Here is a 144,179-nt window from a genome sequence, read left to right on the forward strand (position 1 = left end):
TTTGATGTCATCTTTTGAAAGAGGTACTAAGTTAACATATTTCCAAGTCTAGAGCTGCCTGCTTTTCTTGCAAGATCTTAAGAACAGTGAAAAACAGTGGAAAATGCATACATTATTATCTTCCAAGAAACAACGTAAACAACAAAACAATAAAAAGAACTTTTACGGAGCACCGACAAAACAATGCAAAGAAAATAGTGATACAGAAATATTAAACAACAGACACCTTAACAAAGCCCGGTAGAAGAATGAAAAGAAAATACTGAACAATGCAAATAAAACATTCAACAAGAAATAGAAACCTTAATGGTGCCCCGATAGAGAAGTGCAAAAAAAATAAGGAAAACAAACAGAATCTTTTACAGAGCCCCGATAGAAAATGTTAAGAAAAAACTTATCAAGAACCAGACACCTCTACGGAGCCCTAATAGAGACAATTCTGATACAGAAACATTAAACAAGACACCTTTGAGGTAGGCGATACGTAAATATTGCGTCGTAGAATTTTTCTGAAATTTTGCATGCGGCTCGAATGCAATATGACAGAAAAAAAATTATACAGTATCGGAAATCATTTTCTTTCTACATAGATTTGAATTATATAAGTACAATGATGAAAATACATAGGATATGTAGGGAAATTGTTAAAAAAAAACGGCTGGTATTAAATCATTTCTTAGTAATGTGAAATAATGGTGACTAGAATTTTCTTTAAATATATATATATATATATATATATATATATATATATATATATATATATATATATATATATATATATATATATATATATATATATATATATATATATATATATATATATATATATATATATATATTTGCGCCTTTGCCGTTTTGGGAGAAAAATTTTACTCAAAATATATGACTTTAGGCGAAACTTTGATTTAGGCGAAAAAAGTGGTGTCGCCCTTATTTTCAAGTGTGTAATTTAAGTTCTTTTACATGTTTTTATGCCTTTTCCTTTTGCATGTGAGTACCCAGTGTGCCAATTTATAACATATCTTAACCAGAAACTGATTTAGTCACGCGTTTCGATTTAATGCCCTTTCATCTGCATACCTGCCTATATCGTCAATACGTGAATAATCGTCGTTGAGCGAACTTTACAAATTCATTAATTTCTTTCTTATTTTATATATATATATTGTAGAGACAGTTGTTAACCGATGTAAAATACAGAATCACATTTTGGTAATGATTTTTTCCAAATAAACACAAAAACAATAACATTTTATTAAACACATAAAGTTTCAAAATGTAACATATACTTTTTGGTGCGTATATCGAATTACAACACAATTTGATTGGTTGGAAATATCTAACAGACAAATGACGTTTAGTCCTTATTTGGACATAGAAATTAATAACAAAATTTACTATAATGTACTATGTTGACCTAGTTAAACAAAATTTATAAAATATTGACGTGTTTTGTTTACACATAATTTGCTTTTTGTCCTTGTTTTCTGACAACAAGATGTTATGTCATAGATATGTTACACCTTCTAATAGATACAGAAAGAAATGTTGAAATAATCAATAACGAAAGGAATGTCATTAAACAGTTTAATCATCAAACTGCATAGCGTTTTGATATGTGAAGAAGTAATTGAAGAGAAATGTTTGTCAAAATATTAGCTACTTCTGTCATATAAGATAAAGATATCTTAGAAAATTAATATTATTCTCTATCAAGGCTACCGGAGATGACAGGTGTATAAATAAACTGAAATATTCAACCAATTGCTACATTGCGGGCTTTGTAGGAGTCCATTGTTTAGTAGGAAAATTCTCACTTTACTCAATAACCACGGAGAAAAAAAAACTTGAGATCGATGACTCGGTGTCGTTACAAACACATTTATTGAGGTATTTATGAATCACAGGGGCGTCGTTTACTGTCGCATTACCATTACTGGTAACGTATAAGAGATACAACAAACGATTCATAATACTAGGGTTGATACAACCCGGGGATGTATATGCCTCTACTTTAGATAACTACGTATCAGACAACGATCCTTCACAAGTTTGATTGAAAGAATTTCAAATCTTCTGCCGTTCCCAATATAAATGTAAATGGGCATTTGTATTTAATTAAGTTTTTTTTGTTGGAATAAAAATCTTGCACTTATTGCATTCCAAACTTCTTTAATTCTTTTTTTGATTTGATGAATAATAAAATGTGATACTGATCAGATAGGTATAATCAATAAAGCATTCGCTTTCCACAAATATATCAAGTATGATATCAATTTGAACAATGGCAAACACAATTTTATAAGATCGTTTTTTCGATTTATGACTGATAAAATTCTATAACCAAGGCTAAACATACATTAGTCGTTGCAGTATATGTAATAAAACATTTCGTTAAGGGTTAAGTATTATTTTGGTTATTGCATGTCCTTCGTTGTTTGTGTCTGTTACTGATGTCTGCTTTTGTCCCTGGTATACATTCTTTTGTTTTCTGCTGGAATCTTGGTTCTCTTGATCACACTTCCTTTTGAACCAGAAAAATATCAAATTCAAGTCAACGAATTATGATGTTGATTGATAATCGTTAGGAATGTAATGGAGAAATAAGTAGGATAAATTCCCTGATCATGTTTTGTAATGCATTATTATCAATGTATCAGACTTTTCTTGTTTATTATTCCAGTTTTCTTGTAAGGCATACTTAATAAATCATTCGTCTAAGCTATTGGCTTAGTGATGACAACATTAATATGAAAGAATCATTTTTGTTTGTTCTGATTTTTTAAAATATTATTATTTACAATATTTGTATAGCGCCAATCTAAACTGCATTTATTCTAAGCGCTTTACAGCATATAAATGATACACAATACAAAGTATGTAGTAATCAACACCTAAAATTATACAAAAGAAAATGAAAGGAGAAATATTTTTCAGAACAGTAATTATGTATCTTAGATATAGAAATGTGTAAAACCACAAAAGAAAAGACGAACAAAAAAAAAAAAAAAAAATTACAAACTATGTAATTAAAGGATAATTAAGTATTAAAACATTATTTAAATAGTATAAAAATAGAAATTTTTAGACGACATGACATACTTTATCATTGTTACGCTAATGATTCGCAGATATATTTAGTAATTGAACCAATTAACAACTGGTTCGAAATATCTACACGACTTGAAGCTTATGTTGAGGACATCAGCTCATGGATGACTAGCAATCTGTTAAAGCTCAACCAAGATAAGAAAAAAAAATCTAAAAATTATAGCAAAAGTAAAAATATCTAGAAAATAGATATTTTGATCATTTCAATGAAATAAGAAGAATTAAAAACAATAAAAACAAATATTTCCATTTAAATAAAATAAAACTCCGAAACATAAAATTACTGTGTTAAAAATACCAGTGATAAAATAGATCAATAAAATCATATTGTAACAGATACAAACCCCTGCGAAACTATGTTTTGACTAAAGCCCCGTGCAGGTCCGGGTGTTAAAAACATAGGCCTGCAGCAGCGCTAAGCTTGTCGTATAAGGCGACTAAGTAGTGCTCAGAAACCTAGCCGGGGGCTAGGCGCTCTGCCCACAGAGCAACTGGGATGTGTGCCCCAGGTGGTGGAATGGGATACCCCTGGCGTGTTACATGCTGGGGTTGTCAGGCTATAATACGGAAAACCTGACCGCAAACCATAGTGGTGCACCGTGTTGGGAAAGATGCCACGTTCCTCGCACGTTAAAGAACCCTGTTGTGGTATTCGAAAGGAGTAGGAACCTTTGCGCTCCGCCACAGGAGATTAAATTGCCCGACCTTACCCATCCCCTCTTTTTCCAGTGGCAATCAACCCTATTATCCTTGTGACCCATCCTTTTTTTTTCATTTCATGTTCATTTTATCATCCATTTCATGTTCATTGTCTGAATATAGCTGAAATATTGCTGCTCGGACGTTAAACCCCAACAAACAAACATATGTTTTGACTAAAAGAGCACAATGTGAAGATTTATTTCGCCCTAATCCTGAAAAAAAAATGCAGGATGTTTATATCATGCCGTTGTGTTCCAAAATTTACTGATATGTAAAGTATATTAATTCTGATATAAGGTTTAGCATTGCATTAGCAACATGAGTTAATGTTTAATATCTAGCTAAGAATGGCATACAGTAAAAAGGTAACAATTATTAACCCATAATTATTACATGCACAATACGACAAGCTTTAAAGAGTTCAAAATGCTACCACCAGATTGATGTCACGGCGCAGGAAATATGACCATATAGCACTTGGTTTAACTGACCTATACTGGTTATCTGTTGAATTCCAATGAAAATACGAACTTATCTTATGCTTTTATGCTTTATAGCACTGCATGGTATAGCTCCAGCATATCTCCAAAAGCTTCTGACTCTATATTGCCCATCAAGATCACTACGCTCCCAGAACTCTGTGACACGTGAAACGTCAAGAGTGAAAACGAAATCGTACGGTGATCGTAGGTTCGACAAGGCAGCTGCCACTTTATGGAATAATCTTCCCAGTAAACTGCCAGTTTAAAACCGTCAGTATTCTATTATTACACATTAGTTAAACTCAACTGCAATAAATTTAAAGACGATATCTAATGCTTGATTGCACAAAAACATTGCGTTTTCATGAAATTATAAAAAAAAATATATTGTGTCATTTTCATGAGTTAGGAGAATCCTCTCCTCAAAATACGCTCTTTCGGGTGAAACATATTTTTTTACAATATATCTGAACAGCTTTTAAATGTAAGCATAAGTATCATACATATACATAATTCAGCACAGATTAACTGCAATGCACATATTATTTTAGATAACTTAATGCTTTAATGCACAGAAACATTGCGTTCTCATAAAATTTTCAGATGTTTAGAATGGCTGAAACCGTTAACGACAATATGTTTTTGATCAATAAAATGTTGGGTTTGTATCTTAATATTGATGCGTTCGAGGTCATGATTCTTGGAGATGACATACATGTAGTGATAAAAAAATATTTGTTTGATCCGAGTGACTTTCTTAAAAGATCCCATACCTGTGCATTAGATGTTGTGATTTTCATAATAAATCAATAGGCGTAAGCTTTAAAGTATATCTTGTACTAGAAGTTATGCATTGATTTGTTGACGGATGTTGAGAGATATGAGGTCGATGAATACATGATTGCCCGGGCATGTAATGGTGAATGAGAAAGAAATTAAGATCATTCTATTACTAATTTTCTATGTAGGAATAAATTATCATGAGCCGCAGCTATATTTAGTATTTCCTTTTCTTTACATTATCCGACATTTTTATGTGATGAGAAAATCAAACTTTTAAATGTAAGCATAATTATCTTACATTTACACAATTCAGCAGAAATCAACTGTAGTTATAAAAAATCTATACTACGTTTGATCTGAATGAATTCTGTGAAAAGATTTCATATCTGTGCATTAGTTTTTTTTTTTGTGGTTTTCTTCATAAAACAATTGGCGTTAACTTTGACTTATATCTTGCTCTAGAAGTAATGAATTGATATGTTGACGAATATTGACAGAAATGAGGGTAATGAATACATAATTGTCCGGACATGTAATGGTGAATGTGTTAGAAATTAAGATCATTCTATTACTAACTTTCTTTGTAGGAATGAATTATCACGAGCAATAAAGATATTTAGTATTTCCTTTTATTTACATTATCCGAAATTAATGTGTAATGAGAAAGTCAATCTTTCATCTGTTATGATAAAGTAATTATTGATTACTTGCTTCATTTTAAAATGAAAGTACCAAGAACGTAAACACTATGTATAGAAGTTCAATATTGGCGAAGAAAGTATTTTAATTTTATTGATGTACTTTAAATTTTACTTATATCTTAGGGAGAATCATTTTTCTTAACCACATGATAAAATCGAAGAAAAAGTTCATTTAACACCAGCTCTATCAGTGTATTCAATAATTTCTCTCGAAGTAAGTATCGGAAAGCGAAGGCATTATGTGAATATACTGTACTTTTTAGGACTTAGGCGAAATCTGTCCTCAAAATAGACTCTTTTGGGCGAAACAAAGTTGAGGATGAAAATTTCAAAATCGCGTGTATTAAAGCGTAAGTATTCGTCTTTTACACTACAGCAGAAATCAACTGCAAAGCACTTTATTAAGGAATTCGTTATTGAACCGAAACATGGTGTTTTCATGAAAGTTTGAGATGTTCTGAATCGCCAATATATATATAATAATCTTTGCAATGTATGTAAAAGCATCATTATATAATGGTAAGTTTATACGAAAACGAAAAAGCTGTTTTTTACATTGGCAAATATGAGTTTATTTGAAAGTGTTATTGCTAAGAGTTAGGGACAATCTTTGACTATTCATTTTTTTTTCTACTAAAGCCCTGGATTCGTAATGAATACATTATTTCATAAAAGTTATGCGACATTCCCTATTTGTATTTCAAGATAGCATCTGACCGGTATTAAATAAATTATTATTTAGTGCTTTTGAAAACGAAAATGTTGCATTCGCACTATTCCTTTTTGGGACGAACTGATATAAAAACATGTACTTGCTCTAAATGTGCAGAATTAAGATGTCGTTTTCAAAAGAAACGTATTTTGTCACTGCATATTTATCTTAACTTTCAATCATTTTAGGGTTAATCATTGTTTCTTTTTAATGTATGTAATCTTAGCTTGATATTAAACATAAACGTATGTTGTTAATGCAATGCTAAACTTTATATCAGAATTAGTATATTTTTCTTTTCAGTAAATTCTTGAATACAACGGCATTATGAAAATATCCTCTATTTTTTCTCAGGACTTGGGCGAAACAAATACTCAAACTATGCTCTTTTGGGTGAAACATAGTTACGCAATGTATTGTATCGTATCTGTTAGAATATGAAACTGTAAGTATCCTAATATTATATATTCGTTAAACCCAAAAGCAATAAATTTTAAGAAGGTATATAATGCTTAGTTGCACAAACACATTGCGTATTAATGAAATTTTAAAATTATATTGTATCTTCTTCAGGATTCAGGCGAATCCTTTCCTCACAATACGCTCGTTTGGGTGAAACATATTTTTACAATATATCTGAACAGCTTTTAAATGTAAGCATAAGTTTCATACATTTACACATTCAGGACAAATAAACTGCAATGCAATTGTTATTTTAAATGACTTTTAATACTTAAATGCAAAGAAACATGGCGATCTCATGAAATATTGTAATTTTTAGTATAGTCGATATCGTTAGCGACAATATGTTTGATCAATAAATGATCACTAAATTGTTGTTTTTTGTATTTTAATAATGTTACGTTCAAGTTAATAATTCTCAGAGGTGACATTAATAAAAATATGTTTTGTTTGATCAGAATGGATGCTCTTAAATGATCCCATATCTTTGCATCAGTTTTTGTAGTTTTCATAATAAAACAATCGGCGCTAACTTTCTTGTAAATCTTGTACTAGAAGTTATGAATTGATTTGTTGACGGATGTTGACAGATATAAGGTTGATGAATGTGTTAAAATTTAAGATAATTCTATTGCTAATTTTTTTTTGTAGGAATGAATTATCACAAGCCGTAGAGATAATTAGACTTTCTATTTATTTACATTATCCCGTTATGTGTGTTAAATGAGAAATTCAAACTTTCATCTGTTATGAATAAGTAATTATTGTTTTTTGGCTTCGAAAACATTTTGTAAATTTTGAGATGAAAGTAGCAAGAATGTATACACTATGTACAGAATATCAATTTTGCGGAACGAAGTAATTTTATTAAATTGCATACATGTATTTACTTTAAATTTTAATCATAAAAAAACATTTTACAGAGGGCTGCTCTATCAGTGTATACAATAATTTCTCTCAAAACAAGTATCGGAAAGCGAAGGCATAATATGAATATCCTCTATTTTTTAAGGACTTGGGCGAAATCTTTTCTCAAAGTAGACTCTTTAGGCGAAACAAAGATAAGCATGGAAATTTCAACAACCCTTGTATTAAAACGTAAGTATCCGTCTTTTACATTACAACAGAAAACAACTGCAAACCACTTTCTTAAGGAATTTTTATGTGTTCATGACAGTTCGAGATGTTCTGAATCGCCAACATATATGTGTAAAAATTTTTGTGATGTTATGAAATAACATCATTAAGTAATGGTAAGTTTATAAGATAACGACAAAGTTGTTTTTTTTGTTTTTTTTACATTGGCAAATATGAGTTTATTTGATAGAGTAATTGCTAAGAGTTAGGGACAATTCTTCGACTATTTATTCTCTTTTTTTCCCCACTAAAGCCCTAATGAAAACACTTTCTTTATAAAAATTATCTGACATTCCTACTTTTTAGTAGAAGATGGCATTTGACGGGTAGTAAATAAATCAATGCTTATTGCTTTTGAAAATAAAATTTTGTAGTCACACTATACCTTTTTCTTAGAGAAACTGAATTAAAGAATAAAAATAATAATAATAAGTATCCGTCTTTTACACTACAGCAGAAATCAACTGCAAAGCCCTTTATTTAGGAATTCTTATGTATTCATAACAGTTTGAGATGTTTTGAATCGCCAACATATATGTATAATTTTTTTTGCACTGTATGAAATAACATCATTATATAATGGTAAGTATATAGGAAAACGAAAAAGCTGTTTTTTACATTGGCAAATATGAGTTACTTTGATAGAGTAGTTTCTGAGAGTAAGGGACAATGAGAAATAGAAATCAATAACAAAACTTTCTATAATAATGTACTATGTTGACCTAGTTAAACCAAATTTATAAAATATTGACGTGTTTTGTTTACACATAATTTGCTTTTTGTCCTTGTTTTCTGACAACAAGATGTTCTGTCATAGATATGTTACACTTTCAAATAGATACAGAAAGAAATGTTGAAATAATTAATAATGAAAGGAATGTCATTAAGCAATTTAGTCGTCAAACTGCATAGCGTGTACAGTCGATATGTGAAGAAGTAATTAAAGAGAAATGTTTGTCAAAATATTAACAACTACGGTCATATAAGATAAAGATATCTTAGAAAATTAATATTATTCTCTATCAAGGCTACCGGAGATGACAGGTGTATAAATAAACTGCAATATTCAACCAATTGCTACATTGTGGGCTTTGTAGGAGTCCATTGTTTAGTAGGAAAATTCTCACTTTACTCAATAACCACGGAGAAAAAAAACTTGAGATCGTGACTCGGTGTCGTTACAAGCAGATTTACTGAGGCATTTCTGAATCATGTAGGCGTCGTTTACTGTCGCATTATCATTACTTGTAACTTATAAGAAATACAACAAACGATTTATAATACTAGGGTTGATACAACCCGGGGAAGTATATGCTTCTTCTTTAGATAACTACGTATCAGACAACGATCCTTCACAAGTTTGATTGAAAGAATGTCAAATCTTCTGCTGCTCCCTATACACATGTAAATGGGCATTTGTGTTTAATTAAGTTTTTTTTTGTTAGAATAAAAATCTGTCGCGTTATTGCATTCCAAACTTATTATTTCTTTTTAATTTGATGAATAATAAAATGCAATACTGATCAGATAGGTATAATCAATAAAGCATTCGTTTTCCACAAATATATCAAGTATAATATCAATTTGAACAATGGCAAACACAATTTTATCATATTTTTATTTTTTTCGATTTATGATTGATTAAATTCTATAACCTAGGCTACACTTGCATTAGTCGTTGCAGTATTTGTAATAAAAATATATATATATTTATCATTTGAATGAAATAAAAAGAATTAAAAACAATAAAAAATGTTTCCATTAAAAAATAAAAATTCAAAACATAACATTACTGTGTTAAAAATGCCAGTGATAGAATAGATCAATAAACTCATATTCTAACAGATACAAAACCCTGCGAAACTATGTTTCGACTAAAATAGCAGAATTTGAGGATTTATTTCGCCCTTATCCTGAGAAATAAATGCAGGATGTTTATATCATGCCGTTGTATTCCAGAATTTACTGATATGTAAAGTATATTAATTCTGATATAAAGTTTCGCATTGCATTAACAACATGAGTTTATGTTCAATATCTAGCTGAGGATGACGTACAGTAAAAAAGAAACAATGATTAACCCATAATTATTACGTGCACATTACGACGTTACGGCAAATTCTGCTCTTTCATGGTTTCTCTCGTATTTACAAAGAAGGACTCAACAAGTATCCGAGGAAGCCATCCAACCCAATTCGATCAAATTAAACTTTGGCGTTCAGCAGGGACGTGTTTTTGGGTCCAGAGTTCATTGTATGTTTTCTTAGCCTATCGGATACACTTGGGCAAAGATTGACCGAATTCGTTGTTACATTACGGACAGTGCTTGCAAAACTCTAAGATCGAGATTGGAATACGGCAACTCCCTTATATATGGCGTGAAATCTAGTAGCTTGAACAAGCTTCAAAGAGTTCAGAATGCTACCGCCAAATTGATATTACGGCGCAGAAAATATAACCTAATAGCACTTGGTTTAATTGACCTACACTGGTTACCTGTTGAATTCCGATGTCAATACATACTGATCTTATGCTTTTTTATAGCACTGCATCATGTGCATGGTATAGCTCCAGCATATCTTCAAAAGCTTCTGAGTCTATACCGCCCATCAAGATCACTACGCTCCCAGAAATCTGTGACACTTGAAATGCCAAGAGTGAAAACGAAATCGCACGGTGATCGTAGGTTCGACAAGGCAGCTGCTACTTTATGGAACAATCTTCCCAGTAAACTGTGAGTTTTAAACTATAAGTATCATAATATTACACATTCGTCAAACTCAACTGCAATAAATTTAAAGACGGTATCTAATGCTTGAATGCACAAAAACATTGCGTTTTCATGAAATTATAAAAAATATATTGTATCATTTTCATGAGTTAGGAGAATCCTCTCCTTAAAATACGCTCTTTCGGGCGAAACATATTTTTACAATATATCTGAACAGCTTTTAATTGTAAGCATAAATATCATACATATACACAATTCAGCACAGATCAACTGCAATGCATATATTATTTTAGATGACTTCTAATGCTTTAATGCACAAAAACATTGCGTTCTCATAAAATTTTGAGATGTTTAGAATGGCCGAAACCGTTAACAACAATATGTTTGATCAATAAAATGTTGGTTTTGTATCGATTCGTTCGAGCTCATGATTCTTGGAGATGACATACATGTAATGATAAAAAAAAATATTTATTTGATCCGAGTGACTTCTCTTAGAAGATCCCATATCTGTGCATTAGTTTTTGTAGGTTGTTTCATAACAAAACAATAGGCGTTAACTTTCAAGTATATCTTGTACTAGAAGTTATGAATTGATTTGTTGACGGATGCTGAAAGATATTAGGTTGATGAATAAATAATTGTCCGGGCATGTAATGGTGAATGTGTTAGAATTTAAGAAAATTCTATTGCTAAATTTCTTTGTTGGTATGAATTATCACTAGCCGTAGAGATAATTAGATTTTCTTGTTATTTACATTATCCCGATATGTGTGTGTAATGAGGAATTCAAACTTTCATCTGTTATGAGTAAGTAATTATTGATTATTGGCTTCGAAACAATTTGTAAATTTTGAAATGAAAGTAGCAAGAATGCATACACTATGTATAGAATTTCAATATTGCCGATGAAAGTATTTTAACTTGATTGCATACTTTAAATTTTAATAATATCTTAGGGAGAATCATCGTTCGTTACAATATGATAATTTCTACTTGATTAAGATCAAAGAAAAAAATCAATTTACAGCGGGAAGCTCTATCAGTAAATACAATAATTTTTGTCAAAATAAGTATCGGAAATCGAAGGCATGATATAAATATCCTGTATTTTATTAAGGACTTGGGCGAACTCTTTCCTCAAAATAGACTCTTTTGGGCGAAACAAAGATGAGCATGAAACTTTCAACAACCCTTGTATTAAAACGTAAGTATCCATCTTTTACACTACAGCAGAAATTAACTGCAAAACACTTAATTAAGGAATTCTTATGTGTTCATGACAGTTTGAGATGTTCTGAATCGCCAACATATATGTATAAAATTTTTGCACTGTATGTAATAACATCATTATATAATGGTAAGTTTATACGAAAACGAAAAAACTGTTTTTACATTGGCAAATATGAGTTACTTTGATAGAGTAGTTTCTAAGAGTTAGGGACAATTCTTGCACTATTTATTTTCTTTTTATTAAAGCTTTGGATTCGTAATGAAAACGCTTTTTTATAAAAGTTATCCGACATTCCTAATTTGTAGTTCAAGATAGCATCTGACGGGTAGTAAATAAGTCATTGTTTAGTGCTTTTGAAAATAGAATATTATATTCTCACTATACCTTTTCTTTAGAGAAACTGATATAAAGAAAAAACATGGACTTACTCTATATGTGCAGAATCTCGATGTTCTTGTTCACAAAAAGTATTTTGTCAATGCATATTTATCTTACTTTTCAACCATTGAAGGGTTAATCATTGTCTCTTTCTACTAAAGGTTATTCTTAGCTAGATATTAAACGAAAACTCATGTTTTAATGCAATGCTCTGTTTTATATCATAATTAGTGTATTTTTCATTTCAAAAAATTCTACAATACAATAGCATCATGAAATTATCCTGTATTTTTTTCAGGACTTGGGCGAAACAAATACTCAAACTGTGTTCTTTTGGGCGAAACATAGTTTCGTAAGGTTAATTGCATACATGTATTTACTTTAAATTTTAATCATATCGTAGGGAGAATCATCGTTCGTTACCATATTTTTAAGGTAAAAAAAATCATTTTACAGCGGGCAGCTCTATCAGTGTATACAAAATTTCTCTCAAAACAGGTATCGGATAGCGAAGGCATGATATGAATATCCTGTATTTTTTCTCCGGACTTGGGCGAAACAAATACTCAAACTGTGCACTTTTGGGCAAAACATAGTTTCGAAGGTTAATTGCATACATGTATTTACTTTAAATTTTAATCATATCATCTTTCGTTACCGTATTATTAAGGTAACAAAATCATTTTACAACGGGCAGCTCTATCGTTGTAAACGATAATTTCTCTCAAAACAAGTATGGCTTAGGCAAGGCATGATATGAATATCCAGCATTTTTTCCGGACTTGGGCGAAACAAATACTCAAACTGTGCACTTTTGGGCGAAACATAGTTTCGAAGGTTAATTGCATACATGTATTTACTTTAACTTTTAATCTTATCATCGTTCGTTACCGTATTATTAAGGTAACAAAATCATTTTACAACGGGCAGCTCTATCGTTGTAAACGATAATTTCTCTCAAAACAAGTATGGCAAAGCCAAGGCATGATATGAATATCCAGCATTTTTTAAGGACTTGGGCGAAATCGTTCCTCAAAATAGACTCTTTTGGGCGAAACAAAGATGAGCATGAAAACTTCAACAACCCTTGTATTAAAACGTAAGTATCCGTCTTTTACACTACAGCAGAAATTAACTGCAAATCACTTTATTAAGGAATTCTTATGTGTTCATGACAGTTTGAGATGTTCTGAATTGCCAACATATATGCATAAATTTTTTTGCACTGTATGTAATAACATCATTATATAATGGTAAATTTATACGAGAACGAAAAAACTGTTTTTACATTGGCAAATATGAGTTACTTTGATAGAGTAGTTTTTAAGAGTTAGGGACAATTCTTCCACTATTTATTTTCTTTTTGTTTTTTATTAAAGCTTTGGATTCGTAATGAAAACACTTTTTTATAAAAAATATCTGACATTCTCAATTTGTACTTCAAGATAGCATATGACGGGTAGGAACTAAATCACTGTTTAGTGTTTTTTTGTTTTGTTTTTTTTTTGTTTTTTGTTTTTTGTTTTTTTTTGTTTTTCAAATAAAATGTTGTAGTCACACTATACCTTTTTCTTAGAGAAACTGAATTAAAAAAAAAAAACATGGACTTGCTTTATATGTACAGAATCTCGATGTTGTAAACAAAAACTATTTTGTCACAGCATATTTATCTTACTTTTCAACCATTTTAGTGTTAATTATTGACTCTTTCTACTGTATTTCATTCTTAGCTAGATATTAAACACAAACTCATTTTTTAATGCAATGCTCAACTTTATATCAGAATTAGTATATTTTTCATTTGAGTAAATTCTTAAATACAACGGCATTATATAAATATCCTGTATTTTTTCTCAAGACTTGGACGAAACAAATACTCAAAAACTGTGCTCTTTTGTGCGAAACATAGTTTCGTAAGGTTAATTGCATACATGTATTTACTTTAAATTTAAATCATGTCATAGGGAGAATCATCTTTCGTTACCATATTATTAAGGTAAAAAAAATCATTTTACAGCGGGTAGTTCTATCAGTGTATACAATAATTTCTTTCAAAACATAATCGGAAAGCGAAGGCATGATATGAATATCCAGTATCTTTTTAAGGACTTGGGCGAAATCTTTCTTCAAAATAGACTCTTTTGGGCGAAACAAAGATAAGCATTAAAATTTCAACAACCCTTGTGTTAAAACGTAAGTATCCGTCCTTTGCACTACAGCAGAAATCAACTACAAAGCCCTTTATTCTGATGTGTTATTGAACAGTAAATAGGCATATTCATGACAGTTTGAGATGTTCTGAATCGCCAACATATATGTATAAAATGTTTTGCACTGGATGTAATAATATCATTATATAATGGTAAGTTTATAAGAAAACGAAAAAGATGTTTTCTTCATGGGCAAATATGAGTTTATTTGAAAGTGTTATTACTAAGAGTTAGGGACAATTCTTTGACTTTTTATTTTCTTTGTTTTCTACTAAAGCCAACGATTCGTTATGAAAGAGTATACAAGGGAACCAAGGTAATAGCGGTAATCAAAAGAATTTAATCCAGGGACAAAGACCAGACATGGAAAACAGACATACACAACAAAGAACATAAAGAAACTAAAATCATACATACAAAGTTACAAAAGTAAATGAGGAACTCGGACTCCACTAAAAACTGGGAGCATGGACCAGGTGCACCGGTAGAGTAGCTTTTATAGAAACACCCGCCGAGTTGCTCATAAAAAGTCAAGTCCGGGGTAGACGGACGAGGAAAAGAAGCCTATGACCCGTCAAATAAATTAGTTCTCCTGGTGCTGATGGATACACCATAACGATTCACGAGTTCATGATGACGACCATAAAACTTCTGTAGTGATAACTTCAATCTTGTAGCAACATAACCCTGTACCAGAAGCCTATTTGTTAGAGTTCTAGCGCGAAACAAAAAGTCTGCGTAGTTTCGGCAAGCTCTGGCATAACGTATGAATTGAGATTTGAACACTCCATACACAGGAGCCGAAGGGATGTTGCCACAGATGAAAGGAAAGTTGACAATTCTGAACGAAATGTCATCACGTTTGTCGTAAAGTTTGGTCAATAGTTTTCCTTTATCATCGATTTCTATGTGTAGGTCAAGATATGAGGCTGACTTCACAGTGTTTGTAGTATCCTTTATCTCAAGTACTTTTGGGCAGATGCGATGTATCAAATCCCCGAAATTAGGATTGTTTAAAGATAATACGTCATCTATATAGTGGAAACTGAGATTGAAGGATCTAGCCAAACGATATTCTTTCTTTCTGATCAGATCAGCTATACAGACAACCTCATAAGATTGACGGAATAGGTCAGCAAGAAAAGGAGCATAATTTGTTCCCATTGGAATGCCGACTGTTTGTTGAAAAACACGTCCACCACACTGGACAAATATGTTGTCGATTAAAAATTCCAGCATTTTGTAAACATCTTCCTCTGTATACATTATTTTATAAAAGTTATCCGACATTCCTTATTTGTATTTCAAGATAGCATATGACGGGTAGTAAATAAATTATTGTTTAGTGCTTTTGAAAAAAAAATGTTGCATTCACACTATACCTTTTTGGGAGAAACTGATATAAAAACATGTACTTGCTCTAAATGTGCAGAATCAAGGTGTTGTTATCAACAAAAAGTACTTTGTCACTGCATATTTATCTTACCTTTCAGTCATTTCGGGTTAATCATTGTTTCTTTTTACTGTATGTCATTCTTAGCTAGATATTAAACATAAACTCATCTTGTTAACACAGTGCTAAACCTTATACCGGAATGATTATGAATTTCGCTTTCAATAAATTCTGGAATAGAATGGCATTATATAGATATCGAATTTTTTTTCAGGATTTTGACGGAAGAAATCCTCAAATTATACTTTTTTGAGTTGAATTATGGTTTCATAAGGTTGAGTAACTGCTAGTATAAAACATTGTAAGTATCAGATTAATACACATTCAGTGAGCTCTTCTGTAATCAATTGAAATACGGTTTCTACTGTTTAAATGCATAGAAAGAGTAATCAACTGAACCAGGATTCCAGCGGAAATCAAAAGAATGTTATCGATTACAATTAAAACTGTGAACATTGACCAGGTGTACTGGTAGGGTGGGCATCCTCTGCTTTTCTAGAAACACCAACTTGGTTGCTCATAAAAAGTCAAGTCCGAGGTCGACGAAAAAAAAGAAAAAATAGACGTTCAACAAATAGGTTATTATGGTGCAGATAACACAGTAACTATCCACGAGTACCTGATGATGACCATGTACTTTGTTGTGATGATTTCAATCTGGAAGCATCAGTAACCATGTTCCAAAAGTCTAACTGTAAGAATTATAGAGTGATACAAAAAGTCTGTGTAGGAACGGCAAGCTCTGACTTATGATTTGTGATTTGTGAACTTTATACGCAAATACTGAAGAAATGTTGCAAAGAAAGTTTGAAATTGAAAAGAAAGTTGACAATACGGAAAGAAAAGTCATCGCGTTTGTCGTATACTTTGTCAACAGTTTCCTTTACCATCGATTTGTACGTGTAAGTCAAGATATAAGGCCGAATCAACAGTGTCGGTAGTATTCTTTATCTCAGGTTCTTATGGAAAGATGCGATGTATAAACTAGGACTGTTTAATGACAATAAATCACCTTTTTAACGGAAACAAGAGCATCTGATAAAACTATGTTATGTTCTTCGTCGGTCAACTATTATCTTTCCTTTTTGACTAGTTTGAGAAAATCTTTTGTCGTCCCTTTTATGGTCATTGGACTGTTGGAAATATTAGATACTAATAGCACGTCACATGTGACTGTTTGATGCACAGTGTGTAAGTTTGTTTACCATGTATGTTGATGATTAATTGTGTGTGGTTATAGGTGGTCTGATCCCATCAAATATTTAGAGGGAACTTCTGATAAGTTATCAACTGCTAATCTCACTGTTAATCTCGAAGTTTGAAAATCAACAGTTGACTACTTAATGCATACTATAGGTCAAGGATTAATCAAGGGAACCAAGGTTATAGCGGTAATCAAAATAATGTAATGCAGGGACAAAGACCCGACATGGAAAACAGACATACACAACAAAGAACATAAAGTAACTAAAATCATACATACAAAGTAAAGTAACAAAAGCAAATGAGCAACTCGGACTCCACTAAAAACTGGGAGCATGGACCAGGTGCATCGGTAGGGTAAGCGTCCTCTGCTTTTCTAGAAACACCTGCCTACTTGCTCATAAAAAGCCAAGTCCGGGACAAACGAGGGAAGGAAAACTATGACCCGTTGAATAAATAAGTTTTCATGGTGCAGATGTCAAGAACATGTCTAACCCTTATTGCTAAAGTTGAAGCAATTGTTCAGTTCGTTACTCCAACGCAAATAATGAGGTATATGGTCATGTTTGATTTCTATAGAAATTTGTTTTCTAATTTTGCTACTGCCGTTGAACATTTAACACAACTTCTTAGTTTTAGTGAGAATCCCATCTTTCGGTCGAATGGCAAATGCCAGATAACTGTTGAAAATATAAAATCACTGTTGACTAGTTTTCCGGTCTTAATATCTCCAGATTAAGAAAATGTTTTCATACTTTTTGTAGACGCAAGCGACGTTTATGTTGGAGCTGTCCTGTGCAAGGAGAGGCCAGATCTTCTAAACCAACCAATTCCATATTTTAGGTAGAAATTAATATTGAAAAAGAATGTTTTACAATATTATAAGCTTTATAGCATTTTGATTTGTATTTAGGGGGTGTTAGAATGCTATATATGTTTATTACATTCAAGGTGAATATGTTTTAGCTACTATTATACTTGTTTGATTATTATTGCTAAATACAAAAATAGTAATATTGTAAATATATTATTTTAATAAATGATTTTTTCTAGACTTTATAACCAAACAAGTACTGTTTTTCGCGACTCTTTAATGATGCATTACAATGATGTAAATTAGTCCAGAACTTTCGTAGTATTTTTAGAACATTTTTGACTTTGTACTTAAATGCTGGGTTTCTTACACTCAAATTAATTTAATCGACTCATCAGTGTTTTTTTTGGGGGGAGCTATTTTATAAAAGTGCTTTAATTCTTTAAATACTAGCCTTATATACATACATTTGTACCTTGAATTAAGTGTTGAATAGTACATTGGACTCGATGGATATTAACATTTTCAATGAAATTTTTAATCATGGAATTTGTAACGTTTTATTTAAATGATTGAAATCGTAATTTTTCGCTTGTTGACTGAACTTTTTGACATTTACTAAAAAACTAACTATGTGGTATTCCATTGATATAATCAGAAATCAATGGGTTAGAATTTAACATTTAACACCCTGCCTGTAAAAAACATCACATAAAAACAAACTTGCTGAAGTATTTGATGACATTTCACTTGTCATTCTAATCACAACATGTCTACACTATAATTTAAGGAATGAATAACTGGTCTCTGTAAATACAACCTTAATGTAATTACTGATGACAGATGACTGAACGCTCCCCAACAGACCATATTTTGATTAGATACTTGAAATTATTTTTTTGCACATAGCAAAGCTCATCTGCACTATAAGTGTTACAATTTTGAATGAGACCCACCTTTGAAATTTTTAAACATGCATGTGTGCCAGATTTTGTTAAGATAGCTGCTTGCCTTAATGTTGATGTTATTTTTATAAAACAGCAACATTATACTGGCTGTTCTTTATAGCTGGAAGTCGTGAGAATAGAGATTTAATATATGCTATAAAAATATATTATTGGGCCAAGTACCAGTGAATGAAGCTTCCTAAACCTAAAAGACCGTTTGCATTTTTAGGGTGTTTTGTGAGGTTAACTTTCTTTCAAAGTTTAACTCATATCCGTTCCCTATAAAAGACGACCACACTGATAGTATTGGTATTGCACATTTTGTCAGTGCATTCGATCTGCTAAAAAGCTATGTACAAGTGCCATTGACAAAGACAGCTTGTGAGATATCAGACGGCTTGTTTTAGTATAAAATCATGCAATTTAATATAACAAAACGCACCACTAACATTAAGAGAATTATTAATGATGTTTTGAAGGATCTTAATACATGTATCTTTGTATAAGGTAGTACAAGCATACGAACTGTGCTACGATCAATCGAACCATCCGTGTTACTTTTTATTAACCCAACATCAGGGACAAAACAGAGGTGATATTAAGCTTGTTTATATTTACATTTTCAATATATCATATCTGTCAATGATTTTGATTTTACTTTAACTATAAAAATAAATGTTTTGTTTCAATGTGAAAGTGGTTGTTAGACGAAACGGTTCAAATCATTGACATCAAACAATATTGTAAAACTTTTGAACAATATGCGATATTTCGTATACTTCTCACCAGATTACTAAATTACATTTCGCACACGGAAATTATACCATTTTTCATGAATCGTACAGTCAACCTTACATGTTAAGTTGACTCTTAAATGAATAAATTTTTAAATATAGGCAAAAATATATATTAACAATAATCAGTCCTGCCTTTCTTTATTTTATGACTGTTATGACTTTTTATTGTCTGATAATTTCAATCCTGCCTTTTATTTTAAATTTGATCGTAGCAACATCCTGCAATGAATATTAAATTGTAGTTTTCTTGAGTGTACAATACAAAGTTTTGTACAAGACCCTGCGTAACCCGCTTGTTGTTAACACACATAGTATTTGTTTTCACATTTTGAAACACCATTTGCATATACATGTCGTTATGCCTGTTTTGTTTAAATCTTCGGCCGACCAAGATTGCAAGTATACTTGCAAATTATGATGTCCTTGTTGAATTATAAAACTTACACTGCAATCGGCCCTCGTGTGCGTTTCAAGAGTCAATAACAGTTAACCTTTTTACGAAATGATTTTTTCTGTAACTTGTGTACTAGACCAAATATTGAACTGATTTTCATGTCTAAGCAATAGATAAGAAGTTTTGATTAACAGTCTCAAGTAAAGCAAGCAATTGAATGAATGACAAATTTTGAACTCAAATGTATTGGTAGTAACGAGATAGTAAAATTCTACCTACAACTATGAATTACGACACACCAGTCAACTATTATTTAGGGTTGTAGTAAATCAAACACATACGTTCATTGTTGAACTGAAATGCAAAGCTTAAATGTTGATTGACAGCCATTTCCTTCCAAAAATAAAAATAACGAGGCTTGCAACGATATGAAATCACTCATCATTCATATCAAGGTCAAATTGTAAACTAGTAAAACACCTAGTACGTTACAAAAGAGGGTATCTGGTAATAAGCACTATGGGGAGTGAAGTTTATTTTGCCTTGCACTGTGATATTAATGTTACAAGTTTCAATTCAGACCAATATTAGATTAAACTTGTTCAGAATTCAAAAGAATTTCTACAAAAGAGCGTTTCATATAACTGAATAAAATGTATGTTTTAGTCATCATTTTATTGATTTAGTTAATATTTATAATATTTTTATTGACCCCTTATGGGATAAGTAAAGAAACAAATACAATATAAAAAGAAACACTATATCATATTAAGCTATTGAAACATAGAAATGAAATAAAAAATGATTAAATACGTATGCACTTAACCAATGTGGACCTCATTTTCACACTTCTAAAGACTGCTTCATTAAATCTACAACAATGGGTAATTCACCCATATCTTAATTTAGAATAAGAATAGGTTTATCAAAAGAGTCAAGTTGGCGAAAATCTGGGAATTTATCTGACGAAACTTTTTTTTTAATTTGCCCTTAACCCCTCATTTATTTTGCAATTGAAAACTCATTTAAAACTTTGCATATTTGTCAACTTCTCTTTTAACGGTGTATATTTTTATATCTACCATGTTCCAGTTCCAAGTTATGATCACTAACGCGGAACATTGTTAGCATCTTTATACTATTAAATGTTTACTTTTAAATAATCTGACATTGGAGTATTTTGTTAGCAACATACCTTTGTTCAAGAGGCATAATTGTATGAAGTCTAAAGTGGTGCCCGAATGATGGAATGGTGTACCCTAGGCATGCCACATGCTGGAGTCGTCAGGCAATAATACGGAAAACCTGGCCACAAACCATAGTGGTGCAACGTGTTTGAAAAAATGCCTTGTTCCTCGCATGTTAAAGAACCCTTCTATGGTATTCTATCGGAGTAGGAACTATTGCGCTCCGCCACAGGAGGATGAATTGCCCAACCCTACCCTCCTCTCCCTATTTCCAGGGGCTATCAAACTTTGCCGACTCTATCATCCTTGTGTCCCGTCCCATTCTTCATTTCATGTTCATCGCCTGGATATACCTAAAATGTCGCTGCTCAGTAGTTAGACTCCAACATTAAATCTATCAATCAATCAATCAATCTTAAGATAGCTATACTTCATGAAGTACCGTTTACCTATCATACATGCTCTTCACACTCGATTTGTACCGTGCTCTTACCATGAAAGTGCGCTTTTTACCCAAAACATCACAGCTGTTGTAAACCGTACAATTAACATGACCATAATAACGTGCATTCTTATGACATATGTTGAAAACCTTTTTCTTTACAATGAAATACATATACCACATGAAAAAAAAACAACATAATACCACTGAAAACAAACATGCTTTTTTGATCAGAGGCGGTTTGTATCCGCAACATTCAATGCTATCCAAAACATACATTTTCATCATAACTGCTACAGATAGTACTTCTGAAATGTTCATAGTACTTTCCTGCCCAAGTAATATTCGTTCATCGCATCTTATTGGAAACCTACTATAAACATGGCCATTTCGCGTGAAATAGCACTTCCTACCCAAAATTATAAATGGTAATTGATAATGACGGTATATGGCAACATTATGTGCAAATACGTTTTCCTACCAAATAAATGAATGCTCATCACATCTGATTGAATGTACTCTGAATTTGGCCAATCTACTTACGAACGTCGCTTTTCTACCTAAATTATACATGCTCACCATATTTGATACTTTAAATATGACCTTCCTACATCAGATCCGATTCAAACGCTACTCTTAAAATGGTCACTCTATTTGGAAAGCAATTCCATACCCTTAATGTGCATGATTATTGCATATGGTACTGTTAACATGGCCTTACGTTTAAAATAACAGTTTCATACGCATAATTATTCCTGCTCATGAAATTTTATTCGAATATTACTTTAAACATGTTAATTTCACTTAAACAAAAACTATCCGACCCAAAACATATATGCTCATCAAGTTTGATGCAGACTATACTCTTGATGTAGCGACACTAATTGACAAAGCAACTTTCTACCCCCTAATGTACATGCTTATCACATCTGTCGCGTATTGTACTCTTTACACGTCCTTATTATATAGCATGTTTACACAAACAATCACCTGATTTTAACCGTACTTTTAGCATGATCATACTACTTGAAGCAGCACTTTCCTACAAAAAGCATCCTTGCTTATTACATCTGATTCAAAACCTACTCTTAACATGGCCAAACAACTTTAAATAGCACGTTCCTTGGTGAGATAAAGTTTTTGTACACATGATAATTGCATCAGATTAAAACTTTAATCTAAATATTTCAATAGCACTTTTAAACTCAAAACATGCATAATTATTAAATCTGACGTAAAGTGAACTATATTCCTGACATGATAACACTCTTTGAAACAGCGCTTTCTAACTCAGAATCATTCATGTTTATCAAACTGATTTGAACTCTTCTCTTATCATAGCTTTACCGTAAACTAGCACTTTTCAACCCAAAACATAAGGCTCATACCGTATTATTAACATAACAATAGCACGTTCCTACTCAAACATCCATCCTGATTTCATCTTATGTGGGCTGTACTTTAAATATGGCCATACTACTTGACAGAGCTCTTTCTTACCAAAATCATAATATCACATCACATCTGATGATGACCGATCGCTCAACACATCCATACTACTGAAAACTCATTTCTTTCCATATCATCACATCATATTCTAATCGCATTCTTAGCATAGTCATTCTCCTTCAAATATTAATTTAATCCAATTCAACATGTTTATTATATACTCTATACATAGCTATACTACTTGGAGTAGTACTTCCCTACCCAAATTATTCATGCTCGTAAAATCTAATTCGAACATCCACTTAACACGACCTAACAATTCAAAAAAGAAAGTTATAACCCTGTTTAAAGCTGTTTATTCGATCCGATCTGATTCAACATGACCATATCACTTGAAATAAACTCTTATTGATAACATTGTCATACTATGTGAAATAGCACTTTCCCACCGAAAACATCACATCTGATGTGGACAGTACACACCATATGGCCAAATCACTTGAGATAGCACTTAACTACCAAACACATATGTGATTCTCGCATCAGTTGCCGACTTCTCTCTCAATATAGCCAAAGAACTAGGAATGGCACTTTCTTACCCCAAAATATTCATAGCCATTACATTTTCTCCGACTTCTACTGCTGACATGGACATGTAGCTAAAAATAGTACTTTCCTACTAAATTCATACATATTCATACATGTTCTTATATCTGATTTGTATCGTCCTCTTGATATAGCCAACCATACCTAATGTACTCTAAACCTTGAGTGGCAACGTAAGAACGGGTTTTCATACGAAAAGTGTACTTGTTGATTCCATCTTTTTCGTATGTGCTCAAAATATATCGGTACTATTTGAACTAGCGCTTTCCTACCCAAAACATTTACACTCACCACATCAAATTTGTACCGTATTTTTAGCATAGCCATAATACCTATCATAGCATTTTCCTACTTAAAATATACATGTTCATCTTATTTGAGGCGGACTGTACTATAACTATTGCCATACTACTTCAAAGTGCAATTCCTAACCAAAATCATACATATCCATCATATGTTATTCAAACCCTACTATTAATGTAGCCATACCACTTGAAAAAGCACTTTCCTACCAAAATCAAACATGCCCATTACATCTGATTGTACTGTACACTTAACATGACCATACTACTTGAAATGGCAAGTACGAAGTCATCACATATAATACGGAGTGATGGCATAAATTGGCTTACTACTGAGACTAGTAATTTCTACTAAAAAGAAACTATCTGATGTGAATTGAACTCTTCATATGGACATACTACTTGCAGTATCACTTTCCAAATCAAACATATACCCTCTTCACATCTGAAATAGACTGTACTCTGAACATAGCCATACTACTTGAAACAGCATTTTCATCACAAAATTGTACATGCCCATCACAAAAGACGCCAGCAGCACTCCTGATACATAGAGCCAAACTACTTCAAACAGCACTTTCCAACATAAATATATATGCTCATTATATTTGATACATTTGTACCTAAATCATACATGCTCATCATATCTATTTCGAACCCTATTGATAACATTGTCATACTATGTGAAATAGCACTTTCCCACCGAAAACATCACATCTGATGTGGACAGTACACATCATATGGCCAAATCACTTGAGATAGCACTTAACTACCAAACACATATGTGATTCTCGCATCAGTTGCCGACTTCTCTCTCAATATAGCCAACGAACTAGGAATAGCACTTTCCTACCCCGAAATATTCAGTCATTACATTTTCTCCGACTCCTACTGCTGACATGGGCATGTAGCTAAAAATAGTACTTTCCTACTAAATTCATACATATTTATACATGTTCTTATATCTGATTTGTATCGTCCTCTTGATATAGCCAACCATACCTAATGTACTCTAAACCTTGAGTGGCAACGTAAGAACGGGTTTTCATACAAAAAGTGTACTTGTTGATTCCATCTTTTTCGTATGTGCTCAAAATATATCGGTACTATTTGAACTAGCGCTTTCCTGCCCAAAACATTTACACCCACCACATCAAATTTGTACCGTATTTTTAGCATAGCCATAATACCTATCATAGCATTTTCCTACTCAAAATATACATGTTCATCTTATTTGACGCGGACTATACTATAACTATTGCCATACTACTTCAAAGTGCAATTCCTAACCAAAATCATACATATCCATCATATGTTATTCAACCCCTACTATTAATGTAGCCATACCACTTGAAAAAGCACTTTCCTACCAAAATCAAACATGCTCATTACATCTGATTGTACTGTACACTTAACATGACCATACTACTTGAAATGGCAAGTACGAAGTCATCACATATAATACGGAGTGATGGCATAAATTGGCTTACTACTGAGACTAGTAGTTTCTACTAAAAAGAAACTATCTGATGTGAATTGAACTCTTCGTATGGACATACTACTTGCAGTATCACTTTCCAAATCAAACATATACCCTCTTCACATCTGAAATAGACTGTACTCTGAACATAGCCATACTACTTGAAACAGCATTTTCATCACAAAATTGTACATGCCCATCACAAAAGACGCCAGCAGCACTCCTAATATATATAGCCAAACTTCTTCAAACAGCACTTTCCAACATAAATATATATGCTCATTATATTTGATACATTTGTACCTAAATCATACATGCTCATCATATCTATTTCGAACCCTATTGATAACATTGTCATACTATGTGAAATAGCACTTTCCCACCGAAAAAATCACATCTGATGTGGACAGTACACATCATATGGCCAAATCACTTGAGATAGCACTTAACTACCAAACACATATGTGATTCTCGCATCAGTTGCCGACTTCTCTCTCAATATAGCCAAAGAACTTGAAATAGCCCTTTCCTACCCCGAAATATTCATAGTCATTACATTTTCTCTGACTTCTACTGCTGACATGGGCAGGTAGCTAAAATAGTACTTTCCTACTAAATTCATACATATTTATACATGTTCTTATATCTGATTTGTATCGTCCTCTTGATATAGCGAACCATACCTTATGTACTCTAAACCTTGAGTGGCAACGTAAGAACGGGTTTTCATACAAAAAGTGTACTTGTTGATTCCATCTTTTTCGTATGTGCTCAAAATATATCGGTACTATTTGAACTAGCGCTTTCCTACCCAAAACATTTACACCCACCACATCAAATTTGTACCGTATTTTTAGCATAGCCATAATACCTATCATAGCATTTTCCTACTCAAAATATACATGTTCATCTTATTTGACGCGGACTATGCTATAACTATTGCCATACTACTTCAAAGTGCAATTCCTAACCAAAATCATACATATCCATCATATGTTATTCAAACCCTACTATTAATGTAGCCATACCACTTGAAAAAGCACTTTCCTACCAAAATCAAACATGCTCATTACATCTGATTGTACTGTACACTTAACATGACCATACTACTTGAAATGGCAAGTACGAAGTCATCACATATAATACGGAATGTTGGCATAATTTGGCTTACTACTGAGACTAGTAATTTCTTCTGAAAAGAAACCATCTGATGTGAATTGTACTCTTCATATGGCCGTACTATTTGCAGTATCACTTTCCAAATCAAACATATACCCTCTTCACATCTCAAATAGACTGTACTCTGAACATAGCGATACTACTTGAAACAGCCTTTTCATCACAAAATTGTACATGCCCATCACAAAAGACGCCAGCAGCACTCCTATTATATATGGCCAAACTTCTTCAAACAGCACTTTCCAACATAAATATATATGCCCATTATATTTGATACATTTGTACCTAAATCATACATGCTCATCACATCTATTTCGAACACTATTGATAACATTGTCATACTATGTGAAATAGCACTTTCCCACCGAAAACATCACATCTAATGTGTACAGTTTCCTTTACCTAGCTGGGGAGGGGACATTTTGTATACTGGTACATCCATAGATAGTATTCATGACATAATATTTTACAGTGAACAATATTTAATTCTTTTTTTTTTCTCTAGGGCGTTTTGCTCTCTCTGAGGTGTGTTGTCTACTCAAATATTGTTATTGTATTAATTTGAAATGTACATTATGCTTATGTACTTAATCTTTTTCAATGTAGAAAACTGGGATAGGGAATGGTGTGATGTGTAATAAAAATGTTGAGGTATAGAACTTTGCAAGAGATCTTAAATGGATAAAATTGTGGCCTTTCAATCTATCAATTCAAACATTAATTGATACTCATCTCACTTTGTTTTAAACTTATAAAAAGAGATTTGATATAAACATCCATATGTTACGAAAAAGATAAAAATGGACCAACAGTGTTGCTTCTTATTGACTTTAAGATCACATTATGATTTACTTTAATGATAATAGCTGTAAGGCTAATCATATTTGCATAATTAAGAGCGTCCTGATTATATTGCTAGCTGCCTTGAGAACGTCGAACGATTTCTGTTAAAGCGCTTTTAAGTGGCTTTTTGACCAATTAAATTTTATTTGTTAAATCATTTTATACAGTACCTTATGATGGACAATTAATTTTGATTCACCTTTACATAGAATGATAGGAAAGTTTTGATATAATCATAATAAAAGCAAGGAAATATCCGATATTTACGAGTACATTTATGCACTCTTGATTTGTTGATTGTTCACAATAATAATTCTAAATGTTGGAAATAGACTATAAATATGGGCTGGATTATTTTGGTTTTGCACCTGGCACACCTCGTGAGCTGACGAGACTTTATTGATGTTATTTTTATAAACTATAATGTAGAAAATGGATTTAGAATGTTATGAATCTGAATTAGATAACCCTGTATGCACCAACTTTAAATCCTTTGAATTTCAAACGGTTCAGTACAATGTCAACGAAATATCGCATCTGTCGGAAGAAAAGTGTTGACAACTTTGTTTGCCACAGAGGGCAGGTATCGTCCAAAAGAAAACTATTTTCAAATTATTCAAACAGACATTAAACCGTACGTACGTAATTGACAATCGAATGGATGATTGAATTTTGTGAAGAAGAAGAATCAACGGATAATGTAGCACTTCTAGCAGTGAATTATATTGATAGGTACATGTCATTGATAGATATTGATCGGACACAACTGCAACTTTTGGGGGCTGTTGGATTACTTGTTGCATCAAAACTAGGGAAAACAGATCCAATAAAACCACAAAAACTTATTTCATGTGCAGGAAATTATTTCACCCTGAAAGACATGTATGCAATGGAATCATCAGTTTTGAGAACACTGAACTGGGGATTGTTATCCGTTACACCTACTGATTTTCTGATCATTTTTTGAATTTAATGACAATTGCAGTTAATTTGCGAGACAAGACATGCTCAGAAATTCATTTACGTATGCAATTTACTGAAATGGGATTTTTTTATGCACAAACCATCAGTGATAGCCGCAGCAAGTGTTGCAGAAGCAATTAATGGGCTTAAGAAAAAATTCGATTCCGTTGACGAATTGTTGTAGACTTTACGTGACGTAGGGGGTATAGATGGTGATTGCTTGTAATTATGCCAGGAGCAAATTAAACGTATATTATCAATTAATTTACAAGAATAACATTCGACTTGCCATCAAAATTCTATGAAAAGCTCTAATTTCCTGAGCTACACTTCGAAATCGATGGTAAAGGAAAATTATTGACCAAACTTTACCACAAATGTGATTACTTTTCATTCAGAATTGTCAACTTTCCTTTCATCTGTGGCAACATCCCTTCGGCTCCTGTGTATGGAGTGTTCATATCACAACTCATACGCTATGCCAGAGCTTGCCGAAACTACGCAGACTTTTTGTATCGCGCTAAAAGTCTGACAAATAGGCTTCTGGAACAGGGTTATATTGCTACAAGATTGAAGTCATCACTACAGAAGTTTTATGGTCGTCATCATGAACTCGTGGATTGTTATGATGTATCCATCAGCACCATGAAAACTGATTTATTCAAAGGGTCATGGTTTGCCTTTCCTCGTTTGTCTACCCCGGACTTGACTTTTTATGAGCAACTCGGCGGGTGTTTCTAGAAAAGCAGGGGCCGCTTACCCTATCGGTGCACCTGGTCCATGCTCCCATGTCTCCTATTCGTCGGAATATCCCAAAACTTGAGTTTTATCACATTAATTCTCTAAAATCTTCGTTTAGGAGAAAAAAATCTGCACATCCGGTCCTTAGACGTTGCCAATATCGCGTTTACATGGTTGATTGTATGGCAAAAATAATGACCGGTAAAAATATTTAGTTTGTATTTTTTTTCTCCAAAATGCATGTCTCCCTCCTAACAAGTTGGGGAGTAATTGTAGGTATTAGGCATTTCAATAAAAAAAGGAGGCGTCATTAATATATAATTAATGTACAGAAAAGAAGACATTTGAAATATTTAGTGTATCTCAATTTAACCATTTAATTGATGATACAAACTTGAATGAAAATAATGTGCGTCAGTTAAAACAAAATCTCCTATATAATTGAGTTAGTCGAAGTTTGGGTTTGCAAATACTTGATACATAAAGTAGAAAATACATAATTCTAAATATTTGCTTTCAATCGTGTGACTCGAATATCCACGTTAATTGATAAAAACAAATCTATTCATGGATAGGATACACAAGGATGTGGTTCATATTTTGTAAAATGTCCTTAGATTTTTTTTGAACAAGCGTACAAACAAGACGGGGTTTAGATTGTTAAGCGCCTTTTATCTATCTGACCCATGTAAATAAATATGCCATAAAACGACTATGAAGAACAAAACTATTTCAGAGTTGTAGGCGTAACTATTTAATTCTATAATGAAGTGACATGTCACCACATGGATAAAATCTCATAGACATGAAAGATTGCGGTCTGCATTATATCACGCCTTGTGAATAGAGGTAAAATGTTTTTAAACAAATGTTTGTTCACAATTATTAAATGACGTCATCTTGTCATTAATTGCATCGCAAATCCAATGAGATAAAATTTGTTTTTGCTGTCTTACTACATTAGTTATATCGATAAAATGCCCTCTATATCTAGCGAAAAATGCCATATTTCAAAGTGACTTTTTAAGATGAACATTTACGCATTTCAGACTGAAATATGTCATAACTGTATGGTCGTCAAAAATAGATTCACAATAGAAAGAATAAATTGTTTCGTACGAGTATGTAAAATCGAAGGATGTATGAGTTAAAAATCACCTTATTTTCGATCGAAAAAAAAAAAACTGTCAATAAGGGTTGATAATAATTGATTAAAACTTAATATATGAATAATATTTCAGTCAAATTATTATTGCCATTACATGAGTTCGGACATTTAATTAAATGAATTACATATATTTTGCAATTGTAATTAATCGAATTACAATTTAAATTTAACGTCATGAATGCCAAGTATAAGTAAAAAAAAATCTCCTGTACATTGAACCAAACATAAAGACCTTTTAACAATGTACATCGCTCACAAAAAAATGATTGATTACTTCTACAATTAAAGCACTATCTGTGTATTACAATTCTAACATCGTTGCTGAATTAATTAATCAATTCAATCACTATTGAATGTTATCATTTTTCGAAACGGTCACTGAGGTGCTTTATTCAGCCTAAATTTATATTTTGGTCTTATTTTGAAAATCATTTGTAAATAGAAACACTTACTCAGCACGAAAATCACTGTCTGTTTTTTTTTTAAATCAAATTTCATATAAGTAAATTTTTGAAAGAGAATTTAGAAAAACGAAATCAGATCAAAATTTTCAAAAAGTTCATCTTGGGGGCCGATGCCTAAATGACCCATTTTAGGTTAGAATTTGATTTTGAAAAATATAAATTTTTTCAACAAAAATCCCTGTCTTGTGTTGTTGAATACAAATTATGAAATTTATATTATATATTTGTCTTCCATAAACAGAATTATTTTTGTTTGCAGAGTCGAGGAAAATGACACTGTCTATTTGGAACATTTGTTGAAAAAAAAAGAATTGAAAATGAAGAAACTGAAGCAACTGGGATAGCTATCTACTTCATTTTATGCTAAAAAAAACAGGTAAATTGAAGTACAATGTTGAATAGATAGGACAAATGGCTAATAGAAACTTATATTTATATCCTAAAAAAAAAAGAATACTTATTGTTTTATATAAAGGCCTGATTTAAAATATACTGTAAAATTATGTTTCTAGCACATTTCTAGGAAAGGTTTCCCTAAAGTCCTGAGCGAAATCTAGAGAATATTTGCATAATGGCGTTGCTTTCTAATATTCACTAAAACATAAGTTCTTGTATACCCTAATAGGGCTGCTTTTTTCTATATAGCATTTCTTCTTATCAAACAATCAATAATGTACTTTAGCATCGTCAGATCATAATTCGAATTTCACATTACATACAAATGTCAGTTAATGTAAACAGGGATATTATAAATGTCTCTACGAAGCGTGATATCTTTTTCACGACACATTCTACATTACATGTCCTGACAATTATGTATTCACAAAACTCAGATTCGTCAATGTGAATATCAATCCATTTTTTTCTGGTACAATTTAAAACCATTAAAATACATACACGCAATTTTAAATATTCTGATTTTGTCCCCAATGCACAGGTTTGAGAGATATGGATTTCATATATATATATGTGTATATCGTCAAAGATCAATTGTGAATAAGTGTGACACTGTTTGTTTCATATTTTATTTTATGTTAGGATGCACGATGATCATAGGATTTGTATGTGTGCCGTCCTCTCAATGACTGGAAAATGTCCTTCCCGATCTTTAATATAATGGATTAAACGACAAAGATAGTTGTATCGTATAGACAGATAATGATAGAAATTCTCCATTTATATTATTCCACAAGACAGCAGAAAGATGGCATACATTGCACCAGTTGTGAACAACACACGGATTTTGCCTAGGTATAAACGAAAGTTTTCTGTTCAATGATCATATTGATTATTTGAGATATACATTTGGTTTTGTTTGTTACCAATTTAATTCTGATCACAAAGAATACTTCAGTTTTGGAAAAAAACAATAATGAACTCTGCAGATTAAAGTATTCAGAAGACATTTTTTCTAATCAACAAAGTAAAAAGATTTTTTTTTCATAATGTTGTAAAGAAATCATTGAACATTTTGAACATAATGTAAGTTACCTCTTACCTAGATAGCTGGGAAGGGAAATGCTTCGATATGATTATAATATTGACATTGAAATATTCAACATCCTAATCTTAATAGCGGGATGCATTTATTAATTAATACCTAATTGTGGGTTCAAAATAGTTTTTTTATAAGCCATCAAGAAGGCTTTGTTTGTTAACTTACTTCATATTGTTTTATTAGAGACATTACTGTTCAATGATATTGAAGTTTGCTTTAAATAATAAGGGTTAGTTTGTTTATTGAACAAAGGTTAAAGTGTATACCTTTTTTCACTAAACCTACATAGCCATTTTTTAATTAAGGTATGGATTGCTTTTAAGTATAACTTCTTTTCTGACGGTGGAATCATAGCTAAAATATAGTCAAGCACTGACTCTTCCGACATGAAATAGCATGAAATGCCTACTATAGCAAAAAATCGTCTAATTTGCGACACACATTATTCTTAATACAATCGAACATATATTGGAATGAAGGAAGGCTCAAATTATTGGCATATACAATATTTTCCTCCCGTCGAAACAGCATTTTAATAAACTTAGATTTGGACCACAATTCTTCAAATATCTTGCAGGTGGATGATAATTCAATTTAACTGTCTTCAGAGAAATCCTGTACACCTTGTACATGTACAAAATGGCTGAGAGTAAGCTACATACCAGTTCTGAAATCTTGCAGCCCGAATATAAGCGTTTTCAATTTATGATAGCTTTTATCAATTTTTTCAATAATTAAAAATTCTGGAATCTTACATTTAATGTTTAATCGAACTTATTGAACATTTTGGACATATTGTAATTTTATAAGTTATCTCCTACATAGAAAGCTGGGAAGAGAAATAATTCGGTAGAAGCATATTATAGACATTAATATGTCCAAAATCATCGTCATAGCTGCGAGATGCATTTATGTAATTCAACCTCGTTGTGGTATCATAAAATCTATTTTTTTTTTGGTCTTAATTGTACATTCAGCCACATCGATTTGTTATTTCAAATGTTGATAGAGTACAGAAAATTCTTCCCATTTTATTGTATATGAATGAATGGAGAATATGGATGGGGAGTGGATATTGTGCATATTGAACGGAAAAGAAGGAATACTTAAAAAAAATGTATACCTTAATTATAAATGGCTATGTAGATTTAGCGAAAAAAAGTATAAAGAATGTAGAATACCAGCGTTTTTTATTGACAAATTTGATAGAAGCTATTATAATAAGAACATTTTTTTTTTAAATAATAATAATCGAGCTACAGGATTTCACAATAGGTATGTAGCTTACCGTCAGCCATTTTGTAAATGTACAAAGTGTACAGAATTTCAGTAATTGTATGCGTACATTGGAAATCTATCGATTTGTGATTTCAAATATTGAAAGAATACAGAAAATTTCCCATTTAATGGCATATGGATGAATGGAGAATGCGGATTGGGGATGGGTATTTATATAGGGGGGGTGGAGAATTTGAATGGAAAGGAAGAGAAATTGAACGGGAAAGTATTCATTAATATGAAATTACAAATGATAATTTAAATGTTGAAAAATAAAATAACTGATAAGAAATATGCAATTGGGATTTCATGAGGGTGGGGGGTTTCTATGGGGGCGGGGTGGGTTTAAGGACAATTGGGAATGGGAAGATTGTAAATGGTGTAAATGACAAGTTTATACCATTCAAGAGCTGGATGGTCTTTATTTGCTTAATGGCTCTTTTTTAGATTGAGTTAATATATCAATAACTACAAATATATTTCAAAGAGACGGGTAGGAGTATTTTGTTTTATTTTATTGCAAAGTTTGCAATCTGTGTTTTTAATACATTAATCTCAAACTAACATCAACTTTATCAAAGCAAATAAAGAACGATAACTCTTCATGTACCTTATCTCAAAATGGAAATAAAAATCTTAGGTTGGCTGTGTAATCTGTAACTGATTCTTAATAGACCAGTTCCAATTTCAACACAAATCTAGCTGGCTTAGTGAGTGATTTATAGAGCTCTCTTGGTAGAAATCTGTTTTACATTATACCAATTTGTCCTACTTAACTAATAATTGGAGTATCATATACTTTTACTTAAAAAAAACAAAAAGACTTTTAATTTTAAACTTGTTATAAAAACAAAAGTAAAGTGATTGCACTTAAAATTGAAATTGGCTAGGCTAATAAGTCTTGCTATAATAAACTATTAATATGTCTTGCATAGTTTACCAAGGTAACAAATCGAAACAGCACTGAGTAATAACAGCTGGCTGTTTAAATGAAGCCCATCTGCACAAAACTTCTCCTGTTGTGCCTCCTTTGTCTTAAAGCTTGAAAAGTGCCAAAATGCTCCATTTACTTGATAATTTGAAAACTTTTAAAATATAAGTTTATCGCTTGTCTACAACAATTAAATTGCAGAAAGAGTATTTGTACTTCTGAAAAGCTGGATCCTGTTTAATACTTGGAATATTGCCATATGGTAAACCTAATGCGTTAATAAGAAATTACTATCAGTAATCCCTTTTACAAGGTCATGAACCTACAGCTTACATAGAACATTAGAGCTAATCTGAGAAAAAAATCTATTTGTTTTGTTTTCCTTAAGGATATTCACTGCTGTGTTTAAAGATTATAAGGATTTTAGAGGGTTGTAAAATCTGTTAAGATCTTTTTATGCTAGAATGTAGAAAAAAAATGATGGGTCAGTGTGCTTCTTTTTGAAACATAAGCCTTGGAAAATTTCACATGATTTTCCATAGGTTTTGTCTTAAAAGGCTTTATACGCAGAAGAAATAACAAGAATTTCATAAAAAAATGTCGAAATATTATGTTAAGATGTGTTTAATCAAATTATGAAAATAAAAGTGGAGATCACTAAGTAAAAAATATCAATGCAATGAAATGGGTAGAGGAGTACAACAATCTGACATAAAAATGACTGGACATGAGCAGTGAAAATCTTTATAATGCTATGTCATGTCACATGATGTGTTAATTCATAATTTATTATATTGTTTTCTTAGTATTATGATTCAATGTAGGTACTTATCTCCAAGTGCAATTGATTTGCACTTAAGTTTAAGATTAAGATTAAGTTATACAACTTAACTTATAAAGAGTAATCAAGGGAACCAAGGTTATAGCGGTAATCAAAAGAACGTAATCCAGGGACAAAGACCAGACATGGAAAACAGACATACACAACAAAGAATATAAAGTAACTAAAATCATACATACAAAGTAACAAAAGTAAATGAGCATCTCGGAAGAAAATGATTATATTCTGTACCATAAAGACTTATAGTTCATACGTATTTTGTTATGGTCTTCTAACTTGTTATATTTAATATATTCTATTTTGTCAGGTTACTTATGTATGAATATTTTGAGTGATTATCAACATTTGACTCTTGTAGTTCAATCCATCATATTTTTTAAGTTAGTAAGATTTATGTCATTAGATCTGGATGTTGGAAATATTGATAAATGGTATACATATTAGTTTTACTGGCTTTCATATACAACTTGGCACTCCTTACTGTGTTAAAATATCATATTATACCAAAGTGATTGAGATGAACATCATCAAAACATTAAAATCTGTTGATTGTCATAAACACTTGTGATACCTTGAGATCTGTATATTCTTGTTTTTCCTTTTGTATTTAACTGTATGTACATGTACTTAATTTACTCAAAATGAACATGCATTGAAAGCTAAATGAATCTGCTATAATACGACATAAATTTTATTGTTACATTTATTCACTAATATATATTTATATGAAATCAAAATTGTTAACAAAAATTGCTTCCTTCTGTTTATGTTGACTTGCAAACGAAAAACTTGAATATCGTTTGATTTGGATTTCAACTTTTGTAAAGACTGCTGACATAATTGAATTGTACTATGCAGGAGACTTTCAGAAATGTTATTCTATACATGCAATGTCATGTTGACGTGTGCATTGACTATAGGTGTTGTCCCACTTGATATATTCAGCGGCACTACCGCGATCTCACCCGACGATGTATTGCCTGGTCAAAGGCCATGTGAGCTATTGTTATCAATTGGCGTCCGTCGCCGTCGTCCGTCGTCGTGGTCGTTAACATTTTTTTTTAAAAATCTTCTCCTTTCTCAGAAACTACTTAGCGTAATTATATGAAACTGCACAGATGTTCCTTTGGGCATCTTTCACAAAAGTTGTGTTTAGATTGTTGATCCGTCAAACAACATGGCCGCCGGTAATGAAAATAGAACATAGGGGTTAGACTATATATTGCATATATATTTTCATTTTAATCTGTCAAGCCATTTAGGAGTTATTGCACTTTTTTCGACGTTTTTTCTTTCATTTTTTTAATGTTATTTCTTTAAAAAAATTTCTCCTCTTACCCTACTTGATCGATTGGAATCAAACTTAGTATTGATGTTCCTTGGGGTATCTTGCACAAAAGTTCTGTTTAGATTTTTGATCCGTCAAAAAACTTTGTCACCGTTACTAAAAATAGAACAGGGGTCAAGCTGTAGTTTTTCAATATATCTCAAAACCCATTAGCCAAATTATAACCGAGTAAAACTGTTCAGCATGATGAGATCTACCTGTGGTCCTTTCGTTATTTTCATCTGTTAAGCCTTGTATTGATCCTTATGATCAGTTCCATCAAAGTCATCGTAGGCCAAAATTATTAGTAAACCTCGTGATAAATGTATTGCCATTGAAAGACAAAATTTAACCAGGTGAGAGATTCAAGCTCCTGGGAGCCTCTTGTTATGTTTGTCATAGAGCTTGAGGTCGACACATTGACATAAACTTCTTTTCTAGTGTTAGAAACATCAGTAGCTGTGGAATGAACGCCATGTTGATTAGTCTGTGACACAACATTAATGTCCATTGCCTGGTTAGCGTACGATGGCACTGTAGCACCACAATCCGAAAATCCATCTGACTGACTTAATTATAAAATACAAATAGAGGCGAACATGCTTAGGATTCTTTAAGGGGGTTTATCTTAAATCCACTATAAGTAAAACTGCTTGATAGTAAAACTTGATATTGCTTTATCAGATAATATGCTCAATAATTGTAAACTACAATTTCTAATATAATTGAAGATTTATAAATGCACGAAGCCGGACTTGTCGCCAAGTTCTGAGAAAGTTTGTGTTCTGTGATTCAGAATCATCTTTTTTTTCAAACCACAAAAAAGATGAAAGGAACAGTTTTTAATTCAATGCAATTGATGTATGTTCTTTTGTGAATTTTGTATTATTTTTTGTTTCTGTTTATGAATGTGCACAAAGCCAGACTTGTCACCAGGTTCTGAGAGATTTTGTACTTGATTTAGGACCATCTTTCTTCAAACCACAAACAAGATGAAATGAACAGTTAATAATTGAATACAATTGATATATGTCCCTTTATGAAATTTATGTTTGTGAATGTGCATGAAGCCTATCTTGTCTCCAAGTTCTGAGAAAGTTTATATCCAGAATTTTTTTGCCCTGGGTTGCGATTTCTAATAAAAGTATTTAAGAGAAACCAGTGGAGTAATTTACATGTTAGTTGTTTTATATACATGTATTATATTTGATTTATAACAGAAAAAGTTTCTTTGATGGAATATTGGTTGATATGTATTTTCTTTTGAACATTTTGGATTGCTTTACAAAGAAATAAGTGTTGAAAGATGTTTTGAAATAATAAAAAAGGATATTTGGACTAAACAGAAATTTAATCGTTGTAGTCTTTGATTTACTGCTCAAAGTATATGATATTGGAAAAGTCATGAACTTCAAGAACTCTATATGTAATTATTGTAATATTGTTAATAATGATTGTGGATAAATGAATTTAATACGTTATTCAGTTTATGATGCAATAAATTGTATTTGATTTTATATTAGTATTGATAACATTACTAAAAGTATTTTTATATACAAAATATACATTCTGCCTACCTATTCTGATGCCATGATTATTATATGAACAGTTTTTTTTCTTCAGAAATTCTGAAATTAATGCATTTGTATACATTATTTCAATCACAATGTGTAAAAAAATGTAGAATTGTAATGTAAAATTAGCTGTGATGTAACTTTTTAGCCCGTGAACTACCATCACATACATTATAGTAACTGCTGTGCTTTACAGAACTTGCATTTTTCATTTATTTATTTATTTTTGTAATACATGAACTATTATGTGGTGAATATAATGTAAAGAATATTATAGTACTGTTAAAATTGGGATGTTCATTTATGATTGTTATTGTAAGCAGTACAGTTCAAGTGGAACATGTCATCTTAAGTCCATTCAAGTCTTTTGTAACTGTACATTTCTCCAATCATCTAATGAACACTGTGAAACTTGAGACCTGCTTTACATAGACGCCATTGTTTCACCGCAATTAAGTTCTGAAACAGCAAATTTCTCTTATTGTCGAAGAAACTATTATGCAACAAGTAATTAGTCAAACGACGAGTAAATTGTCATGCTTTCAAGATGGAGTAATTCATAATTTAAACTAAAGCAAGTTTTCCGTGAAAAAACTAAGTTCATTTTGGTTGTAGCGCTACTGCAACATTTTTTATGAAGTATTGTTACTGATGAAAATAAGAGTTTCATTACTTCTATCAACTTACTAGATATATGGAATTATACTGGTTTTATATTTGATTTGTTATCATAAACTCAGATGTTTTAATGATTTTGAATATTTACATTTTTTTTTCAAAAAGTTATAAAAAAAAAATCCACAGAGATCATTTAGCTAATGATCCTACTTGCCATCTCCCTTTCATATAGAGAATAATATTCTAGTCTTATCATCTTCATATGTTTTACCAACTTTCCCTTTATTTGACAGTTGACTCTTACAAGAAGAATAAAAATATTCAAATTGTTTTGTCTTTAAATAAATCTGTGATCAGTTTTGTTCTTTCCAACTGATGAATCGCAGCCTCTCTTTTCTTCGTCTTCTGTTTTACAGAAGTGTACATCTGCACAATAAAAAAGACGCGATCCTAATGTATATGTACTATTTTTTTTACAGTAAGACCAAATGACACTTTTATTTTGTGATATGTTATTTTTAGTCAAAGGGCTTTTCAGTAGCATCCAAATTACCATGTATTCTTAAATCTCATTCAGTGTCATAAAATACTGCACTTCATTTTGAAGGACTCAGTGTCAAGCTCCTGAAATTGGAAATAGGAAAATATAAATCGTTGGAAATGTTAACATCTGAAAATATCTTTCTGTATTTGCATTTATAAATAATAATCACTAGAATTATTGACACCCTGTCATTTTTAACAGATCTGTTGTACATGTACGATAACAATTGCAAATGAAGTTATAAGACTCCAGTTACTGTCACTTATACATGTGGCTCCAACCCAGTAATGTTTCATACTGATATTTGTTAAAACTCCACGTGGAACTGGGTAACTGTAGAATAATATTAACTGATAAGGGGTACCAAAGTCTTCCTTTAGTACTGGTAAAGTGTCCATAGTAATAGTTTTTAAAATAACCAAACGATCTGTATCATTCTTAGTTCAAGTATATCAGGATATCTTAAAAGCTAAATATAGACTTTTATATACAAAATAAATGAGTTACACAATTGTTAAATTTAAATTGTAGTATTATAATGATAATGTTTTATGTCTTAAACTCATATATATTTTGCTCCGTACGATTTCTGACGAAGCCTGACTTGTCTCGAAGTTCTAAGGATAGAACGACTATATTGTAAATCTTTTCTGCAGTCATGTTCAATAGCAGGTCTTATTTCCATAAGCAAATGTTAACTAGTCATGAAAGCATGTGAACATTTTCCTTATATTGAGTTTATATGGAAATGTTATTTGAAAACCACTTCGGGAATGTAATAAGAGATTACATGTACATGTATTGAAGTATATGCTACTACATGTAATATGGTTTTTGAATTTGTTAACTGTTCACAATGTACTTTCGCCTTCTTCATAATATTCGCACTTCAGTTGATATGTGTATTTTGTTCTTAGAATAAAAAAAATTGATCACTCTGATTTATTTAAGCTTATCCTGCTTACGTCGCCTTTATATGAAAATCCACTTAAAGCCCATGTTGTGGTAGTTTACGTGTTATGTATCAGAGATATCAATCGATAGGGGACGAAGTCCGTGTACGGTATATACCACAAATCTAAAATATAACATAAGAAGTACTGAAAGCCTGATTTCAGTCTTACAGGGAGTAATATCCGGTGTAACTTTCCACAATTTATGGATTAAATACTGGCCAAATGACCAAATAGTTCTGAAAGAGAAAAACAAACTGAATGTAGAGTAAGGTAGTTTCATATCTTAACTTACGGAAGGACTCGTTTGTTGTCATCCATACCTTAATTAAAACTTCCTCCTTTTACATCTCGGCCAGTCTAATATATTAAGTCATATAAGTTGATATCTAGTACTCAGACGTGTTGAAATCAATACACCAAATGGCATAATATACCTAAACCATATTTAATCAAAAAAATCGAATAGGTCTGCAATAGACATGTTTTCACAAAAAATCCATACATAAAGAAAGACAAAAGATATTTCACTTACAGTTTTGTAGCGTGGGTTTCTGTATTGTTTTCCTATAAATGACTTGCAATGGAAACAACTAGTATTTTCTGATATAAATATTGATACCAAATGTAGAAATGGTGGGAAATCCTTTTACAAGATAGCATCAGGAACACTAAAATTTACAATACACAAACGTAAAGAAATAGAAAGTTACACACAGAAGAAATCACTTAAAAAAATAAAGATCTTTATGAAATTGAAATTGATGTGTTGTTTAATCATTCAGTATGTGTTGGTAGAAACATGTTTTCTGGACGATAAATTTGTTCTACAATGTACAAGTTTAAAACAAAAGGAAAGCTGGGATAAGTTTTGGTTTGGGTTGTTACTTAACTGTAAGGAATAAGGGACCAAAACAAGCATTTTCAAGACATCCAATCAATAATTTTATTAAAAGTGTATATATTTCTTTGACATTGTACCTCAAGGTGCCATTCAAAAACAATCTACTGGAGTTTGCAGATCGAGCGTCAAATTTACATTACCACGGATTTTACCTAATGGTACATACATAATAAAGCCAGGACCCACACACAATTTTCTCACAAAAAAAAAAAACCACAAAAAATCCGCATAAAAGACAAAACAAAATAAAAATAAAAACAAAAAAGAAGAAACAAAAGCCCCCTAAAAATAAAATAAAACAAGTTTTAAGTTGTGCTTGAAAGCAAGTCACATACAAGTTCCCTCATGTTCCACACATGATCACAGAATCAAAAAAATTAAATTCAATGTACAATGTCAAGCCTATATACCACGTTTTATAAAATTTAGATGAAATTTACATTATTTTCCAGTGGGGCATATTAATTTAGATGGCGGCCATTTTAAATGGCAGCCATCTACAATAATCCAAAATATGGAACTCGTTCACACTTAGATGGTTTTATATATCCTTCAAATCTGATGAATATATTACAAGTAATTTTTTCCTACATAAAGGAGAAGCATTTGAAAAATCACAAAAATCAACCAAATTGTATAATGGCTATTTAAAGGAAACAGAACGCATCAATTCTCATGAGCATTAATGATTTTGAGTAGGAAAATGATATTTCAAGTACTTAGGCCATATTAAGAAAACGGTCAGCATCTTAAGTTATGGGCGTGCATGATTTTAGCAGGAATACGTGATTTGAAACAGTTTGGCCATGTTAGGCTAACAATGCTTAGATGATATGATAAGCATCCATTTTTGGGTAGATCTCCGTCATACGTGCATGTCAGAGGTACGGTTTGCGTCAGATATGATGATCATATACGTTATTGGTAGGTAAATGTTATTTCGAGTCGAAAGGTCATATCAAAACTAAAGTACGAATCATACGTGATGAGCATGTATGATTTAGGTAGGAAAGTGCTATTTCAAGTAATATTTTCATACTTACGCTTCATATCAAATCATATGTGATGTGCATATACGATTCCAGTAAGAACGTGATGTTTCAAGTACTATGATCATGTTAAGAGTTCTATTCGCATCATATATGATTGGTATGGAAAATTAAGATACGGAAAGGGTATTTCACACAGTATTATTATTTTTGGAATTGAGGGGTGAACAGTACGCATTGATTGTCATGATCATTAATGACTTTGGGTAGGAAAATGATTTTTCAAGTACTTTGGCCATGTTAAAAAACAGTTGGCATTTTAAGTTATGGGCATGTATAATTTTAGCAAGAATAAGTTATTTAAAACCGCTTGGCCATGTTAGGCGTACATTTCCTATATGAGGTGATGGGCATGCATTTTTGGGTAGTTTTTTCTGTCAAACGCGCATGTCAGGGGTACGGTTTCCCTCCGAAGTGACTATCATCTACGTTATTGGCAGTAAAATTTTATTTCGAGTCGTAAGGTCATATTAAGAATAGAGTACGAATTAGATATGATGAGCATGTATGATTTAGGTAGGAAAGTGCTATTTGAAGTAGTATGGTCCAATTTAGGATACACTTCAAATCAGATTTGATAAGTATGTTTGATTCTGCTAAGAAAGAGCTATTTCAAGTAGTATGATTATGTTAAGAGTTCAGTTCGCATCATATGTGATTGATATGGAGAATTAAGGTACGAAAATTGTATTTCACAGAGTATTGTAATCTTTGGAATTGTATAATGGCTATTTAAAGGAGAACTGCACGTATCAATTGTCATGAGCATTAATGATTTTGGGTAGGAAAATGATATTTCAAGTACTTTGGCTATACTAAGGAAACGTTCGCATGTTAAGTTATGGGCATATATGATTTTAGCAGGAATAAGTTTTTCGAAGCAGTTTGGAGTTGTCAGGCGTACAATGCTTATATGATATGGTAAGCATGCATTCTTGGGTAGTTTGTCTGTTAAACGGGCATGGTAGGGGTACAGTTTCCCTCCAGAGTGACTATCATGTACGTTATTGGCAGTAAAATTCTATTTCGAGTCGTAATGTCATATTAAGAATAGAGTACGAATTAGATATGATGAGCATGTATGATTTAGGTAGGAAAGTGCTATTTGAAGTAGTATGGTCCAATTTAGGATACACATCAAATCAGATTTGATCAGTATGTTTGATTTTGCTAAGAATGAGCTATTTCAAGTAGTATGATTATGTTAAGAGTTCAGTTCGCATCATATGTGATTGATATGGAGAATTAAGGTACGAAAATTGTATTTCACAGAGTATTGTAATCTTTGGAATTGTATAATGGCTATTTAAAGGAGAACTGCACGTATCAATTGTCATGAGCATTAATGATTTTGGGTAGGAAAATAATATTTCAAGTACTTTGGCTATATTAAGGAAACGTTCGCATGTTAAGTTATGGGCATGTATGATTTTAGCAGGAATAAGTTATTTGAAACAGTTTGGAGTTGTCAGGCGTACAATGCTTATATGATGTGATAAGCATGCATTTTTGGATAGTTTGTCTGTTAAACGGGCATGTTAGGGGTACGGTTTCCCTCCGAAGTCACTATCATGTACGTTATTGACAGTAAAATGTTATTTCGAGTCGTAATGTCATATTAAGAATAGAGTACGAATTAGATATGATGAGCATGTATGATTTAGGTAGGAAAGTGCTATTTGAAGTAGTATGGTCCAATTTAGGATACATATCAAATCAGATTTGATAAGTATGTTTGATTCTGCTAAGAATGAGCTATTTCAAGTAGAATGATTATGTTAATAGTTCAGTTCGCATCATATGTGATTGTTATGAAGAATTAAGGTACGAAATTGGTATTTCCCACAGTATTGGTATCTTTGGAATTGTATAATGGCTATTTAAGTGAGAGCAGTATGCATCAATTGTGATGAGCATTATTGATTTTGGGTAGGAAAATGATATTTCAAGCACTTTGGCCGTATTAAGAAAACGTTTGGCATCTTAAGTTATCGGCTTATATGATTTTAGTAGGAATAAGTTATTTGAAACAGTTTGGCCATGTTAGGCATACACTTTTTATATGTGATAAGCATGCATTTGTGGGTAGTTTTTCTGTCATACGTGCATGTCAGGGGTACGGTTTGCGTCAGATGTGATGATCCTGTACGTTATTGGCAGGAAAATGTTATATCAAGTCGTAAAATCTAATTACAGATAAATTACTAATCAGATGTGATGAGTATGTGTGATTGAAGTAGGAAAGTGCTAGTACAGGTAGTATTGTCATATTTAGGTTACATATCAAATCAGATGTGATAAGTATGTTTGATTCTGCTAAGAATGAGCTATTTCAAGTAGTATGATTATGTTAAGAGTTCAGTTCGCATCATATGTGATTTGTATGGAGAATTAAGGTACGAAAATGGTATTTCACAGAGTATTGGTATCTTTGGAATTGTATAATGGCTATTTAAAGGAGAACTACACGTATCAATTGTCCTGAGCATTAATGATTTTAGGTAGGAAAATGATATTTAAAGTACTTTGGCCATATTAAGGAAACGTTCGCATGTTAAGTTATGGGCATATATGATTTTAGTAGGAATAAGTTATTCGAAACAGTTTGGAGATGTCAGGCGTACAATGCTTATATGATGTGATAAGCATGCATTCTTGGGTAGTATGTCTGTTAAACGGGCATGTTAGGGGTACGGTTTCCCTCCGAAGTGACTATCATCTACGTTATTGGCAATAAAATTTTATTTCGAGTCGTAAGGTCATATTAAGAATACAGTACGGATTAGATATGATGAGCATGTATGATTTAGGTAGGAAAGTGCTATTTGAAGTAGTATGGTCCAATTTAGGATACACATCAAATCAGATTTGATAAGTATGTTTGATTCTGCTAAGAAAGAGCTATTTCAAGTAGTATGATTATGTTAAGAGTTCAGTTCGCATCATATGTGATTGATATGGAGAATTAAGGTACGAAAATTGTATTTCACAGAGTATTGTAATCTTTGGAATTGTATAATGGCTATTTAAAGGAGAACTGCACGTATCAATTGTCATGAGCATTAATGATTTTGGGTAGGAAAATGATATTTCAAGTACTTTGGCTATACTAAGGAAACGTTCGCATGTTAAGTTATGGGCATATATGATTTTAGCAGGAATAAGTTATTTGAAACAGTTTGGAGATTTCAGGCGTACAATGCTTATATGATGTGATAAGCATGCATTTTTGGATAGTTTGTCTGTTAAACGGGCATGTTAGGGGTACGGTTTCCCTCCGAAATGGCTATCATGTACGTTATTGGCAGTAAAATTTTATTTCGAGTCGTAAGGTCATATTAAGAATACAGTACGAATTAGATATGATGAGCATGTATGATTTAGGTAGGAAAGTGCTATTTGAAGTAGTATGGTCCAATTTAGGATACACATCAAATCAGATTTGATCAGTATGTTTGATTTTGCTAAGAATGAGCTATTTCAAGTAGTATGATTATGTTAAGAGTTCAGTTCGAATCATATGTGATTGATATGGAGAATTAAGGTACGAAATTGGTGTTTCCCACAGTATTAGTATCTTTGGAATTGTATAATGGCTATTTAAGTGAGAGCAGTATGCATCATTTGTGATGAGCATTATTGATTTTGGGTAGGAAAATGATATTTCAAGCACTTTGGCCGTATTAAAAAAAACGTTTGGCATCTTAAGTTATGGGCTTATATGATTTTAGTAGGAATAAGTTATTTGAAACAGTTTGGCCATGTTAGGCATACACTTTTTATATGTGATAAGCATGCATTTGTGGGTAGTTTTTCTGTCATACGTGCATGTCAGGGGTACGGTTTGCGTCAGATGTGATGATCCTGTACGTTATTGGCAGGAAAATGTTATATCAAGTCATAAAATCTAATTACAGATAAATTACTAATCAGATGTGATGAGTATGTGTGATTGAAGTAGGAAAGTGCTAGTACAAGTAGTATGGTCATATTTAGGTTACATATCAAATCAGATGTGATAAGTATGTTTGATTCTGCTAAGAATGAGCTATTTCAAGTAGTATGATTATGTTAAGAGTTCAGTTCGCATCATATGTGATTGATATGGAGAATTAAGGTACGAAATTAGTATTTCACACAGTATTAGTATCTTTGGAATTGTATAATGGCTATTTAAAGGAGAACTGCACGTATCAATTGTCATGAGCATTAATGATTTTGGGTAGGAAAATGATATTTCAAGTACTTTGGCCATATTAAGGAAACGTTCGCATGTTAAGTTATGGGCATATATGATTTTAGCAGGAATAAGTTATATGAAACAGTTTGGAGATGTCAGGCGTACAATGCTTATATGATATGGTAAGCATGCATTCTTGGGTAGTTTGTCTGTTAAACGGGCATGTTAGGGGTACGATTTCCCTCCGAAGTGACTATCATGTACCTTATTGGCAGTAAAATTTTATTTCGATTAGTAATGTCACATTAAGAATACAGTACGAATTAGATATGATGAGCATGTATGATTTAGGTAGGAAAGTGCTATTTGAAGTAGTATGGTCCAATTTAGGATACACATCAAATCAGATTTGATAAGTATGTTTGATTCTGCTAAGAATGAGCTATTTCACGTAGTATGATTATGTTAAGAGTTCAGTTCGCATCATATGTGATTGATATGGAGAATTAAGATACGAAAATTGTATTTCACAGAATATTGTAATCTGTGGAATTGTATAATGGCTATTTAAAGGAGAACTGCACGTATCAATTGTCATGAGCATTAATGATTTTGGGAAGGAAAATGATATTTCAAGTACTTTGGCTATATTAAGGAAACGTTCGCATGTTAAGTTATGGGCATATATGATTTTAGCAGGAATAAGTTATTTGAAACAGTTTGGAGATGTCAGGCGTACAATGCTTATATGATGTGATAAGCATGCATTTTTGGATAGTTTGTCTGTTAAACGGGCATGTTAGGGGTACGGTTTCCCTCCGAAGTGACTATCATCTACGTTATTGGCAGTAAAATTTTATTTCGAGTCGTAAGGTCATGTTAAGAATACAGTACGAATTAGATATGATGAGCATGTATGATTTAGGTAGGAAAGTGCTATTTGAAGTAGTATGGTCCAATTTAGGATACATATCAAATCAGATTTGATAAGTATGTTTGATTCTGCTAAGAATGAGCTATTTCAAGTAGAATGATTATGTTAATAGTTCAGTTCGCATCATATGTGATTGATATGAAGAATTAAGGTACGAAATTGGTATTTCCCACAGTATTGGTATCTTTGGAATTGTATAATGGCTATTTAAGTGAGAGCAGTATGCATCAATTGTGATGAGCATTATTGATTTTGGGTAGGAAAATGATATTTCAAGCACTTTGGCCGTATTAAGAAAACGTTTGGCATCTTAAGTTATCGGCTTATATGATTTTAGTAGGAATAAGTTATTTGAAACAGTTTGGCCATGTTAGGCATACACTTTTTATATGTGATAAGCATGCATTTGTGGGTAGTTTTTCTGTCATACGTGCATGTCAGGGGTACGGTTTGCGTCAGATGTGATGATCCTGTACGTTATTGGCAGGAAAATGTTATATCAAGTCGTAAAATCTAATTACAGATAAATTACTAATCAGATGTGATGAGTATGTGTGATTGAAGTAGGAAAGTGCTAGTACAAGTAGTATGGTCATATTTAGGTTACATATCAAATCAGATGTGATAAGTATGTTTGATTCTGCTAAGAATGAGCTATTTCAAGTAGTATGATTATGTTAAGAGTTCAGTTCGCATCATATGTGATTTGTATGGAGAATTAAGGTACGAAAATTGTATTTCACAGAGTATTGTAATCTTTGGAATTGTATAATGGCTATTTAAAGGAGAACTGCACGTATCAATTGTCATGAGCATTAATGATTTTGGGTAGGAAAATGATATTTCAAGTACTTTGGCTATACTAAGGAAACGTTCGCATGTTAAGTTATGGGCATATATGATTTTAGTAGGAATAAGTTATTCGAAACAGTTTGGAGATGTCAGGCGTACAATGCTTATATGATGTGATAAGCATGCATTCTTGGGTAGTTTGTCTGTTAAACGGGCATGTTAGGGGTACGGTTTCCCTCCGAAGTGACTATCATCTACGTTATTGGCAGTAAAATTTTATTTCGAGTCGTAAGGTCATATTAAGAATACAGTACGAATTAGATATGATGAGCATGTATGATTTAGGTAGGAAAGTGCTATTTGAAGTAGTATGGTCCAATTTAGGATACACATCAAATCAGATTTGATAAGTATGTTTGATTCTGCTAAGAAAGAGCTATTTCAAGTAGTATGATTATGTTAAGAGTTCAGTTCGCATCATATGTGATTGATATGGAGAATTAAGGTACGAAAATTGTATTTCACAGAATATTGTAATCTGTGGAATTGTATAATGGCTATTTAAAGGAGAACTGCACGTATCAATTGTCATGAGCATTAATGATTTTGGGTAGGAAAATGATATTTCAAGTACTTTGGCTATACTAAGGAAACGTTCGCATGTTAAGTTATGGGCATATATTATTTTAGCAGGAATAAGTTATTTGAAACAGTTTGGAGATTTCAGGCGTACAATGCTTATATGATGTGATAAGCATGCATTTTTGGATAGTTTGTCTGTTAAACGGGCATGTTAGGGGTACGGTTTCCCTCCGAAGTGACTATCATCTACGATATTGGCAGTAAAATTTTATTTCGAGTCGTAAGGTCATATTAAGAATACAGTACGAATTAGATATGATGAGCATGTATGATTTAGGTAGGAAAGTGCTATTTGAAGTAGTATGGTCCAATTTAGGATACACATCAAATCAGATTTGATCAGTATGTTTGATTTTGCTAAGAATGAGCTATTTCAAGTAGTATGATTATGTTAAGAGTTCAGTTCGAATCATATGTGATTGATATGGAGAATAAAGGTACGAAATTGGTGTTTCCCACAGTATTAGTATCTTTGGAATTGTATAATGGCTATTTAAGTGAGAGCAGTATGCATCATTTGTGATGAGCATTATTGATTTTGGGTAGGAAAATGATATTTCAAGCACTTTGGCCGTATTAAGAAAAACGTTTGGCATCTTAAGTTATCGGCTTATATGATTTTAGTAGGAATAAGTTATTTGAAACAGTTTGGCCATGTTAGGCATACACTTTTTATATGTGATAAGCATGCATTTGTGGGTAGTTTTTCTGTCATACGTGCATGTCAGGGGTACGGTTTGCGTCAGATGTGATGATCCTGTACGTTATTGGAAGGAAAATGTTATATCAAGTCATAAAATCTAATTACAGATAAATTACTAATCAGATGTGATGAGTATGTGTGATTGAAGTAGGAAAGTGCTAGTACAAGTAGTATGGTCATATTTAGGTTACATATCAAATCAGATGTGATAAGTATGTTTGATTCTGCTAAGAATGAGCTATTTCAAGTAGTATGATTATGTTAAGAGTTCAGTTCGCATCATATGTGATTGATATGGAGAATTAAGGTACGAAATTAGTATTTCCCACAGTATTAGTATCTTTGGAATTGTATAATGGCTATTTAAAGGAGAACTGCACGTATCAATTGTCATGAGCATTAATGATTTTAGGTAGGAAAATGATATTTCATGTACTTTGGCCATATTAAGGAAACGTTCGCGTGTTAAGTTGTGGGCATATATGATTTTAGCAGGAATAAGTTATTCGAAACAGTTTGGAGATGTAAGGCCTACAATGCTTATATGATGTGATAAGCATGCATTCTTGGGTAGTTTGTCTGTTAAACGGGCATGTTAGGGGTACGATTTCCCTCCGAAGTGACTATCATGTACGTTATTGGCAGTAAAATTTTATTTCGAGTCGTAATGTCATATTAAGAATACAGTACGAATTAGATATGATGAGCATGTATGATTTAGGTAGGAAAGTGCTATTTGAAGTAGTATGGTCCAATTTAGGATACACATCAAATCAGATTTGATAAGTATGTTTGATTCTGCTAAGAATGAGCTATTTCACGTAGTATGATTATGTTAAGAGTTCAGTTCGCATCATATGTGATTGATATGGAGAATTAAGGTACGAAATTGGTATTTCCCACAGTATTGGTATCTTTGGAATTGTATAATGTCTATTAGTGAGAGCAGTATGCATCAATTGTGATGAGCATTATTGATTTTGGGTAGGAAAATGATATTTCAAGCACTTTGGCCGTATTAAGAAAACGTTTGGCATCTTAAGTTATCGGCTTATATGATTTTAGTAGGAATAAGTTATTTGAAACAGTTTGGCCATGTTAGGCATACACTTTTTATATGTAATAAGCATGCATTTGTGGGTAGTTTTTCTGTCATACGTGCATGTCAGGGGTACGGTTTGCGTCAGATGTGATGATCCTGTACGTTATTGGCAGGAAAATGTTATATCAAGTCATAAAATCTAATTACAGATAAATTACTAATCAGATGTGATGAGTATGTGTGATTGAAGTAGGAAAGTGCTAGTACAAGTAGTATGGTCATATTTAGGTTACATATCAAATCAGATGTGATAAGTATGTTTGATTTTGCTAAGAATGAGCTATTTCAAGTAGTATGATTATGTTAAGAGTTCAGTTCGCATCATATGTGATTTGTATGGAGAATTAAGGTACGAAAATTGTATTTCACAGAGTATTGTAATCTTTGGAATTGTATAATGGCTATTTAAAGGAGAACTGCACGTATCAATTGTCATGAGCATTAATGATTTTGGGTAGGAAAATGATATTTCAAGTACTTTGGCTATATTAAGGAAACGTTCGCATGTTAAGTTATGGGCATATATGATTTTAGCAGGAATAAGTTTTTCGAAGCAGTTTGGAGTTGTCAGGCGTACAATGCTTATATGATATGGTAAGCATGCATTCTTGGGTAGTTTGTCTGTTAAAAGGGCATGTCAGGTGTACAGTTTCCCTCCAGAGTGACTATCATGTACGTTATTGGCAGTAAAATTCTATTTCGAGTCGTAATGTCATATTAAGAATACAGTACGAATTAGATATGATGAGCATGTATGATTTAGGTAGGAAAGTGCTATTTGAAGTAGTATGGTCCAATTTAGGATACACATCAAATCAGATTTGATCAGTATGTTTGATTTTGCTAAGAATGAGCTATTTCAAGTAGTATGATTATGTTAAGAGTTCAGTTCGCATCATATGTGATTGATATGGAGAATTAAGGTACGAAAATTGTATTTCACAGAGAATTGTAATCTTTGGAATTGTATAATGGCTATTTAAAGGAGAACTGCACGTATCAATTGTCATGAGCATTAATGATTTTGGGTAGGAAAATGATATTTCAAGTACTTTGGCTATATTAAGGAAACGTTCGCATGTTAAGTTATGGGCATATATGATTTTAGCAGGAATAAGTTATTTGAAACAGTTTGGAGATGTCAGGCGTACAATGCTTATATGATGTGATAAGCATGCATTTTTGGATAGTTTGTCTGTTAAACGGGCATGGTAGGGGTACGGTTTCCCTCCGAAGTGACTATCATGTACGTTACTGACAGTAAAATTTTATTTCGAGTCGTAAGGTCATGTTAAGAATACAGTACGAATTAGATATTATGAGCATGTATGATTTAGGTAGGAAAGTGCTATTTGAAGTAGTATGGTCCAATATAGGATACATATCAAATCAGATTTGATAAGTATGTTTGATTCTGCTAAGAATGAGCTATTTCAAGAAGAATGATTATGTTAAGAGTTAAGTTCGCATCATATGTGATTGATATGGAGAATTAAGGTACGAAATTGGTATTTCCCACAGTATTGGTATCTTTGGAATTGTATAATGTCTATTAGTGAGAGCAGTATGCATCAATTGTGATGAGCATTATTGATTTTGGGTAGGAAAATGATATTTCAAGCACTTTGGCCGTATTAAGAAAACGTTTGGCATCTTAAGTTATCGGCTTATATGATTTTAGTAGGAATAAGTTATTTGAAACAGTTTGGCCATGTTAGGCATACACTTTTTATATGTGATAAGCATGCATTTGTGGGTAGTTTTTCTGTCATACGTGCATGTCAGGGGTACGGTTTGCGTCAGATGTGATGATCCTGTACGTTATTGGCAGGAAAATGTTATATCAAGTCATAAAATCTAATTACAGATAAATTACTAATCAGATGTGATGAGTATGTGTGATTGAAGTAGGAAAGTGCTAGTACAAGTAGTATGGTCATATTTAGGTTACATATCAAATCAGATGTGATAAGTATGTTTGATTCTGCTAAGAATGAGCTATTTCAAGTAGTATGATTATGTTAAGAGTTCAGTTCGCATCATATGTGATTGATATGGAGAATTAAGGTACGAAATTAGTATTTCACACAGAATTAGTATCTTTGGAATTGTATAATGGCTATTTAAAGGAGAACTGCACGTATCAATTGCCATGAGCATTAATGATTTTAGGTAGGAAAATGATATTTCAAGTACTTTGGCCATATTAAGGAAACGTTCGCATGTTAAGTTATGGGCATATATGATTTTAGCAGGAATAAGTTATTCGAAACAGTTTGGAGATGTAAGGCCTACAATGCTTATATGATGTGATAAGCATGCATTCTTGGGTAGTTTGTCTGTTAAACGGGCATGTTAGGAGTACGATTTCCCTCCGAAGTGACTATCATGTATGTTATTGGCAGTAAAATTTTATTTCGAGTCGTAATGTCATATTAAGAATACAGTACGAATTAGATATGATGAGCATGTATGATTTAGGTAGGAAAGTGCTATTTGAAGTAGTATGGTCCAATTTAGGATACACATCAAATCAGATTTGATAAGTATGTTTGATTCTGCTAAGAATGAGCTATTTCACGTAGTATGATTATGTTAAGAGTTCAGTTCCCATCCTATGTGGTTGATATGGAGATTTAAGGTACGAAAATTGCATTTCACAGAATATTGTAATCTTTGGAATTGTAGAATGGCTATTTAAAGGAGAACTGCACGTATCAATTGCCATGAGCATTAATGATTTTGGGTAGGAAAATAATATTTCGAGTACTTTGGCTATACTAAGGAAACGTTCGCATGTTAAGTTATGGGCATATATGATTTTAGCAGGAATAAGTTATATGAAACAGTTTGGAGATGTCAGGAGTACAATGCTTATATGATGTGATAAGCATGCATTTGTGGATAGTTTGTCTGTTAAACGGGCATGGTAGGGGTACGGTTTCCCTCCGAAGTGACTATCATGTACGTTATTGGCAGTAAAATTTTATTTCGAGTCGTAAAGTCATGTTAAGAATACAGTACGAATTAGATATGATGAGCATGTATGATTTAGGTAGGAAAGTGCTATTTGAAGTAGTATGGTCCAATTTAGGATACATATCAAATCAGATTTGATAAGTATGTTTGATTCTGCTAAGAATGAGCTATTTCAAGTAGAATGATTATGTTAAGAGTTCAGTTCGCATCATATGTGATTGATATGAAGAATTAAGGTACGAAATTGGTATTTCCCACAGTATTGGTATCTTTGGAATTGTATAATGGCTATTTAAGTGAGAGCAGTATGCATCAATTGTGATGAGCATTATTGATTTTGTGTAGGAAAATGATATTTCAAGCACTTTGGCCGTATTAAGAAAACGTTTGGCATCTTAAGTTATCGGCTTATATGATTTTAGTAGGAATAAGTTATTCGAAACAGTTTGGCCATGTTAGGCATACACTTTTTATATGTGATAAGCATGCATTTGTGGGTAGTTTTTCTGTCATACGTGCATGTCAGGGGTACGGTTTGCGTCAGATGTGATGATCCTGTACGTTATTGGCAGGAAAATATTATATCAAGTCGTAAAATCTAATTACAGATAAATTACTAATCAGATGTGATGAGTATGTGTGATTGAAGTAGGAAAGTGCTAGTACAAGTAGTATGGTCATATTTAGGTTACATATCAAATCAGATGAGATAAGTATGTCTGATTTTGCTAAGAATGAGCTATTTCAAGTAGTATGATTATGTTAAGAGTTCAGTTCGCATCATATGTGATTTGTATGGAGAATTAAGGTACGAAAATTGTATTTCACAGAGTATTGTAATCTTTGGAATTGTATAATGGCTATTTAAAGGAGAACTGCACGTATCAATTGTCATGAGCATTAATGATTTTGGGTAGGAAAATGATATTTCAAGTACTTTGGCTATATTAAGGAAACGTTCGCATGTTAAGTTATGGGCATGTATGATTTTAGCAGGAATAAGTCATTTGAAACAGTTTGGAGATGTCAGGCGTACAATGCTTATATGATGTGATAAGCATGCATTTTTGGATAGTTTGTCTGTTAAACGGGCATGGTAGGGGTACGGTTTCCCTCCGAAGTGACTATCATGTACGTTATTGACAGTAAAATTTTATTTCGAGTCGTAAGGTCATGTTAAGAATACAGTACGAATTAGATATTATGAGCATGTATGATTTAGGTAGGAAAGTGCTATTTGAAGTAGTATGGTCCAATTTAGGATACACATCAAATCAGATTTGATAAGTATGTTTGATTCTGCTAAGAATGAGCTATTTCACATAGTATGATTATGTTAAGAGTTCAGTACGCATCATATGTGATTGATATGGAGAATTAAGGTACGAAAATTGTATTTCACAGAATATTGTAATCTTTGGAATGGAAATGTAGAATGGCTATTTAAAGGAGAACTGCACGTATCAATTGTCATGAGCATTAATGATTTTGGGTAGGAAAATGATATTTCAAGTACTTTGGCTATACTAAGGAAACGTTCGCATGTTAAGTTATGGGCATATATGATTTTAGCAGGAATAAGTTATATGAAACAGTTTGGAGATGTCAGGAGTACAATGCTTATATGATGTGATAAGCATGCATTTTTGGATAGTTTATCTGTTAAACGGGCATGGTAGGGGTACGGTTTCCCTCCGAAGTGACTATCATGTACGTTATTGACAGTAAAATTTTATTTCGAGTCGTAAGGTCATGTTAAGAATACAGTACGAATTAGATATGATGAGCATGTATGATTTAGGTAGGAAAGTGCTATTTGAAGTAGTATGGTCCAATTTAGGATACATATCAAATCAGATTTGATAAGTATGTTTGATTCTGCTAAGAATGAGCTATTTCAAGTAGAATGATTATGTTAAGAATTCAGTTCGCATCATATGTGATTGATATGAAGAATTAAGGTACGAAATTGGTATTTCCCACAGTATTGGTATCTTTGGAATTGTATAATGGCTATTTAAGTGAGAGCAGTATGCATCAATTGTGATGAGCATTATTGATTTTGGGTAGGAAAATGATATTTCAAGCACTTTGGCCGTATTAAGAAAACGTTTGGCATCTTAAGTTATCGGCTTATATGATTTTAGTAGGAATAAGTTATTTGAAACAGTTTGGCCATGTTAGGCATACACTTTTTATATGTGATAAGCATGTATTTGTGGGTAGTTTTTCTGTCATACGTGCATGTCAGGGGTACGGTTTGCGTCAGATGTGATGATCCTGTACGTTATTGGCAGGAAAATGTTATATCAAGTCGTAAAATCTAATTACAGATAAATTACTAATCAGATGTGATGAGTATGTGTGATTGAAGTAGGAAAGTGCTAGTACAAGTAGTATGGTCATATTTAGGTTACATATCAAATCAGATGTGATAAGTATGTTTGGTTCTGCTAAGAATGAGCTATTTCAAGTAGTATGATTATGTTAAGAGTTCAGTTCGCATCATATGTGATTTGTATGGAGAATTAAGGTACGAAAATTGTATTTCACAGAGTATTGTAATCTTTGGAATTGTATAATGGCTATTTAAAGGAGAACTGCACGTATCAATTGTCATGAGCATTAATGATTTTGGGTAGGAAAATGATATTTCAAGTACTTTGGCTATATTAAGGAAACGTTCGCATGTTAAGTTATGGGCATATATGATTTTAGCAGGAATAAGTTTTTCGAAGCAGTTTGGAGTTGTCAGGCGTACAATGCTTATATGATATGGTAAGCATGCATTCTTGGGTAGTTTGTCTGTTAAACGGGCATGGTAGGGGTACGGTTTCCCTCCGAAGTGACTATCATGTACGTTATTGACAGTAAAATTTTATTTCGAGTCGTAAGGTCATGTTAAGAATACAGTACGAATTAGATATGATGAGCATGTATGATTTAGGTAGGAAAGTGCTATTTGAAGTAGTATGGTCCAATTTAGGATACATATCAAATCAGATTTGATAAGTATGTTTGATTCTGCTAAGAATGAGCTATTATTTCAAGTAGAATGATTATGTTAAGAGTTCAGTTCGCATCATATGTGATTGATATGAAGAATTAAGGTACGAAATTGGTATTTCCCACAGTATTGGTATCTTTGGAATTGTATAATGGCTATTTAAGTGAGAGCAGTATGCATCAATTGTGATGAGCATTATTGATTTTGGGTAGGAAAATGATATTTCAAGCACTTTGGCCGTATTAAGAAAATGTTTGGCATCTTAAGTTATCGGCTTATATGATTTTAGTAGGAATAAGTTATTGAAACAGTTTGGCCATGTTAGGCATACACTTTTTATATGTGATAAGCATGCATTTGTGGGTAGTTTTTCTGTCATACGTGCATGTCAGGGGTACGGTTTGCGTCAGATGTGATGATCCTGTACGTTATTGGCAGGAAAATGTTATATCAAGTCGTAAAATCTAATTACAGATAAATTACTAATCAGATGTGATGAGTATGTGTGATTGAAGTAGGAAAGTGCTAGTACAAGTAGTATGGTCATATTTAGGTTACATATCAAATCAGATGTGATAAGTATGTTTGATTTTGCTAAGAATGAGCTATTTCAAGTAGTATGATTATGTTAAGAGTTCAGTTCGCATCATATGTGATTTGTATGGAGAATTAAGGTACGAAAATTGTATTTCACAGAGTATTGTAATCTTTGGAATTGTATAATGGCTATTTAAAGGAGAACTGCACGTATCAATTGTCATGAGCATTAATGATTTTGGGTAGGAAAATGATATTTCAAGTACTTTGGCTATATTAAGGAAACGTTCGCATGTTAAGTTATGGGCATATATGATTTTAGCAGGAATAAGTTTTTCGAAGCAGTTTGGAGTTGTCAGGCGTACAATGCTTATATGATATGGTAAGCATGCATTCTTGGGTAGTTTGTCTGTTAAAAGGGCATGTCAGGTGTACAGTTTCCCTCCAGAGTGACTATCATGTACGTTATTGGCAGTAAAATTCTATTTCGAGTCGTAATGTCATATTAAGAATACAGTACGAATTAGATATGATGAGCATGTATGATTTAGGTAGGAAAGTGCTATTTGAAGTAGTATGGTCCAATTTAGGATACACATCAAATCAGATTTGATCAGTATGTTTGATTTTGCTAAGAATGAGCTATTTCAAGTAGTATGATTATGTTAAGAGTTCAGTTCGCATCATATGTGATTGATATGGAGAATTAAGGTACGAAAATTGTATTTCACAGAGAATTGTAATCTTTGGAATTGTATAATGGCTATTTAAAGGAGAACTGCACGTATCAATTGTCATGAGCATTAATGATTTTGGGTAGGAAAATGATATTTCAAGTACTTTGGCTATATTAAGGAAACGTTCGCATGTTAAGTTATGGGCATATATGATTTTAGCAGGAATAAGTTATTTGAAACAGTTTGGAGATGTCAGGCGTACAATGCTTATATGATGTGATAAGCATGCATTTTTGGATAGTTTGTCTGTTAAACGGGCATGGTAGGGGTACGGTTTCCCTCCGAAGTGACTATCATGTACGTTACTGACAGTAAAATTTTATTTCGAGTCGTAAGGTCATGTTAAGAATACAGTACGAATTAGATATTATGAGCATGTATGATTTAGGTAGGAAAGTGCTATTTGAAGTAGTATGGTCCAATATAGGATACATATCAAATCAGATTTGATAAGCATGTTTGATTCTGCTAAGAATGAGCTATTTCAAGAAGAATGATTATGTTAAGAGTTAAGTTCGCATCATATGTGATTGATATGGAGAATTAAGGTACGAAATTGGTATTTCCCACAGTATTGGTATCTTTGGAATTGTATAATGTCTATTAGTGAGAGCAGTATGCATCAATTGTGATGAGCATTATTGATTTTGGGTAGGAAAATGATATTTCAAGCACTTTGGCCGTATTAAGAAAACGTTTGGCATCTTAAGTTATCGGCTTATATGATTTTAGTAGGAATAAGTTATTTGAAACAGTTTGGCCATGTTAGGCATACACTTTTTATATGTGATAAGCATGCATTTGTGGGTAGTTTTTCTGTCATACGTGCATGTCAGGGGTACGGTTTGCGTCAGATGTGATGATCCTGTACGTTATTGGCAGGAAAATGTTATATCAAGTCATAAAATCTAATTACAGATAAATTACTAATCAGATGTGATGAGTATGTGTGATTGAAGTAGGAAAGTGCTAGTACAAGTAGTATGGTCATATTTAGGTTACATATCAAATCAGATGTGATAAGTATGTTTGATTCTGCTAAGAATGAGCTATTTCAAGTAGTATGATTATGTTAAGAGTTCAGTTCGCATCATATGTGATTGATATGGAGAATTAAGGTACGAAATTAGTATTTCACACAGAATTAGTATCTTTGGAATTGTATAATGGCTATTTAAAGGAGAACTGCACGTATCAATTGCCATGAGCATTAATGATTTTAGGTAGGAAAATGATATTTCAAGTACTTTGGCCATATTAAGGAAACGTTCGCATGTTAAGTTATGGGCATATATGATTTTAGCAGGAATAAGTTATTCGAAACAGTTTGGAGATGTAAGGCCTACAATGCTTATATGATGTGATAAGCATGCATTCTTGGGTAGTTTGTCTGTTAAACGGGCATGTTAGGAGTACGATTTCCCTCCGAAGTGACTATCATGTATGTTATTGGCAGTAAAATTTTATTTCGAGTCGTAATGTCATATTAAGAATACAGTACGAATTAGATATGATGAGCATGTATGATTTAGGTAGGAAAGTGCTATTTGAAGTAGTATGGTCCAATTTAGGATACACATCAAATCAGATTTGATAAGTATGTTTGATTCTGCTAAGAATGAGCTATTTCACGTAGTATGATTATGTTAAGAGTTCAGTTCCCATCCTATGTGGTTGATATGGAGATTTAAGGTACGAAAATTGCATTTCACAGAATATTGTAATCTTTGGAATTGTAGAATGGCTATTTAAAGGAGAACTGCACGTATCAATTGCCATGAGCATTAATGATTTTGGGTAGGAAAATAATATTTCGAGTACTTTGGCTATACTAAGGAAACGTTCGCATGTTAAGTTATGGGCATATATGATTTTAGCAGGAATAAGTTATATGAAACAGTTTGGAGATGTCAGGAGTACAATGCTTATATGATGTGATAAGCATGCATTTGTGGATAGTTTGTCTGTTAAACGGGCATGGTAGGGGTACGGTTTCCCTCCGAAGTGACTATCATGTACGTTATTGGCAGTAAAATTTTATTTCGAGTCGTAAAGTCATGTTAAGAATACAGTACGAATTAGATATGATGAGCATGTATGATTTAGGTAGGAAAGTGCTATTTGAAGTAGTATGGTCCAATTTAGGATACATATCAAATCAGATTTGATAAGTATGTTTGATTCTGCTAAGAATGAGCTATTTCAAGTAGAATGATTATGTTAAGAGTTCAGTTCGCATCATATGTGATTGATATGAAGAATTAAGGTACGAAATTGGTATTTCCCACAGTATTGGTATCTTTGGAATTGTATAATGGCTATTTAAGTGAGAGCAGTATGCATCAATTGTGATGAGCATTATTGATTTTGTGTAGGAAAATGATATTTCAAGCACTTTGGCCGTATTAAGAAAACGTTTGGCATCTTAAGTTATCGGCTTATATGATTTTAGTAGGAATAAGTTATTCGAAACAGTTTGGCCATGTTAGGCATACACTTTTTATATGTGATAAGCATGCATTTGTGGGTAGTTTTTCTGTCATACGTGCATGTCAGGGGTACGGTTTGCGTCAGATGTGATGATCCTGTACGTTATTGGCAGGAAAATATTATATCAAGTCGTAAAATCTAATTACAGATAAATTACTAATCAGATGTGATGAGTATGTGTGATTGAAGTAGGAAAGTGCTAGTACAAGTAGTATGGTCATATTTAGGTTACATATCAAATCAGATGAGATAAGTATGTCTGATTTTGCTAAGAATGAGCTATTTCAAGTAGTATGATTATGTTAAGAGTTCAGTTCGCATCATATGTGATTTGTATGGAGAATTAAGGTACGAAAATTGTATTTCACAGAGTATTGTAATCTTTGGAATTGTATAATGGCTATTTAAAGGAGAACTGCACGTATCAATTGTCATGAGCATTAATGATTTTGGGTAGGAAAATGATATTTCAAGTACTTTGGCTATATTAAGGAAACGTTCGCATGTTAAGTTATGGGCATGTATGATTTTAGCAGGAATAAGTCATTTGAAACAGTTTGGAGATGTCAGGCGTACAATGCTTATATGATGTGATAAGCATGCATTTTTGGATAGTTTGTCTGTTAAACGGGCATGGTAGGGGTACGGTTTCCCTCCGAAGTGACTATCATGTACGTTATTGACAGTAAAATTTTATTTCGAGTCGTAAGGTCATGTTAAGAATACAGTACGAATTAGATATTATGAGCATGTATGATTTAGGTAGGAAAGTGCTATTTGAAGTAGTATGGTCCAATTTAGGATACACATCAAATCAGATTTGATAAGTATGTTTGATTCTGCTAAGAATGAGCTATTTCACATAGTATGATTATGTTAAGAGTTCAGTACGCATCATATGTGATTGATATGGAGAATTAAGGTACGAAAATTGTATTTCACAGAATATTGTAATCTTTGGAATGGAAATGTAGAATGGCTATTTAAAGGAGAACTGCACGTATCAATTGTCATGAGCATTAATGATTTTGGGTAGGAAAATGATATTTCAAGTACTTTGGCTATACTAAGGAAACGTTCGCATGTTAAGTTATGGGCATATATGATTTTAGCAGGAATAAGTTATATGAAACAGTTTGGAGATGTCAGGAGTACAATGCTTATATGATGTGATAAGCATGCATTTTTGGATAGTTTATCTGTTAAACGGGCATGGTAGGGGTACGGTTTCCCTCCGAAGTGACTATCATGTACGTTATTGACAGTAAAATTTTATTTCGAGTCGTAAGGTCATGTTAAGAATACAGTACGAATTAGATATGATGAGCATGTATGATTTAGGTAGGAAAGTGCTATTTGAAGTAGTATGGTCCAATTTAGGATACATATCAAATCAGATTTGATAAGTATGTTTGATTCTGCTAAGAATGAGCTATTTCAAGTAGAATGATTATGTTAAGAATTCAGTTCGCATCATATGTGATTGATATGAAGAATTAAGGTACGAAATTGGTATTTCCCACAGTATTGGTATCTTTGGAATTGTATAATGGCTATTTAAGTGAGAGCAGTATGCATCAATTGTGATGAGCATTATTGATTTTGGGTAGGAAAATGATATTTCAAGCACTTTGGCCGTATTAAGAAAACGTTTGGCATCTTAAGTTATCGGCTTATATGATTTTAGTAGGAATAAGTTATTTGAAACAGTTTGGCCATGTTAGGCATACACTTTTTATATGTGATAAGCATGTATTTGTGGGTAGTTTTTCTGTCATACGTGCATGTCAGGGGTACGGTTTGCGTCAGATGTGATGATCCTGTACGTTATTGGCAGGAAAATGTTATATCAAGTCGTAAAATCTAATTACAGATAAATTACTAATCAGATGTGATGAGTATGTGTGATTGAAGTAGGAAAGTGCTAGTACAAGTAGTATGGTCATATTTAGGTTACATATCAAATCAGATGTGATAAGTATGTTTGGTTCTGCTAAGAATGAGCTATTTCAAGTAGTATGATTATGTTAAGAGTTCAGTTCGCATCATATGTGATTTGTATGGAGAATTAAGGTACGAAAATTGTATTTCACAGAGTATTGTAATCTTTGGAATTGTATAATGGCTATTTAAAGGAGAACTGCACGTATCAATTGTCATGAGCATTAATGATTTTGGGTAGGAAAATGATATTTCAAGTACTTTGGCTATATTAAGGAAACGTTCGCATGTTAAGTTATGGGCATATATGATTTTAGCAGGAATAAGTTTTTCGAAGCAGTTTGGAGTTGTCAGGCGTACAATGCTTATATGATATGGTAAGCATGCATTCTTGGGTAGTTTGTCTGTTAAACGGGCATGGTAGGGGTACGGTTTCCCTCCGAAGTGACTATCATGTACGTTATTGACAGTAAAATTTTATTTCGAGTCGTAAGGTCATGTTAAGAATACAGTACGAATTAGATATGATGAGCATGTATGATTTAGGTAGGAAAGTGCTATTTGAAGTAGTATGGTCCAATTTAGGATACATATCAAATCAGATTTGATAAGTATGTTTGATTCTGCTAAGAATGAGCTATTATTTCAAGTAGAATGATTATGTTAAGAGTTCAGTTCGCATCATATGTGATTGATATGAAGAATTAAGGTACGAAATTGGTATTTCCCACAGTATTGGTATCTTTGGAATTGTATAATGGCTATTTAAGTGAGAGCAGTATGCATCAATTGTGATGAGCATTATTGATTTTGGGTAGGAAAATGATATTTCAAGCACTTTGGCCGTATTAAGAAAATGTTTGGCATCTTAAGTTATCGGCTTATATGATTTTAGTAGGAATAAGTTATTGAAACAGTTTGGCCATGTTAGGCATACACTTTTTATATGTGATAAGCATGCATTTGTGGGTAGTTTTTCTGTCATACGTGCATGTCAGGGGTACGGTTTGCGTCAGATGTGATGATCCTGTACGTTATTGGCAGGAAAATGTTATATCAAGTCGTAAAATCTAATTACAGATAAATTACTAATCAGATGTGATGAGTATGTGTGATTGAAGTAGGAAAGTGCTAGTACAAGTAGTATGGTCATATTTAGGTTACATATCAAATCAGATGTGATAAGTATGTTTGATTTTGCTAAGAATGAGCTATTTCAAGTAGTATGATTATGTTAAGAGTTCAGTTCGCATCATATGTGATTTGTATGGAGAATTAAGGTACGAAAATTGTATTTCACAGAGTATTGTAATCTTTGGAATTGTATAATGGCTATTTAAAGGAGAACTGCACGTATCAATTGTCATGAGCATTAATGATTTTGGGTAGGAAAATGATATTTCAAGTACTTTGGCTATATTAAGGAAACGTTCGCATGTTAAGTTATGGGCATATATGATTTTAGAAGGAATAAGTTTTTCGAAGCAGTTTGGAGTTGTCAGGCGTACAATGCTTATATGATATGGTAAGCATGCATTCTTGGGTAGTTTGTCTGTTAAACGGGCATGGTAGGGGTACGGTTTCCCTCCGAAGTGACTATCATGTACGTTATTGACAGTAAAATTTTATTTCGAGTCGTAAGGTCATGTTAAGAATACAGTACGAATTAGATATGATGAGCATGTATGATTTAGGTAGGAAAGTGCTATTTGAAGTAGTATGGTCCAATTTAGGATACATATCAAATCAGATTTGATAAGTATGTTTGATTCTGCTAAGAATGAGCTATTATTTCAAGTAGAATGATTATGTTAAGAGTTCAGTTCGCATCATATGTGATTGATATGAAGAATTAAGGTACGAAATTGGTATTTCCCACAGTATTGGTATCTTTGGAATTGTATAATGGCTATTTAAGTGAGAGCAGTATGCATCAATTGTGATGAGCATTATTGATTTTGTGTAGGAAAATGATATTTCAAGCACTTTGGCCGTATTAAGAAAACGTTTGGCATCTTAAGTTATCGGCTTATATGATTTTAGTAGGAATAAGTTATTTGAAACAGTTTGGCCATGTTAGGCATACACTTTTTATATGTGATAAGCATGCATTTGTGGGTAGTTTTTCTGTCATACGTGCATGTCAGGGGTACGGTTTGCGTCAGATGTGATGATCCTGTACGTTATTGGCAGGAAAATGTTATATCAAGTCGTAAAATCTAATTACAGATAAATTACTAATCAGATGTGATGAGTATGTGTGATTGAAGTAGGAAAGTGCTAGTACAAGTAGTATGGTCATATTTAGGTTACATATCAAATCAGATGTGATAAGTATGTTTGATTCGGCTAAGAATGAGCTATTTCAAGTAGTATGATTATGTTAAGAGTTCAGTTCGCATCATATGTGATTTGTATGGAGAATTAAGGTACGAAAATTGTATTTCACAGAGTATTGTAATCTTTGGAATTGTATAATGGCTATTTAAAGGAGAACTGCACGTATCAATTGTCATGAGCATTAATGATTTTGGGTAGGAAAATGATATTTCAAGTACTTTGGCTATATTAAGGAAACGTTCGCATGTTAAGATATGGGCATATATGATTTTAGTAGGAATAAGTTATTCGAAACAGTTTGGAGATGTCAGGCGTACAATGCTTATATGATGTGATAAGCATGCATTCTTGGGTAGTATGTCTGTTAAACGGGCATGTTAGGGGTACGGTTTCCCTCCGAAGTGACTATCATCTACGTTATTGGCAGTAAAATTTTATTTCGAGTCGTAAGGTCATATTAAGAATACAGTAAGAATTAGATATGATGAGCATGTATGATTTAGGTAGGAAAGTGCTATTTGAAGTAGTATGGTCCAATTTAGGATACACATCAAATCAGATTTGATAAGTATGTTTGATTCTGCTAAGAATGAGCTATTTCACGTAGTATGATTATGTTAAGAGTTCAGTTCGCATCATATGTGATTGATATGGAGAATTAAGGTACGAAAATTGTATTTCACAGAATATTGTAATCTTTGGAATTGTATAATGGCTATTTAAAGGAGAACTGCACGTATCAATTGTCATGAGCATTAATGATTTTGGGTAGGAAAATGATATTTCAAGTACTTTGGCTATACTAAGGAAACGTTCGCATGTTAAGTTATGGGGATATATGATTTTAGCAGGAATAAGTTATATGAAACAATTTGGAGATGTCAGGCGTACAATGCTTATATGATGTGATAAGCATGCATTTTTGGATAGTTTGTCTGTTAAACGGGCATGGTAGGGGTACGGTTTCCCTCCGAAGTGACTATCATGTACGTTATTGACAGTAAAATTTTATTTCGAGTCGTAAGGTCATGTTAAGAATACAGTACGAATTAGATATGATGAGCATGTATGATTTAGGTAGGAAAGTGCTATTTGAAGTAGTATGGTCCAATTTAGGATACATATCAAATCAGAATTGATAAGTATGTTTGATTCTGCTAAGAATGAGCTATTTCAAGTAGAATGATTATGTTAATAGTTCAGTTCGCATCATATGTGATTGATATGAAGAATTAAGGTACGAAATTGGTATTTCCCACAGTATTGGTATCTTTGGAATTGTATAATGGCTATTTAAGTGAGAGCAGTATGCATCAATTGTGATGAGCATTATTGATTTTGGGTAGGAAAATGATATTTCAAGCACTTTGGCCGTATTAAGAAAACGTTTGGCATCTTAAGTTATCGGCTTATATGATTTTAGTAGGAATAAGTTATTTGAAACAGTTTGGCCATGTTAGGCATACACTTTTTATATGTGATAAGCATGCATTTGTGGGTAGTTTTTCTGTCATACGTGCATGTCAGGGGTACGGTTTGCGTCAGATGTGATGATCCTGTACGTTATTGGCAGGAAAATGTTATATCAAGTCGTAAAATCTAATTACAGATAAATTACTAATCAGATGTGATGAGTATGTGTGATTGAAGTAGGAAAGTGCTAGTACAAGTAGTATGGTCATATTTAGGTTACATATCAAATCAGATGTGATAAGTATGTTTGATTCGGCTAAGAATGAGCTATTTCAAGTAGTATGAATATGTTAAGAGTTCAGTTCGCATCATATGTGATTTGTATGGAGAATTAAGGTACGAAAATTGTATTTCACAGAGTATTGTAATCTTTGGAATTGTATAATGGCTATTTAAAGGAGAACTGCACGTATCAATTGTCATGAGCATTAATGATTTTGGGTAGGAAAATGATATTTCAAGCACTTTGGCCGTATTAAGAAAACGTTTGGCATCTTAAGTTATCGGCTTATATGATTTTAGCAGGAATAAGTTATTCGAAACAGTTTCGAGATGTAAGGCCTACAATGCTTATATGATGTGATAAGCATGCATTCTTGGGTAGTTTGTCTGTTAAACGGGCATGTTAGGGGTACGATTTCCCTCCGAAGTGACTATCATGTACGTTATTGGCAGTAAAATTTTATTTCGAGTCGTAATGTCATATTAAGAATACAGTACGAATTAGATATGATGAGCATGCATGATTTAGGTAGGAAAGTGCTATTTGAAGTAGTATGGTCCAATTTAGGATACACATCAAATCAGATTTGATAAGTATGTTTGATTCTGCTAAGAATGAGCTATTTCACGTAGTATGATTATGTTAAGAGTTCAGTTCGCATCATATGTGATTGATATGGAGAATTAAGGTACGAAAATTGTATTTCACAGAATATTGTAATCTTTGGAATTGTATAATGGCTATTTAAAGGAGAACTGCACGTATCAATTGTCATGAGCATTAATGATTTTGGGTAGGAAAATGATATTTCAAGTAATTTGGCTATATTAAGGAAACGTTCGCATGTTAAGTTATGGGCATGTATGATTTTAGCAGGAATAAGTTATTTGAAACAGTTTGGAGATGTCAGGCGTACAATGCTTATATTATGTGATAAGCATGCATTTTTGGATAGTTTGTCTGTTAAACGGGCATGGTAGGGGTACGGTTTCCCTCCGAAGTGACTATCATGTACGTTATTGGCAGTAAAATTTTATTTCGAGTCGTAAGGTCATGTTAAGAATACAGTACGAATTAGATATGATGAGCATGTATGATTTAGGTAGGAAAGTGCTATTTGAAGTAGTATGGTCCAATTTAGGATACATATCAAATCAGATTTGATAAGTATGTTTGATTCTGCTAAGAATGAGCTATTTCAAGCAGAATGATTATGTTAAGAGTTCAGTTCGCATCATATGTGATTGATATGAAGAATTAAGGTACGAAATTGGTATTTCCCACAGTATTGGTATCTTTGGAATTGTATAATGGCTATTTAAGTGAGAGCAGTATGCATCAATTGTGATGAGCATTATTGATTTTGGGTAGGAAAATGATATTTCAAGCACTTTGGCCGTATTAAGAAAACGTTTGGCATCTTAAGTTATCGGCTTATATGATTTTAGTAGGAATAAGTTATTTGAAACAGTTTGGCCATGTTAGGCATACACTTTTTATATGTAATAAGCATGCATTTGTGGGTAGTTTTTCTGTCATACGTGCATGTCAGGGGTACGGTTTGCGTCAGATGTGATGATCCTGTACGTTATTGGCAGGAAAATGTTATATCAAGTCATAAAATCTAATTACAGATAAATTACTAATCAGATGTGATGAGTATGTGTGATTGAAGTAGGAAAGTGCTAGTACAAGTAGTATGGTCATATTTAGGTTACATATCAAATCAGATGTGATAAGTATGTTTGATTCTGCTAAGAATGAGCTATTTCAAGTAGTATGATTATGTTAAGAGTTCAGTTCGCATCATATGTGATTGATATGGAGAATTAAGGTACGAAATTAGTATTTCACACAGTATTAGTATCTTTGGAATTGTATAATGGCTATTTAAAGGAGAACTGCACGTATCAATTGCCATGAGCATTAATGATTTTGGGTAGGAAAATGATATTTCAAGTACTTTGGCCATATTAAGGAAACGTTCGCATGTTAAGTTATGGGCATATATGATTTTAGTAGGAATAAGTTATTCGAAACAGTTTGGAGATGTAAGGCCTACAATGCTTATATGATGTGATAAGCATGCATTCTTGGGTAGTTTGTCTGTTAAACGGGCATGTTAGGGATACGATTTCCCTCCGAAGTGACTATCATGTACGTTATTGGCAGTAAAATTTTATTTCGAGTCGTAATGTCATATTAAGAATACAGTACGAATTAGATATGATGAGCATGTATGATTTAGGTAGGAAAGTGCTATTTGAAGTAGTATGGTCCAATTTAGGATACATATCAAATCAGATTTGATAAGTATGTTTGATTCTGCTAAGAATGAGCTATTTCAAGTAGAATGATTATGTTAATAGTTCAGTTCGCATCATATGTGATTGTTATGAAGAATTAAGGTACGAAATTGGTATTTCCCACAGTATTGGTATCTTTGGAATTGTATAATGGCTATTTAAGTGAGAGCAGTATGCATCAATTGTGATGAGCATTATTGATTTTGGGTAGGAAAATGATATTTCAAGCACTTTGGCCGTATCAAGAAAACGTTTGGCACCTTAAGTTATCGGCTTATATGATTTTAGTAGGAATAAGTTATTTGAAACAGTTTGGCCATGTTAGGCATACACTTTTTATATGTGATAAGCATGCATTTGTGGGTAGTTTTTCTGTCATACGTGCATGTCAGGGGTACGGTTTGCGTCAGATGTGATGATCCTGTACGTTATTGGCAGGAAAATGTTATATCAAGTCGTAAAATCTAATTACAGATAAATTACTAATCAGATGTGATGAGTATGTGTGATTGAAGTAGGAAAGTGCTAGTACAAGTAGTATGGTCATATTTAGGTTACATATCAAATCAGATGTGATAAGTATGTTTGATTTTGCTAAGAATGAGCTATTTCAAGTAGTATGATTATGTTAAGAGTTCAGTTCGCATCATATGTGATTTGTATGGAGAATTAAGGTACGAAAATTGTATTTCACAGAGTATTGTAATCTTTGGAATTGTATAATGGCTATTTAAAGGAGAACTGCACGTATCAATTGTCATGAGCATTAATGATTTTGGGTAGGAAAATGATATTTCAAGTACTTTGGCTATATTAAGGAAACGTTCGCATGTTAAGTTATGGGCATATATGATTTTAGCAGGAATAAGTTTTTCGAAGCAGTTTGGAGTTGTCAGGCGTACAATGCTTATATGATATGGTAAGCATGCATTCTTGGGTAGTTTGTCTGTTAAAAGGGCATGTCAGGTGTACAGTTTCCCTCCAGAGTGACTATCATGTACGTTATTGGCAGTAAAATTCTATTTCGAGTCGTAATGTCATATTAAGAATACAGTACGAATTAGATATGATGAGCATGTATGATTTAGGTAGGAAAGTGCTATTTGAAGTAGTATGGTCCAATTTAGGATACACATCAAATCAGATTTGATCAGTATGTTTGATTTTGCTAAGAATGAGCTATTTCAAGTAGTATGATTATGTTAAGAGTTCAGTTCGCATCATATGTGATTGATATGGAGAATTAAGGTACGAAAATTGTATTTCACAGAGAATTGTAATCTTTGGAATTGTATAATGGCTATTTAAAGGAGAACTGCACGTATCAATTGTCATGAGCATTAATGATTTTGGGTAGGAAAATGATATTTCAAGTACTTTGGCTATATTAAGGAAACGTTCGCATGTTAAGTTATGGGCATATATGATTTTAGCAGGAATAAGTTATTTGAAACAGTTTGGAGATGTCAGGCGTACAATGCTTATATGATGTGATAAGCATGCATTTTTGGATAGTTTGTCTGTTAAACGGGCATGGTAGGGGTACGGTTTCCCTCCGAAGTGACTATCATGTACGTTACTGACAGTAAAATTTTATTTCGAGTCGTAAGGTCATGTTAAGAATACAGTACGAATTAGATATTATGAGCATGTATGATTTAGGTAGGAAAGTGCTATTTGAAGTAGTATGGTCCAATATAGGATACATATCAAATCAGATTTGATAAGTATGTTTGATTCTGCTAAGAATGAGCTATTTCAAGAAGAATGATTATGTTAAGAGTTAAGTTCGCATCATATGTGATTGATATGGAGAATTAAGGTACGAAATTGGTATTTCCCACAGTATTGGTATCTTTGGAATTGTATAATGTCTATTAGTGAGAGCAGTATGCATCAATTGTGATGAGCATTATTGATTTTGGGTAGGAAAATGATATTTCAAGCACTTTGGCCGTATTAAGAAAACGTTTGGCATCTTAAGTTATCGGCTTATATGATTTTAGTAGGAATAAGTTATTTGAAACAGTTTGGCCATGTTAGGCATACACTTTTTATATGTGATAAGCATGCATTTGTGGGTAGTTTTTCTGTCATACGTGCATGTCAGGGGTACGGTTTGCGTCAGATGTGATGATCCTGTACGTTATTGGCAGGAAAATGTTATATCAAGTCATAAAATCTAATTACAGATAAATTACTAATCAGATGTGATGAGTATGTGTGATTGAAGTAGGAAAGTGCTAGTACAAGTAGTATGGTCATATTTAGGTTACATATCAAATCAGATGTGATAAGTATGTTTGATTCTGCTAAGAATGAGCTATTTCAAGTAGTATGATTATGTTAAGAGTTCAGTTCGCATCATATGTGATTGATATGGAGAATTAAGGTACGAAATTAGTATTTCACACAGAATTAGTATCTTTGGAATTGTATAATGGCTATTTAAAGGAGAACTGCACGTATCAATTGCCATGAGCATTAATGATTTTAGGTAGGAAAATGATATTTCAAGTACTTTGGCCATATTAAGGAAACGTTCGCATGTTAAGTTATGGGCATATATGATTTTAGCAGGAATAAGTTATTCGAAACAGTTTGGAGATGTAAGGCCTACAATGCTTATATGATGTGATAAGCATGCATTCTTGGGTAGTTTGTCTGTTAAACGGGCATGTTAGGAGTACGATTTCCCTCCGAAGTGACTATCATGTATGTTATTGGCAGTAAAATTTTATTTCGAGTCGTAATGTCATATTAAGAATACAGTACGAATTAGATATGATGAGCATGTATGATTTAGGTAGGAAAGTGCTATTTGAAGTAGTATGGTCCAATTTAGGATACACATCAAATCAGATTTGATAAGTATGTTTGATTCTGCTAAGAATGAGCTATTTCACGTAGTATGATTATGTTAAGAGTTCAGTTCCCATCCTATGTGGTTGATATGGAGATTTAAGGTACGAAAATTGCATTTCACAGAATATTGTAATCTTTGGAATTGTAGAATGGCTATTTAAAGGAGAACTGCACGTATCAATTGCCATGAGCATTAATGATTTTGGGTAGGAAAATAATATTTCGAGTACTTTGGCTATACTAAGGAAACGTTCGCATGTTAAGTTATGGGCATATATGATTTTAGCAGGAATAAGTTATATGAAACAGTTTGGAGATGTCAGGAGTACAATGCTTATATGATGTGATAAGCATGCATTTGTGGATAGTTTGTCTGTTAAACGGGCATGGTAGGGGTACGGTTTCCCTCCGAAGTGACTATCATGTACGTTATTGGCAGTAAAATTTTATTTCGAGTCGTAAAGTCATGTTAAGAATACAGTACGAATTAGATATGATGAGCATGTATGATTTAGGTAGGAAAGTGCTATTTGAAGTAGTATGGTCCAATTTAGGATACATATCAAATCAGATTTGATAAGTATGTTTGATTCTGCTAAGAATGAGCTATTTCAAGTAGAATGATTATGTTAAGAGTTCAGTTCGCATCATATGTGATTGATATGAAGAATTAAGGTACGAAATTGGTATTTCCCACAGTATTGGTATCTTTGGAATTGTATAATGGCTATTTAAGTGAGAGCAGTATGCATCAATTGTGATGAGCATTATTGATTTTGTGTAGGAAAATGATATTTCAAGCACTTTGGCCGTATTAAGAAAACGTTTGGCATCTTAAGTTATCGGCTTATATGATTTTAGTAGGAATAAGTTATTCGAAACAGTTTGGCCATGTTAGGCATACACTTTTTATATGTGATAAGCATGCATTTGTGGGTAGTTTTTCTGTCATACGTGCATGTCAGGGGTACGGTTTGCGTCAGATGTGATGATCCTGTACGTTATTGGCAGGAAAATATTATATCAAGTCGTAAAATCTAATTACAGATAAATTACTAATCAGATGTGATGAGTATGTGTGATTGAAGTAGGAAAGTGCTAGTACAAGTAGTATGGTCATATTTAGGTTACATATCAAATCAGATGAGATAAGTATGTCTGATTTTGCTAAGAATGAGCTATTTCAAGTAGTATGATTATGTTAAGAGTTCAGTTCGCATCATATGTGATTTGTATGGAGAATTAAGGTACGAAAATTGTATTTCACAGAGTATTGTAATCTTTGGAATTGTATAATGGCTATTTAAAGGAGAACTGCACGTATCAATTGTCATGAGCATTAATGATTTTGGGTAGGAAAATGATATTTCAAGTACTTTGGCTATATTAAGGAAACGTTCGCATGTTAAGTTATGGGCATATATGATTTTAGCAGGAATAAGTTTTTCGAAGCAGTTTGGAGTTGTCAGGCGTACAATGCTTATATGATATGGTAAGCATGCATTCTTGGGTAGTTTGTCTGTTAAACGGGCATGGTAGGGGTACGGTTTCCCTCCGAAGTGACTATCATGTACGTTATTGACAGTAAAATTTTATTTCGAGTCGTAAGGTCATGTTAAGAATACAGTACGAATTAGATATGATGAGCATGTATGATTTAGGTAGGAAAGTGCTATTTGAAGTAGTATGGTCCAATTTAGGATACATATCAAATCAGATTTGATAAGTATGTTTGATTCTGCTAAGAATGAGCTATTTCAAGTAGAATGATAATGTTAAGAGTTCAGTTCGCATCATATATGATTGATATGAAGAATTAAGGTACGAAATTGGTATTTCCCACAGTATTGGTATCTTTGGAATTGTATAATGGCTATTTAAGTGAGAGCAGTATGCATCAATTGTGATGAGCATTATTGATTTTGGGTAGGAAAATGATATTTCAAGCACTTTGGCCGTATTAAGAAAACGTTTGGCATCTTAAGTTATCGGCTTATATGATTTTAGTAGGAATAAGTTATTTGAAACAGTTTGGCCATGTTAGGCATACACTTTTTATATGTGATAAGCATGCATTTGTGGGTAGTTTTTCTGTCATACGTGCATGTCAGGGGTACGGTTTGCGTCAGATGTGATGATCCTGTACGTTATTGGCAGGAAAATGTTATATCAAGTCGTAAAATCTAATTACAGATAAATTACTAATCAGATGTGATGAGTATGTGTGATTGAAGTAGGAAAGTGCTAGTACAAGTAGTATGGTCATATTTAGGTTACATATCAAATCAGATGTGATAAGTATGTTTGATTCGGCTAAGAATGAGCTATTTCAAGTAGTATGATTATGTTAAGAGTTCAGTTCGCATCATATGTGATTTGTATGGAGAATTAAGGTACGAAAATTGTATTTCACAGAGTATTGTAATCTTTGGAATTGTATAATGGCTATTTAAAGGAGAACTGCACGTATCAATTGTCATGAGCATTAATGATTTTGGGTAGGAAAATGATATTTCAAGTACTTTGGCTATATTAAGGAAACGTTCGCATGTTAAGTTATGGGCATGTATGATTTTAGCAGGAATAAGTCATTTGAAACAGTTTGGAGATGTCAGGCGTACAATGCTTATATGATGTGATAAGCATGCATTTTTGGATAGTTTGTCTGTTAAACGGGCATGGTAGGGGTACGGTTTCCCTCCGAAGTGACTATCATGTACGTTATTGACAGTAAAATTTTATTTCGAGTCGTAAGGTCATGTTAAGAATACAGTACGAATTAGATATTATGAGCATGTATGATTTAGGTAGGAAAGTGCTATTTGAAGTAGTATGGTCCAATTTAGGATACACATCAAATCAGATTTGATAAGTATGTTTGATTCTGCTAAGAATGAGCTATTTCACATAGTATGATTATGTTAAGAGTTCAGTACGCATCATATGTGATTGATATGGAGAATTAAGGTACGAAAATTGTATTTCACAGAATATTGTAATCTTTGGAATGGAATTGTATAATGGCTATTTAAAGGAGAACTGCACGTATCAATTGTCATGAGCATTAATGATTTTGGGTAGGAAAATGATATTTCAAGTACTTTGGCTATATTAAGGAAACGTTCGCATGTTAAGTTATGGGCATATATGATTTTAGCAGGAATAAGTTTTTCGAAGCAGTTTGGAGTTGTCAGGCGTACAATGCTTATATGATATGGTAAGCATGCATTCTTGGGTAGTTTGTCTGTTAAACGGGCATGGTAGGGGTACGGTTTCCCTCCGAAGTGACTATCATGTACGTTATTGACAGTAAAATTTTATTTCGAGTCGTAAGGTCATGTTAAGAATACAGTACGAATTAGATATGATGAGCATGTATGATTTAGGTAGGAAAGTGCTATTTGAAGTAGTATGGTCCAATTTAGGATACATATCAAATCAGATTTGATAAGTATGTTTGATTCTGCTAAGAATGAGCTATTATTTCAAGTAGAATGATTATGTTAAGAGTTCAGTTCGCATCATATGTGATTGATATGAAGAATTAAGGTACGAAATTGGTATTTCCCACAGTATTGGTATCTTTGGAATTGTATAATGGCTATTTAAGTGAGAGCAGTATGCATCAATTGTGATGAGCATTATTGATTTTGGGTAGGAAAATGATATTTCAAGCACTTTGGCCGTATTAAGAAAATGTTTGGCATCTTAAGTTATCGGCTTATATGATTTTAGTAGGAATAAGTTATTGAAACAGTTTGGCCATGTTAGGCATACACTTTTTATATGTGATAAGCATGCATTTGTGGGTAGTTTTTCTGTCATACGTGCATGTCAGGGGTACGGTTTGCGTCAGATGTGATGATCCTGTACGTTATTGGCAGGAAAATGTTATATCAAGTCGTAAAATCTAATTACAGATAAATTACTAATCAGATGTGATGAGTATGTGTGATTGAAGTAGGAAAGTGCTAGTACAAGTAGTATGGTCATATTTAGGTTACATATCAAATCAGATGTGATAAGTATGTTTGATTTTGCTAAGAATGAGCTATTTCAAGTAGTATGATTATGTTAAGAGTTCAGTTCGCATCATATGTGATTTGTATGGAGAATTAAGGTACGAAAATTGTATTTCACAGAGTATTGTAATCTTTGGAATTGTATAATGGCTATTTAAAGGAGAACTGCACGTATCAATTGTCATGAGCATTAATGATTTTGGGTAGGAAAATGATATTTCAAGTACTTTGGCTATATTAAGGAAACGTTCGCATGTTAAGTTATGGGCATATATGATTTTAGAAGGAATAAGTTTTTCGAAGCAGTTTGGAGTTGTCAGGCGTACAATGCTTATATGATATGGTAAGCATGCATTCTTGGGTAGTTTGTCTGTTAAACGGGCATGGTAGGGGTACGGTTTCCCTCCGAAGTGACTATCATGTACGTTATTGACAGTAAAATTTTATTTCGAGTCGTAAGGTCATGTTAAGAATACAGTACGAATTAGATATGATGAGCATGTATGATTTAGGTAGGAAAGTGCTATTTGAAGTAGTATGGTCCAATTTAGGATACATATCAAATCAGATTTGATAAGTATGTTTGATTCTGCTAAGAATGAGCTATTATTTCAAGTAGAATGATTATGTTAAGAGTTCAGTTCGCATCATATGTGATTGATATGAAGAATTAAGGTACGAAATTGGTATTTCCCACAGTATTGGTATCTTTGGAATTGTATAATGGCTATTTAAGTGAGAGCAGTATGCATCAATTGTGATGAGCATTATTGATTTTGTGTAGGAAAATGATATTTCAAGCACTTTGGCCGTATTAAGAAAACGTTTGGCATCTTAAGTTATCGGCTTATATGATTTTAGTAGGAATAAGTTATTTGAAACAGTTTGGCCATGTTAGGCATACACTTTTTATATGTGATAAGCATGCATTTGTGGGTAGTTTTTCTGTCATACGTGCATGTCAGGGGTACGGTTTGCGTCAGATGTGATGATCCTGTACGTTATTGGCAGGAAAATGTTATATCAAGTCGTAAAATCTAATTACAGATAAATTACTAATCAGATGTGATGAGTATGTGTGATTGAAGTAGGAAAGTGCTAGTACAAGTAGTATGGTCATATTTAGGTTACATATCAAATCAGATGTGATAAGTATGTTTGATTCGGCTAAGAATGAGCTATTTCAAGTAGTATGATTATGTTAAGAGTTCAGTTCGCATCATATGTGATTTGTATGGAGAATTAAGGTACGAAAATTGTATTTCACAGAGTATTGTAATCTTTGGAATTGTATAATGGCTATTTAAAGGAGAACTGCACGTATCAATTGTCATGAGCATTAATGATTTTGGGTAGGAAAATGATATTTCAAGTACTTTGGCTATATTAAGGAAACGTTCGCATGTTAAGATATGGGCATATATGATTTTAGTAGGAATAAGTTATTCGAAACAGTTTGGAGATGTCAGGCGTACAATGCTTATATGATGTGATAAGCATGCATTCTTGGGTAGTATGTCTGTTAAACGGGCATGTTAGGGGTACGGTTTCCCTCCGAAGTGACTATCATCTACGTTATTGGCAGTAAAATTTTATTTCGAGTCGTAAGGTCATATTAAGAATACAGTAAGAATTAGATATGATGAGCATGTATGATTTAGGTAGGAAAGTGCTATTTGAAGTAGTATGGTCCAATTTAGGATACACATCAAATCAGATTTGATAAGTATGTTTGATTCTGCTAAGAATGAGCTATTTCACGTAGTATGATTATGTTAAGAGTTCAGTTCGCATCATATGTGATTGATATGGAGAATTAAGGTACGAAAATTGTATTTCACAGAATATTGTAATCTTTGGAATTGTATAATGGCTATTTAAAGGAGAACTGCACGTATCAATTGTCATGAGCATTAATGATTTTGGGTAGGAAAATGATATTTCAAGTACTTTGGCTATACTAAGGAAACGTTCGCATGTTAAGTTATGGGGATATATGATTTTAGCAGGAATAAGTTATATGAAACAATTTGGAGATGTCAGGCGTACAATGCTTATATGATGTGATAAGCATGCATTTTTGGATAGTTTGTCTGTTAAACGGGCATGGTAGGGGTACGGTTTCCCTCCGAAGTGACTATCATGTACGTTATTGACAGTAAAATTTTATTTCGAGTCGTAAGGTCATGTTAAGAATACAGTACGAATTAGATATGATGAGCATGTATGATTTAGGTAGGAAAGTGCTATTTGAAGTAGTATGGTCCAATTTAGGATACATATCAAATCAGAATTGATAAGTATGTTTGATTCTGCTAAGAATGAGCTATTTCAAGTAGAATGATTATGTTAATAGTTCAGTTCGCATCATATGTGATTGATATGAAGAATTAAGGTACGAAATTGGTATTTCCCACAGTATTGGTATCTTTGGAATTGTATAATGGCTATTTAAGTGAGAGCAGTATGCATCAATTGTGATGAGCATTATTGATTTTGGGTAGGAAAATGATATTTCAAGCACTTTGGCCGTATTAAGAAAACGTTTGGCATCTTAAGTTATCGGCTTATATGATTTTAGTAGGAATAAGTTATTTGAAACAGTTTGGCCATGTTAGGCATACACTTTTTATATGTGATAAGCATGCATTTGTGGGTAGTTTTTCTGTCATACGTGCATGTCAGGGGTACGGTTTGCGTCAGATGTGATGATCCTGTACGTTATTGGCAGGAAAATGTTATATCAAGTCGTAAAATCTAATTACAGATAAATTACTAATCAGATGTGATGAGTATGTGTGATTGAAGTAGGAAAGTGCTAGTACAAGTAGTATGGTCATATTTAGGTTACATATCAAATCAGATGTGATAAGTATGTTTGATTCGGCTAAGAATGAGCTATTTCAAGTAGTATGAATATGTTAAGAGTTCAGTTCGCATCATATGTGATTTGTATGGAGAATTAAGGTACGAAAATTGTATTTCACAGAGTATTGTAATCTTTGGAATTGTATAATGGCTATTTAAAGGAGAACTGCACGTATCAATTGTCATGAGCATTAATGATTTTGGGTAGGAAAATGATATTTCAAGCACTTTGGCCGTATTAAGAAAACGTTTGGCATCTTAAGTTATCGGCTTATATGATTTTAGCAGGAATAAGTTATTCGAAACAGTTTCGAGATGTAAGGCCTACAATGCTTATATGATGTGATAAGCATGCATTCTTGGGTAGTTTGTCTGTTAAACGGGCATGTTAGGGGTACGATTTCCCTCCGAAGTGACTATCATGTACGTTATTGGCAGTAAAATTTTATTTCGAGTCGTAATGTCATATTAAGAATACAGTACGAATTAGATATGATGAGCATGCATGATTTAGGTAGGAAAGTGCTATTTGAAGTAGTATGGTCCAATTTAGGATACACATCAAATCAGATTTGATAAGTATGTTTGATTCTGCTAAGAATGAGCTATTTCACGTAGTATGATTATGTTAAGAGTTCAGTTCGCATCATATGTGATTGATATGGAGAATTAAGGTACGAAAATTGTATTTCACAGAATATTGTAATCTTTGGAATTGTATAATGGCTATTTAAAGGAGAACTGCACGTATCAATTGTCATGAGCATTAATGATTTTGGGTAGGAAAATGATATTTCAAGTAATTTGGCTATATTAAGGAAACGTTCGCATGTTAAGTTATGGGCATGTATGATTTTAGCAGGAATAAGTTATTTGAAACAGTTTGGAGATGTCAGGCGTACAATGCTTATATGATGTGATAAGCATGCATTTTTGGATAGTTTGTCTGTTAAACGGGCATGGTAGGGGTACGGTTTCCCTCCGAAGTGACTATCATGTACGTTATTGGCAGTAAAATTTTATTTCGAGTCGTAAGGTCATGTTAAGAATACAGTACGAATTAGATATGATGAGCATGTATGATTTAGGTAGGAAAGTGCTATTTGAAGTAGTATGGTCCAATTTAGGATACATATCAAATCAGATTTGATAAGTATGTTTGATTCTGCTAAGAATGAGCTATTTCAAGCAGAATGATTATGTTAAGAGTTCAGTTCGCATCATATGTGATTGATATGAAGAATTAAGGTACGAAATTGGTATTTCCCACAGTATTGGTATCTTTGGAATTGTATAATGGCTATTTAAGTGAGAGCAGTATGCATCAATTGTGATGAGCATTATTGATTTTGGGTAGGAAAATGATATTTCAAGCACTTTGGCCGTATTAAGAAAACGTTTGGCATCTTAAGTTATCGGCTTATATGATTTTAGTAGGAATAAGTTATTTGAAACAGTTTGGCCATGTTAGGCATACACTTTTTATATGTGATAAGCATGCATTTGTGGGTAGTTTTTCTGTCATACGTGCATGTCAGGGGTACGGTTTGCGTCAGATGTGATGATCCTGTACGTTATTGGCAGGAAAATGTTATATCAAGTCGTAAAATCTAATTACAGATAAATTACTAATCAGATGTGATGAGTATGTGTGATTGAAGTAGGAAAGTGCTAGTACAAGTAGTATGGTCATATTTAGGTTACATATCAAATCAGATGTGATAAGTATGTTTGATTTTGCTAAGAATGAGCTATTTCAAGTAGTATGATTATGTTAAGAGTTCAGTTCGCATCATATGTGATTTGTATGGAGAATTAAGGTACGAAAATTGTATTTCACAGAGTATTGTAATCTTTGGAATTGTATAATGGCTATTTAAAGGAGAACTGCACGTATCAATTGTCATGAGCATTAATGATTTTGGGTAGGAAAATGATATTTCAAGTAATTTGGCTATATTAAGGAAACGTTCGCATGTTAAGTTATGGGCATATATGATTTTAGCAGGAATAAGTTTTTCGAAGCAGTTTGGAGTTGTCAGGCGTACAATGCTTATATGATATGGTAAGCATGCATTCTTGGGTAGTTTGTCTGTTAAACGGGCATGGTAGGGGTACGGTTTCCCTCCGAAGTGACTATCATGTACGTTATTGACAGTAAAATTTTATTTCGAGTCGTAAGGTCATGTTAAGAATACAGTACGAATTAGATATGATGAGCATGTATGATTTAGGTAGGAAAGTGCTATTTGAAGTAGTATGGTCCAATTTAGGATACATATCAAATCAGATTTGATAAGTATGTTTGATTCTGCTAAGAATGAGCTATTTCAAGTAGAATGATTATGTTAAGAGTTCAGTTCGCATCATATGTGATTGATATGAAGAATTAAGGTACGAAATTGGTATTTCCCACAGTATTGGTATCTTTGGAATTGTATAATGGCTATTTAAGTGAGAGCAGTATGCATCAATTGTGATGAGCATTATTGATTTTGGGTAGGAAAATGATATTTCAAGCACTTTGGCCGTATTAAGAAAACGTTTGGCATCTTAAGTTATCGGCTTATATGATTTTAGTAGGAATAAGTTATTTGAAACAGTTTGGCCATGTTAGGCATACACTTTTTATATGTGATAAGCATGCATTTGTGGGTAGTTTTTCTGTCACACGTGCATGTCAGGGGTACGGTTTGCGTCAGATGTGATGATCATGTACGTTATTGGCAGGAAAATGTTATATCAAGTCGTAAAATCTAATTACAGATAAATTACTAATCAGATGTGATGAGTATGTGTGATTGAAGTAGGAAAGTGCTAGTACAAGTAGTATGGTCATATTTAGGTTACATATCAAATCAGATGTGATAAGTATGTTTGATTCTGCTAAGAATGAGCTATTTCAAGTAGTATGATTATGTTAAGAGTTCAGTTCGCATCATATGTGATTTGTATGGAGAATTAAGGTACGAAAATTGTATTTCACAGAGTATTGTAATCTTTGGAATTGTATAATGGCTATTTAAAGGAGAACTGCACGTATCAATTGTCATGAGCATTAATGATTTTGGGTAGGAAAATGATATTTCAAGTACTTTGGCTATATTAAGGAAACGTTCGCATGTTAAGTTATGGGCATATATGATTTTAGCAGGAATAAGTTTTTCGAAGCAGTTTGGAGTTGTCAGGCGTACAATGCTTATATGATATGGTAAGCATGCATTTTTGGGTAGTTTGTCTGTTAAACGGGCATGTTAGGGGTACAGTTTCCCTCCAGAGTGACTATCATGTACGTTATTGGCAGTAAAATTCTATTTCGAGTCGTAATGTCATATTAAGAATACAGTACGAATTAGATATGATGAGCATGTATGATTTAGGTAGGAAAGTGCTATTTGAAGTAGTATGGTCCAATTTAGGATACACATCAAATCAGATTTGATCAGTATGTTTGATTTTGCTAAGAATGAGCTATTTCAAGTAGTATGATTATGTTAAGAGTTCAGTTCGCATCATATGTGATTGATATGGAGAATTAAGGTACGAAAATTGTATTTCACAGAGAATTGTAATCTTTGGAATTGTATAATGCTATTTAAAGGAGAACTGCACGTATCAATTGTCATGAGCATTAATGATTTTGGGTAGGAAAATGATATTTCAAGTACTTTGGCTATATTAAGGAAACGTTCGCATGTTAAGTTATGGGCATGTATGATTTTAGCAGGAATAAGTCATTTGAAACAGTTTGGAGATGTCAGGCGTACAATGCTTATATGATGTGATAAGCATGCATTTTTGGATAGTTTGTCTGTTAAACGGGCATGGTAGGGGTACGGTTTCCCTCCGAAGTGACTATCATGTACGTTATTGACAGTAAAATTTTATTTCGAGTCGTAAGGTCATGTTAAGAATACAGTACGAATTAGATATTATGAGCATGTATGATTTAGGTAGGAAAGTGCTATTTGAAGTAGTATGGTCCAATTTAGGATACACATCAAATCAGATTTGATAAGTATGTTTGATTCTGCTAAGAATGAGCTATTTCACATAGTATGATTATGTTAAGAGTTCAGTACGCATCATATGTGATTGATATGGAGAATTAAGGTACGAAAATTGTATTTCACAGAATATTGTAATCTTTGGAATTGTAGAATGGCTATTTAAAGGAGAACTGCACGTATCAATTGTCATGAGCATTAATGATTTTGGGGTAGGAAAATGATATTTCAAGTACTTTGGCTATACTAAGGAAACGTTCGCATGTTAAGTTATGGGCATATATGATTTTAGCAGGAATAAGTCATATGAAACAGTTTGGAGATGTCAGGAGTACAATGCTTATATGATGTGATAAGCATGCATTTTTGGATAGTTTGTCTGTTAAACGGGCATGGTAGGGGTACGGTTTCCCTCCGAAGTGACTATCATGTACGTTATTGACAGTAAAATTTTATTTCGAGTCGTAAGGTCATGTTAAGAATACAGTACGAATTAGATATGATGAGCATGTATGATTTAGGTAGGAAAGTGCTATTTGAAGTAGTATGTTCCAATTTAGGATACATATCAAATCAGATTTGATAAGTATGTTTGATTCTGCTAAGAATGAGCTATTTCAAGTAGAATGATTATGTTAAGAATTCAGTTCGCATCATATGTGATTGATATGAAGAATTAAGGTACGAAATTGGTATTTCCCACAGTATTGGTATCTTTGGAATTGTATAATGGCTATTTAAGTGAGAGCAGTATGCATCAATTGTGATGAGCATTATTGATTTTGGGTAGGAAAATGATATTTCAAGCACTTTGGCCGTATTAAGAAAACGTTTGGCATCTTAAGTTATCGGCTTATATGATTTTAGTAGGAATAAGTTATTTGAAACAGTTTGGCCATGTTAGGCATACACTTTTTATATGTGATAAGCATGCATTTGTGGGTAGTTTTTCTGTCATACGTGCATGTCAGGGGTACGGTTTGCGTCAGATGTGATGATCCTGTACGTTATTGGCAGGAAAATGTTATATCAAGTCGTAAAATCTAATTACAGATAAATTACTAATCAGATGTGATGAGTATGTGTGATTGAAGTAGGAAAGTGCTAGTACAAGTAGTATGGTCATATTTAGGTTACATATCAAATCAGATGTGATAAGTATGTTTGGTGCTGCTAAGAATGAGCTATTTCAAGTAGTATGATTATGTTAAGAGTTCAGTTCGCATCATATGTGATTTGTATGGAGAATTAAGGTACGAAAATTGTATTTCACAGAGTATTGTAATCTTTGGAATTGTATAATGGCTATTTAAAGGAGAACTGCACGTATCAATTGTCATGAGCATTAATGATTTTGGGTAGGAAAATGATATTTCAAGTACTTTGGCTATATTAAGGAAACGTTCGCATGTTAAGTTATGGGCATATATGATTTTAGCAGGAATAAGTTTTTCGAAGCAGTTTGGAGTTGTCAGGCGTACAATGCTTATATGATATGGTAAGCATGCATTCTTGGGTAGTTTGTCTGTTAAACGGGCATGGTAGGGGTACGATTTCCCTCCGAAGTGACTATCATGTACGTTATTGACAGTAAAATTTTATTTCGAGTCGTAAGGTCATGTTAAGAATACAGTACGAATTAGATATTATGAGCATGTATGATTTAGGTAGGAAAGTGCTATTTGAAGTAGTATGGTCCAATATAGGATACATATCAAATCAGATTTGATAAGTATGTTTGATTCTGCTAAGAATGAGCTATTTCAAGTAGAATGATTATGTTAAGAGTTAAGTTCGCATCATATGTGATTGATATGGAGAATTAAGGTACGAAATTGGTATTTCCCACAGTATTGGTATCTTTGGAATTGTATAATGTCTATTAGTGAGAGCAGTATGCATCAATTGTGATGAGCATTATTGATTTTGGGTAGGAAAATGATATTTCAAGCACTTTGGCCATATTAAGAAAACGTTTGGCATCTTAAGTTATCGGCTTATATGATTTTAGTAGGAATAAGTTATTTGAAACAGTTTGGCCATGTTAGGCATACACTTTTTATATGTGATAAGCATGCATTTGTGGGTAGTTTTTCTGTCATACGTGCATGTCAGGGGTACGGTTTGCGTCAGATGTGATGATCCTGTACGTTATTGGCAGGAAAATGTTATATCAAGTCGTAAAATCTAATTACAGATAAATTACTAATCAGATGTGATGAGTATGTGTGATTGAAGTAGGAAAGTGCTAGTACAAGTAGTATGGTCATATTTAGGTTACATATCAAATCAGATGTGATAAGTATGTTTGATTCGGCTAAGAATGAGCTATTTCAAGTAGTATGATTATGTTAAGAGTTCACTTCGCATCATATGTGATTTGTATGGAGAATTAAGGTACGAAAATGGTATTTCACAGAGTATTGTTATCTTTGGAATTGTATAATGGCTATTTAAAGGAGAACTGCACGTATCAATTGTCATGAGCATTAATGATTTTAGGTAGGAAAATGATATTTCAAGTACTTTGGCCATATTAAGGAAACGTTCGCATGTTAAGTTATGGGCATATATGATTTTAGTAGGAATAAGTTATTCGAAACAGTTTGGAGATGTCAGGCGTACAATGCTTATATGATGTGATAAGCATGCATTCTTGGGTAGTATGTCTGTTAAACGGGCATGTTAGGGGTACGGTTTCCCTCCGAAGTGACTATCATCTACGTTATTGGCAGTAAAATTTTATTTCGAGTCGTAAGGTCATATTAAGAATACAGTACGAATTAGATATGATGAGCATGTATGATTTAGGTAGGAAAGTGCTATTTGAAGTAGTATGTTCCAATTTAGGATACATATCAAATCAGATTTGATAAGTATGTTTGATTCTGCTAAGAATGAGCTATTTCAAGTAGAATGATTATGTTAAGAATTCAGTTCGCATCATATGTGATTGATATGAAGAATTAAGGTACGAAATTGGTATTTCCCACAGTATTGGTATCTTTGGAATTGTATAATGGCTATTTAAGTGAGAGCAGTATGCATCAATTGTGATGAGCATTATTGATTTTGGGTAGGAAAATGATATTTCAAGCACTTTGGCCGTATTAAGAAAACGTTTGGCATCTTAAGTTATCGGCTTATATGATTTTAGTAGGAATAAGTTATTTGAAACAGTTTGGCCATGTTAGGCATACACTTTTTATATGTGATAAGCATGCATTTGTGGGTAGTTTTTCTGTCATACGTGCATGTCAGGGGTACGGTTTCCGTCAGATGTGATGATCCTGTACGTTATTGGCAGGAAAATGTTATATCAAGTCGTAAAATCTAATTACAGATAAATTACTAATCAGATGTGATGAGTATGTGTGATTGAAGTAGGAAAGTGCTAGTACAAGTAGTATGGTCATATTTAGGTTACATATCAAATCAGATGTGATAAGTATGTTTGGTGCTGCTAAGAATGAGCTATTTCAAGTAGTATGATTATGTTAAGAGTTCAGTTCGCATCATATGTGATTTGTATGGAGAATTAAGGTACGAAAATTGTATTTCACAGAGTATTGTAATCTTTGGAATTGTATAATGGCTATTTAAAGGAGAACTGCACGTATCAATTGTCATGAGCATTAATGATTTTGGGTAGGAAAATGATATTTCAAGTACTTTGGCTATATTAAGGAAACGTTCGCATGTTAAGTTATGGGCATATATGATTTTAGCAGGAATAAGTTTTTCGAAGCAGTTTGGAGTTGTCAGGCGTACAATGCTTATATGATATGGTAAGCATGCATTCTTGGGTAGTTTGTCTGTTAAACGGGCATGGTAGGGGTACGATTTCCCTCCGAAGTGACTATCATGTACGTTATTGACAGTAAAATTTTATTTCGAGTCGTAAGGTCATGTTAAGAATACAGTACGAATTAGATATTATGAGCATGTATGATTTAGGTAGGAAAGTGCTATTTGAAGTAGTATGGTCCAATATAGGATACATATCAAATCAGATTTGATAAGTATGTTTGATTCTGCTAAGAATGAGCTATTTCAAGTAGAATGATTATGTTAAGAGTTAAGTTCGCATCATATGTGATTGATATGGAGAATTAAGGTACGAAATTGGTATTTCCCACAGTATTGGTATCTTTGGAATTGTATAATGTCTATTAGTGAGAGCAGTATGCATCAATTGTGATGAGCATTATTGATTTTGGGTAGGAAAATGATATTTCAAGCACTTTGGCCATATTAAGAAAACGTTTGGCATCTTAAGTTATCGGCTTATATGATTTTAGTAGGAATAAGTTATTTGAAACAGTTTGGCCATGTTAGGCATACACTTTTTATATGTGATAAGCATGCATTTGTGGGTAGTTTTTCTGTCATACGTGCATGTCAGGGGTACGGTTTGCGTCAGATGTGATGATCCTGTACGTTATTGGCAGGAAAATGTTATATCAAGTCGTAAAATCTAATTACAGATAAATTACTAATCAGATGTGATGAGTATGTGTGATTGAAGTAGGAAAGTGCTAGTACAAGTAGTATGGTCATATTTAGGTTACATATCAAATCAGATGTGATAAGTATGTTTGATTCGGCTAAGAATGAGCTATTTCAAGTAGTATGATTATGTTAAGAGTTCACTTCGCATCATATGTGATTTGTATGGAGAATTAAGGTACGAAAATGGTATTTCACAGAGTATTGTTATCTTTGGAATTGTATAATGGCTATTTAAAGGAGAACTGCACGTATCAATTGTCATGAGCATTAATGATTTTAGGTAGGAAAATGATATTTCAAGTACTTTGGCCATATTAAGGAAACGTTCGCATGTTAAGTTATGGGCATATATGATTTTAGTAGGAATAAGTTATTCGAAACAGTTTGGAGATGTCAGGCGTACAATGCTTATATGATGTGATAAGCATGCATTCTTGGGTAGTATGTCTGTTAAACGGGCATGTTAGGGGTACGGTTTCCCTCCGAAGTGACTATCATCTACGTTATTGGCAGTAAAATTTTATTTCGAGTCGTAAGGTCATATTAAGAATACAGTACGAATTAGATATGATGAGCATGTATGATTTAGGTAGGAAAGTGCTATTTGAAGTAGTATGGTCCAATTTAGGATACACATCAAATCAGATTTGATAAGTATGTTTGATTCTGCTAAGAAAGAGCTATTTCAAGTAGTATGATTATGTTAAGAGTTCAGTTCGCATCATATGTAATTGATATGGAGAATTGAGGAACGAAAATTGTATTTCACAGAGTATTGTAGTCTTTGGAATTGTATAATGGCTATTTAAAGGAGAACTGCACGTATCAATTGTCATGAGCATTAATGATTTTGGGTAGGAAAATGATATTTCAAGTACTTTGGCTATACTAAGGAAACGTTCGCATGTTAAGTTATGGGCATATATGATTTTAGCAGGAATAAGTTATTTGAAACAGTTTGGAGATGTCAGGCGTACAATGCTTATATGATGTGATAAGCATGCATTTTTGGATAGTTTGTCTGTTAAACGGGCATGTTAGGGGTACGGTTTCCCTCCGAAGTGACTATCATGTACGTTATTGGCAGTAAAATTTTATTTCGAGTCGTAAGGTCATATTAAGAATACAGTACGAATTAGATATGATGAGCATGTATGATTTAGGTAGGAAAGTGCTATTTGAAGTAGTATGGTCCAATTTAAGATACACATCAAATCAGATTTGATAAGTATGTTTGATTCTGCTAAGAATGAGCTATTTCAAGTAGTATGATTATGTTAAGAGTTCAGCTCGAATCATATGTGATTGATATGGAGAATTAAGGTACGAAATTGGTGTTTCCCACAGTATTAGTATCTTTGGAATTGTATAATGGCTATTTAAGTGAGAGCAGTATGCATCAATTGTGATGAGCATTATTGATTTTGGGTAGGAAAATGATATTTCAAGCACTTTGGCCGTATTAAGAAAAACGTTTGGCATCTTAAGTTATCGGCTTATATGATTTTAGTAGGAATAAGTTATTTGAAACAGTTTGGCCATGTTAGGCATACACTTTTTATATGTGATAAGCATGCATTTGTGGGTAGTTTTTCTGTCATACGTGCATGTCAGGGGTACGGTTTGCGTCAGATGTGATGATCCTGTACGTTATTGGCAGGAAAATGTTATATCAAGTCGTAAAATCTAATTACAGATAAATTACTAATCAGATGTGATGAGTATGTGTGATTGAAGTAGGAAAGTGCTAGTACAAGTAGTATGGTCATATTTAGGTTACATATCAAATCAGATGTGATAAGTATGTTTGATTCGGCTAAGAATGAGCTATTTCAAGTAGTATGATTATGTTAAGAGTTCAGTTCGCATCATATGTGATTGATATGGAGAATTAAGGTACGAAATTAGTATTTCCCACAGTATTAGTATCTTTGGAATTGTATAATGGCTATTTAAAGGAGAACTGCACGTATCAATTGTCATGAGCATTAATGATTTTAGGTAGGAAAATGATATTTCAAGAACTTTGGCCATATTAAGGAAACGTTCGCATGTTAAGTTATGGGATATATGATTTTAGCAGGAATAAGTTATTCGAAACAGTTTGGAGATGTAAGGCCTACAATGCTTATATGATGTGATAAGCATGCATTCTTGGGTAGTTTGTCTGTTAAACGGGCATGTTAGGGGTACGATTTCCCTCCGAAGTGACTATCATGTACGTTATTGGCAGTAAAATTCTATTTCGAGTCGTAATGTCATATTAAGAATACAGTACGAATTAGATATGATGAGCATGTATGATTTAGGTAGGAAAGTGCTATTTGAAGTAGTATGGTCCAATTTAGGATACACATCAAATCAGATTTGATAAGTATGTTTGATTCTGCTAAGAATGAGCTATTTCACGTAGTATGATTATGTTAAGAGTTCAGTTCGCATCATATGTGATTGATATGGAGAATTAAGGTACGAAAATTGTATTTCACAGAATATTGTAATCTTTGGAATTGTATAATGGCTATTTAAAGGAGAACTGCACGTATCAATTGTCATGAGCATTAATGATTTTGGGTAGGAAAATGATATTTCAAGTACTTTGGCTATACTAAGGAAACGTTCGCATGTTAAGTTATGGGCATGTATGATTTTAGCAGGAATAAGTTATATGAAACAGTTTGGAGATGTCAGGCGTACAATGCTTATATGATGTGATAAGCATGCATTTTTGGATAGTTTGTCTGTTAAACGGGCATGGTAGGGGTACGGTTTCCCTCCGGAGTGACTATCATGTACGTTATTGGCAGTAAAATTTTATTTCGAGTCGTAAGGTCATGTTAAGAATACAGTACGAATTAGATATGATGAGCATGTATGATTTAGGTAGGAAAGTGCTATTTGAAGTAGTATGGTCCAATATAGAATACATATCAAATCAGATTTGATAAGTATGTTTGATTCTGCTAAGAATGAGCTATTTCAAGTAGAATGATTATGTTAAGAGTTAAGTTCGCATCATATGTGATTGATATGGAGAATTAAGGTACGAAATTGGTATTTCCCACAGTAGTGTTATCTTTGGAATTGTATAATGGCTATTTAAAAGAGAACTGCACGTATCAATTGTCATGAGCATTAATGATTTTGGGTAGAAAAATTATATTTCAGGTACTTTAGCCATATTAAGAAAACTTTGGCATCTTACGTTATGGGCATATATGGATAAAGAAGGAATAAGTGATTTGAAACAGTTTGGCCATGTTAGGCGTACAATTCTTATTTGATGTGATAAGCATGCATTTTTGGGTAGTTTTTCTGTCTTACGGACATGTCAGGGGTACGGTTTGCGTCAGATGTGATGATCATATAGATTGTTTGTAGGAAAATATTATTTCGAGTCGTGAGGTCATATGAACAGTACAGTAGGAATCAGATGTGATGAGCATATATGATTTAGGCAGGAAAGTGCTATTTCAAGTAGTACTGTCATATTTAGGGTATTTCACACCAAAGCATTGTTATCTTTGGAATTGTATAATGGCTATTTAAGTGAGAACAGTATGCATCAATTGTGATGAGCATTATTGTTTTTGGGTAGGAAAATGATATTTCAAGTACTTTGGCCGTATTAAGAAAACGTTTGGCATCTTAAGGTATCGGCTTATATGATTTTAGTAGGAATAAGTTATTTGAAACAGTTTGGCCATGTTAGGCATACACTTCTTATATGTGATAAGCATGCATTTGTGGGTAGTTTTTCTGTCATACGTGCATGTCAGGGGTACGATTTACGTCAAATGTGATGATCCTGTACGTTATTGGCAGGAAAATGTTATATCAAGTCGTAAAATCTAATTACAGATAAATTACTAATCATATATGATGAGTATGTGTGCTTGAAGACGGAAAGTGCTAGTTCAAGTAGTATGGTCATATTGAGGTTACATATCAAATCAGATGTGATAAGTATGTTTGATTCTGCTAAGAATGAGCTATTTCAAGTAGTATGATTATGTTAAGAGTTCAGTTCGCATAATATGTGATTTGTATGGAGAATTAAGGTACGAATATAGTATTTCACAGAGTATTGTTATCTATGGAATTGTATAATGTCTATTTAAAGGAGAACTGCACGTATCAATTGTCATGAGCATTAATGATTTTAGGTAGGAAAATGATATTTCAAGTACTTTGGCCATATTAAGGAAACGTTCGCATGTTAAGTTATGGGCATATATGATCTTAGCAGGAATAAGTTATTTGAAACAGTTTGGAGATGTCAGGCGTACAATGCTTATATGATGTGATAAGCATGCATTTTTTGATATTTTGTCTGTTAAACGGCCATGTTAGGGGTACGGTTTCCCTCCGAAGTGACTATCATGTACGTTATTGACAGTAAGATTTTATTTCGAGTCGTAAGGGTATATTAAGAATACAGTACGAATTATATATGATGAGCATGTATGATTTAGGTAGGAAAGTGCTATTTGAAGTAGTATGGTCCAATTTAGGATACATATCAAGTCAGATTTGATGAGCATGCATGATTCTGTTACGAATGTGCTATTTCAAGTAGTATGATCGTGTTAAGAGTACAGTTCACATCATATGTTATTGGTATGGAGAATTAAGGTACGAGAATGGTATTTCACAGAGTATTGCCATCTTTGGAATTGTATAATGACTATTTAAAGGAGAACTGTACGCATCAATTGTCATGAGCATTAATGATTTTGGGTAGAAAAATTATATTTCAGGTACTTTAGCCATATTAAGAAAACTTTGGCATCTTAAGTTACGGGCATATATGGATAAAGAAGGAATAAGTGATTTGAAACAGTTTGGCCATGATAGACGTACAATTCTTATATGATGTGATAAGCATGCATTTTTGGGTAGTTTTTCTGTCTTACGGACATGTCAGGGATACGGTTTGGGTCAGATGTGATGATCATAAAGGTTGTTTGTAGGAAAATATTATTTCGAGTCGTGAGGTCATATGAACAGTACAGTAGGAATCAGATGTGATGAGCATATATGATTTAGGCAGAAAAGTGCTATTTCAAGTAGTACGGTCATATATAGGGTATTTCACACCAAAGTATTGTTATCTTTGGAATTGTATAATGGCTATTTAAGTGAGAAGAGTATGCATCAATTGTCATGGGCATTATTGGTTTTGGGTAGGAAAATGATATTTCTAGTACTTTGGCCATATTAAGAAAACGTTTGGCATCTTAAATTATCGGCTTATATGATATTCGTAGGAATAAGTTATTTGAAACAGTTTGGCCATGTTAGGCGTAGACTTCTTATATGATGTGATAAGCATGCATTTGTGGGTAGTTTTTCTGTCATACGGGCATGTCAGGGGTACGGTTTGCGTCACATGCGGTCATCAAGTACGTTATTGGTAGGAAAATGTTATTTCGAGTCGTAAGGTCATATTAAGAATATAGTACGAATCAGATAAGATGACCCTTTATGATTTAAGTAGGAAAATGCTATTTAAAGTAGAATGGTCATATTTATGGTACATATCAAATCTGATGTGATAAGCCTATTTTATTCTTGAAAGAATGTACTATTTGAAGCAGTATGATCATGTTAACAGTACAGATCGCATCATATGTGATTAGTATGGAGAATTAAGGTACGAGAAATGGTATTTCACACAGTATTGCTATCTTTGGAATTGTATAATGGCTATTTAAGTGAGAACAGTACGCATCAATTGTCATGAGCATTATTGATTTTGGGTAGGAAAATAATATTTAAAGTACTTTTGTCATATTAAGAAAACGGTTGGCGTCTTAAATTATGGGCATGTATGACTTCAGCAGGAATAAGTTATTTGAAACTGTTTGGCCATGTTAGGAATACAATTCTTTTATGATAAGATAAGCATACATTTTTTGTGAAGATTTCTGTTATACATACATGTCAGGGGTTCGGTTTCCGTCAGATGTCATGATCATGTACGTTATTGATAGGAAAATGTTATTTCGAGTCGTAAGGTAATATTAAGAATACAGTATGAATCAGATATGATGAGCATGTGTGTTCTAGGTAGGAAAGTGCTATTTGAAGTAGTATGGTCATATTTAGGGTACATATCAAATCTGATGTGATAAGCCTATTCTATTCTGGTTAGAATGTGCCATTTCAAGTAGTATGATCATGTTAAGGGTACAGTTCACATCATATGTGATTGGTATAGAGAATTAAGGTACGAAAATTGCATTTTACACAGTATAACTCTCTTTGGTATTGTAAAATGGCTATTTTAGTGAGATCTCTACGCATCAATTACCATGAGCATTTTTGATTTTGGTAAGGAAAATGATATTTCAACTACTTTGACCATGTTAAGAAAACGGTTGGCGTCTTAAATTATGGGCACGTATGATTTTAGCAGGAATCAAATATTTGAAACAGTTTGGCCATGATAGCCGTATAATTCTTTTATGATGTGATAAGCATGCATTTTTCGGTAGTTTTTCTGTCTTACGGGCATGTCAGGGGTACCGTTTCCGTCAGATGTGATGATCATGTATGTTATTGGCAGGAAATTGTTATTTTGAGTCGTAAGGAAATATCAAGAATACAGTACGAATTAGATATGATGAGCATGTATGATCAAAGTAGGAAAATGCTATTTGAAGTAGCATGGTCATACTTAGGTTACATATCAAATCAGATGTGATGAGCATGTATGATTCTAGTAAGAATGTGCTTTTTCAGATAGTATGACCATGTTAAGAGTTCAGTTCGCATCATATGTGATTAGTATGGAGAATTAAGGTACGAAAGGGATATTTCACACAGTATTGTTATCTTTGGAATTGTATAATGGCTATTTAAAGGAGAACTGTACGCATCAATTGTGATGAGCATTAATGATTTTGGGTAGGAAAATGATATTTCAAGTACTTTGGCCATATTAAGAAAACGGTCGACATCTAAAGTTATGTGCATATATGATTTTAGCAGGAATAAGTTATTTGAAAGTTTGGCCATGTTAGGCGTTCAATTCTTATATGATGTGATATGCATGCATTTTTGGGTAGATTTTCTGTCATACGGGCATGTCAGGGGTACGGTTTCCGTCAGATGTGATGATCGTGTACGTAATTGTTAGGAAAATTATATTTTAAGTCCTTTGGCCTTATTAAGAAAACGGTTGGCATTTTTAGTGATGAGCATGTATGATTTTAGCAAGAATAAAATTTTTGAAACAGTTGGGCCATGTAAAATTATTATATGATGTGATAAGCATGCAATTGTTTGGGTAGTGTTTCTGTCATACGGCCATGTTAAGACTACAGTCCGCATCAGATGTAATGAGCATGAATGAGTTCCGACTCGAAAGTGCTATTTCACGGACTATGGCAATGTTAAAGGTACAGTTGGGATCTGATATGATGAGCATACTTTGGTAAGGAAAGTGCAATGTTAGTAGTATTGGCTATGTGAAGAGTAGGCTTCGAATCATCTGTTTAAAAGAGTTTGGACATGTCAAGCATACAATTCGCATCAGATTACATAACCAGGCTATATTTTGGTTTTGGGTAGTTTTTCGGACAAACGGCCATTTTAAGCGCAGGGTCCGCATCAGACGTTATGAGCATGAATGGGTTTTGACCGGAAAGTGTTATTTCACGGACTATAACAAAGCAAAGAGTGCAGTTTGCATCAGATGTGATGTGCATATTTTGGTAAGGGAAGTATGATTCCAAGTAATATGACCATGTGAAGTGTAGGTTTCGAAAAAGGTGTGAGGGAAATGAATGATTTAATGGATGTATAGAAGGGTAACATTTGTATCCATTCAAGATCCTTGATATTGTTCAATTTTTCACCGCTTTAATTACATATCACAACTTTCTAGGTATGTGCCTTTAAAAAAAAAAAAAAAAAAAAAAAAAAAAAAAAAAAAAAAAAAGCTTTCTTAAGAACAGACGCATGATGTATCCTTCTGATTTAAACAATAACACAATATTTGAATGGCTAGATTAGTATACAACATTTTCCCTCCCAGGTTTTCTAGGTTAAGTGAACTATATTTGACATTACGCGTCACTTAGATTTAAACAGCGATTTGAATTTGAGGAATAGTCATAAGCTACAACCTTCAAACAAAAACAGTCTAAGCCATTAAGCAAGCCATTTTGTATCAAATATTTACTCTTCATATTACATAAAATAAGAAATTGAATATTATTTCAAGATTACCTACTGAATTATGTTACACATGCCTTATTTTTTGGTTGATAAGGAGACAAATTAAGGTTATTTTTTTTACATAATTAAGTCCATTTTTCAGTTAGTGAATTACTTAGACTTACCAATTTTATACGACTGCAAAACACATTTGGATGTATTATGTTAAAGGTGTGTAGTTGGAGTCTGTAGACAATTTGATTTCCGTAATTTAATACGAGTTTCCCTTGTATAGGTACTTCTAAGTTGGTACATGAAAGTTTAACACATATATGTCCACTGTGGTGGACGCATTTTTCAACAAATGGTGGGCATTCCAGTGGGAACAAATTGTGCTCTTCTACTAGCTGACCTATTTCATCACTCTTATGAGGCCGACTTTATAGCTGATCTGATTCGAAAGAAAGAATATCGTTTAGCTAGAACCTTTAATTTCAGTTTCCACTATATAAGTGACGTATCATCTTTAAAATTCCTGATTTAATATTTGATACATAGCATCTATGCCCCCCCCCAAAAAAAAAAAACAAAAAAAACTTTGAGATAAAGGATACAACAGACCTTGACCTACAGTTAGAAATCGATGTATGATCAGATTCTAAAATTACAGTTATTTAAATGGTTTAAATTTTTACCATTATTTCTTTTCTCAGCTCTTCGCTTCACACAAAATTACTAGAAGATTTTTGTTGTTTATTTTCTAGTGATATTTAACTGAACTTTTTAGTGCCACCTGGGGATAGAACTACTTTGATTTGTGTATGACTACAATTAAGGCAAAGTCTTCTTTCTCCTTCTGATGTTATTTTTTAGTGTAACAGAAATGGCCAAATAATTTGGATTGACAAATTAATTCACTTTAAGACATTAGAGTTAAATAACTTTGAGGCCTATCGAAGGACTAACTGAAAACACTGCCATTGGTATTTGACCACTTATTGGTCAATTTGCTCAAATTTCTTTGTTGAAAATAGGGTAACTTTGCTAAGGGTTTAAAAAAAAACCTGGATGGATTTTGGTAAGTGTTGTTCAAAAGTAAAGGTAAAAGATAGGGGAATGGCAACATATATTTTTTCAATTTATCTAAAATAAGTGGAATACAAATACTTTCAACTATTATCATTACACAATTATCAAGTATCATGATACTTGCGAGAAACATACTTTAAATTATATAAATAACCCCATTCCCTCAAAGTGTTGTAATACTTTAAACAAATGCTACTACCAATTAATTTAATGTTAATTCCAGTAAGTAGTTAAAACTATCACGAAAGAAACTAGAGGCTCAAGAGAGCCTGAATCGCTCACCTGGTTAACCATTTCCTTATTTGAAAAACTTGAGGAATGAGACAGGCTAAGTTAAAATCAACTAAATTGTCAAATGCAGGAAATGCTTTTCATAGCATTTTCATGGCCTGAACCAGAATTTTGCTAAAGGCAACAATTTTTTTTTTTTTTTTTCAAAAACCCGTCTTAATCCGAACGGTCAATTTGTGTGGGATACCCTAAGGAACATGTATGCTAACTGTCATTGAATTCTGTAAAATGGATTTTGAGAAGCAGATTTTCAAAGTTGCATATGCGAAAATATAAAAAAAACTGTTTCAGGGGCCGTATGACCAATCGTTTTGAAAATTTTGGTCATAGGTCTGTCTCATAATGCTAAACAATATTACCCAGACAGAAATTTGCTAAAGGCAACGATTTTTGAGTTATTTGCAAAAAATTGCCATCTGAACCTATGTTCTATTTTTAGTAACGGCGGCAATATTTTTTCATGAATCAACAATACCAACAACCATTTTGTGTGGAATACCCTAAGAAACATAAATGCCAAATTTCATTGAATTCTGTCCAATAGATTTTGAATAGATTTTCAAAGTTGCACATGCAAAAAATCCAAAAAAAATCTGTTTCCGAGGCTGTAACTCCTACATCAGTTGACCAATCATTTTGAAAATTTTGGCATAGGTCCATCTCATGATGCTGAAAAATTTTATTCGTGCCAGATATTTGCTAAAGGCAACGATTTTTGAGTTGTTTGCAAAAAACTGCAATCTGACCCCTATGTTCTATTTTTAGTAACAGCAGCCATGTTTTTTCAATGATCAAAAATCCCAACGATCATTTTGTGCAAAACACCCTAAGGAATAATCATGCAAAGTTTAAAACCTGTCAGTTTAGTAGTTTCAGAGGAGAAGATATTTTAAAATTTGTCCACGACGACGACGGACCCCAAGTGAGCTAAAAAGCATCGTTATAGAAATATCCTTATTGTGACATGAATCGCCATTCATACAGAAGTTTAAAGGTACCAGAAGTTCAGCAGTTTTTTTTTTCCACACTCATTTGTAATATGCAATCTATCAAAATTTCATATTCTATGTATTTTCTAAAATAAAATAAACCTAACTTCTATCCTTAAAAATCTGAGAGAAAAATGCTCATTACAAACTGTGTCAGTATACCAATCTGTTATTCCAAAGTTCTTCTTCCTTTCATTTGAACAGGGTACGTGACTGATCAACCTAATGCTGGAAAATAAATGCTATTTTTCCTCCATTCCCCTGGGTGAACAAATAGGAAAAGTGTTTTTTTTTTTTTTCAAAAAAATACATCCATTTTATGACACAAATAAATATTTACAAAGGTCTAATACTATAGTTTGACCCTTGTCTGGGAATATTACAATCACTGAACACATCAAGGAAGACAGCTTTTTTCCCTCCTGAAAAAAAGAAATAAATTCAATGCAGTTCAATCCATAAATAATGAAAACTGAACAAAATAAAACCATATTACTTATGGCTGTCATGAACTTGTAGTGAATCCATCTGCACAATGAATACTTATTTGTACAAAATGCCAATAGTTTTTCTTTCTTTTTTCTTCTTCCCTGAATTGACTTTTTATGAGCAACTGAGCGGGTGTTGCTAGAAAAACAGAGGATGCTTACCATATCAGTGCACTATGGTTATGCTTCCAGTTTTTGTGGAGTCTTAGATGCTTATTTACTTCTGTTTTACCTTGCATGTACAGTAGTCCCACTCTTGAGAGAACAACCCATTTGCAACATAAAAGAGGCTTTACAAAAGGGGTGGTCTCTATAAAGGAATTGATCTGAAAATCAAAATGGCTGAAAATATATACAAAATGTTCCTTATGTAACAGATTTGCTTTTCTTTTGTAGGACCTTTATGTATAATCCAGATAATGTCTGTTACATGTTTTATGAATATTAAAATGCCTTTTATTATCTGTTTAAAATGCAAGTATGACACATTAAAATATAACAATGTATTTAAACATAAGATGCATTCATTAAAAGAACTTGAACGTGTACATTGTATCAGATTTACTTTGAAAAATGAACTGATGTCAGACTGTTTTCATAATTAAAATGTTCTCCTTTTTCCAAATAATATTTTGAATTTGCATTTTACACACCTTAAAATCTGCCGCCAGCTTCCTCAAACTGTGACCCTTTTCAGTTAATTTAATGACTTTAACTTTGTTTTCGAGTGTCAACACTTTCATTTTTTTTTAACAGATGTCATCTTTGTTTACCAATTGTGCAATCACAGAAGTGTAACTTTAACCTTTCAGGTCAAACTATTGAACATCCGGTCTCAAACTTCTGGTTTATCATTGTTATCAAAGTTGTCAATAAACAACAGCATGGTTGTTTTTGAGAGGACAAAGGATATTTTTGGCCGAAAAAAGGTGGCCTTCAAAAAGGGGTTAATTAGTATATAAAAGAGTTAATGCAAGAGAAATATGGCCAGGAGAAAGGAGTGGTCTTTCAAATGAGGGGCCCTAGAAAGGGGGACTGCTGTATAATATTTCAGTGATTTTTTATTCTTGGTTGTGTGTCAGTTATCCATGCCTGTCTTTGTCTCTGAATTACATTCTTTTAGTTTCCACTATAATCCTTGAACTCTCTCATCATTAGTTTGATAAAGAAGTGTATTTCTTATAAAAAACATATCCCCAATACATAAACAAAACTGTAAAATTTACTTATTTTATTCATCTCTTGCTTTCTAACCTACTAGGTAAATTAAGCAATGAAAAACACATTTTTTACTAAAATGCAGTTCTTTTTTCTGGAAAAGTAGAAAATCAACATTTTAACTACACAATTTGATTGTGCTTTATATGCTAACAAATAAAAATGCTTACAAAAATCTCTTAAGAATGTCATTTCCAAACAGTTTCCAAATACATAAACCTATGGTGCTGCTGCAGGGCACAGTTGTTCAGTTTAACCTAAACAACCTGGCAACTGACATCTATCATTGATTGCTTGATCCTATAAAAAACAGATAATTACTTTTAATACATGAAATAAAACACAATTTGCCAAAATTATACCACAATACTTGAAATTCTATGCATTATGCTATGCAAATTAGGCCTCAGACTGAATCATGAACAATTTATGGTTTACTGCAAGAAATATCACTAAAGTATGATAAAAGAAGATATTCCAGACCTGTCAACAACTACAATATTCGTCATAATAGAAATTTGCATTAAAATTGTTCTACAACATGGCAAACATGAATAAATTTGATATTAAGTGACCAAAATCCTCAAAAATATATATTATTTTTAGAAAAAATATCAATTAAGAATAGCAAAAATGCATTAGGTGAGTGATTTTTACTTTCAAATGTAAGTGTGCACACATACACAGAAAAATTCTATATCAGCCCAAACACAAAAATATGTTTGTTTGCTGTTTCTCAACCCAATGATTTAAAGCTTAGGTCAGTAGGTAGGAAAAAACAAATTCTTCTATTGAAATTATCAGAGAGGAAGAAATGCATAAGGAATGTAACATAAGTGAGGTAATTAGTTAGTCTCGTATCCATGATGATTTATTATTATTTTATCCATAATTTTATGTTGCTTATGATGTTATATAAAAAGTGTGTATCAATTATATCATTGATATGTTAATTTGTAATTATATTGTAATGATCAATATCTTGAATTATGATACATGTACAACTTTCATGCATATAGAATGTTTCAAGAAATTTGATTTTAACTTAAAAAACCTAGACCAATCCACAAAGATTGGGAAACTGTCAAACCTTAAAGTCAAAAGCACATGTTTTCTACTTTCACTTTGGTGGTGTTGTGCTGCAGTACTCCTTATCAACTGGACATACCTCCTCTTTCCTGTCTTTGAATCTGTATATAAAAATCACACATTTTATCTACTTGGATACATCTTTAAATATGGCCAAAATTCAAGTCAAAAATTACATGCAGCTGTTTAAAAAAAAAAAAACATAAAAGGAACTCTGACTATTTTATTAGCCTCCATGTTTTGACGTAGACCCGCTCAAGAATATCAATACAATACTTGTACCTATTACTATAGGCAAAGTTTGCGATAAATTTTTAAAAAAAATCTTGAGTAAATGTGATATGTTTTGAAATACCTTACAAGTTTTTTTTATAACTTCCATGGGAAATAAGGTTGTAGCCGACAAAGAAGTTGGTTTGTTAAGGGCAAAATTTGGCCTCAAAAACAAAGTCTACATGAAAAAACTCTAATATTGTTTCTCAAGCTCTTTAATGTGTTCTATAGTTGATTTGATTGGTTTATGGTAATAATTTGAACATATAAGCCCTTCAAACTTGACCGAGATTGGAAAAATCTGTTAAAAAGGCTGGAAAACACCAAATTTTGTGTAGTTTATTACTCTTTGAACAATGGCCACATGCATGTTGAATCTCTTGCTTCATATATTTTGTGTATAATTGTCAGTTACAACTCGTGTAAAAATATCTTGAGTCAACAGATGTGTGGCAACTTCTGCTCCACACAAAAATCACCGTAAAAATTGCAGAAATGTTCAAGGTTTTTGTAAAAGTCTCATAAATGCACACTGTTATTTCTGGAATAAAATCATAAATCTTGTCAAAAACATCTTAAATTCAGTGTTTGCCACCATTTTACTATACTGCTATTACTTAGAAATCAGATAATCAAATTTTCAAAAAAGCCCAAATTAAGAGGCAAAAAAGGGTCCTTACCAAACATTCTCCTTTATAGGTATAAATTCTGAAAAAAAAACTCCCATTACTTTCTATGCTTAGCCATCACAAAATCAACACCCATATTTTTTTACCATTCAAAACCTGGATTTTTCATATATTGTTTAGATAAAAAGATATATAGTTTCATCTTATGCCGCTGTCAAACTATATGGTCATGCAGAACTTTTTGGCAATTCACATGGCTTGTTTGTAAACAATGTATTTCAGCACTGTGTTTCTATACAGGACATCCCTATTCTTTAGATCTTTGGTGAAAAAAAATATTTCAGTTCTAGAAAAAAAAAAAAAATAAAAATTACTAGAAAAATGAAAGTACTGTAAGAAAAAAATTCAAACCAAGCAGTGTTATTCAATGGTCTAAGTTCTGGCACTCATTTCCTTACCTCAAATTTTTCTCCCCAAAATGGGCAGTGCTTGTTGATCTCATGAATATTTAGTGGTTTTATACCTATAAGGGAACAAATTCCATCAAACCTAAATATTTTTCAGTAAATTACTCATTTTTATATTCAAAGACCAAATATTATGCTTTATTTAGTATCTTGCCTCCACTTGTGGCCAGAGTAAATTTTATATTATTCAGCAAAACTTTCAGGGGTTGAACATTTTTTTGGGAAGACCCGAGCCCTGGACTTTTTCATCTTTTGTACACTAAGCCCGAACAATGTTATGTCAAGTCCCAATCAATATAAATGCAATTTTGTTATCTGATATTCTTATGTATAATTCTAGGTTTGCAGGGAAGAAGACACAGTGTCAATTGATTCAATCTCCACATCTGATGCCTTGTCATCAGCTTTCCATTTCTGCATTTTTTTTAACCGTGAAATTATAATTGAGCAACGATCTTATCCTCAAAAAATTATCAACAAAATTTGATCTTTATCATTCCAGCGCTTGATTAATAAAATTTGTAGCATGTCAAAAAATGTGTCTGATCAAGCGCAGGTGTGATTCAGACTTGAGAATGACTAATCAATAGATCGATCTAGTAAATACCCATTCTAAAAATAAAGTTATTACTATTTATAGGTCAGGGAATAGATCAAGAAACATGGTCCAAATAATGACAACGAAATCTTTCAAAAATTAGTTCTATTTTTTTTAGATTTGCCATGCCCGACAGACTTATTTCATTGAAAAACGACAAGTCCCGAGGCATTTTTTTTAGTCCTGGGCATCGGGCTTTAGGAATTTTCAACCCCTGACTTTTCAATTTAAAAAAAATTCTGTTGATTTCTTGAAGAAAACCACTTAACCAAAAAAAAGGCACAAGAATATCTGGTAATGATAATCAAATATTGTTTCTAGAATTTTACAATGTAATTTCATGACAAAATTTTAAAAAAGGGACACTATGCTGTTCACTTGAAAAAATACAAGTTTAGGAATGGAAACACACCCCACAATAAAGGGCTTACACATACAAATTCTGAAGTATATGAAATACAAGTGACTAATTTTGTGAAACTAACACTGGATGAATATGATCTTGTGACTAAATCTCCAACAAGCAAACATTCAACAGAAATTCCAGTCTCCATGACATCTATGCAGTTGTTGTGTACAAATCAGGCAGCTAAGACTGAAGTAGAAAATGTGCTGAGAATAAAATTAAGACTGCACAAGACAAATCTTTACATTAATCTAACTAAATAAGTTATTCAGAAGTACTTTGATATATGAAAGCCATATTTATACATGTAAAAAAAGAAAGTTTTTCAATACATGTAAAATAGAGAGTTTTGGAGTTTTTCAAATGTCTATGGTAGAACACATGAAAATAGCCCCCCCCCCCCATTTTTTTTTTGAAATCCCTAAAAACAAGAGAAACCTACATAAAACTTTTATTTTTATTCACTGTCAAGAAATACAGTTATGAAATTACTATAAAAAGTAGATATGGAAAACAGAAATATGAGCATATGATGTAAATGGTGCATGATAAAAAAAATAATGAAAACAAGGGAGGTAATTAAATAGACCATTTTTCAACTGATTGATTATATGAAAAATAAATCCTTTCTAAAATTGAATTAGAAGGAAATTTATAGTAAAAACTTTTATTTGTGCCTACAGATCTGAAAGAAAGACAAATAGAACTGTAACAATAGGAAAAAATAGTGACATGTAGAATAAAGTATTTAGGGAGCACATACAAATGTCACCGAAGTAAAAAGGTTACTTAGACAGGATTTATTGAAAGAACAGAAATGGGATTCAGCTTGAACAGAAGTGGCAAAGTGTACTAAGTGCAAATACAAATCAAAAACCTTTAACTTGTACGAAGACGTTGAAAGCAACAAGCACGGTCGTCGTGCAGCCAAAATACATGTAAATGTAGGCAGGCAAGTGGGTCTTCAACACACACCAATAGGTACATCAAGTTACCATCAAGTTTGTATGGCATCAAATATCCCCCCTCCATCTGTATCAGGTATGCAGTATAGATCAAATTAAGTGGCTAAAATAACAGAAAAGAAAAATGAAGACATGAAAATGCAGAGAGAAAAGGTAAAAAGGGTGAAAAGACTACATGGCTAGGATCCTAAGACAAAAAATGTCCAGGCCGATGGAATCTATATCAGCAGAATATATTAAGGTATTGGAAAAACGCCATTCCAACTAGCAACACAGTCTAACTTCTCTGTAACTGACAATGAAACATTCAAACATTATGTTGTAGCCACAAATCAAAAATCAAAGCTGTGCTCATAAAAAAGAAAAAGCATACAGTAAACCAGAGGCTCACGTGAGCCTGTATCGCTCATCTGGTTTAATTACTTGCTAAATATTTCATATAATTTTGCGTAAATTTACAAGGAATTTTCCTTAGATGAAGATTTTCTTGCAATTTAAAGCATTGGTAAACAGGAATTATTGCATGGGACAGGTTGGAAAGGGGACATAATGCATAGTTTGCAACCCCAACATACTAAAATCCGGAACCAGGCCTTTAAAAATGCAGAAATTGCCATTGTTTTGCGGAATCCATGAAATGTCTGCAAAACACAGCGTTTCTTAGCCTCCAACATGATTACTTTGCTAAAAAACTAATCTTATTAAACTAGGCATTTCACATCCAGTTTTGTATGGAAATATAGTTTACAAGGCACATAAATGCAAACAATGTCCATCAAATCTTAAGAATTATTTAAATAGACTGATTCATAAAGGATATAAATTCGACATTGTTGTCAGATCATTAAATCTTGTCTTTGTAGGAAAAAATATTGATACTCTTATTAGATCATTACATTATAACTTAATCATTCATATTTTATCATTTTAGTCATTGCACAACTTCTTGCTAGACCAACATAGTCTATGATGTTGCAGTTCTAAATCCTTTGGAAGTTTTGTAACTGATATTTTTTGTGTTGGGAGGCTTGAAGATTTGTCATCCTTATTTGTGTCCTGAGCTTGCTTTCAGTAACTGCGAGCATTCATTGTTTATACCTCATTTGTTTGTCTTCTATGTTATTGTTAATAATTGTTGAGGTACTTTTCTAATGAATTGGATATATTTCAGGTTGATTTTTACTGTGTGTCTAACTTTGTATTTATTTTAGCCTTTGACCATATAGAGGGGGAGGGTTTGGATCCAACAAAACTAGTTTAACCCCGCTGCATATTGTTTGCGCCTGTCCCAAGGCAGGAAATATAGTCGCTGGCATGTAGTTGTCTTTTTTTAAAACATTTTAGTTTCTTACCATAAATGATAAACTGATATAGTATTGAGGAAGGGCCGGACCTTTTTCGGGATGCTGGGATCAGAGGTTTTTAAGCTCAGGATTTCGGGATTTCTAAGAATTAAGCCCGGGATTTCCGGAAATAAATCCACCGGGAATCGGGATTTTAGCAGTTTTTAAGTTCCTTTGTTGTTCGGGATTTCGGGATTTAGTAAAAATAAAGTCGGGATTCCGGGATCAGACCCCCTCCAGCCCCCTTCAGTATTGTGTTCACTGATTTATCCACTTTGTTTTTATTGGGGCAATTTAGAGCTTGCTACATGGAGGAAATTTCCCACTTGTTGAAGATCATGTGGCGACCTCTAGATGTATATTTTCTCGAGCGGAAACTTTGGTTAAGTTAAGATCCACAGTGGCAGCCATTTTGAAATGGCAAAAGAATCACAAGCTTTCATCTCCTCATGCCAACGATCATTTGTTTCCAGTTTTGTTTCATTTGGTCAAGCGGTTTCCGAGAAAAAGATTTTTACATGTTTTTCTCATAGGGTCCAATGTTAAAGTAAGATCCTCAGTGGCGGCCATTTTGAATTTCCGATTGGCACCAAAATCACAAACTTACATCCCTTCATAAAAGTGAACATTTGTGTCAAGTTTTGTTTAATTTGGTCAAGTGGTTTCCGAGAAGAAGATTTTTACATGTTTCTCCCATAGGGTCCAATGTTAAACTAAGATCCTCGGTGGCGGCCATCTTGAATTTCCGATCGGCACCAAAATCACAAACTTTCATCCCCTCATACCAGTGAACATTTGTGTCAAGTTTGGTTTTATTTGGCCCTGTGGTTTCAGAGAAGAAGATTGAAATGTAAAAGTTTACGGACGGACGACGGACGGACGGACGGACGACGGACGCCAAGTGATGGCAAAAGCTCACATGGCCTTTGGCCAAGTGAGCTAAAAACTAAATTAACATGCAAGACAGTATTGGAAATGAACAAGCCTGGGCAAGAACTGCGAGATGGGTTTGAGCTTAATGAAGTAACCACAGATCCAGACAGTAGTGCATATAATGCTGCAGAAAGCATGGTCAACAAAGGTCTTACTTCAACTGAACCAGTACATTACCTCAACAAAAGACCCATGTCAGCCAACCATAGGAAGTATGTGACAAATCTGTCAAGTGTGTGTGATATAATGCCAGCTCGCTTGAAAACCCCCCCAAAAAAACACCTCCATGGGCTGTTTGCTTCTGACATAGCAGCAAGGTGACAAGCAGAATACATGACACTACAAAATTCCTGATGGGGCTCTATCAAAACTATCATATGTTACTGATGCCATAGTATCATAGTGAACTGTTCCTGTGGTAACCATTCAAAATGTTAACTTTATTTATTTGCATGTTCAAAAATTAAGAAATCTAAGACTTGGATTGAAAAAAATGCTTACTTAAAGCAGGGAAATTTTGAAATTGAATCAAATGAGAAGTCCAAACATGTTTTACAACAAATTATAAACTACCGCCTAGATAAAGTGATGCTTGCTACATATAAGTTGAGCCCCGTAATCACGCTATTAGAAGTACTGTACCAGCAAATATAAACTATGCGAGAAATTTTTCCAGTTGAATCCATACGCCAATCCATAAAGTCAACAAGGGCACTGGCAACTCTATCATCAGACTGTGTGTAGTCTGATCAAATCAGGGTCAACAGTGGCCAAGTCACTGAAAACCAGAGGCTCCTAGGAGCCTGAATCGCTCACCTGGTTGAATTTTGCCTTTCAAGGGCAATAAATTAAACAAGAAATTCCCCAACAATTTTGACTCAAGAAAACTTTGATAGGACTTATCATAAGTATCATTTCAGCAAATGAAAGTTAAAATCTATCATAGTTTTCAAGACATTGGCTGAAAACTGAAAAAATAAAAACCTGTCATTTTCCCCTGTCAAGGGCAATAACTCTTATAAGGAGGCATCTAACAACTCTTATGCCTGAAGACTTTTGTAGTCCTACAAATAAGGATCGTATCATATTTTGAAAGAATTTGGCTAAACCTAATGGTTTTGGAGATATATGTGAAAAACTACTGTCTAACCCCTTTGTTCTATTTTTATTAACGTGGACCATTTTTTTTATGGATCAAAAATCCCCACATCAGTTCTATGCAGGATACCCCAAAGAACACTCATTAGAAGTTGGGTACCAACTGGTCAAGCAGTGTCAAAGGAGAAGATTTTTTAAAGAAATAACATTAAAAATAGGAAAAAACATTGAAAAAGAGCAATAACTCCAACATGGCTTATCATATGAAAATAAAATTTTTTTAAATCAGCTAAACCTACAGTTTTGGAGATATTTGCAAAAAACTACTGTCTGACCCCTATGTTCTATTTTTAGTAACGGAGGCCTTTTTTTTTGATGGATCAAAAATCCCCACTTCAATTCTATGCAGGATACCCCAAAGAATATTCATACAAAGTTTGGTACCAATTGGTCAAGTAGTGTGAGAGGAGAAGAGTTTTGAAAAATTGTTTAACGACGACGGACAAGTACGACGGACTCCAAGTGATGGCAATAGCACATATGGCCTTTGGCCAGGCGAGCTAAAAATGGAACTTTGAAGATATGGGTTCCCAGAAAACACACCTATACTAGCTGAAACTGACACACAATACAAAAAAATTCTTGTCACCATAGAACAACACAGTTTCAGCCTTCTACCCAAGCTAGAAGCTCACTAGCAGAAATGTAACAGTAAAGAAGAAACTTATAGTTTCATGATGCCTCCAAGTGATGGCAATAGCACATATGGCCTTTGGCCAGGCGAGCTAAAAATGGCACTTTGAAGATATGGGTTCCCAGAAAACACACCTATACTAGCTGAAACTGACACACAATACAAAAAAAATTCTTGTCACCATAGAACAACACAGTTTCAGCCTTCTACCCAAGCTAGAAGCTCACTAGCAGAAATGTAACAGTAAAGAAGAAACTTATAGTTTCATGATGCAAACATACTTTGTAAGACAGCAAGCAATCTAAGATCACTTGGACGAGATCCAGAGTGCCCAGGCTATCCTGGTAACTGTTCAGCCAACATGAAATGGAGTGCTACAATAGGCAATGAAGAGAGGTATTTTGAAATACTGGGTGATATGCTAAATGACCATTTATATTTGGACAATTAACAACAGATGGTGATAGTCATACGTTCAGACGATTTAGCCGGAAACAAGAAGAAAATTTAATTATCATACCTGAGAACCGTCGCGACACCAGATACTTAGCCAAATCACAAATGCGAGACTGTGACAATGCTAAATTTAATGAAATGATGCTACAGTTTGTAACTAAAACAGATTGCACAATGCTAAAAAAAAAAAACGATTTGCTTTTGACTTAAGCAACAGCTGCACAAAGGGTTCAACTTCGCTCTTAGTCTTAGGGAGTTTGCAAGAGATATGAACAAACTTGTAAACAGATTTAGCTATGCAACAGATAGTATCATTGCGTGTTATACAAGACATTGTTTAGAAAAGTACAAATCATACTCCTATGTATGTAAAGGTACTGAGCAAGATCACTGGGGCAAAGACTTTATGCCAGATGTGGAAGCAAAATGCTTGTACATGACAGAGGATGATAAGAGACTTGGGTGTAATATAATCAACATTAGATTTGGTCGGACAAACTTCGTTAAGACTCGTTTTGGGACAGTGACACTTAAGTGTGAGGCTGTAAACCGAGGCTATGGAAAGTCAGATCCAAAAGAATCCACTCACCTGAGGATCTGTTCTGCTCCTATTAATTCAAACTACTGTCTGACTACAAGTGCAAGCAGGATTAATCATGGACCAGGGGAATCTTGCCACTTCCGACAAATTTGTATCCAGTCACCAAGCTGAAAAGACAAAATGAGAAATATGAATATGATAAACAAAAGACACAAAAAATGAAAAAAAGTTAAGAATTGTTTCTACAATCAGGAATTTTACAACTTATGACTCAATACTGGATGAGCCTGGAACATATAAACAAGAGGCTCCCAGGAGCCAAAATCCCTCATCTGTTTAAATTTTTGCTTTCAATTGCAATAACTGTAACAAAATGGTGTTGGACAAGTATGACTCCATGAAGACTTTGTTAGGGCATATCATGAGGATCATTTCGTCAATCAAAAGTTTCATTCTATCTATTATAGTTTTCAAGATATTATCATATTTTTTTTTAATTCAAACTCATATTAAGTATTTACATTTCATGTCATTTAAAGACATACAATTTGTGTTATTACTAAGAGCACTGAAGATGAAATGTGTAGATTTCAGATATTTAATATCACAAATCTACATGTATTTACCATATTTGACTGCACAAGGCAAACAATAAGGGCATCTTACCATATTTGACTGCACAAGGCAAACAATAAGGGCATCATGTTAATATAGTATTAATGTATGGCTTTTTCTGTATTGGCCCTGTTACATGCCCGAGGTATTAATAATGGCCATTACAGCCATCCGAGGCTATTAATAAAAAGGGCATATTACAGGGCCAATATGGAAAAACCTTTGCATTGATACTTTTTTTAACCAACTTTATATCTATTACTGAAACATATGATTTCACCTTAATTTGAAATAAGTCTGTATCTCGATGAATCAAATATTTATGAAAATAAATCATGATGGTGTTGTTTCTAATAATCACCCCCCCCCCCAAAAAAAAAAGAAAATAATAATTAATCTCTAGTACAAGATTAAACATACCTAATAATTCAATATACTCAGTTCCAGTACCATCTTTCAACAAATTTAAATCTCCTAATCTAATTACATGTAATTGAATTAGATCACTCTTACTTAAAGTTGTCACTTATTAAAGGTAAGAAAAACTATTAATGCCCCATACTAAAATTAGTAATGCATGGCTGTGATTTCCTAGTGACCGGCTGTAGGAATTTCCAAATCGTAACTACCAGTTGTAAATGATGGGCATTTCTATACATTTTATGTTGGATAATAAAATTCTATAAAACTTTTAAAGTTTGGACAAACAGAGAAGACAAGCAATAGTTAGAATTGCAAACTAATTCTTGGTCTATTTATTAACAATTGACATTATTTCTATCTTACATCTACTCCACATGATTTTTCATTGATACATGTAGGAATTAATACACATTTGTACATATATGTAAATAAACTAAACTGGTCATTGTGCCCTGTACAAGTAATACAAATGTACACTCTCCCTTGCATAACTACTATTTATCCTGTCACATAATATGCGTCTGAACAAGGTTTAATTTAATATATATACATGTATCTTCATATGTAGACTGCTCTATTTAGGTTACAGACCACCAATTCAACCAATGAGCATTTGGAACGTACGCAAAAATAGTTCTACGCAGAAATTACCCCTGTTCCTCATAGTGCTGTGAAAAAAGTTCTCATCTCATTTAAAAAATTTAAACAGTTTCTGAAAGGAAAAACATTTCTGTACATTTTATAGGTGCATTTTGCTTCTTGTGATGTGAAGCCTAATCTCCATAATGATTTCTAAATATACCCCTATCTTGTGAAAACACTGGGATTTCCCATGCTATTTATAGACACTTCACTTCCGGTGACCAGTACTGCACTGCAAGTCAGCTAACCCCACATGCCATTCAGAGGATTGTGAGCTGGCATATGTAGAATCATGCTGATATATAGTCCTCTGCAGGTTAAAGTTAAGGTAAAGTCCAGAGAAGCCATTGAATATTGTGAAATTAGCATAGAAGCCTATGGGAAGTGGAATTAGTGGTTTTTAGCCTCTACTGTTATTGGATGAATATATATATAATAAGGTTAAGATTACGTTTTGTAAAAATAAATTCATCTTTTCTGATAGTTTTCAAGCCTTTTCCTATTTTTTTTTACTTACATTTATTTCAAACAGTGAATGTGATTTTTAAAAACTTCAGGAAACACATGGATGTATGTACAGGTACGTGTATCTCCGTTGTTCCACTGTTGCTGTTGTCAAGAACCTACCTCGCCTGGGAAAAAAATATAACTCCAAATGTATTATCCACATCAAAGCATAGCTTTTCCATGATAGGAAAGGCAATCATTGTCTTATTTGCAGCTGTCAGCTGTGTCTGAATTTTGTTTATGTTACATGATATGTGTAAAATATTCCCATCATCCATCGAGAACTGCAATAGGATACAAGAGTACAATTATTCGTAATGCATTTTCCATAGGGTACCTATGTAGTTTGAAAATTAATTTCAACAAAACCACACAAATTAGCAGAAAATGGGTTTCAGTTCCTAAAACTAGAAAAGCATACTTTTTATTTGCATAAAAAAAAAAGTATATGGTCATGCGGCAAAAGTTGATCGAAATTTCAGTTGTTATGGACTCTTGAAAATTCAGCACAAAATACACTGGAAAAAAATGAAGCACCTAGATTTCATTTATGAGAAATCATTTCAACCCTATAACAAATTATTAATTATTACCAAAATAAAATCAATCATAAATGGGTAAGTTTTGAAATGAAAATAAATTTCAAGCCATATCCAACCAATCAGGTACCACCTTGTATTCAGTACTCAGTACCATGTTGGAGTAAAAAAGTTCCCGGTAGAATGTAAACAAATAATTGCGCATTTGTATCCTATCAAAACATGAAGCGGTTAAGAATCAGTACTCAAGTTCGCATTTATAAAGCACATCTTAACACAAGTACAGAAACCAAGTTAGGTGAAAATCTGTTAAAGTTTAGTCGAGATATTCCCTTTTTAGGTTGGAGTGCGAGTTTGCGGCCAGTGCTGAAAAATTTCCACAGAAAGCAAAAATCAAAAATTAAAAATGGAAAATTTCTTGTTAAAATATCTTAGAAATTATTCTCACTTATGTTTTCCAACACTTTAAGCAATACTCCTTTTATGCATGTACAAGTTGAAATCTAAATTTATTAAGGGTAGAATCTACCCTTTTAATAGTAAAAATACAAAAAAAATGGAAAAAAGGTTCAAAACTTTCTAAATTAAGTGAAATGAAGATCCACTTTCTAACTTTATCATGTAATTTTTAATCGTTGGTGATAAGAGGTACCAGAATGACAGCAACAAATTTTGCTTGTCATCATAATAACTATAGAAGAGCCATGAGATCATCAAATGGCATCTTTGAAGAATTTTATATGTTTGAAGGGGGGGCACCTGTTGTTTATCCTGTAAATAGTGCAAAGACTGAACTTTTCACATCAACCTGTACTGCAAAACAAGTGTATAAAATAAAGTTGCATCAGAGCACATCAACACTTATCAATGCTAAATTAACAGAGTCAACATTTCAAATTTATAAAATGTCAGGATTCAAAAAAGGAAATAAATACACATTTAAATCTGGGAATTTACCTCACAAAAAAGCAAGGACTAAACTTTCAACAGTGAAAAGTGACTTAGAAACACCTAAATACATTAGACTTACAAGGAAAACTCATGAACTGGTTGTTAATGATCCATACACTGATCCTGAGGAGAAGGCAGAGCGGTCCAGTTGTGCGGCCCAGTTACTGCGACCAAAATCTAAATCTGTTCCTGTTGCTAGGAAATCTAAGAAAGGAGCTAAAAAAAAAAAAGGTAGGACATGTAATAATAAATAATGTAATTAACTTACAATCAAACAGCTTATTAATGTAGATTAAAAAAAAAAAAATAAACAATATATGCCATATGTGCACAATTTTCAAACTATTCAGTTTTTCCTTAAAACTTGCTAATTTATTTCCAAGAACACAAATTCTTGCACTTTGTATAGTAATTAACCTTTATTTAAGTTATAAAGTAGGAAAAAATCAACTAGATATCAGCCAAATGTACATAAATGCTCCATTAAAAAAAAATATTAAAATTAAGGGGGAGATAACTGTAAATTGCATTTGAATATAGAAATAACTTTAGTGTTAGTAGGACATAAAATATGGTTTCTTCTCTTATTTTCAGGTTGAATTCTGATTCCCACAGAGTGCTGTGCCTTTACAAGTCAGAAAACATGTGGAATTGCGCATTTAGAGAGCATATGATGAAAAGTCCAGACTGTGATGGTATTTTACTATACGATTTGGACATAGAAGAAAAAAGAGGTTTCTCATCAAGATTTCGACTTATTTGCGCATCGTTTAAATACTTTTCGAAGATGTATACACAGTATGAGGAACTTGAAACCGGCAGACCGGGTAGAAAACCCTCAAAACTAACAACTGGTGTACTAGTTGGCCTGAGTCAGACTCCAATTTGTCCTACAAGCTTGTGCAAAATCTTTCTAAGTGGCAATATCTCAACTCCAGCAGCCTCTAGCCTGCAAAGAAGGACAAATAAAGTATATAAAAACATTGTACAAGTTGTAAAAAAAGACATGAAAAGAAGAAGGGAAGAATTAGTTGAAATAAACCGCCTCCGAGGAAAGAAAAATCCAAGATGTATTAGTGTTCAAATGGATGGCATGTACAGCAACAGACCCAACCCAGGAATTGGACGCACACCGTTCCAACAAGCTAATCAGCTGAAAATGTAACAAAAAACCATAAAATTGTTAATTTGGTTGACAAAAATAAGCTCTGTTCAGAGCATTCTTCTTCGATATTGATTTTTGACTCAGGCCAACTCCAGTCTGAATGTACTGATGAATGCAGTGCTAATATTCCAATGGTGAAGAGCATTGGTGATGAATATGCATGGGCCAGGGAGTGCCTTGAAGACCTTTTAAAAGACAACATAGAAGTAGACTATTTAGTTACTGACCCAGACAGTTCAGCTTACAGAGCTGCAGTTGATTTGTATGAGGAGGGAAAATCAAAAACTGAGCCTCAGCATTTCATTGATACCAGGCATTTGTCGGAAAATATGCGGAAAAGTGTGGAAAAAGACAAAAGTCTCCTAAAAATCATACCAGCACGGACACAAAAGCAATGCCAAAAGCTACTGAATAACTTTGCAACAGACTTAACTGAAAGGTGCAATTCTGAAGTTGCTGTATGTACTAAGCAATTCGGAGGAAATTTTAAAAGAGTTAAATCAAAGATGTCTCATACAGTTGATGCAGTTATACGGTGCTACATGGGAAAACATGACTTATGCAAGAAACATTCTTTTGTATGTGGCAAGAGTGAGTGGCTCAAGAAGAGAAGTCTACTACCAAAGACATTCAAAATCATGCATACCCATGAAAACATGGATTTTATTCGTATCGCAGTAAATAAGTGCCTCGGACCAAAAGCACTTGAGAAGACCAGGCTTAATATGAACACTGACTTTGTCGAGGGTGTGAATCGTAGCATAAGGCGTTCCTTACCTTCAAATGTAATGTACAAAAAGAACTATTCTGGAAGGGCACACTCAGCCATCCATAGTGTAAATCTTGGTCCAGGTGAATCCATCCTTGAGTTGTGTAGTGCCTTACACTGTGACATTCCAGTTGGGAGTACAGCTTACCAGGCTCTAAAAAGTGTGCAGAAATTAGACATTTTACAAAAGCAGCATAAGCAAACAATGGAATACAAGAAATATAGAGGTGAAAAACGTGAAAAACTGTACAAACTCAGGGATGTCATTAGAAGCCAGCAGCCGGCAAAAATCGCCACCTACTCTTTCAAACGTCGCCGGCTACTTTCGTACCCCACAAAAATAAAATTCATGAAATATTCTTCAAGACCCTCTTTATATAATATACTGACAATATTCATCCACAAATATTAAAGATTGCACTTGAATGACGCATCGGTGTGACTTTAATGTATTGTTCGGTTGCTAAAATAAATAATCCGCGTTTTTTCCCTGTTTCTAAATATAGACTTTCTTATTTTTACTGAACTAAAAATACTTCGTTTCCGGTCAGCAAAAAGCAACATGTCGGGCCGTAAAAGGTCAAAGCCTGTGACACAGGGACAATCATCTATCTGTAGTTGTTTGTCACCAGGGCCAGCTAAGGCCAAAAAGACAGACAGTGACAATGGTAGATATAAATTAACAATCATATTATTGATGATATTTAATATCTTATTTTAATTCGATAAAATACTAGCAAGGTCATTGGGTATGACAAGTGCCATTTTTGTCAAAACAAAATTTTCAACAAGATTGGATCGATTGATGGTTCAAGCATGTAATGAGAGAAAAGATTGATATGGGAGTGGTTAATTATGCTAGTTAGCAAAACAATTTAGAAAAAAAAAATAATTAAAAGCTCAAATTATTTATAATTACTTTGTTGTCACTTGTCTTAAGTGGAAAAAAGAAGGGTCTATGCAATGGGGAACTTTTCAATAATAAACAATTTGTTCAAAATTTTTAAAAAATATCACATTTTTTAGGCTTAACAAACAGAAACTTGTATAAAAATTGTAATCTTATTGTCCTGTACAATGGCCCAGGAGAGCCCTAGAATGCAGGATATTGCACCATTTACCCCAGAGCTTATGGGGGCCGCGAGCGGCCCCCGGACCCCCTGCCATAATGGGCGGGTTCGCCACCTACTTTATCTAATTAGCCAGCTACTTAAAAACTTAGTGACATCACTGAAACTGTATGAAAAATTAAGTGAAATTATTGCGTATGAGAAAAACTCGCTACTGAAAAGTGAAAAAGAACAGAAACCTTCTTCTCGAAACAAACACACAGACCATTCCTACAGTGTAAAAAAAAGAAAAGGAGAATTTCTGTTAGAAAATAGTTTTTATATTAATAAAATGAAATATTAAACAATATGGTTTGTGTGATTTTGAGCAGAGGCCTTGACTTTTGCAGTGAATTCTCTCCTGGTTAAACTCATGTTGTTATATGGCTATGTGGTCTGGCTTGACACACAGTTTCTCATGGCAGATATGGCTGCACTCTTTGTCATTAAAAGATTTTTGAAAATCATCCCTTGTGATCCTATGCCTTATCATGTAGGAAAGCCTGTGTGCAGTCTCCCTTTTGCCCTCTCGATCAGGCCATTTCACTACTAGGACCCCATAACCTGACTTGGACTTCCGTGCCCCTATCCATTCAATGCATCCCTTCTCATTGCCCATTAAAATAGCCTTTTTGAAAAACTTTTTCTCAATATCAGCCCAAAAAGCATCAATTTTGAAAAAAAAAGAATGATCAAAGTCACCACAGAGTTTGCAGGAAAGCTAAGCACCAAAAAACAGTGATGAAGAAAAAAAGTGAATGTGATAGTACACATTCTCTATAGGATACAAGAGCGCAATTATTAGTAATGCATTTTCCATAGGGTACCTATGTAGTTTGAAAATTAATTTCATGTAGTGTATGAACCACAACATATCAATGCAAGTATGATGGCATTCGATTGTTTTCTTGTAAAAAAAATGCCATCCCTTTAATACTGTCCTGTCATTCAGACAACTGGAAAATCAATGAAGCGTTCTTCTCCTTAGCAAAAAATTCCTATCACTATCAGTATCTTAACACCCTTGCGTTTTAACATTGCCTAGAGAAAAAGAGGCAATGGAAATTAAGATAACCATAATCCATATTGGAGGGCTTGGCCTCAGGTCACCAAGAGGCTTATCTCTAAATCAATCCTTTAGCTAATATGGTCCACATACAAAATTAGTCCATATTTCCTCTGACCCTGCAACTCTCCTCTTTTTCATTTGGATATTGATATGTAGGGTTGGGTCAGAACGATGTGTTATACAAAAAATTGGAGATTCAGCGGTACCACAGAGTACAGCCCTTCAACCGCTTGCAATGACTTTCAAGTTGAAATTGTGCATGTCACACCTACCTAGTTCGTGGATCGTTATGGTGTATCCATCTGCACCATGAAAACTGATTTATTCAACGGGTCATAGTTTTCCTTTCCTCTTTTGTCTACCCAGACTTGACTTTTTATGAGCAACTCCGCAGGTGTTTCTAGAAAAGCAGAGGACGCTTACCCTACTGGTGCACCTGGTCCATGCTCCCAATTTTTAGTGGAGTCCGAGTTTTTCACTTGCTTTTGTTACTTAGTATGTATGATTTTAGTTACTCTATCAGTGTGAGAAACCATTTTTACCCAACTTGCCATTCTGGCTAGTGGAATATTGATCTTGCTAGTCAAATATAAATTCAACTACCCACATTTTCTTTTTTTTTTTCTGTACTATCATCTTGTTTCTCTTGGATTTGACTATCTCCTGTCTTTCTGCAACTATCTTTTCATTTGTTTTTAAATTTATCAAAAACTTTTCCATTTTCGAATATACCCTCCCATTTAAGTTTTTCAAGTACTTTACAGTAACAAAATAAGTACTCCATTTCTTGTTCATTTTTATTTTAGCAATAAACAACTAATTTGCAAGGTAACAAATCTTAAATTACCAAGATAATTTCGTTTAAATACTAATACGAGATCAGGACCGTCGCCTAGGTTTTGGCGCATCCCATTTACCAGAAATTAAAATGGCAGATCGTAAACAATGCTTTACAAGTCAATAAAATTGTGCATATCATGCCAAAATTCACTTGAAATATTCAAGCTAAACTTCTTAAAATGAAGGGAACATATTTATAATGTATGATGTTAAGGGATGTTTTACTAAGTAACCTGTTGGCTGGTTAACTTTCCTTGGACCTTGCCAATCAATTGATGGTCGCCAAATTGACGAGTGTAAGCAAATGAGAACTCGCCAAAATACACATCTACTCGTATTTGGCGAGCGGTTGTTTTCCACACTGCTCTATGTTCTTTGTTGTGAATGTCTGTTTTCCATATCTAGTCTTTGTCCCTAGATTACATTCTTTTTATTACCAATATAACCTTGGTTCCCTTGATTACTCTTTGATTCTGGAATCATTTTCCTGTATGCTAATACCAAATTAACTACAAGAATTACATTATGGAAGGAACAGAGCAGAAACGATTTTTAAGACTGGAATCTAACAGAATATTTCAAAATTCCACAGAAAACTCACGTGTGTACTACCCTTCCGTTCCAAAAGTAACATGCTCTCTTTTACGGTTCAAAAATTTTAAAACATTTAAATGTCAACAAAACTGGGTCTCAAATGGAAAATGATCAAAACTTCAAAAAAAAAGGTAATTTTTGTAGCAAATTTGGTATCAGCATACAGGAAAATGATCCTGGAATCAAACTAGGTAGATATGACATGCACAATTTCAACTTGATTCTTGAAAGTTGTTACAAATACAAGCAGTTGAAGGGCGGTACTCCGCGGTACCACTGTTTCTCCAACTTTTTGTATGGCACATCATTCTGACCCCAACCCGACATATCAATATCCAAATAAAAAGAAGAGGGTTGCAGTGTCAGAGGAAATTTGGACCAATACAAAATGACCTGAAATGTTTTTAAAATGGACGTCCTTGTTTTGAATGTAGGTTAGTGAGGTCTTACCGCTGATGAATCTGCGAGAGCAGTGTACATTTTGTAAGTCAGCAAAAATTACACTATGACGATTTCAAAAGTTGTACAGAGCTTATATTTCCTGTTTGATTTATCGACTTTAAATAAGGTTTATTTGACTTGATTACCTGCCTGTACTGCCATTACACATTCAAATCGTCTCGGGTCTTAATTATCCTTAATTATGAAAAGGTCCGATAAATTCCTTATAGCAAAAGGATGGTTACCTGTTTGGAATGACTTATGTTCGGATAACAGTCAGAAAAAAAAAACGCATATGGGTGTGGCTATCGTTCGAGGTTCTGTTGTGGAACATTCAAGTCCCAAATAATCGTAGAATTTTTCATGAGAAAATTTTGCTCTTCAATCCTTTGAATAAGTGTCTTTCTTTATTGAAATGGTGGTAAAATCTCAACGAAAATGCTGCTGTTGATAATGTATTACACTTACCCTAAAAATGAACCTCTTTTCCTGGTTCCCCCAACATATCCATGTTTCAAAACAACTTTTTTCACTTGAGTATTATATAATAAGGGCGAAATTTGATGGGGAGAATTTTTTTTTCATCAAATTAAACTTAAAATACAACTGACCAATCGATTGACCAGCAAAAAATTACACTATATAACCTCCGATATTAAAAAAATGCCTCATAACTTAATCAATATTTTCGACCAAACAAATTCTACTAACGTCGGAAAATATCGTATTCGCCCAAAACGGCCAGGGCGCATATATATATATATATATATATATATATATATATATATTTATCAACTGTGGTGGCTATCCAACGATATAAAAAATCACTTGGCAGCGGAATTCGTGAACCCTTCATGCTCTCTTAAAGTGGGAATACTTTTATTTCGGTCTTTTTTTTTGGTAACGTCAAACTTTGCTTCGGCGACGTCACATATTTTTACATGAATACGGTTGTGAATGTTCAAACGCTAGGCTTTCTACGACACTTGTTACATATATAGTACGTGTAGCAAATTAATGAAGAGAAGGCATTGGACACAGTTTTTTCTTCAGTTGCAAGCGTCCTCTGCTTTTCTAGAAACACCCGCCGAGTTGCTCATAAAATGTCCTGGGTAGACAAACGAGGAAAGGAAAACTATGACCCGTTGAATAAATATGCAGATGGATACACCATAACGATCCACGAGTTCATGATGACGACCATAAAACTTCTATAGTGATGACTTCAATCTTGTAGCAACATAACCCTGTTCCAGAAGCCTATTTGTTAGAGTTCTATTGCGATACACAAAGTCTGCTTAGTTTCGGCAAGCTCTTGCATAACGTATGAGTTGTGATATGAACACTCCATACGCAGGTGCTGAAGGGATGTTGGCACAGATGAAAGGAAAGTTGACAATTCTGAATGAAAAGTCATCACGTTTGTCGTAAAGTTTGGTCAATAGTTTTCCTTTCGCATCGATTTCTAAGTGTAGGTCAAGATATGAGGCTGACTTCACAGTGTCTGTAGTATCCTTTATCTCAAGTTCTTTTGGGTAGATGCGAAGTATCAAATCCCCGAAATTAGGATTGTTTAAAGATAATACGAGATTGAAGGATCAAGCCAAACGATATTCTTTCTTTCTGATCAAATCAGCTATAAAGTCAGCCTCAGAAGAGTAAAGGAATAGGTCAGCAGGTAAAGGAGCACAATTTGTTCCCATTGGAATGCCGACCGTTTGTTGAAAAACACGTCCACCACACTGGACAAATATGTTGTCCATTAAAAATTCCAGCATTTTGTAAACATCTTCTTCTGTATATTTGGAAGATGATTTGGAATTATTTCTTACAAAGTATGAGGAATCTCTACCAAGAACTATATATTTGTATCTAGGTGTGTACCATCTTTTTTGGAAAAACAACGATGTATAATGTTTTTAAGTCGGGATTTTAACTGAGTATGGGGAATAGAAGTATACAGTGTTGAAAAATCATAGGTTTTAATGCTAATATATTCTGATAATAGTCTTGAACTGATTGTCTCCAAAAGATCATCGAAATTTTCAGGATCCGCATTGAATTAATACCACTACGGGAGTAACAAGTGTTGTGGTAGGACTGCAAACCTTCTTTGACACTTGCGAGTATAGAAGTTAAAGGTTTTGAAAGAAGTTTGGTGGTACATTTTGCAGATCCAGCTATGAAACGTTGTTTGTATGGATTCTTGTGGAGTTTAGAAATCCAGTATATAGACGGTAAATCACAATCATCGTCCTTGGTAGAGAGACCAAAAGAGGACAGCACAAATTTATGGTTTTCCACAATCTCTTCTTTGGAGAGTGTGGTAGCAGTATAGGTCTTATCACTGCTATTATTTTCTACGTCTACCTCTGATTATAAACATTGGATGTAAAACGTTTTGCAGACAAAAACAATGTTGCTTTGGGCTTTGTCTGTTGGTACGACAACATATTTGTCATGTATAGTAGACAATGTTTTTGCTACATCGGGGTCTTTGAAAACTGATGTAGCCTTGGCACTCATTTTTAACGAATGAATTTTCTCCCTTTTTTCATTTATTTGATAACACGCAGTTGCATCGAAATAAGATGTCTTCAAAATAAAGATAAAATGGACAGGCACGATCGTTGCGTGTCAAAAATGTGGCGATCGAATAACTGTTTTGTTTTTTGTTGCTCTTGGCTTTCCATTGCATCGCCGAGTAGCTGTTCTACAACTTTCACGTTCTGTGTTGAAAGGCTAATCTCAAATGCAAAGCAGTAATGGTTCTAATCCATTCATTCATCTAGGTGTTCCATGTAAACCGAAAAACGAACCTAAATATCACAGTAACTGGCGTACTGCTAAAGAGCCAATTGATTTGTAATTTGATACTTTAAGATAAATTGATCGTAATCAGAATAGTGAATTTAAATAAAGAACTGTAATAATAACAATTTATAACAACAAACTTGTGTTTAGGGAATTTCGATTACCGTCGGAAATTTTAGTCTGTGGTCGAAGGGAAATAACTCGCATAGTAACGCAACATCAACATTTTTCCCGAAATCCGCTAGGGGTGTTCATTTACGTAACTCCTACCTCAAGGAGCCCGATAGAGATAATTCTGAGACAAAAATATATATAAACATGACGAAACAATTACGAGACAAATTTCTTTAAGAAAAAGGCATGAAGTTATTGGTATTTCATTATATTATATAAGCTATGTGCAAAAGGATTTTCATAAATAGTAAAGTAGTTAGATAAGTGAACAATAGTCATAGGCAAGCGATAAAAAGGAACATACATATAAACTATATATGTAAAACGCAATAAAACACAGAAAGTGAGACCAAAATTTTCGGTGTCATGGCCTTTGTCAGGGGCAAAAATAGATGATAACTACCAATCCTGACTACAGAGAAAAGGTAATCTTCAATATTGAGCTTGATCTTTGTAAAGAATACGCATTAAGTTCAAGATTTTACATTCACAATAAAAGGATGAGCAGTCCCAAGAAAACTGATGATCCGTTGTTCAAGGAACTGCCGCTGTTTTTCACCTTCTAACAAGTTTTCGGAAGAAAAGTCACTTTTATGTCATATACACTTTGACAGGCCTCCCGAAAATGTTCACCGACTGGACAATCCTTTCGACTGCTGACGCTTTGGTGTTCTTACATTATGAGAACGGTATGTCAAAACCAACGTGATAAGGTCACTGGTATTTCTCATGCTCTTTTTCTTATATTGAGATCTTTTAACCCTTGAAACCGAAGTGATCGCATGATCCTAAACTTTGCTCTGATTGGCATTGACGAATTTCACTATGTCACATTAAGCCCTGAAAAACTAGTCGTCACTGTAAAAACGTCGAAATTCTCAGAAATAGTGACATGGGAATGGAATTTTTGTATGACCGAAGAGGATAGGACGGACAGACTGTTATTTAAGTAATAATGGCATGGGGTATCCGCGGGTTAATAAAAACGTATGTAAAAATTTTATTACCTTGAATTTTATAATTGGTGTCAAAAAAACGGAAGACTGCCTTGTGTAATAGTATTTTGTGTATTAGTTTGCGGTCAGGTTTTCCGTATTATAGCCTGACAACCATAGCATGTAAAACGCCAGGGGTACCCCATTCCACCACCTGGGGCACACATCCCAGTTGCTATGTGGGCAGAGCGCCCTAGCCTCCGGCTAAAGTTCTGAGCACTATTTAGTCGCCTTTTACGACAAGCTTAGCGCTGCTGCAGGCCTATTCTTTTGACACCCGGACCTGTATGTATTTTGGGGAGCATATAGAAACGTGATGCCAAGGGATAAGATACAACCTAATCGCGAGCCTATTCTGGGAGATTTTGATCGTCTATTGATGTCGAAATTAATCTCTTGACTATTTTCTGTTCATCTTGGATATTTAAGTTCGGAGTCATGTGATAATGGAGGACGGCCTACTCATCGACAGGCAAGTTGTTGTTTAATCGTTAAAGTTCTGATGCACGTATCAATGATAGAGAACTTATGAGGTTTCAGGGTGAAATCGGATTTCTTTTTATGAAATTTTGAGAATAAAGAGGCAATTCGTGGAGAATTCAGAACGGTCTTGTTTTCAGCAAGAGACGGCGAAAGGAATGTTAAAGATTAGTTTCATTTTAAATGAATCGGCCTCAGATGTGACAGGAACAAAGTTCAATCCTTTAGACATAATACTTAAAAAATAGTTTTTAAGTGACTTATACATTCATCTTCGAAATATAATGTATTCAATTCTCATTCATACACCATATAATCTGGTGAGGTTGTTAATATGTTTAAATGTTAGTGCCTGCAGACGCGCTGTCAGAAATGTTTGGGCTCTGAATTTCCATCAATGTAGTCGGACTTTACTTTAAAAATTGATGTAAAACAATATCATCTAGCAATCCAGTCAACAAATACTCACCAGCTTGTTATTATTCCTGCTAGGGACAATATATGCTATAAACCTGTATCATAAATTGACTTCTAATATGGAAAATAGTTCTCCCTTTGAGCTCATTTTCGTAGATTATAAAAAAAAAATTTTCACGTTATAATGCGAAATAACGCGTGAACTACGCGTTATGAAAACACGCGTAAGGACATGTTAGATGAGTATAACGTTAAAATGTGTACCAAGAGCAAACGCGTCAAATTAACAACTTAAATTACAGTTACTTTTTTTGCTTATGACCTGAGTAAATACTTAGAGGATTAAATATCAACCTCTTCACTTTGCACCTAACTCAAAAAATGTACATTATGAGCACTACTTCGTTGAGCTATTCTATATATATCAATGATATAATTATTATTCATGATTTCAGGAGACGGATTGATATAAGACGTAAAGACTTGTTTCTGATTCCTGTTATTAATTTTCATTAGTTCATTTCATTCTATTGTTTTGACTTGATGTTAAAATATGACAAATCAAACGTTTTTTTCACATATGACAAACCTTTCGCGTAAGTTTCGCGTTATAACCCGAAAAAAAATTTTTAATCTACGAAAATGAGCTCAATGGCTTTCGTACTCCCTTCAATCATTTAAAGTGTTGTTGAAATGAATTGTACAACATAGGAATTAATCTGTTCAAATAGATCACTTGAAAAACGTGTTGATTTATTATCCTATTGAGAGCCTTGTAAGGTTGTTGTCAAAAGGATTTCAAACTTAAAGTAAGAGGAGATATATAAAAACTTAGAGAGATACCTGCCAACCGGTAGATCACTAGATATTAGCATTAAAACTCTTGACTTTTTCGCCTCTAACGGGCTAGCTTTTTCTGTTCTAAGATGCTTGTCAGCTATAAACAAAACTAAGCCTTTGAAATACATCACGATAAATGACGTTATTGTCGTAATAGTTCAAAACAAATGGATCGAATCATATGAAATACATAATAAACAACAAAAAGGTTTTATAAATACACTTGAAGATAAAATTAAATCTAATGCACCAAACCCCAACATTACCGTTGTGTCATCAAAGAGCTTCTTTTCATTGAAGTTATCATTCCAGGAAAAAGAGAAGTATTTATTTCCATACATTAGTGTGGCCTATCGTGTTTACTATTCAGACAAAAGAAAGTCAATTTTTTGAAAGGACTGAATGTTGTATTGACAAGCTTTGTAATGGTTTTTAGTATTGTCAGAATGGAAAAATATATTCACCACCATTAAATACCGACTGATGTGTCTACCGTTAACATTATGATAATTTTTTAACTACCTGTTCATACCGCACGTGTATAGAGAACTTTTGCCTTACAATACTCATTAACTTCTTTTAGCCATAGTTCATTATCATCCTTGATTTCATTTTTAAAATTCGAAAAAAAAACCAACACTTTGTTTTAAAATAGGAGTCATATCATTTGTATTTTAGTGTGCAGGTATATTGTGGAGCATTGTTGACATATCGATTATTATTCGACCACATAATAAGCTTCGTGATAACCATCAAAACCATTTTTTGGGGGTTTACTTTTATGACTATCAAACTTGGAAGACGTTTTGGATGATCCATATAGAGATCTAACTTGAAATGAATGGTTTATCTCTGGGTCAGCACAAAAAAAAAACCAATGGGTATTCGTCAAACCAAAGATGTTTGTTCCCACTATCAAATATGCCCAAGTCGGGCTGCATATTTGATAGTATTAGTTGTGGGTCCTTATTCGATAGTATTAGTTGTGGGTCCTTATTTGATAGTATCAGCTGTGGGTCCTTATTCGATAGTATTAGTCAGGCTGCTTATTTGATAGTGAGAGCAAGCTCCTCTGGTCATCTCTTTGTTTCTGCTGTTCCGATATTCGTCTGATAAGTAGTAAAGCAACACCGATCTAGATGTCTCTTTCGTCAATTTTATTTAGTTTTTATACCCCGTAACACGAAGTGGCGGGGTATTATGTGATACCATCTCCAAAAGATGAGTTTCCATCCGTCCGTGCGGACGATTTTCAGATGAGAACGGATCTATAGGTGGCTTTTGGAAAATCCTGTATGACTTTTTATACATATTTTATGACGTCGAGCAAAGTGAACGAAAGAGTCTTGGATTCGATGTATGGGTAGCTCAATTTTTTTTTTTTTTTTTTTTTTTTTTTTACAAATTTTAATAATTCAGTTATGGTCAAATACTTATATAGAAAATACAAAAAGATCTTTTTTATTTGGAAGGAACACTATTTCATCTTTGCTTTACTGGATTTCTTTGGATTTTATGTTGTTGAAAAATTGAACTACTTGCATAATTGTCTGCCCCTGAAATATTCAATTGCAGTGCATTTCAATGAAAGTATAATTCATTTTACCAAATTAATGTGGAAAACTTCATTCCTTAATCAATCGAACTACCATCTGAATGAGCTTTATAGATTATATTTCGGTAAAGAAAATTGGGTGAACAATACCATTTTTAATGAAGAAATTGCAAGTGCTATTTTTTATTACAGTTTTATATCTACTAAAAACAAAACGTAGTAAATGTATTTTGAATTTTGTGATATGGAAACCGCTGATGCAAAGGCTTTACTTTAGGAATCTGTTACGTTAATTTTTTTTTAAATAATCTAAAGAATCACTTTATTACAAATGTATACTGGTTTGTCAGAAAGCTTAGTGATTGCAGCGATTGATAAAAAACGCATTTTCTTTCTTTCAGATCGTTAAGGTTTGGACAGAGGTTGATTCTCCCGCCAAAACTTTGGTCTAGAACTAGAGAATAGTAGATTTAAATACGTAACAAATATTGTCGAGTAATGTTTGCTAGTCGTGGTAAAAAAAATATGTGACGTCGACCGAATTCAAGAAACAAACTTAGTGTTTCCTTTACAAAAGTTGATCACGTTTAAAATAAAATGTAAATATTTTGTTATAATTCAGTTCCTTACTGTATAATTAGAACACTTATACTTCTTTATTTTCTTATTTACTTAATTTGTCAAATGAAAGAAGAGCTATTTACTTTAAACTTTGGATTGCCTTTTGTCAGAGTTGATTGTAGAACCACTTAACTTTAAAATCGATCTTCGAACAAAAGTAAGGACAAGATTCTGAGATATGATAACCATAAGACATCATTTTGCTATGATTGCAGTATTTATTAAAATAAATGTTATCTGAATGACGAAGTGTGTAAATAGGGAACTATTCAATTAATGAAAGATATCAGTGGTCGTTAGGTTACCCATTGCCCGTCCAAGCCAGGATAGTAACTAAACATATCCTACTTTATTTCAATTCGAGAAAATGTAAATAAAAGATCAAAACGTACAAAACAAAAGCCTTGAAAGGGTCTCTCTATAAATCTTTCTTCAATACAGAGTTTATTTGTAATCCATATGTCCGGCGCCACAATGCACGTTTGTATGTTTTAGTAATAATTTGAGTTAGTCTTATGCATGACAAATAAAACTTTTAAAAAATCGTTCATTATTTGTGTTAAAAGGTATATAACCACAGGCAGATGTATTTTAAAAATGTCTACTCTAGTTAGGGATTGATTCTACACGATACAAATAACACCGTTCGCCACAATAGCTTAAGAAATGTCAGTATTTCAACATACATGAGGTTCTTAAAATTTCACTTGGATGCAAATCTGATATCAGAATCCGAGTTGTAACTAACAAATAGACCGACTGAGGAACTATATAAAAGCTCAATCTTTAACAATCTAACAAAATGATGAATCAGTATTTCTCAGATGAATAGAACAGAACATAGGAATGATGATCCTTCACGGGACATTCCTAGTCTTACTTCAATGTTCCCATCTAAGGTGTATTTATATGACCATAAAGTTGTTTAAGTCTTTATACATCTAATTATACTGTGTTTGGACTATTGACGAATATAAACAACCTCTAAGTTCGTTTAAACAGTTAATATTCTCTCGGGGGAGTGTTACAGATACTTGTTCTCACATAAAATTCCTATAATTTGTCTTATAAGAAGATAGGTCAACTGCGTAATTTATACACAATATTTGAAAAGCAGAATAAATCCACCAGGTTTTGCGTATTTCAATATAATAAAATGCTAGTTAAATATCCACTCTACATCGATCTACCCTAGCTATCAATAACGTTCGTTTGAACGTGAAAGTGTTATCTTAGGTAGAAGCCCGGCAACTTTACAAGTAACAAAGATTTCTACGATCCAAAGGTTCATATATTACAAAGGTAAGATCACATTTATTTTCATAATATCTCACGTATAACAGGAGATATTATTTTTTTCAATCATTATATATTTTGAATTTTAAAGTATCTTTATGTATATCTGTATATCTTACTATTCCCCCAATATGTTGCATGTTTGATAGAACAAACATCTTAGTCACATTTGAATTTTTGCATTTTATGTTTTTGTTAGTTTGGTTTTTTTTTTTGGTTTTTTTTGTTTTTGTTTTTTTTTTGTCATCGTTTTTCGCCCTTTAAATCATTTGTTAAGCATTGTTGTAATAATGACCAATCATTTTGAAATTGTTAAAAACATAAATGGACAATTGATCTTATTTCTCAAGTGTTTCAAAATAGTCCTAACTGGAAATATACAATGCAATAAGACAGAAAGAAGTGTATAAAAGTTTGCCAAAAAATTATTAATTCTATGAATATAGCAGCGTTTTACATGAAATGACGCAATGAATATCAGGGAAAATACATGCAAAATATTAAATATGCAGAATTTTGTCAATTTGGTTCATTGTGTGTTTTATAAGCAAACATTGTTGTGAACATAAAAGAATGAATTAAATTATGTTATGTATATTGGGATCTTATTCTAATTTTTGAAAATGCAGAGTAAAATAAGTAAAAAGAGAAGATTGTGATATGCAAAATGTTATACCAATTACTTCAAGATATTGAATGATTTGCAAGTTCATTTTTGGAAATACCGAAAATATTCACCAAGATGTATGAATAATTTATAACCCTTTTATATTGATTTTCAAATTCTGATGTTTATTATTGTTCTTCGGTAACATATATTGGTAATACAGCAAGATATAAGGTAAATTTGGAATAAAACCGGTCTGTGTTTATCATTGTGACGGTAAATTTTTCTAACTAGACAATAGCTGATTCATGCATATGAAGAGATATGACTGAAAGAGATATTATGTTGGGATGTTAAAACAAAAGGCGGCAATATCAGCATTCATTTGTATTTACAAGGCTCTTAGACAAACGGACGTGGTGCACTCAAACTTTGTTTGCAAAGGTATGATAAGTTTTTAAAACTTCATTTTAGAGGGTGACAGTGCCTAATAGAAACGCAACAAATCTATAAACCATGACAAATTAATAACTAATCCTGACTCTATCAAGGCTGTCCACTTGTTCTGTAGCACACAAGACAAGTATTCAGAATAGGCTGATTGCATTTCGAATTTTCTGTCCCTCGTTCGGACCAAAATTAGTTTCCAAAATTTTGTGGCAAGTTGATTACACATTTGTCGAATCCATGGTGTTATCATTTGCGAAATTATTTAAAGAAAGCATTAGTATAATTAGTTGGCAAATTTTATAACCTGCAGAAGTGACAAAAATTTTCACCGAATTAGTGGCTTCAGATTTCATCCACTGAAAAGTATAGGATTATAATACTGAAATTATGGAGCCTAAAAATAACAACATTAGAACTTTAAAAGATAAATTAGATGATCGCCATCATTATCTTAATTCTTTACTCGCGATCTTAGTTTTCAACTATATGCAGTTGCAATTATATGCCAATAGAATATTAGATCAAATTTCCAATTTACACGGAATTTTTGCCTTGAACTGAGTAAACAGAGTTCGCCACCTTTTTTAATTACCACTAATAGACCTATAGATCAAAGAAACAGTAATGATTTAATCATCTTACCAAAACAGTAAACAACTCAAAGAAAAAATGTGAAGCCTTCTATTGTATGGGGCTTTCAAATATTACTTTAATTTCGACTTGTAACCTGGATGTATAACAGAGTGAAATAAAGTTGAAACTGTTTAATTCAGAATTAATTTCCAATTTCTTTTGATGATCAGGTTTTCCTAGTTCCCTTTACAAACATGTTTCTGTAAGGTGACTAAATTCCAATTTGTTTCACTTAGCATAAATAATTTCTTCAATTCTCGGACTACTTTATCTACCATTTTTGTATAAAGGAAAACCTTAATATGAGTTTGATATGTTATCGAAATACGATTACGAAATACTCGGACAGTTTCAATGTGATTGAAACTGGCAAAGCCAACTTTTATCAATATTTGATTATGAAGACAAAATATGACATTCACCAATACAAGATATGAGTTCTCTTTAAGTCCTTAATTCTTCCTAATACAATACATCAATTTATAACATCGAATAGAAAAGAAACAGAAATGTGTTTTACAACCCTTAGAGCTTAGAAGTTAACACAGCAGAGTTTTAATTCTTCTTATTTTTTTGTTGTTTGTTTTTGGTTAAATGTTGGTATAGTGAGTGTGTCTGTGACTGTGTTAATGACCCGTCACTCTATGAAATCAAATATTAATGTTTTATTTCCATTAGGATGGTGCTCTGAAAAAGAAGTAAAAATGAGAAGTGATAAACCTCCTAAGTCTTCATTAAAAACAAACCAAAGAAAGAATCTTCCACCTAAAAGACCAGACGCCGGAACAGAAGACTTTATAAGATTTGTGCGTGAATTTCAAAATACAAGGCAACCAACATTCACTTCTAGTCTACAACGAAGAGCCCCATTACCAGATATCGGATCTTCATTCGGGGTAGGATTGAACGATTCGGGCTTTCTAGATAAGATACACGATGATTATGATGAAAACTCTCTTCAAAATGAAGTCATGTATGCAAATAAAGTTTCAGATCTACGAAAAGACAGAATCGTGAAAGAAGTATTGACTATAACGAGACAGCAAACACGTGATAACCTTTATCAATCAGTTAAACCAATAACGAATGACTGCTTTGTTTTGTCGAGACAAAAAAGTAACATAACGAAGTCTTTCACTCAATCAAAGCAAATAAAAGGATTCAAAAGGACAAGACAAACATTAAAGCAGTTACCTCCTCTTTTCAATTGTGACATTCCCGACAGACCAACAGCACCATCGCCATCCCATACACCACCATTACATAACTTTACTCAGGGTAACGAAGAACAGGTAGAGTTTCTAGATTTATCTTAGATTGTTTATTATGCTAGCTCTAGTCAGTTCATACTAAGAAATTGTAGCTTTATATTTCATTATTTATGATAAGCAAAGAAATAAAGGTGCCTATAACAAAAATGGATGTATTGTAGTGTGTGAGTGCTTGTTTGTGTGAATATGTTGTGAATGCTTGATAAATCCAATGTTTTGTTGTGAATTTTGATTGAAATGTAATATTTTTATTGTTTAACATGTTTTAAAAGGAAGCAATCATTTTTTTCCGAGGAAGGGCTACAAATAAAAAGACAAAAATTAAAGTATTAATCATATAAGTCGCGTAGTTGGTTATAGTAAATGTTTCTAAACAGAAAGAAATTATACAGGATAATAAATTTGCTCTTTGTCCTCCCTCTTAAAATTGGATGATTGCTGACTACGTAACGATTAGTGTTAATTGAAAAGAAAGAAAAGTTTACATCGTTGTAATAAACTTGCCTTTGTTGAACTCAGGGAGTGATCAATGTTCTATCTCATTTTGATGCATTTGTATGAAAAATAAAATCTGAATTATCAAACAGTGTTCTAAGTCACCTCTTACTGGGGTTATTACTTGTTTAAAAAAACATCGGAAAGCATAAGAAATGTCTAGGAATTCGATTTTAAATTACTGAACAATATTACTAGGTCATCTAGTGCACAATAGTACTTTTAACATATTCTAATTTTCTAGCTTGAAACTCAACACTTTCATATTTTTATAGCAATTACAATATTAGAATATATACTTTAGCAAAAGATTTACCAATATCAGCTTGATTAGATACAGTTACCAAAGGGATGAAAATATTGGGCACAACATATTCACCAGTGCTTAATTTAATTTGTAATTAACGTTAACTAAAAATTTCGGCAAAAGTTCAATACTAAGGGCTACGTCTACTCCCTAATAGAAACACATATAGGCAAAAATACCGAAAAAAGCATTAAAATAGATGGACAATGAGAATTCAGTGACATCAGAACCGTAAGACCTGACCGAAACGTAAAACGGGTACGTAGACGATTCACGTACTTAATACAATTACGTGCAAAAATTGGAGACCAAATTAACAAGACCGCACACAAAAACTAAAGCACTAGCAATATGATCGCCCACTAAAAACAATAGGAACGATATCAAGGGTTTGGTATCCTGATCTGTAAACAAAATTCACGGTTAGTAAAGTCCGGTAATCGTCAAATTCAGTAGTTTAGTGCGACATGGAATCCGGGAACTTAAATTAAATAAAGGGAACCAGGATTCAAACAAAAATATTTTATCTCATTTGGGAGATAAAAATCTTCATACTGTCAATCAAATTGTGAAAAAAAAAACGTTAGTAGTGATAATATCAGGCCCCTCTCTTGAAAAAAAAACTGACTTCACGGTAACATCGTTCTACTAAGAAAGACAAAGTAAAATCACGTTCAAGACAGTGACTGAAAAATATATTTTCATATATAATGCCACTAAAAAAGGGAAGTGATCACGTAGTAAATCGTTTTTCAGATCCCTTGTGGCATTTATGTATTTGTTTAGGTCGAAGTATAAAAAAGGCGAAAGTGTATTATTTTTTTTTAAGTTCCTTTGGCCAGATTTATGTTAGCTATCCTTGAAGTTATGATTAATCAGCGAAATACACCATCTATTTAACATAAACTGGAATTGGGGAACTGGACACTCTCCTTTCATTAGTAGCCCTTATAAAAACCTAGCTTCACACGATCCAAGAAGATTAGCGCATATTGTAGGCACTCCAATCGTATGTTGGAAAACGTGTCATCTAAACTCGACAGCATTTTGTATTTTGTCCACCATAAATTCCAACACTAACAACATCAGACTCGATTGTCTTTTTTTCACAATATAAGTCTTATACTGAAATCATTTCTCCAAGCCCCCAAAATCTTGCAACCAAGATCTAGATATGTTCGATTTTAGGGTCGGTCGTCCAATACTGTGTTCATATCAACAACATATTTACTATTCTAATATAACGTGTATCAAAGGTCTTTATCCTTGGTAAAATGGTGATTAACAGATGACCTCCATCACAGAAAGATAACTTATGATTTTTCAACTCTTGATACTATTATTCCCAATGCTCAGTTGAAATACCGACTCAAAAAGCATTATTGTAATACATCGTTCTTATTTTAAGAATTATGAAATACCAATATACAAATACGTAATACTTGGCAGTGATTCTTCATTGTTTGTAAAAAGAACTATTCCAATTATTCTTCTAAATTTACTTATATAAAGACGATGTTGTCAAAATGATTATATTATTTATCGACGACATATTTTTCTTGTGCGGTGGACGTGTTTTTCAACAGACAGTCGACATTTCGATTAGAACAAAATCTGCTCTGATAATCGCAGACTTACCCACTCACTCACGAGGTTGAATTAATAGTTGGTTTTATCTAAAAGAAGAAACATCATTTTACCAAATCCTCAGTTTTTGCTACATATATTCGGGGATTTTAGGCATGGCATTTACCCATAGATCTAGAGATAAATGATACTACAGACACTAAAAAGTCATATCTTGACACAATATTAGAAATTGACGGAACGGGAAATCTCGTGACTAAACTATACGACAAATGCGATGACTTCTTGATTCATATCGTCAACTTTCCTTTCAGTTGTATCAATATACGTTAGCACCTGCGTTTATATCATAACTCATACGCTATGCCCTAGCTTACCAAACTACGCTTACTTTTTGTGCCGTGCTAGGCATCATACAATTAGGTTTCGGGAACACGGTATTATAATCATCATTATATGTTTAAGGTTATTATCACGAACTCGCGGATCGTTATGATGTATCCATCTGCACCATGAATACCGATTTGTTCACTGCCATAGTCTTCCTATTGTTTACACAGGAAGTGATTTTTATGAGAAACTCGGCGGGTGTTTCTAGAAACGCAGAGGATGGTTACCATACCATTTTTAGTGAAGACGGACTTGAAATTCTTAAGTACTTAATACGGTCATTTCATGTTTTTGTGTTTATTTTCTTTGTCCAATCGTTATTTCCCTTTGATTGTCTATTAACATTCGAATCCTGGCTCCCTCGATTTCCCCGTAAAGAAACTAGTTCCATTGGAAGCGAAATAAAACACCTCAATTTTATCATGTTCGCGCTATTGCTCTGGGTAAAATAGATCTGCATCAGTTGTCAACCTGTGGTAAATCAATGACTACACGGAGTATTCGAGAATCATTTCTATTCTTTTTCTGTAAATCACAAAACACGACATTGGTGTTTTTTGTAAAAGAAGATGGTTACCTTACCGGTGCACTTTGCCATTTCTTTCGATATTGGTAGAATCAGAATGACTTATTTAGTCTCCGATTCCTTCCATATATTGAGTTTCGATTTCACCATGGTTTTCTTTTAATTAATAAATTATTTTATTTATCTTTTACGGTTTTTTTCTGGATTAGGTTATATATAGTTTTTTACTTGAAATCATTTATTGTAGATGTTAATTTCTACAATACCAGTGCCATTATGCATTTAAATATAAGAATCTAAGAAGTCTTTTGTGAGAGTAATGCTATACTAGTATTTGCGGTAACGTATTCGCTTCAAAAAAAGCGTGACCATCTATAAAAAATATGACCAAAATCAGCTTAGGACATAAACTTAAAGGGCATATTCAGCACCATAGACCTTCGTAGGTGATGTTTGGCGATTCTCATATCAAGCAGACGATCTATAATTCTAATTTTATGACGAGAAATTAAGAGACATTGCTTAAAACCTAAATGAACTTTCCATAAAATATTTGTACCGAATTCATGGCCTTCCAATTTTTAGCGGAATAAAATTTTAAAAGTGGTTTTTGTATTACAGTATTATATAGACGGATGAAATGGGAGTCAGTGGTTTGTTAGACTAAAGTCATCTTTGTCATTTTTCCTTTAAATCAAAATATCTTGTACTTGACTGGAGAGAGCATTTGACATTTTGTGACATACTAACATAGGTGAAAAAAATTATCGTGTAAATTGCTCCCATTGCTGTTTTTTTTTATGTTAAGACTATTCAATAAAATTTGAAACCTTACTGATGCATCCTTGACTATATAGATACATAAGCTGTGGTATATATCGTTATATTTTCACTATACAAATGTATTTTGTCGTCAAAGAACAAATCTATACAGTATACATATGGTGCTTCATGTGAAATTAAGATGTAGATGCATCAATTAAATAAAATCATCGTCATATTTATGCATTTGAATGGCGAGAAATGAATATTTATTCCCGAGTTGCAGGAGCAACAGAGGCAAATCTTAAAAAGGAAATTAGATGAATGAGTTATAATAAATATAAAAAAAGCATAAAAAATCCCTCAAAGGTTATTGTAACGGAAAGCAGCATGTAAATTAGTATAATTACAATTATATATGTAAAACGTGGAGAGTTTTATTACATATGTCTTGTCTGTAAATAGAAGAGACATAAAGGGTAAGAAAAAACCTTTTTTATATCGGCCAATGACTTCTTAAAGTTTTCTATGAAATGAAAGTTTCGCCGGGGGTAATATTTGAGAAAATAAAATCTTTCAGGCCTTGATTGATGGAAAGAAAATCAAGAGATCCAAGATTCTTCGAACGGTGTCCAAAAAGACAAAAAGAACATAATCCTAGAATAAGGACTGGGAAAAGGAAACTACATGGAAAATAGACTCATACGACAAAGAACATGAAATAACCGAACTAACACGTACAAGAAACAAAAGTAAATTAGTGAACTGGACTTAAAACCAACAAAAAAAAACTGTGATTATTGATCAGGTTCACTGATAGAGTAAGCGTCTTAAAATCTGCCCTCTATAAAGATCCACCGAGTTGCCGAAGATATGATTACAAATGAAACTTAACTTCTATCGAAACCTGAGTATTATCTGAGATGCTATCTTAGAAAATGACAGGAAATCGTTTAACTAATATACCTATAACAATTTATGACTTAAAAAAAAACACCTTAAAGGAGCAACAAAAATACATACATAGCTTTGTTGAGAACATCTATCTTTGTTCTTTTCTTAGTCTTCAGTTACATTTTTGTAAGCGAGCTAGGCGTCAGTTTACAAAATTTGATTGTCAAAATTTTCAAACACATCCGATTGAAAATTCTTTATCTTTGCTGAGTTCATGTGTGATCTACCTCTTTTGAAAGTAGGACCGTAAATACGATACTACTATATGTAATTGGCAATCATTTTGACAAAATGGCATCAAAGTTAATGAAGTTGTATAGAAATCCTTGACAATAATAAAGCGATTTAACATTGTAGGAACCTCGATAGATAGCTGTTATTACATGAGTAAAGATATGTAATGGCAGTTTTATTAAGCATTTTATACAACACTTTGAAGTTAAGTGATATATGTAAATTTCTTCAAAGGGAATGCCATTTATCATTTTTGAAAAGAAATTTGCGTATTAGATAGGTAAATAATGGACTGGTAAAATCCCCGCTTTTAGCTATATTCTCATCATAGTGCCCAAAATCAAGGACTAGAACTTAACACTAAGCTGATAAATGTGTTGTTTGAGCGGTCTATAGTATTGGACTTGTTGCAAGCGGTATTGCTATGGATGTGAGCTGAGCAGAGAATCCGATCGTATCACGTTGGAGCGAAAGCAGCTTCAAATCGAAGCCATTTTTTAAAAACTAGATACACTAAATAATCCAATAAAGTGAAGTATATGTACATCATCCCATTGATAAAGAATACTGGATTTGTAAGTTTGGGATGCATTACTGTATTGGTGTATGACAGAATAGATAATGTGCAATGTAAATCCTTTTATTCCCGATGAAATTATTCAAATGCGATGAAAATTTTTAACACACTGCAAGGCGTAATAGGATAGAACCCACGACCGTCGACATTATAAACAATAGTGGTTACATACCATATCAAATTATATTAATGCAGAACTCCAGTGCTGTGTACATTATACAAAACCCACCTAGACACTTCAGAAACTGGTCGAATAAACGAATATGTTCAAACTTTGCCAAACCTGTTTATAATTTGCTTAACTTTTCTTGACATCTGTGGTAAATGGCTAAACAATTATTGTGATATTTGATAAATATTGTGGCATTTTAAAAATCCAAGCAATTTACAGCTAATGTATCGGGATAGAGACCTTTTATTTTTCACTCTCTGTATCACCAACCTACATCCGCAAATAAAAGACAAACTGAAATTAAGTGTTATTTTATTTTACAGTGCACATAAAACGCAGGTATATGTATACCTTGAATTGCTTGAAAAAGATTAATTAAGTACAGATGCTAAACTTTATGAAAGTGGAAGAATATCTGTATCATGAAAAAATATATGTACTAAAAATTATTTGCTAATTTTAAAACAAAATTAAAATTAATGCCAAAACGTAAAAAGAGGAAGTCCAAATTAAATCAAAGTACTCATGTACTGAATCAATTTATATCGATCGTTTGAATTTTTACGCCACAAATAATCGTCAAATTTCAAAAATAAAGTATGAAAGGAAAATTCTGGAACGAATTCAAACGTATCTTAAGACAAGCTTATTGTTGTAAATGGTTAATATCATATTGGATTCTTTGATTTGTTTTTGAATTCTGATTACGAAGGACATTTAAAAAAAAAAACGCACACACAAAAATTGACGACGCATCGTTGCAATGCACTAGTTTGCGTTATATTCAGGTTTGATGTCAGTTTACATGAAACACCTTGATCAATGAACACAAACTCTCGGACATATTGCATAATTGAACTACAAGGCGTAATACCACCATTTCATGTCTCCATTACTTTCTATGTTAAATTCAGCTATTCATAAGGATTATAGCAAATTTTACATGAGTACAGATGGTGCTTGAGAGGTTACATTATGATGCACCCTTTATCTTTATCTACGCAGACTTTTTGTATCGCGCTAGAACTCTAACAAATAGGCTTCTGGAACAGGGTTATGTTGCTACAAGATTGAAGTCATCATTACAGAAGTTTTATGGTCGTCATCATGAGCTCGTGGATCGTTATGGTGTGTCCATCAGCACCATGGGAACTGATTTATTCGACGGGTCATAGCTTTCCATTCCTCGTTTGTCTACCCCGGACTTGACTTTTATGAGCAACTCGGCGGGTGTTTCTAGAAAAGCAGAGGACGCTTACCCTTCCGGTGCACCTGGTCCATGCTCCCAGTTTTTTAGTGGAGTCCGAGTTGCTCATTTACTTGTGTTACTTTGTATGTATGATTTTAGTTACTTAATGTTCTTTGTTGTGTATGTCTGTTTTCCATGTGTGGTCTTTGTCCCTGGATTAAATTCTTTTGATTACCGCTATAACCTTGGTTTCCTTGATTACTCTCTCAAAAAAAATATCAACATACCTTATGTGCCTTCTAAGAAAGAACCGTAGTTAAAGTAGCCAGATGCAGAAATCATTTTGAAATTTAGCCTTATCAAGGGCATAGATTTTTTGTCCAGAATTATTTTACTCTACACTTAGAAAAGAAATTGAAGTTTTTAGACTACTGTTGATTCATTCAGTTTTCAGATGATACTAAGTTTTTATACCTCTACATGACTTCGAGTGTAAAAAAATGCAATCTTAGGACTACTTCATGTCATTTCAAACTACTTTCTTATATATGCAGGCGACTTGTTCCTGAAACATGTGTATTACACCTCTAACTACTAGTTGGCCTTTCCCAGTTAGTAAATTTTCAATCGAAATTCATTTTATCGATCTCCAGGTCGAATCTGTCTGTCAAAGAGTAATCAAGATAACCAAAATTCTAGCGGAAATCAAAAGAATGCTATCCAGGGACAAACACCAGAAATGGAAAACTTACACACACAACGAAGAGCATAAAATAACCCAAATAACACTTACAAAGTAACAAAAGTAAATGAGCAACTCGGACTCCACTAAAGACGGGGGGCATGGACCAGGTGAACCGGTAGGATGTGCGTCCTCTGCTTTTCTAGAGACAACCGCCGAGTTGCGGGGCGCCAAGTGGGACTCTTGTGGTTTTGTACTCAAAACTCAACTTTGTACAGACAAAAGTGAATTTTGTTCCACAAAAATGAACTTGGATAAAGAAAACTTATAACATACTACATTTGTGTCACGAAAGTCAATTCTGTGTCACAAAAAATCAATTTTGTGAGACGAATGCGATATGCTCTAAAATCGGGTGACTTCGGCTAGAATCTTCGTTCTCTTGATAAATCGGAACTATTCGGCCATTTCCGCTACACTAAAAAAATAACATTCGGGTCAAAACGGTTACGAAAGAGTAATTATAGCAAGGGACAATCGGAACACCTCAGCATTTCTAGTATTTGTGTAACGACTTCCCTAGACTGGTTCCCGATCGCAATATTCAGTATGTATTCTCGTGAGAGTGTGTTGCTAGTAGCTAATACCTGGAATATAACCCCGGGAACCAGGATACGACTTCCCGTTCACACAGAGGCAAAAAACACACGTAGATCACATATGTATGATATTTGAGAGGTATACTGTGTTCTCGTATGAAGCTATGACGGTAAACACGGCATCGATCAGCAGCTTAATGTGGAATAGTAATAATTATGCAAATCATATGCGAATGTAAGGTACTAAAGTTGCGAGTGCAAGAAGTCGCTAACAATATTAACGACTTAACTAACTCTGAACAACGATAAATAGCAAGATATTAATCATTAAAAAAATTCATGATATATGACTAATAAAGCCTAGGTGGCCGAGTGGCTTAGCGTGCTGGACTTTGTGCAGGTGATGTTGCCATAAATATCATAGCGGTACGAGTTCGAGTCCTCCGGAAGGATCGTCCAAAAATTTGCTCTGCAAATATGACAGTTCTAGTCTATTCTAAGCTCTCCAAGCTCTTCCCTGGGGCCCCGGTCCTGCCATTCCGTAGACCTAGGAGTCTAAGAGATACCTAAGACCAGAGATTTCATCTCAGCCAAAACAAAATACAACGGGCCAGTGTCAACCATGTAGAGATAAAAGATGCATGACCTGTACCCAAATACTGCACACCCAAACGTTTAAAAGCTACTGTACTGGAAAGGAGTTTACAACTTTTTGCAACATGACTTTTCAAAACCGAAAACACCATATACCTTATCCAGTGCCGATGTGGTATGAAGTACGTTGGCGAAACAGAACAACCTTTCAACAGACGCTTGAATGGTCATCGCAGTGACTACAAATGTAAACCAGACCTCCCTCTTAGTCGCCATCTTAGATCTGCCGGACACACCCAGGAGGATCTCCACAACATTGTTGTTACGATCATAGAACTCAATAACAACTGGTCAAAATGTAAAAGAGTGTTTGGGAAAGCTTTTGGATGAAAAAATGACGAACAACTTCTCCAGATGGTCGTTCCCTCCGCGGGACTCGAACTCATACCGCTGTGACATCTATGGCAATACCGCCTGCACAAAGTCCAGCGCCCTAGACCACTACGCATCGCAAATTTCACAGTTCTAACATCGTTGGGAATTTTTCAGACCTTTCCATACATTTACTTTATTTTCCCTGCATCAAGCAATATTGACTTGTTGTGACATGCATAATTAATTTGATCCTCTATCCTTCATAATAACACATAACACCTAAATGAACTGTTCCGTACTAAAATACATCGTGTACTAAGTTGCAGCCCTAGATTAAACCTACAAGGAGGACCCAGCCAACGAAAGCTATGTTTTTATATAACCTGGCTGGCCGAGTGGTTTAGGACGCTGGACTTTATGCAGGCGGTGTTGCATCAGATGTCACAGCGGTACGAGTTCGAGACCCGCGGAGGGAACGACCAAAAATTTGCATCTATATATCTTTATATAAATATATAGAAAAAGGCCTGAAAAATTCCCAACTATGTTAAAACTGCCAAATTTGCGAAGCAAATTTTTGTCGTTCCCTCCGCGGGACTCGAACTCGTACCGCTGTGACATCTGTGGCAACACCGCCTGCACAAAGTCCAGCGCCCTAAACCACTCGGCCAGCCAGATTATATAAAAATATAGCTTTCGCTGGCTGGGTGATTCCTCGTAGGTTTAATCTCGGGCTGTAACTTAGTACACGATGTATGGTAGTACGGGACAGTGCAGGCTGTGTTGCCATAGATGTCACAGCGGTACGAGTTCGAGTCCCGCGGAGGGAACGACATAAATTTGCTTCGCAAATTTGACAGTTCTAACGTCGTTGGGAATTTTTCAGACCCTTCTAAAAGTTTACATTATCTTCCCTGTATCAATATATATATATATATATATATATATATATATATATATATAGATAGATAGATAGATAGATAGATAGATAGATAGATAGATAAAGTCTTCCTCCGTAAGTGATGGTCCGGTCCGGTCGTGGAATACCACAAGGTGCAATAAAAATGTGTCTTTAAACAATCTTTTAAAACTCTGGACGGACTTTCATTTTCTAATGTTCACTGGGATACTGTTCCACAACGTTGCGTCAGATGTTTTGGTTCGGTCGTGGAATACCACAAGGCGCAAATTTCCATTCAGATCTGAGTGTCCGAGTCGTTGTCTTATCAATTGATGTAGTCAGGTGCAGTACCGTGTAATGTTGTGTAAGTTTGAACAAGAATTTTTTTCGAATTTCAGTCGATATTCAACAGGGAGCCGATGAAGTTCGGCGAGTATTAGTGTAATGTGCTGTCTTTTCACGTTTAAGTAACAGTACGAGCAGCGGTGTTCTGGACTCATTATAGTCTGTCAATGAGGTTTTCACTAACACCAAAAATTAAAATGTTAGTATAATCGAGTCTTGACGTCCAAAAAGCATTAACCGTAGTTGTGCATGCAGTAGTTGTGATAGAGCGTCGGATTATTCCAATCTTACGAAGATAGTAGTTGTGCATGCAGTAGTTGTGATAGAGCGTCGGATTATTCCAATGTTATGAAGATAGTAGTTGTGCATGCAGTAGTTGTGATAGAGCGTCGGATTATTCCAATGTTATGAAGATAGTAGTTGTGCATGCAGTAGTTGTGATAGAGCGTCGGATTATTCCAATGTTATGAAGATAGCAGTTCCAAAATAGATACCACTTTGTTTTCCACAGAAAGTCAAGTGTCAAGATGAACACCAATATTTCGAACCGACGTAACCCTGTTAATAGCACGCTTTAAGCTGGACAGTTGGTACATTTTTCGCTTGACGCTTTGATGAAAAAAAATATCACTTCAGTTTTATCATGGTTCAGTTGCAAAATACTGTTTGACACCCACATACCGATTTCATTCAAACAATTTTCGAGTCTTTCAAAACAGTCGTTCCAATCATCACGACGCTAATAATCATGTGTGACTTTCTTCATCTGCCAAAAAAGCTTGCGACACTACAGACACACTGTAGACTGCATTTAACTGGATATTCCAAATTTTGCCAAAAAAGAAGACTTTTCGCTAAATGTTTAACTGAGTAACAAACGCGATTTCCCAACTGTCAACTTCCTAAATATTTAATCTAAGAAATCGGTTGAATGTAATATAAATCCAATGCAATCAACAAACAAAAGGCTCCAAGGAGCCTGAATTGCTCACCTTGTTATTTTTTAATTTACAATACAATAATTCTACATTTATTTAAAGCGATCTTTAGAAACTGTAACAAGGAATTGTCCGACAATTTTGACTCTTGAAGACTTTGGTAAGACTTATTGTGATGATCATTTCATCAATTGAAAGTTTCATTCTATCTATTACAGTTTTCAAAATATTGACTGAAAACTGCTAAAAACGTAATTTTTTAACTTTCAAGGGAAAATAACTCTAACATGGAGTCGTCTGACAACTTTGATCTCTGGAAGACTTTTGTAGGCCTTATAATAAGGATCATTTCGGCAATTGAAAAATATTGGCTAAATAACTGTTTTGGAGATACATGCAAAAAACTGCTGTCTGACCCCTATGTTCTATTTTTAGTAACGGCGGCCATGTTTTTAACCGATCAAACATCCAAACGGTCATTTTGTGTAGAATACCCTCAAAATATACCAACATTCATTGAATTCTGTATAGTAGTTTATGAGGAGAAGATTTTTGAAAGTAATAAAGCAAAAAAAAAACGTCCTAAAAAGGCAATAATTCCAGCATGGGTCAACAGATTTTCACCAAAATTTGATCACAGATAGATCTCATCATGCTGAATACTTTTATTTATGTCAAAATTTGGTTAACGGTTTTGGAGATGTATGCAAACATTTGCTGTCTGATCCCTATAATCTATTTTTAGTAACGGTGGCCATGTTTTTTAACAGATCAAAAACCCAAACGGTCATTTATCTAGGATACTCTAAGAAACAAACATCTTAGGTTTCATCCAAATCCATTTAGAGAAAATGTTTGAAGAAATTGTTCACAACGATGACGACGACGGCCAGGTGAGCTAAAAACCGGTGTGATTATAGTAGATTTATTGCAAGTTCGAGATGATAGGTAGAGACTACACTTATCCAGATATTGCCACTGACACTGGGACTACTGAGACGAGGATATAGTTTAAAGTAATTCTACATACGTCATGATAAACTGACTGACTGGTCAGATAGATAAGCAACTTTCTTGTGACAAAAATGTTTGTTCTTCGTCGGACTTGACATTCATTGAATTTGTATTTTTGAAGAAGCAGAGGCGATTCATCCGTCTGGAGCACCTGAGTTCGTTGGTTTCATGTTTTTTTTTAAGAAGCAGGGACGATTCATCCGTCTGCAGAACCTGAGTTCGTGGGTTTCGTGCTTTTTTTTAAGAAGCAGGGACGATTCATCCGTCTGGAGAACCTGAGTTCGTGGGTTTCGTGCTTTTTTTTAAGAAGCCGGGACGATTCATCCGTCTGCAGAACCTGAGTTCGTGGGTTTCGTGCTTTTTTTTTAAGAAGCAGGGACGATTCATCCGTCTGGAGAACCTGAGTCCGTGGGTTTCGTGTTTTTCGTTTTTACTGTGTATAAGTTTGATTTTTTTTTCGTTAATTGTCACGTTGGTGTTCACGGTATTGTCTTATCACCGGATTTCCTCTTGCTTTCACCTCGGGTATTACTGCGTTTTCTTGTAACAAGTGTTATCACAAGTGAATTATACGATAACATTCTTTTGATAACACTTGTATTCAGTAGCATTTCGAGGGAACAGTTTAAAAAATAATAATACACCATATTTTTTTTTAAATCCACACAAACAAAATAATTAGGATATGTGATTTAACAGAATAAGTCTCATCAACACAATACTGATTTGTTTTCCT

At 33.3% G+C, this 144,179-nt stretch overlaps 1 protein-coding gene, 2 long non-coding RNA genes and 1 pseudogene across 43 annotated transcripts; 3 read left to right on the forward strand and 1 right to left on the reverse strand.

Moving 5' to 3' along the window:
- Nucleotides 1-3,694: 3,694 nt before the first annotated feature.
- Nucleotides 3,695-40,627, forward strand: LOC148623894 (uncharacterized). 20 transcript variants are annotated; one of them, XR_015919551.1, is made up of 12 exons: nt 4,195-4,565; nt 6,043-6,129; nt 6,846-6,936; nt 7,966-8,051; nt 10,635-12,028; nt 12,732-13,270; nt 13,446-16,397; nt 17,190-17,287; nt 18,064-18,142; nt 30,180-30,292; nt 31,335-31,451; nt 32,114-34,129. It is a non-coding gene; the product is annotated as an uncharacterized LOC148623894 (long non-coding RNA). The 20 variants fall into 20 exon arrangements; XR_015919549.1 differs by lacking the exons at nt 17,190-17,287; nt 30,180-30,292 and adding an exon at nt 37,392-40,627 and having other exon boundaries at nt 32,114-32,326; XR_015919550.1 differs by lacking the exon at nt 30,180-30,292.
- Nucleotides 39,637-119,384, reverse strand: LOC148623895 (uncharacterized). 21 transcript variants are annotated; one of them, XR_015919565.1, is made up of 16 exons: nt 118,796-119,111; nt 114,605-114,750; nt 113,441-113,611; nt 112,742-112,878; nt 111,183-111,297; nt 109,034-109,152; nt 103,833-104,023; nt 103,035-103,144; nt 101,943-102,007; nt 101,536-101,563; nt 100,584-100,683; nt 99,664-99,793; nt 95,604-98,209; nt 41,175-41,310; nt 40,652-40,764; nt 39,637-39,766 (listed from the first exon to the last, which is right to left on the reverse strand). It is a non-coding gene; the product is annotated as an uncharacterized LOC148623895 (long non-coding RNA). The 21 variants fall into 21 exon arrangements; XR_015919571.1 differs by lacking the exon at nt 103,833-104,023; XR_015919570.1 differs by lacking the exon at nt 101,943-102,007 and having other exon boundaries at nt 103,951-104,023.
- LOC148623896 (uncharacterized) lies at nt 112,259-115,981 on the forward strand (annotated as a pseudogene).
- An 8,320-nt stretch (nt 119,385-127,704) lies between the features above and the next one.
- LOC148623897 (uncharacterized) lies at nt 127,705-131,386 on the forward strand. 2 transcript variants are annotated; one of them, XM_088566194.1, is made up of 3 exons: nt 127,715-127,847; nt 128,743-128,892; nt 130,210-131,386. In XM_088566194.1, the coding sequence occupies exons 2-3, from the start codon at nt 128,799-128,801 to the stop codon at nt 130,845-130,847; spliced, it is 732 nt and encodes a 243-aa protein (XP_088422320.1). In that variant the 5' UTR covers nt 127,715-127,847; nt 128,743-128,798; the 3' UTR covers nt 130,848-131,386. The 2 variants fall into 2 exon arrangements, with proteins under 2 accessions (XP_088422321.1, XP_088422320.1); XM_088566195.1 differs by lacking the exon at nt 128,743-128,892 and having other exon boundaries at nt 127,705-127,847.
- Nucleotides 131,387-144,179: the final 12,793 nt, after the last annotated feature.

Source organism: Perna viridis, chromosome 2 (assembly GCF_037379345.1).
Source record: "Perna viridis isolate PV_CMFRI_1.1 ecotype Kerala chromosome 2, ASM3737934v1, whole genome shotgun sequence".
In the NCBI taxonomy this organism is placed as follows: Eukaryota; Metazoa; Mollusca; class Bivalvia; order Mytilida; family Mytilidae; genus Perna; species Perna viridis.

Coding starts and splice junctions, on each gene's coding strand:
- LOC148623897 (XM_088566194.1), top strand. CDS start 128,799: ATGTTAAAACAAAAGGCGGCAATATCAGCATTCATTTGTATTTACAAG. Junction 128,893..130,209: donor CTCAAACTTTGTTTGCAAAG/GTATGATAAGTT, acceptor TATTTCCATTAG/GATGGTGCTCTGAAAAAGAA.